The sequence below is a fragment of the Vidua macroura genome, chromosome 1 (assembly GCF_024509145.1).
Source record: "Vidua macroura isolate BioBank_ID:100142 chromosome 1, ASM2450914v1, whole genome shotgun sequence".
NCBI lineage: Eukaryota > Metazoa > Chordata > Aves > Passeriformes > Viduidae > Vidua > Vidua macroura.
In genome coordinates this window covers 71,673,283-71,780,637 of record NC_071571.1, presented here as the reverse complement: position 1 = coordinate 71,780,637, position 107,355 = coordinate 71,673,283, and the positions used below count along the sequence as shown (strand labels likewise).

Here is a 107,355-nt window from a genome sequence, read left to right as displayed (position 1 = left end):
TCCTTCAGCAACATTAATTTACAGTCTCATGAGAGAACACTTTGGCTTGCTGCCAGTTTTGACTTCAAGCAGCATTGTGGGAGGACAGAGCAGTGCAGGCAGCGGTCCCTTTCAGGCCACGGCATCTGGGCACTGGAGCAGACAGCCCAGGCTGCTGGCCGGGCTCTGACGCAAACATTACAGAGCACGTCTGTGCCCCAGCTCCCCGCTGAAAGGCAGCATTAATTACCCTGCAGCTCCGTGGCTCTGCGCCGCCCGCCTGGTGTATTACAGCGTGCTGGCATCTTTACGCTGTGGAAGTGGGCTTGCCAAAACTCATGTCTGAGGCTGGCTGACGTGTTTGGCATTGCTGGGTCCTGCCAGTGGGTTCCTCGGTTGTTTGCTGGGAGGAGGGCAGTGGAGGCGGTGCCGGCCAGGGAGAGGAGCTGTTTAGCCAAAATCTCTTTGGTTTGCTATTGGCAGTGCTGTGGGATGACACAGTAAGAGGTAGGGAGGCGTGATGCCTCTCAGCTTTTTCCAGCGATCCTGTCTTTAAAGGAGTGCATTTCCAAAGTGCCTTGATGCCTGTTAGGGTGTTTTATGTGACTCGTGGATTCGCTTTCCAATCTTTTGCTGTTTTCTTTTGCTTTCTTTTCAAACTATCCGGTCATATGTGAATGTACCATCCCTGGAAGTGTTTGAGGCCAAAGTCTATGTGGAATCTCATCTAGTGAATGGTGTCCCTGCCTGTGGCAGGGGGGTGGACTAGATTATCTTTGAAGGTTCCTCCCTACCCAAATAATTCAATGATTCTGTGACAGGCTGTACAGTTTGCATGCTAATTCATGCTTGGGCAACTAGAGGTGTGTGTTGTTACTCTAGTGACTTGGAGGGTTGAACCCTGAAGAGAGCAAGAGGCTTTTTGTCAAGTCGTTTGTTTTCAGGTTTTTTTTGAGTAAACTTCTAGTAAATCAGGGGTGATTACTTCCACTGCAGCAGTAATGTACAGTCTAGTTTTTTTGTCTCTCTTTTTTTATGAACACAGCCTTTTCTCCTTTCACAATTTCTGATGTAGTTGCCCCAACAAAGACAAAGGGTCTATCAAAGTTGTTGCCACACTAGTATGTAGACTGCATGCATTGACTTTTTAAGTGTTTGCATCAGATATGCTCATCAGTTCATAAGACTGATTATTGTGGGTCAGTGGAACAATAAATCCAATTTTGGGATTCATGACAATTGACTAAAAAGTGGTTTTTGAAAGATTATGAACCAGTTCTATGGCATGCATTTATGTAATTTCATTACATAAAGTGCTTCTCCTGTGTAAGCTTTCCCCTGCTGGGTCAAGTTGACCAAATGTTTTCTTCACTTCTGTAAGAAATCTTCCTGCAACAGGCTTTTTTTGGTGAATGGATATGGTGGATTGACCCTGGCTGGATGCCAGGTGCCCACCAAAGCTGCTCTACCACTCTCCTCAGCTAGGCAGCAGAAAGAAAGTATCATGAAAGGTTCCTGGCTTGAGATTAAGGGCAGGTAGAGATCACTTACCAATTACCATCATGCAAAACAGACCTGACTTGGGGAAATTAGTTTAATTTATCACCAATCAAATCAGGTTAGGATAATGAGTAATAAAACTTAAAAATCATTTTTCCCCCAATCCTTCCCTTCTTCCTGGGCTCAACTTCACTCCTGATTTTCTCTACCTTTTTCACCCTGAGCAGTGTAAAGGACCTCCTGTTAGGAGTTGTAGTCAGTTAATCACATGTTGTCTCTTTCACTTGTTCCTCTTCAGGTGGAAGACTCCTCACACTCTTCCCCTGTTCCAGTGTGAAGTCCCTCCAACAGGAGACAGTCCTCCACAAACTTCTCCAATGCGTGTCCTTCCCAAGGGCTGCAGTTCTTCACAAACTGCTCCAGTGTGGGTCCCTTCCATGGGGTGCAGTCCTTCAGGAACAGGCTCCTCTAGCGTGAGTTCCTCCAGGGCTCACAAGTCTTTCCAGCAAACCTCATGGGCTCCTCTCTCCATGGGTCTGCAGGTTCTGCCAGGAGCCTGCCCCAGCACGGGCTTCCCATGGGGTCACTGACTCCTTTGTGCTTCCATCTGCTCTGATGGTCTGTGGGTGAATTCTCTGTGGTCTGCGGGTGAATCTCTGCTCCACCATGGACCTCCAGGGGCTGCAGGGGCACAGCTGCTTCACCATGGTCTGCACCATGGGCTGCAGGGGTGCCTGGAGCACCTCCTTCCCTTCCTTCTTCATAGACCTTGGTGTCTACAGGGCTGTTTCTCTCACATATTCTCACTCCTCTCTCCAGCTGCAATTGTATGGTTTTCCTCCCTCACCTTCTTAAATAAGTTATCCCAGAGGTGGTGCCACCATTGCTGATGGGCTCAGCCTTGACCAGCAGTGGGTCCATCCTGGAGCCAGCTGGCTGTAATGGACATGGGGAAGCTTCTGGCACCCCTGTAGCCCCACAGCTACCAAAACCTTGCCATGCAAACACAATACAATTGGGATAAAGCTGTGCTGTTCTAACTAGATGGTGCTGGATCAGGTGTCATTCATCCCCCCACACCCCCTTAGCATGGTCTGTGGCTGCTTTGACAGAAATGTGTCTCTCCATCCTGGTGGTCTACCAATGCAGAGACTTCCATGGTACTCATTCTCACAGTAGTACAGCCTGGAACACACACTTTGGACATTATTGTTAATAATCCATGAGCAGTGTCATCCACATATATTGCACCTTACCTCCCAAAGGGTCTTTTGTGTTACCAGAGGGGTAAGAAGAGTAATCATCTAGAAGTCACAGATAGAAAAGGGAAAAGTTTACTTACCAAATATATTAAGGATCAGCAGATTTTTCTGAGTGGGAGTGTACAGATGGGGAGAAATTTAAACAGGCACAAAACTCAAGGATATGATTAATTAGGGCATTGGACAGCATCTCTGATCACACAGGAAGAGAAGTGCCTGTAGCTTATCAGGTGGATAAAGAAAGGGAAGGAGGCTCTTTTCCCATCTCATTCCCAAATAAACTGATTGGCTGACTTCCATCTCTGTCACCTGTGGCTTTATACAGGTTTGCATCAGTACTGTCTGTTCCAAATGAACACTTTCAGCTGTATGACCAGGACCTTTTCTGAGTCCAAATTTTCACCACAATCAAGGCATTGCATTCCCACTATTGTGATTGTGCTTGTAGTAAGAGTTCTGGAGGACACATGCAGAAGAGGGACGGCTGATGTGTTTCTCCAGGATATCCAAGAGGCAGCTCAGTACATTTAATATGAGTTGCATAGGTCAGTACCAGAATAGGTACTCCCACTGGAGAGGAAGAGGCATCTTCCAGGTGAACTAATCCAGAAACACTCTTCAGTACATTGCAGGATAGCAAGGAGTGTGTCTGCATCTTTAGAAGTCTTAAAAAAATTAGATATACATGTTTTTAACTGACATGTATTTATCCCCATAAGATTTTAGAGATCCATTCTGAACATTATCAGTACTTGTGCTCAACTGTAGTGGGGAGGAGTGAACTACAGCCTATGATGGGATGTTTCAAGAGCTGCTTTGTTGTTTGCCCATCTGTGCAAATCAGTTTCTTGCAGTGCACAAATCTTGACTCCATTGTCTTTTGCCTAGGGTAACATGTCCTCAGAGGCAGTTCTGGACTCCTCCTAGGGTCAGTTGTTACGTAAAACTGAAATTCCATGCAGCTGGTACCCAGCCTTTCTCATGGAATGAACTTCACTTTCTACCACTTGTAGACTCCCATTAAATATTTAATAATTGAGGAGGACAAAAGCAGAAGCTATAGGTATTATGGGATGGAGAGCCTACTGCTGCAGAGAGACAACTGTACACTGCTGCTGGTGCAACTTCAGTGGAGACTTATAGTGCCTGAAACCACTCGAGAATGTTTTGAGGAGGGAGCTTTCTGGTTTTGGCTCAGCAAAACTTTTTTTTTAGGGTGCTCCTACCTAATTTTCAGACAGCCAAAACCCACCTTAGTTATCAGGTCTAAGGGTTCATTTTTGTCTTTATCCAGACCTCTGCTGTTCTCCCCATCTGCTCACTGTGCTTGGTCCCAGTGGTAAGGTAAGCATTTAATCCCAGGTGCTGATCTGTTAGCTTTTAAGAAAAATTGAAGTTATCTGACTGGGCAGAAAGAGAAGAATTCCTGAACTGATTTACCTGGTTTTGCTGAACTCCGTGTGGAAACTTAATCCCATCTTCCTTTGTTAGGTTTTAGCTAGAAAAAATGCAGTTCTGGGGCTGCTCTCCTCCAAGACCTTGTCTTCTTATTTCACAAAATAATGGCAGAGAGAAATGGTAGTACTTGCCCTACTGCAATGTGGTTTACCTTCTACCTTACAAAGGTTTAGTAACCTTGCTCTCTGCTGGACAGTTAAATCCCAGAGCCCAGAGGACAGAGTCCAGCATTGCATTCTGTTGTGTTGCTGCTTCTTTCAGTTTCAGGCTGACTTCCTTCACCTTCTGTCTCTTCATGGACACAGAGAGAGGAGTAGATGTTTTGCACATGTGCCTGAGTTGTGCTTGAAAAGCATTAAACTGTGAAGTTCAGGCACTCATAAAAAGAGCATCCATGACAGCACAGTGCACACATTTGGCTGCAAAACCCACTCAAGAAGCTGGGTAAATTCTTAAAGCAGTTAAATAGTCATTACCTGAATGCATTTAACTATGTTCTACCTGAATTAAAGCCACAGAAGGTAAGATGCAACCCCTGTGAATCAAGGGCCAGTTAACAGGAGCCTTTAAGAAGCAAGATACCGAAATACTTTTTGGAAACTGGTCATAACTGTAGGAAACCTTCAGCAGTAACAAAAATCTTTCTTTTGCTCCTGTTGAAACTTGCTAATGTCCATTTCCAGCTCATGGCAGCAAGAATGAAAACCAGTCTTAGCAAATAAATAGAAGAGCCTTGCTGCACTTTCTGCAAGGCATCAAATGAATGGGAGGGCACAAAGGGTGACACTGTCCTTGGGTCCCAAAGCGCAGACTACACCTAGGGGCTGCCTTTCACACAGCAGCAGCTACTGAAACCTGGGTCACTGCATCTTCATGAGCAAGGCTGGCAAGTACTGGGCACTGCTGAGCTGAACAGGTGAACAGAACTATAAGGAAGGAAACATTATGTGTCATTTATGGGATTACACTCAAAATGTTTGAGTAGCTTTTTATCGACAAATCCTAATCAATGCAAATGCAAAACAAGTATCTCACAGTGTGCTTTTATTATTTTTTCACAATATAAACTAGACAGACATGGAAAGTTTAATGGCAGCATGTTCTTATAACATTTTAAAGACAAAGAACAACATAATCTTATTAAATGATGATAAACTGACAAACTACATTACCATACATACATCATCCAAAGGTACGGGATAAACAATATCTGCTTATGTACATTTATGCTGGTGATAATTAAAATTCAAATATCCAGAAGAAAAGGAGAAAAACTGCTATTTAAATTATAAAAATATATAGTTTTTGTGTGGAACTCTTAATGCTGTATTACTTTTTGAAGATAATTTCATTGTGTGATGAAGCTGCATTAACTTAGTATAGAAGTGTGGTTTAAACCAAATACGGATTAAATTAGTTCTTTTGTCTTCCTTGCATTTAGCCTTGTTGGAAAGAGAGATAGGAATGTAAAATAAAGCTGGGCTTTTGCAATGAGAAAGAATTTTTATACACATAAATTAAAATATCTATAATTTTTCATATAGTACTGAGCCATAAACTCATAATAGAAATAAATCATTTTGCTAGTTTGTTCAGAGATAGAGAGAGGAAAAAGAAGAAAGGCTTTGAACATGCTATTTCATGATACTCTTAATGAATAGGTTTGTGAAGTGGAGTGCAGGTGCACAGCTAAGCAGTGTCAGGCTTCAGGGTCAAAGCATGCAGGCCAGATTCTCGCTGCCTCAGCTGGGGAGACTGTGTGGACTGGGCGGACTGGGACTGTATTCTTTGAACTGCATCAACTTCATGTTGCCTTTGCACATCTGGTTTCAGACTTCCTTTTTCATAATTGTTCCTTCTTAGTGCAAAACTACTCAGGCTATATAATCCCCAATCATAACAGCAAACTGATGAACTTTTACAGACTAGATAATTTTATAATAATTTACCTGTAATTTTGTAATTTTAGTAATCGTAGCCACGTAGTGCACACATTTGTAGCTGCTTTAGTTAACAGTTATTTTCAGACCATCTTGAGTAAACTCCTGCAACATGTGAAACTGAAGATTTTCTTACATACCAGTGTCATTCTCCATATCTTCCAGCTCCCTTTCTCATCTGTGTATATATATATATATATATATATATATATATATATATATCTGTTACCTTGACTGCCCCATTAGTCCTTTGATGAATCCAGTGCTTGTTCCATTAAGAAATGTCCTCTGTATCACCTCTAATTTCAGAATACTTTTGCACAATTTTTTCATCTGTTCCTAAGTTACTCATTTATGACAGATCTCAGGTGATCCTACAGATGAAGCAAAATACTTTTATTCATTATTTTCTTTAAAAATTGACTGAAGAAGAATTAAGGACACCTAAGGTGAATATAGCAAAACCCAGTACTTCTCTTCAATGCCTATGCATTTGCTGTTTTAAAAAAGACTGCCTTCAGCATTAACAAAGTTCTATAGTGAAAAATAATTGTGGGGTCTCTGCAAGCTTTTTCTCTGACCATATGGCATCCTTTTTCAATTGAAAGGATGAAAGATAAACAAATTCCAGGTAGCACTCATCTTTAACCAGGGAGATGTTTCAGTGATCTCTCTATTTCCCTCCACTTCTTGACCTCTTCCTTCCTTTTTGACCTCTGATTCTCTACACCTAAACACTTCAGAAATGCCCTCTTTTTAATTTTTTTTTCTTTTATAATTTGGATATGGTGGGAGTGGTCAGATGTCTGTGCATACACAGTGACAGAGGATGGGTTTTCACTGAAGCGTAGTCTTTGAGCATGGAAGTCTGTAAGGCATTTTGTGGAGAAAAAAAATCTTACATGGAAGTGTAATGAAGAGTAGGAAAGACAGTAATTATTGCAAAAGAAATGCAGGAGTGAGAAGAGAGGATTTTATTTAAGAAGTTCAAGCTTTTATATACATTCAATGTTTCTAAATGTTTTCTTAATAAATGTATTATCAACTATCATTATACCTAATGCAGCCACAATACTGTACTATTCTGCAGTCAGGATGGGAAAACTCCATCATCTCTTTAATAAAATAAAATCATCAACAGTCATCATGACTCTTCTCTTTGCCTGGTACTAACAAATACACTGGGAAATCCAGTGAGTAGACACAACAGAACACAAAATCCTCAGTATTCATTTAATTGCGTATCATGTGTCGTCTTCATATTATTTCTAAAGCAGCTTTAAAAAACTTTAGCCATTGGAAGGTATTAAAAACCAAAACCCCATTCAAATTATCCTGGTATTATAGCAGCACTGGAATTGATATTTTTTACTACTTTTGACAATGTAAACGTTAATAAAACAAACAATGTTGAAACAATTTGAGGTCTAATAGTTAATAAACTTTAATGGGCATATGGGCACAAATTGAAAAGAAGACTAGATTGTGAAATGAAACATAAGCTCAATAGCAGCCAATTCCAGTTGTGCAATTGGCTGCAAACAAATTCAGTTTTTAAGCTGAGCTAAAAAACAAAGCGCACACTCAATCCACAATACTCCTCAGTTCCTCTGATTTGAAATATTTTTCATAAAACCCCTACATGACCATGCCCACTCCTTAGAGAAGCACTCTGAAAGCACTGCAGGTACTATTTGTTTGATGGTGGGATTTTTCCTTTTCCTTTAATTAAGAATAGTTCACATTTTTTGTCCTCTTAAAAATATTTTCTTTCTACGCTTCTATAAAATTAAGTAATTTCAAATCTGAAATGTAAGCTTGCCCCATCTTTGCTCATACAAAGTGTAGGTGCCACGACTAAATAGCAGTAAAAAAGCTGAGATGTACAACTCTTAAAAAAACCAACCAAACATAAAAGCAGCTTTGAAGACACAATATCAACTACAGCCTTAACATTGAACATATTACATTCCCGAGTTACTGGAGATATTTTGCATATAATGCCACAAAGTTATTCAGCTGAAATCTTGAGGTTGGAGCTACAGTTTATTCACTGTGTGTTTTTCACCCTTTGAGCACTTACGTATTGTACGGTACATTTAGCCAGAGCTTTGCAAACTTTCCTTTTATATCTGGACATCCATCTGGACACCCACAAATCCCAGATTTCAAAAGTTTCATAGAAAAAATAGAAGCGCAGGATTTAAAACATTTGAAGCTGGACATTTCCATGCCTCAGAGCAGCCCCTGGGACTCAACGCTTCAGAGTCTTCGGTTTCCAGGGGACTCCTGGCCCCGTTGAGCTCACAGAAAGCCCTGCTTTGAACACAGGTCTGTTTATAAAACTGTGTTATGTACTCTACATTAATTTTACTTGTGTTGCATTTTGTAACAGGAGCAGATGACTTCACGCCTCCCACTCCCCCTTTTCTTTCACCCTATTTTCACTTGAGATGACAGTAGGCACCTGCACAAGAGAGGTGACGAAGAGTCTCTGTCCAGAGAGAGGATTTTGAGTTTCATCAACTTTTCTTCTGTAGATAGTCTTGGGAGACTATTTGCATGAAAATATTTTGAGGGCGAGGGGTAGGATGATAAATCTCACTTTCCTTTCCTGTTATGAATATGAACTTGATTTTGGTGTCCAGTTTGATAAACAAGGACAGTCAGAGCTAATCTGTAACTTAGCTGAGGTCTGCTTTTTGCCAAATAAAATTAAGATTTTTTTTCAACTGTCAGGGATTTAGAGACCACATCTAATTGGTTTCAAACCCCTGGAGGAACTCTGTAAGTAAGCAGGATTAGTTGCAGATATGAGCCCACTAAAGTGGGACACAGGTCAGGTCTTCAGACTCCAGCTCTGCTCTGTTGAAGCAGGCACTTAAGGTCTCCTGATGTTTCTGTGTCAGTAGCCACAAAAAACATTTTGCTGCTGAGAAAATCATTGGAACAGCAATTTCCTGCGAGCCCCAAAGATTTAACTTCACACGTCTATTAAAAAAAAAAAGTTGACATGTATTGTGTGGGTATTGTGATTATGATGTGATGGCACAGCTGGTAACTTAAAAATGCATGTTTAAAAGGCATAGGTAATCATATTTCCAACTGTTCTCCTGTAGGGATAGCAGAGTGTCCTTCAAGAAGTTTCTGTCTTGATTCCACATATGTACCATGTTGAATTGTTTACTACATCAGTTCTTGCCAGCAGGACAGGGTGAGAACTTTGTTCATGCTGACCTTGTCTTTCAGATCCCTCCTGGAAAATGCTAGGAAATTCAACACAATTTGGCAGTTTTTAGCAGCTCAAGTAACTGCCCTTGTAAGTGTAAGCAGGTAGGTCTTTGTCAGTATATTTGCTCTTCAGAGATAAAATAATCCAGCCAGCGGCATTAATTAAAAAAAAAAAAAGAACGTAAAATACTCTGGGGCTCATTAAAGTTAAGAATAACAACATGATGTGATGACAGATACAACTTGCTGAGGTTCTGAAAATAGCAGGTTAAAATGTAAATATCTTTTAATAAATAATTTTCCGGCAATGTAAAAATAAATGATATTTCCTTTGGCAGTAATAGCTGATTTAATCTTTCGCTGGGAAGTTGCTTTGCTCATAAAATATCATTGTGCTACAGAAAAAAAATATTATTTTGTTGTTTTGAAAGACTTTTGTAATCCACAATAAACTGGGTGACTCTACTTATGTCCAAGATAAGCGCCAAGAGTGATGCAAGCTCCCACCAGAACCAGACTCAGGATAGTCTTCAGAGAGATCCAGGAGAAATCGAACAAAGGCCTCATACTGTTGCCATACAACTCCACAAAGGCATCCTAGAAAGGGAAATAATGAGAAAAGGAATATCAGAATTGCAGTTACTGTTTTTTTGGGGGAGGGGGGGGGATGGGGAAAGGGAGGTAACTTCTTCACCCTCAGGGGTCACCCAACAATCCTGCTGGCACAAGAAGACCACAAAAACCTATTAAAATAGTGATTTGGGAGGTCTGTTTTGTGTGTTTAGAAAAAAGTTCTCCTGCCTGTTTCTTTATAAATATTGCTGAAATTACTTATGATTGTGACTTCTGCTTTAAGCATGCCCGGTCTAACAGAAAAGACAGAAGCAGCATTTTAAAATATAAGTTACCACTATTTTGGGTCCTAAATGTTGTCTATACAAACATAAGCAAAGGAAGTAGATGAACCTTCTTTATCCAAATCTTTCATTTCCACTGGATATGGAGCATCTATATTGCAGGTCAGCTTCATTGAAAATAAAGCAGTATTTGGTTCTCTTGGGATGGGCTCAGAAGACTTTGTGTAGTAGCCACAGATGTTTCTTCCATATGAACTGAAGGTGTTAGGGTTGTGTTACACCAATGATAATCTTTCACAACTGTCACCAAAAAGGGTGATGCCGTGGTCCAGTGCTCCAGGAAAATCTGGTCATGCACGTAGGCACCAAATGAAGAGGCTGTTTAAGTAGCAAAGATAAAGTTTTTGTGACTCATAAATACAGTGGGATTTGACTGGGCAAATGACAGGATTGGTGATACTCTGCACGTAATGCCTTTCTTTCAGGCTGCAATTCCTAACGAGCATGACGCTTCAGGGCATTCCTCAGAGACAGATAAATCACACTGTATGGCACGAAAGCAGTAAATAGCCAAGCTGAATGACTTTAAAAATGTGACAAAACTGATAGCATCATTTATGGCAACTCTTTTACTGGGCTGCAAATTAAGGTCTGCTCCTAAGCTATTGCAATAAGCCCATGAAACAGCTATCTAATGTGACAGTTTCTGTCTCTACTTTTATTACCCTAGACTTCCCATTTTTGGTAGAAGTTCACATTCTCTATCAAAGTTATAATGCCTTTAGCTGTTTTGCAATGTTATTACGCTAGGAGTTAACCTGTCTTCTCGTAATGCATATCTGTCTTCTAATAATGCATATATTGTTATGGTTTACAGCAGGAACTGAGGAGAGAAAGGTGTCCATTATTGATGTAAATCTTCCAACCTAGTTAATGACAATCAAATTCTGTGGTCAAATTAGCTGCCCTCATTAGGCATCTCTAATTATTGTCGGAAGAGGTGCATTTGTGGTTTTACCACGAGAGGGCGTGTAAGGATTTTTAATATTTTGACTTCTATTCACTAGACACTGGGTGAGATTCAAATAAATAATAGATATTTGCTTCCAAAATGTGTTATTACATTAAGTAATATTTGGTGTATGTTGTAGGTCAGAGTGGATGTAAGTAGGTAAGGCTTGGTAACAGAACAGCCACAGGCTCTGGCCAACCAAGTGACGTGAAAACACGTCTGCCTCTTGCTATTTCTCAATGCTTGTTCCTCTAGGCAATAATTTTCCAACTTGGGTTTCCAAAGGTATATTCTTACGTGAAAGCAGCTTAACCTTTTGTGGGGAGGATGGAATGTTTTAATGCAAACTCTTCATTTCAGAGAGAAATTGGCAACTTTTGCTTAGCTGCCTGTTTTTTGACATAGACATTTGCAAACTCTGGCCTTAATATTCTGCTGTGGTGTTGCAGAGCTGAAAAAGCACACTCAGTTTGCTGTGCAGATCTTTGGAAAGCTGCTTTTATTTCTCCTTAAGGCTATGAAGTAACACAATATCCTAAAATGTTACAGACTGGGCTAAATCCTGTTGTCGCCAGTACAGACTCACTGACTTCCACGGGAGCCTTCTCTGTATAGGGAGTTCAAGATCGGGCCTTATAAAAATACAACAAGGGTAAAGTTCAACACTTGGTGATATTATTAGGGGTGGAAAAGAGAGGAAATGAAAAAAAAACCTCATGGAAATGCAAGTCATGTGAAAACATTTAAATGTTAAGGTTTTCATGGTTTCTTTCCGTGGGGAAGGTCTCACATCTGTATATTCATGACAGTTGATACATACACAGTATCAATATCAAAATGAGCGTATTTTGTGTCTCCCAGTTCAGGAACATTCCTGCCAGTTTTTCTGTGAGACCTTTTCCAATGATTCCATAGAGCTTCTGGTACTGGGTATGGAGATGGACGGAGGTGAACAGTAAAACTTGGATACAAGACAAAAATATGGCATAACCTATGGCTCAAAAGAGGAATGTTAACAAAAAATGTGCAGCATGCAGTACTTTTTTGTCCGAGATTATTACAACAATAACATGAACCCAACCTAATGGTGTCTGCACTATATATTACAAGTAGCTCTTTATGATCGTTCCCCCTCCCCTTCTCAAACATTCTGATTAGGCCTATTTCCGAAGCTTGTTTGAACAGCCTGTCACTATTTGTTTAAGTTTCAAACCTGTTTTAAATAAACACATGTCCATTTTATGTACTAAAACAAGGGGGTGGGAGGAGGGAAGTATGACCCGTTGCTGAAAACTATTTTAGCACAAAGAGAACCCTAAACAGAATTGTAACCTTTCATAAGGTTTTGTCTTCTGTAAACCCATGTATTTGTCACTGGATTTTTGTCACCTAAACGGCTCTGTTTAAAATAAGAGAATCTCAGCTAAAATAAATAAGATTAGGAAAATGGTTTGAAACACTTGATGTCCTTTGAAAAGCACTCTTTATAATGAAAGCAAGGGTCCCCTTGGCAAATAGACTGAGGCAAGTTCTGGCTTGGTCAACCTTTCTGGAAGTCTTACACAATTGGAAAGAAAATCGTTGCAGACCTTGCTTTTAAGACCTTCAAAATTTAATGGGAAGTTATATCCTGGATGTAAAATTATATCAGAGCTGTTAAAAATTATATGGAAAAGAACTCTTCATTCAGTTCTGCAACTATTTAAAAAGCCATTTCTTAAGAAGCTTTTATTAAGTCAAATCAGTCTGTTGCTGGTTTACTGTGCAACTTTGTGTTGACTGTTTCTGTGAAGCAAGAAAGGTGGTGGTGGAGAAGGGAAAGATGCTCTGCCTGAGCTCCTCTTAGGCACCAAAGCCCCTGAGATGCCTGCTTCACCTTGCCTGGTTTGACTGGAAGCCATGAGGTGCCCCCAAGGGCACCCCTTACTGCTTTCTTGCCCACTGGACTATATATAGGGAGGATAGAGCATGTTCCTGGCCAGAGTTCCAGGGATTTGCAGGGAGCCCAGGACAGAAGTGGAGTTTGTCACTCTGGGAGGATTAGGAGGCGTAATAGTGCACTGAGTCAGGGCAGTCTCAAAACAAAGAGATCACACTATCCCGCTCTTCCGCTGGCCCAAATTCGGCAGCTCTGATCCAAGAAACAAATGTCATCTTTAATTACACGGGCATTCTTTGCTTGTGGAATGAGCCAAGTTTGTTCAGCCTTGGTCCTTTTGCAGCTCAGCTTGTACCCCAGCCCGAGAGGCAAGGCACAGTTCCTCGGCGACAGAGGAGGATGTGCTGCCCACAGGCTGAGTCCAGAGAAGCGTTATGGATGTGACGGCTCCTCACCAGAAGTGTGGAGGGAGAAGGCAATTTCTGCCTGGCATTTCTGACCGAGGGGGCGGCGGGGAGAGCGAACATGAGGAAGTAAACGCTTCCTTTTTCTACCTGAATCAAACAGCTGGTGAGGAAGTGACTTTATTTCCCTCGTTATCATTGGTTTGGCAGGATATCCTCTTGAGCCACATTGTATTGAATGAAGAGCCAGAGAGACTTCCATTTTACTGTACGGGAATTGCCTCGCAGCTATTTTACGCTGCCCTCTCTGTGACTCCAAAACAAACAAACAAACACACACTAGCCCCCGGCTTTTGAAGAAACTTGCACAGGTCTGAACAAGACCACTTTGCCACCCACTACGGGGCAGGAGAGGGAATGGCACACACTCTGATACCAAGGCTTGGCAGCTGAATGACTTCTCCCTCACCCCTGCCTCCACACGAATGACATAAATTCTCATAAAAGCTTTTGTTCCTGCATGTTAACTCATTTCAGAAAGAGTTTGGGGAGTGAGGGAGGGAGGGAGGGGGTGGACAGAGCTGGTTAAATCGTCCCATGTTTTCTATGCTGTGAAACCTCATTAAAATGTCATCTTGCAGCTAACAAGAAAAGTTCTTGGAACACAAGGAGTAGACAAATGTGTAGCTGTTCTTTTCCCAAAGAGTTTATAAGTCTTTTATGCAAGCCTAAGTCGTGAGTACAAATAAGGGCAGCTCAGCCCTTGGCTGTGCTGTGCTGAGGTGTGGTGTTTCACAAGGTCCATATCTTTAGAGAGGCCGATATCTTTTTACACCTGGGAGTGCTGACATGCTGGTAGTCCTGCCAGATGCATATTAACAAATTATAATGGGAAGGAAAAGAAGGTGTCACCACACAAGCCCTGCTGATCATGGAAAAAGAACCTGCCTGGGGAGTGGCTTTGGCACGTGAACCCCTGAACCAATTCCCACCTGGTTTTTTTTCTTTCCCCCTTCACCTTTGCTTGTGGTAGAAATTGGGTCTATTTTGGAGACATGGTTCAGTGGTGAACATGGCAGTGCTAGGTTAATGATTGGACTTGATGATGTTAGAGGTCTTGTCCAACCTGCTATGATTCTATGATTCTGTTTTGAATTCTGTTTCTGCAAGGCCTGACACAATCTTAGGTCTGCAGCTGATGTATTAGATGCTGGCTACATACACTTTTTTATTTTGTTTCTTCAGTGCTGTCTGAGGTTTCTGACTTTGAACAAAATTGGTTTTCATCACAGTAGTCTTGCCTAACTTCTTTGTTTCTTGTCCTTACTATCTATTTGTATAAATTCCTGCATCAGTGAGCCTGTGATTTTGGGTCTCTCACTGTAAGGTTCTGTGAACTGGCATTAGTGGAAATAGTATTTGCATGACTGACTAAACATGTCACTCAGATGGAGACATCTAAGGATCAAGGATTGACTGTTGTTATGTTTGGTCATGAAAAGTGATGCATATGCTTAGAAATATATAAATGTGAGTAGTTATAGTAATGGTGATGAATAATTCCCCTGTCTGTGCTCCTAAAGAGTGACCCTGCTGGCAGGTAGGTTTTCTCCAGACCCCTGCGAGATGAAGGGTAAATCCAGGCTTTGAGGAATAGTCAAGCCATATCTTTAAACACGGGATTTGTAAGGTGTTGATCACTCAGCTTGAATGGAAATCCATCCGGTGTTCAGACTAGGCCACATTCTTGTCAAACCAAGTCAGCATGAGAACTGTTTCAGTAATTTAGTCTTGGCATCTCTATTTAATTCATTTAGATGTGGTTCTGCAATATGCAAAAGCCCAGACCTAATGGAGGCTGCCTCGTTCTCTTATTCCTGGAAAGGCGCACACTATAAAATGAGGTATTTCTGGCAGTAGGATAACAGCACTATTGGATAACAGCACTGTAGCAGCTAGCTGGTGGTATTTGATGGGTGCCACTTCTGAGGGAGCACTATTAGCAATTATGAGAAAGAGAAGGCAAGAAGGCCTTCTGGACAAAATACTGTGTTCAAAGAACACAATCAAAGCTGCTCTATTTGATCCTTCACAATTTTCAGATCTTTTGTAGGTTGATAGTCCTACTCAAATAATTTGCTGCTTTATTTAATTTTCTGAAGATATCTTACTTAAATAGAGTGCTAGAAACTGTTCTACCTAGAAAACAAATGTGTCCCTACACATGAATCTCAGTTGCACTAAAACCAAGTCATTAGTGGGCCATATTCTTCCCCAAATTACCAAACCCATTCTAAAGAGTTTACATTCCCATGCAACAGTACATTTAGTGACATCCATTTGTGGATTTTTGAATCCCTTTGAAGGAGAGTGTACGTGTCACAGAGCTGCTGGGGAGACTCATCTCATGCTGTAGTGTTGCTCTTATCCCTGCATCCTCTGAAAAGAGGCTGGATGCATGAAGACCCTGGTCAAATCTTCAGAATGGCTTAAAAAAAAAAAAAAAAAAGACAAAATGGGCTTGAATGTCAACGCAGGCCTGTTTTTCTCTAAATCTTACTTAAATTCTCTGTCTTGTTTGTAATTGGCTTTCAACATGAGTACCCTTATACTGCACTTATAATTAGCCCAGCTAATTTAAAAGCGCAACTCTGAAGATTTGTCTTGCAGTGGGTGCTGCCCTGACAGTAGAGAGAAATGTGAACACATCCCTCATTATATTCCCTGCCTGCTCCAGCTGCCTGGGCTGCTCTTGGGCTGCCGTAGAAGAGTTAAATCACGTAACCGCCTGGGAAATGGGAAACGAAAGTAGCTGCTTGTAGAAGTGCTCAGAGTGCTGTGGCACAGTGTTTGTCCTCCAGGCCACGGAGGCTTTCATTTAACAAGTGCATCCAGCGGTGCCGGACTCAAGGCACAGGTATGAGCAGAGGCAGAAAGAGGACAGCAAGGTGGCAAAGCTGTCAGCCTGGGGAGGGACCTGGCTCAGGGTGGCCTTGGCCAGAAAAGGCTGAGTGCACGTGTGAACCAGATGGGTGAAATGCGACTGGTCTGAGCAGGTTGTCCCATCGACTGCACCACGAGGGACCAGTCACGCGTTTTTCTGCTGCTTGTTTTAACATCCCTCAGGGATATGCTCCATCTAATGTTTTTTGTTTCAACACTCTGTTCTGATCCAAACTCCTTTGGCTTGACAAACTCGTGCTCAGCATTGAGCAAGAGTAGCACAGAGCTGGAGTGGTGGCCTGGCTGTTCCATGGTGCTCCGTGGTGCTCCATGGTGTTCCAGCACCCAATCCTGGTGTGACTTGATGCAGGCACTTGTTTTTTTAATAAATCTTGTGACAAGCAACTGATTTACAGGGCCAGTGAGACAACACAGCTAACATTATGCTAAAGTAACCTCACGATAAATCCGCAATTTAATGAGTAAGTGCAAAAAAAGGCCATGCTGTAGACTTCAATGGACAGTTACATTTCTACCACCAGCCACCTGGAAAATACGAATTTGCCCATGTGTTTTTTTTGGCAGCCTACACCTCATTAGCAGCTCAGACCATTTCTGCTCATCTGAAAAAGCCTTATTTGAGGCAGAGAAGAGGCAGCATTTTTTAGCCATTGCTGTCTTTTGCCATTTCCTAAGTCAGCCCTCCCACCAGGAGCTATGGGAGGCAGACAGGTCCTGGGAGTCTGATAGAATGCTGCAAATTCTCCTCTTCCAAAGTGGTGCACTTGAGAATGGGGCCTCTTGGTGTCTCGCTCCATGTTCTCATCAATTCACAGCTAAGTGATAATGGGAAATTAAAATAAGGGGAAGTTCTCTGTTAAGAAGAGATTGATTTTAATTGGGTGCCTTCCCCCACCCCTTTTTTAGTCCTTTCTGTCCTGTTCACCACTTGTGCAAAAACGTGAGACCTGGTAGAGAAACGGAGAGTGAAGGAGCAGGGAAAGGAATGAGCAGAGTCTGCACAGACTGAGGCAAGTAGAAATTTGGACAAAATTAATTAAGTGAGACAGGTGAAAACTGTTGTCAAAAAAGCTGAACTCCTAAGCCAAGACAGCTTTATATGTTGCTTGCCTTATAGATGGGGGGACTCGTAGGTTAAGGTGGGCTGGTAAATCTTCAATTTTTGGGTTCATCCAGAAAGTCCTTTGGTAAATGTTACCAGGTAAGAGCTAACAGGGACCACTTGAAAAAAAAAAAAAAAAAAAAAAAAAGGACCAGTATGAATGCAAGAATACAAGCCAAGTCACAGAGTAAAGGACTTTGTTTTGTTATTCAAAACAGCTCAAATCATTTGCATACACAGCTGTAATTCATTAACTATGACCAATAGATTTATTTAAATGCCACCCAACAAAACCAAAATATTAAGCCCTAATAAAAGGCAAACCATCTCTGCCTCTCAACCTGCAAAACCAACACCAAAACATACAAAAGGCATCCTTCAGGAGAACTGGGATCTTCTCCCATTCAAAGGAAGTACCATCAGGATGCTGGAAAGCAACACACCTCCTATCCATACATATACTTTGACTCTTCTGTAACAAGAAATAATGTCTTGATGATATAAGGAAGAGCACAAATTCTGCATGTTTCCTTTTAGCAGAAAGCTCTAAAACTGAAAAATATTGGACACTGCTAGAAGGAGAAAAAGTGCTATTCTTTAAGTACTTCAGGTGTCACTGTTCTGGCCATATTCCTTGATGGAAACATGGCTTATACCAGCTGCAGCAGTCTGCCAGCATGGTTGAAATACCTCCCAAACAATGTGAGTTATACTGGCAAAAGGACTCCTCTCTGGTCTAAGTCTACGTAAGTGTACATAGTGGGGAATGGAATCATGCCAAAATAGCTATCTTTGTAGGCTAGGGATGTGATTTTTTCCCCATGAGATAGTTGTGCTGGCCAGACTTTGTCATGTAGACCCCAGGAATTTTTATTTGCAAAATAAGACTGTAATTTATTTTAACCAGATGTTCAGCACTGATCTGTGTCTGTGCATTCACAGCACACTCCAAGTAATTTTTACTGTGAAAGACATATACCTTGGACACTGGTAAGATTTTAAAAACATAATGCTGAAGCTTTAAGACTGTGGTGGGCTTTCCTTTCTTTTTGTTGGTAATGGGTAGCTCCCAGTGAAGTAAGCTGGTGCTCTGGGTGTTGAGTTTTGCTCCTATCAATCAGATTCCCCACATGTCCTGTGGGAAAAGGCTCAGATCTCCCAGGTATCAGAAATTCACATCAGTTGCTGGAGCAAGTCATGCAGTTCCTTACAACCTAATGGCTGCTGGGAGAATAGAGTGAGAGCTGAACCTAGGATCTCTCTTTTCTCAGTAAAAAGTAGGAGGTATGAGTGCCAGTCCTCTGAATAAACAGATCCCTCTTTGTTTTCTTTCATGCCTGGTATTCTTGAGGGGAGGCAGGGGCTGGTTCTGCTACAGGACAGTGATCGTCGGAGTGGTCACGTAGCTGTCACTGGAGCCTGATGTACTAACCACTATCAACAAGTTACACATACACATCCTTGGGAACAGCTGAAATACAGCTTAGCCTGCATTCCTATGGCCAGTCATTCAAAACAGAAACTAAAGGATTTAGCTAACTGCTGTTTTTTTTTTTTTTCATAAGCCTGCATGTCCTTGCAGATCATTCACAAAGGTCTGCACATTTATATTTCCTGTTGACATCCTTTGAAAGGGAGAATGCCAATGGAAATTGGATCTTTTAATCAACAATTTTTGTGGACAGCAAGTCGGATGAAAATTCATGAAGGATTAAATTCTATCATTGTGACCTTGAACTAAGAGCACAAGGAAGGAGAATGCTGTTAACTTAGGCAGGAAGGATTGGTAATTACTCCATTTGTTGGTGTTTGCAAATCAGTAGAAATTTCATGCAAAATTTCAGATACTCAAAGGAAAGAATATAAAACAAAATCAGGACTGTCAGCGAAGGAAACAAAAAAGCATCACTTATGAAATTGGCCTTGAAAGCTTCCTCAGTTTCTAAAATAAATAAGACCCCACAGATCAGAAACCACAGATCAAAGTTGATATAAAGTCCTTCATAAATATAATAATTATTTTTTTAATACTTCTAAGAGCAGATGGGAGCACACAGCAGAGCACAGTTCTACAGAGGGGAAGAGAGAGCTCACCTTGCACTCATCAAGCTACCTCAGGGTCAGGGATAGGGGTGCAGATGCTGTGGGTATATTAGAATAGCACTCCAGGCAGACTGAATATTCCTGCTGTGAAACTAGCAGAACCAGTGCTCAGAGGCAGCTCCAGAATCCCTGTGCAGCGCTGCGCTCTGCCGTGTAGATGTGCCCCGAGGCACTACTGGAGAAAAAATGATGGATCCTGCTCCTGCTTACAGCACTGCCTTCCCCGTAGAACAGTGTGAGCTGTGACTCCTGTGCCAGCAGCTGCTGCTGAAAGCCTAGTCTCTCCTGCCCAGTCACTTCAACGTAGCCTCAAGAATTTCATTAACACATTAATCTGCAATTAAAGAGCTGCCCTTGCTTAAGAGCCAGAGGAAGTGATTACAACGGCTGAGGAATTCATGTGTGGTGGAAGGAGAAGCACCAGATCTGGAGGTAGGTACAGCAATCATCGAGAGGATGACCACAAGTAACTCCTGTGTGCAACCACCTCCCACTTCTGTCCCTCTTCAGGTGATGTCCCTTGCACATCTCGATGCTCTTTTCCTTGGAATTCTGCCATTGCTGCCAAAAGGCTGCTTCTCCCTCAAGATCTTCCATCACCATTATCTGCTGCTCCTAACCCGAAGTGTGAAGGCCCAAAGATGGTTTCCATCAGCTTTGCATCAATAGGGGCTTCCTGCCACAGTGGTCACTCTCAGCTGGCACATTATGGCTGGAATCCAATGTATAAGTGCCATAAACCCACCCAGGAGCTACATTCATAACCTCCTATAATTAACTATTGCTGCTATAAGTTTAGACAAACCCAGGAAATCACATGCAAAATTCTGTCTGATTTGCTATCTAATCATCTTCTATCTAGGTTCTTATACCACACACATTGCTGTGGTATCTGAGCATCTTGATGCCTGGATGCAAGTCAGATAAACCCTTTTCAAGCTAGCTAAGCTGCAGTCCTGACACTTCTACACTCTTTTGCAGCCAACACTTTTGCTACCAGCAAACTGCAAAGAAGCTTCTTCAAAGATTTGCTGAATGTACCAGCTTCTCCTGTCTTCCTTTCCCAGATAATGTAAGGTTGGGAAATTTGCCAAGTATCATGCTAAACTGAAAGAGACATTCAAATTGCAGTGAGTGCACGAGCCAAGGGAGACCAGCCTGCCAGAATGTTATTGTAGTGTTCTCAAGAAGTTCTCAGCATTAAGACTTCATTTTGTTGTGTGCCTGTCTGTCTGGTTAGGAGATGCTCCACTGGAGACCAGAAAGTCATTGCTTTCTCAATATTAAATACAAGTGTCTCAGCCAGCTACAAACCATCTGTTAGCTTCAAACTTTTGAATCAGTTTTGTTTCTTTTTCTTTTAAGATTGGAGGTGTTTGATCCTGTGGTTACCCATCACTTGAAACAGAACTTATGCTTTCAAGAAGATTTTAGATATACCCTTTTCTGATGACCATATGATTGAAGCAAGAATACAGACAGGGACCAGCAGTCAAAAAGGTGATGAAAAAAAGATGCATTATTTCTGGATGAGAAATAATAGATACGGGTTTGACTGACTTAAGAACAAGTAAGGGAAGAGAAAATTTCAGAACTTATCTACACTTTTAACAGTAAAGAAGCAATCCTCCCCCCAGGAGGGACCATTTATACAGATATCAAAGTGTATTCTGACTCATTAACTGAAATATGTTTTGCTGGTGGGAGACAGTTTTATCAGTAAGATTTTGTCTACAGAAGGGTTCGCACCAGTATAACTTATATCCATAAAAAAAGTCAGATGCATCAGCAACATGGGCACACGGTGGAGTGCAAACCAGGCATGAAACATAGGGAAGTATTTGCAGACCAATGTTTTGGGCTATTTTACGTCTCTGCGTTGTAAAAGTTCCTGTATGTCCATAGTGAGAGCAGTTAAAATACAAAGACCCTCAACCCTGATCTAGAGCAACACAAACATCAAGAAACTAAAAGAAAACCAAAGCACCTTCCTTTTTTAGGCCATCTACTCCCACAGCTTTAGCCATAGAGTTTGGGGGAGGGGGGTAAAGGAAAGAAGCTGAACTGATTTAGTAATCACAGCATTAAGTTAATTTGACTATTAGAAAACTTTAATTTCAATATTCCCCATGGCGTTTCTGGTATTTATTTCCTTATTTACTTCTTGAGCCTATTTAATACTTTGACCTGAAGGAAGAAGAATTCGTACAAGCAAGAAGATTAAAGGTTCAAATTAGCTAAAGATGAAACAGATCTATTGATTCATTACACACCAGTGATCTCAGTGTCATCAGTGATACCATCATGTACTAATGCCATAATGTACCATCATGTACTATGCTGGAAGAAAAAAGACATTTTCAAGAACAGGTCATAGGTGGCTTTTGATTGGAAAAAAAATATACTGCTGCTTTGCATTCTTTTTGCCCAGTGTTTTCTGTCCCATCTGAATGGCCCTTCTACACATGTAAGAACCATGAAAGGGTCAGTGAGTCTCTTCTCACACCGACCTGACCTTGTATGTTGGTTTCAGTCAGATTTTGCCATCTGTGTTCACTCCAAAACTGTACTTCTGAATTTGCATTCCTTTCACACACTGGGGGCTTTTTATATGCTTTGCTCACATAATCGCTTTCCTTCTGGTGCGTGTTTCTTCTGCCATTTCTTGTGTGATTCCTTCTTCTTCTGGCTGTTTAACCTTACTTCCTTCATTACTTCTCTTTTCACTATTCACTTTCAAGCATTCAGTGCTGCCTCGCAGAGTTTCCACAAAGCATTTGTCCGTACACATTTGTCCATACACATTTGTCCTTTCCTTAAAAGTATATTGCTTATTCCTGTCTATGGAGCACAAGTTAGTGGAGACAAATACATGATTGTCATTGTGCCAGCTAATCATGCTTGAGCTGTGGTCCCAGCAGGTTTTAACTGCAGTTGGCTGCCACAACACTGAGTGTAGCCTAGGTGGATGCAATAGCCAAGTCACTGCAGGCACTGTGCCAAAGGGACTCTTCAAGGTTGTGCTGTGACACAGCGGTAGCCTGCAGCGAGACCAGCCCTGACTAGTACTTGATGATAGCTCAAGATCCAGTTTATGTCTCAAAAAAACCCAAGTCGAGGTGGTGTTCCTCTAGAAGCAAGCAGGGGTCAGGTAGGAATGTTTAAAACAAGGCTTAGTCCAACACCATTTGTGCCAGGTTTGCTGTGAAGCCAACACAAAACCATGCTCAGAAAGCAGGGATACCTGGGCAATGCTCAGCTGGAGACCTGCATGCAAAAACCTCCTATGTGGAAGGCGCAGCGCACCTGTATGATTTATCAAGGAGTTGGTAGCAGCTGAGCCATATGAGAAGTTCTCTGAAGGCTTTCACTCTCCCAGGAGGAGGAGCAGCTCATAAAGCTGTGTTTATTACTTCACCTCTGGTCTATTTTTAAGGGTAGATTTAGGAGGAGGAAGATGAAGTTGCTCTTTGTTGAATTTTTACACATTAAAATACATACTTATGTCACAGAGGTTAAAGAAAACAAAAAGAGCATCACCTTGAAGAGGTGAAAGTTCGATCCCTGAACTGCCATCCTGAATTAGGTTTCTGGTACACCTAAGCATTAGAACTCAGTGAGTTAGCTACAATCAGTTTGTTATTGAAACCCGAGTTAAGAGTAGTTTCTTCTTTTTGTCTCTCACTTTTCCAAGATAGTGTTGTTTCAAGTGTTAACAAAATTGCTCTTCTAATTTGTGTGCCTCCTGATTTATTTGGCCAGGCTTAGGGGAGTAACCCAAGTCCCCATTACCACAAATCTGTTAACAATTCTTTCGAGTTCAACAATGCTCATTCTGTTTCCTTTGCTTAAGATGGATATTAGCAACAAAGACCTGCTAATGTCTTTACTTTTCAAAAGTTGTAAAAATGCTTTGGAATTTCTACTTTAGCATTTATTTATTTGTCTTCAGAGATTCAGTTGCACAGCCCTTCCCACTTACAGTTCAGCTAAATAATGTTCATGTTATCCTTCTATACAGGAGTATTTCCTCTGCCTCTGCGGCCCAGTCTTTCTTTCCTGAACAGTTTGTAGGTAGATAATTACATTGTTCCACTACATTTCCCTACCACTCATTGCTATTAAAATCATCCTCCATGGCAAAATACTCTATTTGTTCTTTTGCTTTTAAGCTTGTTACACTTGTCTAAATAGTTACGCTATTCAACTCCTTTTTCTGATACCTTCCCAGTTTTCCTGAATTCCCTTTTATACATTTACCAAAATTATGACTCTCTGATGGTCGTAATTGGCATCGTGTTCTCTGAATTCACAGGACGCTGCCATATATACAGATGTCTTTAATAGACATATCTGACTAATATGTTCCCCAGACGCTCGTAACTTCTGGCTTATTTGCAGGATCTACTTCTGTTCTGGTCCTCTCCATTTTCTAGGCTCTCCTTCACTCAGTTACTGTACTCTCTATCTAGCAAACTAAAACACCTTCTTGCACAGTCTGTTCTGGCAACACTGAGAACTGGCACAGATCTCACCGCTTCATCAGACTTGCATATGAAACTGGGAACAGCTGAGTCAAAGCCATTTGCCCTGTCTTGGACCAGAGTTTTCTGTCTAGCCAAATGATGTTACTTCCCAGACAATTTCTCTTACTTACTGGTAAGAAAAGTTCATCCAGTGCCTCATGATATCCATTGTTTTGGCTGAAATTAAGAAGCTTGCTGAGCTCATGTTCATCACTATCGTGTTCCTGGGGACAACTGGGGGTGTTTGCCTCACCAGTCTCATTCTGACTGGTGGCTAAAGCCAGCTTTAGTTGCAAAGAGTCACATTGTCTGCCAGAGAAGGATGATCTGACCCTCTGCTCTGCAGCCATAGGGAGACTAGCTTCTTGAAGCAAAGCCTTGGCCAGCTCGTGCCTGAGAGCCACCCTTCCCCTCCCAGATGACCTTTCAACATCTGAGCTTCCTCAATTTGTCACAGACATTTGTGGGACTTCAGAACATTTGAAAGTAAAGAAGCAGAAGCTGTGTCAGATCAAGGGTCCTTAAGGTAAGATATTTTAACCAGTTCCATAGTCAAAATAAGAGTTACTATCTTTTTATCTACTTGCTTGTGGTAATAAAATGTTTGGCTTTTGGCTGGGCAAACAACTGTCAGTACTGTATAACCCATGCAAGTTCCTTGTCAATGTCATGGTAATGTATCCCACTCATCTAAATCTTGAAAAAATATGCTTTCAAGTTAGATTCCTAAACACATGAGTAGACACCTGAGTAGACTGAGCTTTGCAGTGGGGACCTCCTGCCTTGGTGGCCTGAAGTTAGGCACATGACAAGTATCGGAAGTCTTGGGCCGAGAAATACACTACAAAGCTACAGTATGGATGGGGACAGAGGAAATCAGTTAAATTCCTGATCCCATTTCTAAAATTTTAATATTATGCATTAATAATCATTGCACTGATAATAATTTATTAAAGCTGTTGGGATTTAAGACATCTTTTCTGAAAATGGTGTTTGAATTTTCTGCACTCTTTATTTGACAGGGATCAGAGTACAGCAGTAAGACTATAAGAACACAGAAAACTTTTCAATAGGGAGAGCACCGGAACAAGCTATTTGGGAATTTAGCCATCTAACGGAACAAGGAGTCAAGGGAGTGACAGGGAGAGAGAACGTGCAGATGGAGATTCAGCACTCCCGGTCCTCGTCATGCAAGAAATAGAGGGATTTCAATAACATAAGGAAGGACAGGAAATTCAAAGCTGGCAAGATAGCATACTTTTGCACGCCATCCTCAATTAGACCATCTTATTATATAAAGTATTTAAATTAGGTAATTGCTACAGAATGCTGAGATGAGAGTTTAGTGAGCTTCAAAGAATAAGTAAATATTTCTACAGTAAACAAAAGCTGTTAACAGTCCAAAATAATAGGGATAGTAGTTATAATAATGGTGGCAATAACAATAATAGTAATAATAGTTGTTATTATTATAATAATTATAATGAAAGGCTTTTGTTTGAAGGATTAAATAAATCTCTGATTTTTGGGATTAGTGTGAGATCTTCAAAAGGACTATACAAGACAGGGGGAAGGGTAGGAGATGACATTATCCTAAATCCACCTCTTGGGGCATTTCTTTGCCTTCATTTGAAGCAGGTGGTGCCCAGCACAGGCACAGACACAGATACAGTCTGTGCTAGATTGATCATGATTCCAGTACAGATGGACAATTTAAAATAATTATGTATTAGCTGAGCAGGGGATTTTTGTGTCCTTTTGTGTTTATAAAGATATCCTTCTAATTTTTTTCATGTTCACCAAACAAAAAGACTTTAACTGACAAAATCCATGGATTCGTAAAGTAAGAATTGTATAGAGATTTGAAAAAAATCTCTACAAGCAACATAGAACCTTTAATTTAAGAAAAAATTCCAATAAGTCTTTTTATCTGCAAAAATGTTGTAAGTTAAATGCAAGGCATAATGAAAGATTGAGAAAAGAAGTTCAAACCCTATTTTTAGAATGGGCATATTCTTTAATCTTAAAAAGAACATTTTCATAAACTATTTAATGAAAACGAAAAAGTAAACAGAACAAAATTTAGGTTTTGTCCATGTGCTTTATTTTAAATGGAAGGAATAATAATTCAACATATAATGACAGTAACATAAAGGGAAGAGGCTGTGTTTAAAAAAAAAAAAAAAAGAAAAAAAAAGAAATTCCTTACTTAACTGAAAATAAAATTAAAAAACTTGGTAACAATACAGAATTTAACCATGTGCCAGGGTATAAAATGCTACTGTTTACGCCTTCACTCCTTTGTGCAGCCACAGACACTGTGATGGGTCAGTCATGGGTTTTTAACTGAATTAATCACAGCAGGGGAGGACGCTCTTCCCGGCTGCTCTGAGGACCACCCCTGCATTCCCACTCTTTTTGAGGCTGGAGTGAATGCTGGAAGAGGCCACAGAAGTATGGCTGATGGTGCTGTGGCAGAAAAGGATTCACTGCGCCATAGATGGGCAACTGGATCCTGTGGCTGGAGCCAGGGACAGAGGGGCAGGCTGAGCACAGGCATCCTCATGGAAGGCCACCTGTAGGAGCAGGGACACAGACTGTCTCCCTTCACATGGTGGTGCTACAGAAGACAGCAAAATCACATCAATCTGCAGGACTTTATCAGTCTTTGCTTCTTCTCTACTCTCCCTAGAGGACTCCTCAGTTTATTTTTATTTTTCAGCCTTCCTTGAATCTCTTTCATTTCCTCCCCTGCTTAATTATGCAGCATTACATTACATAATTTAGACAGAAGTACGTGAGCATTTTTAATGACATCAAGTCTTTTAAAACTGCTTCACAGAAGAAAATACAGCTAGTACATCTGTAGTGTGCCACAGGGTAACACAGTAGTGTCTTTCCCACCATCAGCCCTCCCCCAAGTACTTTCACTCACCCCTTTTCAGACCACTAAGCAACCACTGCCAATCACCCTTCACGCCCCGTCCCACCACTTTCGCTCTCAGTCATTTGCCCACTGCCTGTGAATCTGTCAGGACTTACTTCACTAAACCATTACAGACACCCACCCTTTCTTAATCACCTCCTGAACGCTTTCATGCGGGCAGGGATATTCATCAGTTACTCAACTACAGCTCTCAGTACTGTGGCCAATGCAATAAATTCAGAGAGAGAGAGAGAGAGAGAGAGAGAGAGAGAGAGAGAGAGAGAGAGAGAAAAGAACCAAGTGGTATGGGCACTAGGTGGGAAACTCCTCAGTCAGAAGTTTAAGCAGGTATGAGTGTCTCGGGGCAGCTGGGGAGTGCAGGAAACTCATCTGCTTGAAGCACTTCTGTAATGCAACAACTACACCCAGAGGCGGGTCCCTTTAGGTTCAGTAATTACAATGCTTGAAGAAACTCTTCCAGGTGATTCAGAGAAACAGCCACATAATGTGGCTATCCCCACACTGCCCTCCGATGAAACCTCTCTTCCCATCTATCGAACATACAGGGGAAAGTCCTTGCCTACCTACCTGAACCAGAATCCCTCATTTAGTCTTTGTATCTCAGTGCATTATCTGTGGGTGGTGGTAACAAAGTGCTTGTCTGGGGCCCATGGAGAAGTGTTCCTGGAAGGTGAGTGCTACAGCAGCTGTGGAGGATCACCCGCAGTGGGAAATGACAAGTGCCTCTGCATGTGCGTAGAGCTGGGAAGTCCCCACAAATGGGGTGTCCATGCCTGCTGAGATCAAGCACAGACACTCTTCTCTCTGTTTCTCTTGTAAAAAAGGTCATGGTATTTCCCTTTGGGAATTGTGTATTGTGGCAAGTCAATTTTTAGCTGTGTTTATCTTAAGTGGTTTTATATTCCCGCATTAGCTTGCTGCAGTAAAAGAAACTTCCATGTGCATATCTCCTCAGTTTTTTGAGCAGAAAATGACAACAAGAAGAAGAAATTTCTCAACAGCTCTTCAGCCTGAACACTGCTTATCTTTCCTTTCAACCTACTGTTGAATGAAGTACCATTTCAAGCTAAGGGAGGCACTATTTGACAGAACAAAAGGTATCTCTCCATGCCTGTCAAGCTCAAGGATATCTGGAAGGTACTGTATGCAGATTTACTACCTTACAGAAGTATTATGCAGAATCCAAAGATACTTTTCCCTGTAAATAAATCTAATGCCTAAATGCTGGAGATATACACACACACACACACACACATATATATATATATATATATGCATATTATACATATGTATATATATACACAATACATGTGTGTACATGTACGATGCTGAGCAGTCTGAAGAACTAAGTGAAAAATCAAGACCCATGCAAGGAAATTAAACCCAGTATTCTGTTACTGTTTTCCCAGCTAACGACCATCCTCTAAAATACTCTGGTTCATTAGTAGAGCCCACCACTGAGTGGTTACCGATGCAAAACATCCATCTTACACGTTGTAAAGGCTCAGTGCCAGAGCCTGCACTTCCTATAAGCACCTGCTTCATCCACAGCTCTGAGGTCAACAGAAAGAGTTCCCATGCTTTCATTTGACTTTGATCAGGTCCTCGACATCCTAAAGTGATCCTTCCCACCATTCAAAGAAAGAACCTCCCAGCTGTGAAAAGGACCCCAGAGCTCAGCTTGTTGTGTTACCAGGGGTGTGGGGGTAGTATCTGCACAGAGACCAGGCAGACCCTGGAAGAGAACGGTCTGGACCGTGCACTGAGGGTTTCAATTACAAGGTTCATTTAACCCAGAAAGCCTCCTACTGCAGAAGGCCACAGATGTTTCGTTACTCCCCCTTGGTTCTTCCTATCTTGACAGACATCACAGAGACACCGTGCATAATGAGGGTTTATTCGAGTTTTCCGCTCGGGACTGTGCCCTGACCCCAGACCACTGAAGAGCCAATCTCATCCCAGCTAGCAGATGCCTGTGTGAGATCTTAGAGTTCTTGTCCTTCACAAACACTTCTTAGTCCCGTCTATTGCCAATTAAATCTCCCTATTGTGATGCAAAGAATGATAACAGCATTTTCTATGTCCACACGCTGCCTAAACTGATAAAACGCTCAGTATATGTTAAGAATATAAGTGTGCTCAGTCCATTCACAACACACAATAAGTGCACAATTCAATTAACTAATGCAATTCATATTTCATTAGGACAGAAGCTGTTTGTGACCTTAAACGGACAACAATTTCATGACGGCACTGCAGAATTTTAATTAGATAGGAAAATAACAAAGACAAATGAAACAGAGGGAAAACGCGCTGCCTGGCAGAATTGTTCTGAAGAACTTAAAAACAAAAGATGCAGTTGTTCTGCTAAGTTCTTCTCCTCCTTCCCCCTTACTAATGATGCAGAGAACAAAACATTATCGCCTTTCTTTGCTTTTCATTTGTAGAGAAGGCTGTCTCAGCATTGGTGGTATGACCCTGGTATGGTACTGAAAGGCACAGGGGAAAGTAGTCCAAGGGCCTGGTTTAGCTTTTGTTCATGGGTACCTAAGTGAAGAGCAGCTCCTCTAAGAATAATAATTTTTGTATCAATTTTTCAGAAAAGGCCTAAATATTGGGCCCTAAAATAATTTGTGAAGGAAAGTGGTAAACCAACCAACAACAGACATGATTAATAAAATTGTTAGTAATATTAGGACAAAATAACACACAAAATCACAGTATATAAAGGACTCTGATTAAAGCAGAGAAGGATTCAAATATTAAGCTGTGACTGCTGTAATATTTCTTTTTGAGCTACTCTTAAGAAAATGAGAAAAGATTAACAAGGTTAGTTATTACGGTCCTGTAGTAATTTCATACTTAATCCAAAGTATTACCATATATGCTGACCTTTATGTGAGAAAAATGGCTCCCTACTGTAATTTGGTTTCATTATTTTACTATGTATTACCAAAACTATATCTCATCTTAACAGAAACATAAAAGGATGAGATCCTTCAGTTTTTAGATACTACATTTAAAGAGATGACAGAAGGATGAAACTATCAGATCAGAGTTCACATTCTGCAGAACAGGCTCACCCTGCCCCCTCCTTCCCAGACTATGATTTATGTTTTAAAGATAAAAACAGTAAATACATTTTGTACAAAGCTGGCCAGATTTTGTGTTAAAGGCAAGATGCTGAATAGGAAGCAGTTGGATGTGTAGCAAGATGTGCCTGTTTAATCAGGATATTTGTTGATCTGGGTCAGTAACAGGATGGTTGTTTGTCCCTGGCCAGTGGGTGGCAATGGCAGCAAATGGCTTATAGTAGACAAGGATTGATTTTGATAAACATGTCCAGATGGGTATGATTTAAATCAGTAAATATATTGCTTCATATAAAGAGATATTTTCAAATTAATTTTAAACCAGTGTTTGCATCTACAAGTCAGTAGATCCTACATATACACTCTTAAAATAGTATTTGAACCAGGGGAATATCAGTAAAGAAAAAGGAAAATAGCTTTGCCTTCTCTGATTGTAACACCTCCGATGCTTTATTTTTCCATGATATATTAGATCAAAGCCCTGTCTGTATATTAATATCATTTAGTAGTTCTTTTCTCAAACTTATTGTGATCTGGAGCTAATTTTACTGGAAGAGATTAAGTTAATTTATCATCAGTCTTGTAAAGTAAGTTTTTAATGCAATGAAAGTATCATAACAGCTGCTAAATGAGAGAGACCATAAAAAGGGAGTTTCCAGAACTCACTGATATTAGCTGCTCACCCATACATTCCCTTCCTCTCAAGTTTCAAGATGAGATTATTATAAAAACAGGCTGATTTGTTACCAAAAAAAAAAAAAAAAAAAAGAAACTGTCTGAACAAATCTGCAAATAAACCAGCTTGGGGGAATTCCCATGTCTGTGTCTAACCTCCATGATCAAAATAAGGCATCCTCAACCCAATAGAAAATTCTGCTATTTTTTAGTACTTAACTCTTCACCTGATGGGGTATCTGAGCATGGCAGCTCATGCTCCAGGAAAGCTATGCTCTAACTGTGGTGGGCTCAGCCTGTGCCAGACTCCTCAGGCTGGAGGGGTGACTGCTCAGGGATTAGCAGTGGGAAGCAGGGTGATGACCATCGCTGGTCACGGCGGCAGCGTCTCGTCCAGCCCCTGAGCATCACACTGTGTCCCCACACCATGGAGAAGCTGGGCCCAGGCTATTTATCTGTGATAAGTGCAGCCAGTTATGCAGCCAAATTGCTTTGTACGGCTTCCTTTTTATTTTTTTCCTGTTGAGTTTTTGGCTTGGCTGATGGAAGTCAGAGAGGAAATGCATCCCAGCAAAACCGCCTCTCTTGGATTTGCGGGGGCCTTGTTCCAGTCTGCTTGCTGGCCTTGGGCTGACTACGAGCTGAAATTGTTTTATTTTTTTTAGCCTTTTCTACACTTAAATTTACAAATCTGATGCCAGATTGTTTTCTTTTCCTTACAGTACTGCAAAATTGGGATAACCCCACAGCCATTCTGGGATCTGCTCTGCAAAGCCAGAGATGCCACTGACAGCTCTTAGATAGGAGGAAGCTGAGGCTAAAGAGCAGAGAATATTTCTTGCCCTACATTGTTCTTGAAGACTATTTCTGGCACACAGGAAGGTCTCACAAAATTACCATCAAACTTATTTTAGCTACTTCCATATGTGACTTGAAGTACTCCAGAGGTGTATGTCAAGCCTCGGAGAACTGATGGCAAGTTTCACTCCCTGATTAGACATAGAAATAAATGCATGACACTCTAAGGGTTGCCTGGAAGTGCTTTTCTTATAAACAGAGGGGAAAACAGCGTTCAAATGATACACGAGAAAATTAACAGGAGTGGGTCCAAATAGTGTACTCTAAAATGAACACTTTGATAATCATAACAATGTGGTTTGAAAAGTATCACTTTAAAAGGTCAGCTATACCACCCTCTGACTGCACATTGAAAGCATAGCGGATATATTGAGTCATACATATTGTTCATTGTCATTTGCATTTGGTGAAATCCCTGCATTTTACCCAATTTAGTAAGCAAGCACCGCCTCGGACTCCCTTGGCAATACCTCTAAATGCAGTTACTGTTTGTTGGGCTAAAACAACATCTTGTCCCATCCTGCACCAGTAAATCACTCTTCGGTCTTTTGATCAATGTTTGCCTTTTCAAGCCTGTGAGTCATTTTGCATTAATGGAAAGAGAGGGAGTGACACACAAGAGCAATGTGGGTATTTTGAGCTGCACCTCTGGGATACTTTTGTGCACGTTGTTCTGAACAAAACGACCATCTGTATCAGTTTGCTAACAGCCACTAGTGCATCAAAAGATCTGACTTCCTATCTTTGTGGATAAAGGCTTAATTCTACAAACCCCACACAGATGACATATCATGAAAAGGCCTTACTGAAAACAAGCACACTTTTTGCAGCCCAGCATTTTTTTCAAAATTGTCCTCAGCATCTGACCTCATGGCCTTTTCCATATTTTTCTGTACATCACCCATCACTGTTCAACTTCCCAATAGTCATGTCAGTGATGTTTCCAACCAGAATATGGCGGAAGCTGTCCTCACCCTTCCGGGGGCTACACCTGAAGAGTAAGCAAATTTTGTGGGTGTTTAAGCCTTTTTTAATTTTCTATGAGCAATGTAAAAATGACTCATTCCTGCTTTGGCTGGAATATATAATTGGTAAACATTGGTGGGGAGCAATCATATTTCTAAATTTGTAAATATAAACAGTGCATAATGCACCAACTCTTTGGTCCTGTGTTTTTTGTGGGAAGGGCAGGGCAGGGACTCAGCCTCGCAGCTGGGCAGGTTTGGTAGCTACAGCCAACAGCAACTGAGGGGAGAACCAAGAACTTTCCAGCAACAAGGAGACTAGGAGGAGGTGGAGGAAAAGAACAGAGGCACCTTCCCATCATAGCACTGATCAAGGCTTTAAAACCATTAAAAAAAAAATCCCTCTCACAAAGATGTGTGGATACGCAAAGCACCATGGAGCCTAATCCAAAGATCACCACAGGCAAAAGAAGATCCAGGAAGGAAAAGTCATGGATGTTCTGGATTGAGTTCTGCAGGGAGGACAGTCAAAACACATGTCCCTGCAACACATAGACTGCTTTAAAACTAGTTGGTTTGCTGACTGAAATAGAATTTAGACTGATTGTGTACAAGCACATATATATCACGCACAAACTCATCAGGAAAGAAGTCACCTTAAAGTGCATTTATAAAACCTAACACTTTTACAGTGCCTTCAAAATCATAATGCTGCTAATAAGGATTTTTATTAGTATTCAATAATCTGAATACTAACAATAATGAATTTGTTAGCATTCCATCCATGAAGGTATGCAAGTCATATGCCTTTCCTTGTCCCTGATATGGACAAAAGACCAGTGCTCAGAGGGTTTCATTTGGACCCCTAACCCAACCTGTATCAAAAATTCTGATGGAAAATCTGGAATGGGAACCCACTGACTTGCTCCCTCTCTCCATCAACCACCAGAAGGAGCACACAGGCTGCTGAGGGTCACCTGTGTGTGTCTTCCCATTTTGCTACTCTTGCTGGACTGGGGCTGCTGGGCTGCCATGCCCAGCACTCTGGTTCCCACAGTTATTCACCCACTGACTTCCCAGTCCCAGCTAAGGATTCATCTTATACAGCATTGCTCCCCTGCTGCTGGGCCACAAAATTTCTTTGAGACTCAGCACATCCCTCCAGTGACGCCTGTTTGGAGTTACCCGCTGATGAGTAATAGTGTGTAAAAGTCAATTACATTCATATTCATAGAGCTGCTACTTAAAATGTTAACGATGAGGAAACTTGCCCTACAGGAATGGGGATGGGGGCAAACTTTTATTAGCCCCATATGAGCTTTTATCTGTTTTAAATGTTACATTGTCCTAGGGAAAGAAGTGCCATTGTTAACAGCATTGGAGGCAGTCAGCTGTACTCAATTTAAAATTAAAAAGGGAAGAAAAAATAAATGAAAAGGGAAAAAAACCAAGGGTCTGCCTGACGCACTGTAGTATGGCAGGCTATGGTAACTTGCCCCAGAAACTTTTTATTGAATCCAGTCTTTCACTACAAAAGAATTCATTAACCGCTTCATGATGCAAAGTCTGCTAAAGACATTATCCTCAGTGGCCAGCATGGGGCTCTGAGCACTGCTTTCACTGATCACTGCTGAGTCCAAGGTCACATCTACGAGGCACTGTTATCCAGTCCTGGGCACCAGTGTGTTGTCCGTACTTCCATCTTGAGATGGCTCCACATCTCTGCCCACTGTAGCCCTGCTCAGGTAAGGTCTGGAGAGCTCAGCTCAGGAGAAGGCATAGTCTGGGAGCATTAAGTGCGAAGCTGGCGTTTAAATCAGCTGGTATTTAGTCTCTTGTGGGTTGAACTTCCTCCCCTCTCTGCACAAGGACTACCAAGGGTGCACAAAACCCTTCTCCTGCTTTCCCCAGCAAACTACCTGTGCCATACACATGTTGCACAAACGGCACAAAAACCACCGTGCCAACCACCAGCTCAATTCTGTATGGCTGGGTACACCTACCCTTGGGGCAGTGCAGGATCTACTCTAGTGAAGTTATCTCAGTGTAAAAACTCCACAAACAATAATGCTACATGAATGCAGTCTCTGCCCCACCTTTGAAAATGTTCTCTTATGGGCCTTAGAAAGGCTGGGGCAAGAGAAGCTGGCATGACTCTGGGAACTGCTAGAATCTTCACATGATTTCCATTATGATTTCCATTCACTATCAGGCAGTTTGCACTTCACTGATGCCTGTGGTGCTGAAAGAGATGCACTAGTGGATGTTCGTTATATTTATGAACCAGGTGGCCCTAAGTGCCCCAATTACACTCGCTGCCTTCCATTCATCACGCCGCCTTAATGAACAGAGAGGCTGGCGGATGTCAAACAACCAGCCAGAAGAAACAAAAGAGAAGCCAGGCGCAGTGTCACCCGGCTTGAACCAGCCCACCGGCACCCCTCACGTGGCTGTATCCATTCAGCTTCCCTGCAAATCCCAGCGTGAATGAACCACAGCCACTGCAGAGCAAACAGATAAGAGTCTGGAGGAAGTGATCAATATATTTAGATAACGTGTAACAAGAACACGTAGCAACCTGCCCCCTTTTCCATGCTTGGATAAAGAGGAGAGGAAAATAAAAATCTCTGTATTGGTTGCTTCAGGCTGAGTGATTCTTTGACACTATGGTTAATTGACACCACCGTAACCATGGAGTTAGCCTAAGTTCAGGATAACACTGTGGCTTTATTAAGAAACTCAAGCACAGAAATACAGTTGGAAAGTCCTAGTTCTCCTCAGCAAATTAATCTTTTGAACTCAGCTCAGCCACCTGCACCTTTGCCTTCACTGTTTTTACAGAGTAGATGCTGGAAGTGTAAAAATAATTCAAAATATATTAGTCATGCTTGAAATGGTCAAATGAAGATTAGAGAAAAATCCAGCAGCTTAAGAGAATGTGAAGGGACATTAAAAGGTATGTAAATATTTATCCATAATTTCATAGCAGTATGCTAAATACTGTACTTTTTTTTGCTCACACACTGATTCCAGTGCTCATTAATTGGAATTTCTTCAACTCTGAAAAGGACCTTTATGGGACTGAGAAAAGAAAAACTAGGACAGCACTGAATACGAACTAGCTTTTGAGACAAGAGCCACTTACGTGACCAAGACTGTACTCAATTGCCTTTGCTGTTTTCTTGCAGAGAAGCAGCTGAGCAGTTTTAAATAATAGAAGAAAAGAGTCTGTTTATAGAATAAGCTGGAAATGAGACTCTACCTGCAGAGGCTGAGCACACAGCCAGCCTTCCTCTGGGTTCACTTTAGTTTGAGTTTATTACAAAGCTAAATTCTCAAGCTGAAAATAATGTTTTTCAAGCTGAGAGTTAGTCTTTGCTAACTAGGGTATAGTTCAGCAAAGAGGATATAGTTCATCTTTTTCTTCTCTAAATTATATATATATATAAAGACACATATAGGGACACACAGGACAGAAAGAGTAACTCTGTCTGTATAAAAACCCCTCTACTCCTCTAGCTGAAAAATTTTCTGCTGTGTCAAATTCATAATACAGTGCAAAACCAAAATCTAGAGAAGCGTATTTTGAGACCTATTTAGTTTTCAGGAGACTTTTTCCTTTTAGATAAAAGAAAGACTGTGAACTTACCTGTGTCTTTTGTAAAAATCTCTTACTTTTCTGTGACTATATGTCTGTAAGACAAAGTGTTTGGCATAGGAAATGCACCAGTTACACAGACTTTTGTTAATCAAATTTTACAGAAAAACTTAGCAAATTGCTTATGAGGAAAAAAAACCCATCCCATTAACATTGTAGCATCCATGTTTGTTCAAATGTATTTTTTGTAAGCACACACCGTATTTTCACTGTGTATTTTCACACACAGAAAAAAAAATTAACCAAGCTGCATCACAACACTGAAACGCAAGGCATGTACATGGGTCTCTCCCTCTGCTCTGTTGCTTCAAAAGCATTTTCTCCACAGTTTACTCAGGTACTTTATTTATAGACTGGCCCAAACATTCAACTGTGGTTTTAGCTTCAGTTTTCATCCACTGAGTCCAGTAGATTTCAAGTGCTGTTTTGGCCTGTGAGGTGTCCATCGTCCATCCCTTGTGCCAATTTACCTCTTGGCAGCTGGCAACAATGCCAACAGCATACAGCAGGCCCACAAAGTGATTAGAACCTTAGTTGTCATCTTACCCATGCCAGCCCCAAATTTAGGCAACCCCTCTCAATCACTGTGAGCATTAATGTAACATTTTTTTAGGTCTCTAGGTGTTGGCTGCCTATGTGGCTTTGCTCTGGCTTGATCTCGTATGCATCTACACAGATCACTGTCAAGATCAGGCCTTCCAAAAAAAAAAAAAAGACTTGTGTAATCCTTATGCTGCTACTCCCAAGAATCAAGGTCTGTTCTCTCCCTTGATCACTACAAGGGGTATAACATGACATACAAGACTACTCTATAAAAGAGCATTTATTTTCAAGTGCATATCTTTCCTATTGAAAGTCTTCCATTTTGTTTTAAATATTTTAGTCCCTAGAAGATGGTGAATCCCACATCTTACATCTGGACTAGCATGAGCCTGCAGAATCAATCTGCAATGGTGTCTAATACAGTTATTGCAGGCAAAATGAAACAGTATGGAGAGGAGATTACATAGATGTGGGCTTGCTACATAATTCAGGGCCATGGGAAGATTCTTCAGGGATGGCCACTGCAGCCCTCAACAATTTCTTTGTGAAGAACAGACCAATGCACATTGCTTATGCTTCCAGATTGCAGGATGCAACATTCACAGTAATTATAACCCTAGCATTTGGATTTGTATCAGAAAAAAGCAGCTCGTTGCCAATTGCAATTGTAAATACCACTTACATTTTTGCAAAGCCTAAGCCAACAGATAGATCCCTACAATCCAGAAAATGCTGAGCTACAGTGTTCCTCATCTGCCTGCTAGAGCCAGCGATGCCCTAATACCACGCTGCTAAACTGCAATCATGCACTTTTCCCCCCTGAACACTTACTTTAATGAATCCTAAATTATCTGCAGGCATAGTAATGATACCAATTGTCATTTTGACCACCTAAGACAGGCACATTATGACCTGTCTGAGCTAATAGTGTGCACAGGGCCAGGGTGTTTTCCCCAGCTCAAAAATAAAGTCTAGCAGAAAGTACTGCAGAATGACCAACAGCTGTGACACTCTGTAGTTAGCAAAAACTAACTCTCAGCTTGAGAAGCACTATTTTCAGCTTGAGAAGCACTGTTTCCAGTCAGGTGGGGATTCATGGGGCAATTCCCACACTGACTGAGAAACTGGCTCCTTAGAAAGGAAGAAGTAGCATCGCACTAGTGAGACATCAGAGGCCTGTAAGAGAAGGTCTTGTAGAAAGGACAAAGTCATCCATAAGCCCTTCTGCCTCCAAGCCACCTGCAATCCTGAGAACACCTGCAATCCCCAACACCTCTTTCATAGGACAAAGATTTGAGAAAAAAAACCAAACCAAAACAAAACAAACTAAAGCACAAGGAACAAGCTTAGCTGTATCTTGAGAGAGGCAGAGTGGGATATTGTACACAGAGACCCTGAGAACATCGTGCCTTATGCAGGTGCAAAATGCCCCACTCCCCTGCCCATGCTGGGAGTCAGTTCCAGGGGTCTGCCCAGGTGGTTATGTGCAACTACCTGCAGATAAAGACCCCCATGCTGAAGTGTATCTTAACTGCACAGCCCAACGCTCCGCATCTGTTCAGCTTGGATGGGTTCAGTAGTTCAGTTAATGTAAGCTCAGGCTAGTCTGAGCCTGTTAAGTGCTCAATTAAGCCTGATTCACTGCACCCCTTTATTTCCTGAGTAGCTGGATTCTGTTTTTTCCATGACACAAGCATTTCCCTAACCTTTTGGAAAAGGCATTTAGCTGAAAAGCACAGAGTAGTAGGAAGTTGTTTGCTTTTGGTATGCTGTGCCGGAAATAAAGTCAACATGATAGATTAGTACTGAGTGAGTGGAAATTGTTTTTCCCAAAATGTCACACTTGTGTTTCAGAAATGATTGATCTTGAGCATCAAATAAAGAACCAGCAAACCCACCAAAATATACATCATGTATAGCAAAACAAATGCCATAAAGAAATGTGCTATAAGCTCTTGCTGAGGCCTGCAAAGCCCAATAAACATTTGCTTGTCACAGTGCAGAGCAATGGTTACAGCATACAGAGGAAATTATGTCTCCACCACAAGAACATGTATCTGGACTTAAAACTAGGTGAATGGATCAGATCTTCATCTGGAGTAAGTCAGAAAAGCTACAGACATTTCAGTCAGGTTTTAGATGATTACTCCTAATGAGCTCTTGTTCCATGATGTCTGCAGAGACGCTTGGTTTACAAGGCCACAGCTTTGAAAATTCATAATCTTCCTTTCAGGCTTCTCCATCAGGAATTCCTTTCACAGATTTGTTGTTTGATCCTCCACAGGAGGAAAAAACCTGAATAACTCCTCTCTTGTTTGACTACTGCTGACAAATTGACACAGGCACCGAAATTAAAACTCTGTTCTGTTCAATTTGGGAATGAAAGAAGAACCTGCTTAGGGGTTGGGGAGGTGGGGTTAAAAATAAAGCCCACAGAGCAGATTGCCTCCAGCAGCTCTCACAGATCCTACGAGCTCCTATGACACAGACAAACTGCGTCTCCCAAAGCAGGGATGACGGGGAGTTTCCCTTGAGAGCTGTAGCTGTAGTTTATGAACGTGCAACTTCATTAGCAGCCGGTGACCCCATTAGACAGGGCTCTTAATTTCTTGGCTTGGACAAAACTCTCCAGGGATTATCACAGCTGTATGCCGCGCACAGAGATCTCATTGCTGGGGCAAGGAAGATGGCTTTCAAAGTCACCTTGAGAAAAGCTCAGCAATTCAAAGACCATCCTGTGGATTCACAGAAAATAAAGTGTTTAATTTCAGATTTTGCTGAATGAAATTACTGTAACTTGTAGGAAACCCACTTAAACTCCCAGGTGAGGAGCTGACACAGAAAATCACATGTAGCCCAACAAGGCTCCTCTTTCTATTATTAGGGGAGAAGGATGAGACTATTTATTTCTAACATTACTTCATACTGTGGGGTTTTTTTGAGAAAAAAAATTAGAAACAGAAGGAAAGCTCAGAAGCAGCTGATGACCTGCTCCATGTAGAACAGTTACAGAGGAGCAACTGTGCTCTTCACAAAGGACTTCTGATGCAGGCAGCAGGCCATGATTTAAGATGGGCTGGGTTTGCGGGGTGGTAATGGCAGGCCCAAACTCTTTTGTCACTAATCTCAAACCACAACAGACCTCAGAGTTCTGTTCTCTGGGAATGAGGGTGTTTGAGAAACCCACGGTGGTGTATGGATAGCTGGGGGATGCTGCTGAGACCCAGCACTGTCTTATCATCTCTGTTTTTGTAAAACAGAGGAGAGGGAATAAATGACCCTGCAACTAGAGGTCCTAGTGGGATGGATGGATGGATGGATGGATGGATGGATGGATGGATGGATGGATGGATGGAGCAAACTCAGTGTATCAGGCACTAGGACTAGGAAGACAGCAGAGATTCAAGTATCTACTGAGAAGAAAGGAGCTGTGAGAACAGTGCGGAAGGAAAGGTCATTCTGATGTCATGTTTTTCAGTATTCAAATCTGTCAGGTCACAGAGGCTTTCAAGCAGCCTGTAATGCTTTAAGTTGGATTGTTCAATTAAGAACTGTTTACAGTTTTGACCCAAGTTTAAATTTTGTCTGGAGGGAGAAGCAACAGTAGTGTTCAGCAAAAACCTGCAGTGGTAAGAAGATGTGGTGAATGTTGTACTAACGGAGTTTAAACCGTGTGCTCTGGCTGTAAGGTTGTCACATCTATTTTGGAGAGAAAGAGGATATATATGTTGTCATTCGTACATGCCATATCAACTGCTATTCCTAATGTGTTCATCTGGCATGATTTTCTGTTCCTTTCCTTAAAATCTCCTTTTATGGCTGCCATGCAGTAAATCTGTTATTTTTAAACTACTGCATTTTTTTTCTCCTAATACTCATCTGATTGTTCAAAGCCTGACCATGGACTCTCAAAATACACATCTGCATTTTTCCACAGCTTCATGCTGAGTTCAATCTAGATTTTTATCAGCAGAAGGATTTCAGCCTGGGAGGTTTCATGGCTTCAGCCCCAGTGGCTACAGGTGGGAAGCGTTAATTCATGAGCAGGCAAGTTTGAAGGCTGCAAAACAACCTCCTGCCATGTCACTGAGGCTGAGCAATGAGCTGTCTGATGTACTGGAGTTTCCAGTGAAAGTCATTTTTCAAGATGTACCAGCAGTCTTGAACTGCTGACATGAGCGAAGGGTAGTTTTTTAAACTGCCCCAAAGTCTCCCTTTGTCCCACTTTTGTGCTGTTTTTCTACTTGGGAAACTTCTTTTTGTTGTCGGTTTCTTAATGCCGATGCTTTCGTTTAAGAGAGCTGCTCTTCAAGGCAGCACCGTGGTTGATGTGGAGTGGTTCAGCTCCACTGACTTTTCACTGGAGTTGTGCCAGCCTGCACCACCTGAGACAGAGCCCTCCCTGCATTTTCAGAATCAGATCTGCTGTATTTAGAAGCAAAAATCAATTTCAACAGTTTCTTAATCTCGTTAGCTCTATAAAATCATGCAGCAGGGCAGGGAATGGCAGCTGGCAGGCATCTGTTACAGAACAAATTTTACCAGTGAACGGAACATCTCCTCAACCATCTGTTTGTAATGTGTAGAGAGAGGAATTACCATCATTGGTGACTTCAGCCTCAGAGAGATTTGCTGGAGATCTCATGTGGTCATTCAAAAATACCTTAGACGGTCATGCACCCAGCACACTTGAGATGAGTACTGACCTCATTCAGATAGACAAAAAGTAAAAAAAGTTTACAGACTGAAGAATTATCAGGTGGCTGTGCATAATGATGACCATATTAGGATCAAGCAGAATAAAACATCAACCATGGAAATGTATTAAATAAATTTAAATGCGTCAGTATCCTCAAACTTGACGTATTAGCATAACTGAGGGGCAACAAAAATTAACAACAGAAATAATTGACAAAAAGATGGCTTTATAAAAAGACAGCCACAATTCCACAGGAAAATTCATGACAAAAAAAGACTAAAACTACTAGTCTAGATAGAAAGGCACTTATACAAAAGTACATACAGAAGCAGTGTTAACACAAGTATAAAACACAGAGGAAAACCAAAAAGACATATTCAGTTAGTAAGAGATTCATAAATCACCACAGGAGCCTGGTGTGAAAAGATGAATGCCTTTTCCATGGTCCCAAGCCAGTGAAAGGTGCATGAAAGGTGCATGAAAGGCTTACCCATCGGAAGCACCACATTTGGGAGCCAGGCATGAGACTGTTAGGGTAACACAGCACAGCGCAATGTTGTATTTGTCTATTCTGACCTGCTCTTGTATTTCCAGGCCCATAGGTATCTTGGAACCTGCATATCACAGGAGACAAGCCTATCACTATGATCCATCACCTGCACCAATCATCTGGAATATATTTCTGGGCCCATCTGGGGATGCTTCATTTTGCCCTCCCTTTGTGGCTCCAAACACTGCAATACAAAATCTTTCAGGCTCAGCAAATGAATGTGTGGGTGAAACTTATGCATGTCACATAGGCAAGTAGGCCAGGTGAGTTAATAGCCACCATATCCCTAACCTCTGCAGATCTAAGGAGACTCTTCCTCTTCCCCACAGATCAGAAACAAGTTTAACTACCGTCTAGCAAGCTCATTTCCCAGCCAGGTTGCAGGTGGCAATATAAGACCTGCTCTTTATTTCAAGGCAGAAAGGCATGCAAAGTTGCACTGAGGTTGGTCTGGTGGCTGAGGAACTGTGCCAGCCCTAACAAACGCAAGCTGCTAAGTATTTAGATACAACTGCAGGTATCACATCATAAACAGATAACTTTTACTTGGCTGTTTTGCAAAAACAAAGTGCAGTATTTACAAAGCTCTTTGTGAAGGCACATGAGCGCTCCAAGGAACTTTGCTGACTCACTGAGCCTTTGCAGTGAAAAGAGACTACAAATTCTTAAGAAGCAGTGTATGTGTGGCAGGAGAGCTCTTGGGTCAGCAGATGAGGATGTTTATGGCCACCAGAGTGTCTGTCATTAGACCTGAGCCTCTTTCCAAAGGAAAAAAATCAAAGGCAAGAGAGTTCAGCCTTTCAATAGTTCAGACTGTCAATAGGGACAGCTCTGCAAGGAGGGAGAGCCTCGTGTGCGTTACAGAAGGAAGGGCTGGGCTGCTGTAGTCTTAGGGTGGGCAGGGCGAAAGACTGATGTATTTTAGCATCTGAAGGCTAGAAGGTTTTGCAATGAACTTCAAGGCTCATCAGCTGTCGACAAGGCATGGATTGCACTGGGCCTGCAGCTAGTAAAACAAAATCCTGTGGCATGGAGATCCTGAGAAAGATTTCTTTCAGCTAAGGACATCTTCAAATATCCAAGCAGAGGGTGCGAAATCCACAGGCTTTCTAATCAGCCCCTGGCACTACAGATTGGGCACTACCTTGCCTTGGGAGAACCTTATTCATGACAGCCTCAAGCCAGCAAGCAGCTGGCTTTTGCATCTGGCCAAACCCATGTGTGGGGCTGGGGTTTCTCTGCTTGGAGCAGAGGGAATTTTAAACATTTAGGAAAAGACTTAGTGGAAATCAGCTGGCTAAGCGATGAGCTAAACCAGAGAAAATGTGGGAGACAAACCATGCCCTCACCCCAAGGCCAAAGTGTGGGGTTAACTCGGGATTGCAGAGCAATGCCTCTGTCCTCAGGGAGTTCAGACACTTACATTTGGAAGCACTTACTTTCCTTCAAAGAAAAAAATATAACCCAGAGGCCTGTGCTTTCCTCTTCCTTCCGAAACTACTTCTCTCTGATCTAATCCAGAGGATCTGAGCTCATCCCACTCTGCAGGGATATAGGAAGACTGGGGATCTTTCCTCTCCCAGCCCAAAGGGATTGCAGCCCACTCTTTCACTTCATTTCAAACTCAACACTGTGGCCTTGAATATCCTGAGGAGAAAATGCAGCAAGCCCCCCCTGCTGTAGTGTTTTCACATCTCACAGCTAATTTGTTGAGACAGAGGGAGGAACAATCCCTACAATGGAGCAGCAGATGCCCTCACCCAGGAACCATTGCGAGATCCAGCATGAATGGCAACAAAGAATGGCTGCCCAAACGTGCATCTGTTCCCTACCACCATCCACTGGGGTAGGAATGCTATAAAGATATCACTGCTGCCTACAAACCTTACCTGTCCCACTTTCCATCACTGGGGTAGCAGCAAACTGCAGATCTACACACTCCCTGTGTGGTACCTTAGCCCACAGAAATGCTGCATAATCACTGGAGCAGTCCCTTTTACAGGTGTGCACACCGTGCTTTCTTTCCTTTGTTCAAAAACCAGCCAGAGCATTTGAAGGAAAATAATTTCTTTATCCTTTGCTTCTGCAAGTAGGATTTACCTTGCGTATGTAAAATGTCCTGTAGAACAGCAAGAAGGGAACGTAAAAGAACCTCTTGCAAAAATTATTTATTTTCATGTGACTTTGAGAAAGATCATTTTATATGTTTATTACTTTATATAATCACAAACACGTTACAAGCCAGTAGATAAAAACAACAGAATTTACTTAATTTAGGGGTTTTTTTTTAACAATTTTCCTACATTTTTCAGGTGTCTTTCTCTATACCTTTTATCAGTTCACTTGGCTTAAAATTGGAACTATTGCTCTTTGACCTAGGACTGATTTGTTTTTCTAGACTTTTGGCCTAGATGTTCGTAATACAACAACCCAGGTTATCCAATATCTAATTAAACACAGGTGGAGCTTGAATTTCTTACAGGAAGGCAGCAGAATCCATTTTGAGCAGTCTGAAAGGGAAAGGACTGCATTGGCAGGGAAGTAAAGATAAGATGGTGAGGAAAAGAGATCACCTTGATTAACTTTGTCTGCTACTAGCAAATGTATTCCTAAATAACCAATCCGTATGTGAAATTTTAGGGGGGGGGGGTTGCTAGTATCTGTTGCATGGATTATTTCATTCTGGATGAACAGGTTTATCTGTAACCTTGAAGCATCCCCACAGCACTCATTAGAAGATGTAACTAGTTCATCCTTACCCACCTCTGCTTTGTCCCTGTGCCTTGACTGTATTTTGTATTAGGTTACTGCTCCCTGTAAAAAGCATTGTCTTTCTCACCTTCTCCTGCCTGCAACTTCACCACTGACACTGTGCTTTCTTTCTGATAAAAGAAAATTTTTAGGCTTATGATACAGAAAATAGAAGAGAAATGAGTTCTTTGAGCTCCACTTATATATGCAGCTACTTCTAAATAAGAAGAGCTCTATTATTAACCCTGTCACCTATGAACCATACTCAGGTTCCAAAAGCGGCAGAAACTGCAACCTCGTCTCAGAAAGCTGCACTCCAAAAAAGATTTCAAACTCTGCACCAGATTACCCCCTTGGGCCTCAATTCTGCCCCCAGCTCTTGTATTTTTTGCATCTTTTACATATGGAACCACAGGATCACGGATTGGTTTGGGCTGGAAGAGACGTTAAAGATCACCCAGTTCCCCCTGCCACAAGTAGGAACACCTTCCACTACACAGATTCTTCAAAGCTGCATCCAGCTTGGCATTGAACACTTCTGGGGATGGAACCTATACCAGTGCCTCATCACCCTTCCAGTAAAGAATTTCTTCCTCCTATCTATCCATCATCCTTTGTCCTAACCCTGCATGTGCTTGTAAAAAGCCTCTCTCCAATTTTCTTGCAGGCCCCTTTTAGGTAGTGGAAGGCTGCTATAAGGTCTCCCCAGAGCCTTCTCTATTCTAGATGGAACAACCCCAACTGTCTCATCCTGTCTTCATAGAAGAGGAACATGTATGTAACAGCCTTAAAGACAATTGATTAAAGAGGTGATGCTTTCCCTGACACAAGAACATGGAGGTGGACACCAAATAGGCAATTCCAGAACCATGTTGTGAGCCATCCTCCCTGCTTCCTCATCCAAACAGTGTTTGAATGTTGGGTGTTGGATTTATACAGAGATTACTATCACAGGTAAGCCAGGCAGGTGAACACCCATGTCTGTTGGTTCCCAGTGGGTAGTGGGTGCCTGATGCACCTCAAGTCCCTTGACAGTGTTACATCAATTAAAGGCACACACTTGCTGGTACTACAAAACTGAAACCCCTTTGTGCCGTCTTTTCTTGGATTGCCTCCTCAGCATTCTCCTTCTGAGTGCAGGGAAACTGCAATGGGAAGAAGGGCTATGGAGCCAGATGGGTGAAGGCACGGCTGGTGGTCTGTCTTTAGCCAGCTGATGACTGTGACGGTGATGTGTGACATGAGCTGGGGATATGGAGCTCACTGCCTCACTGCCAAATGTCTTGCACACAGCTGGACCCAGGAAACCACCCAGAAAATTCCCCCAAGACCAGAGTGATTCCAGCCTTCCTATGGTAGCAGAATGCTGGTGTGTGAGTCTCTCTCTGTAGGATCTTTGCAATTTGCTATTGCATTAGCAACACAGAAAACACTGATGATGACAATTTGTTTCTGTAAGGAGGCAGTTGTTCAACACTCATGGGCAGCACTCATTGAGCACCAAGTATGGACCCACAGCTTGCCCACATTACCCTGCTGGTGGCCCCAAGACATGAAGTTCCCGTGAAAAAATGTCATCACAGTTCCAGCCATCAATCTTTTGGGACCTCCCCCATCCCAAAGGGCTGGCCGAAACACAGGGATGCCTGCCTGGCTGCGAGGGCGCCAGCAGCACCACCATTGCTCAGGGCGCAGAGGCGAGGACGCACCTCTCCTGCAGTCAGGGGCGAGGTCACGGGTACTGCAGAGGTTCTTCCTTCCACGATCTCCCCCGTCTGCAGGAAGCCTCTCTGATGCGACGGGGCGATGCGGCGCAGCAGCAGCCCGCGCCTCCCCCACTTCTGAGAACCCCAGCTTTCACCACTACCGGCTTTCCGTGAGGCCGAGTGCCACAGCTGGCACAGCACAGCACCGCACGGCACCCGCCTGCTCTTTTCACTGGAATCCCCTGCTTTTGGCTATTTACATCCTTTTCTTAGAGAGAGACAGGAAGCCAAATGAATCAGAGCCATCTATGGTTACCTCCGCTCCAGCCCTTACCAGGCTCTCAGCGGTGCCCATGCCTTGATGGAGATACCTCTGTTTGGGTTCATGCTCTGCCCACTGCTGAGATGGGGCAGGAAGGGACCAGGAGCACCTGTGTTATCCCTCCTGGGGCAGTGGGTAGGGACCAGGAATCCTAGTGGCCCTGGAGAAGCGGGGAGAGCAGGCAGAGACATCCCAGGCCTTGCTACCTACAATGGCCCTGTCAACATTTCCCACAGGAGGCAAAAGTGGGGCTCTCCTCACAGGACCTCCTGCAAAAAGCAGAGACAGGACAGGTCCCAGGGCAAGCCTGCAGCATTTCTGCTGCTGCAGCCGAAGTCCTAATCCTGGGTCTGCAGGGGTATACCCCAGAGAAAGAGAGGAAGGATGTAGGCGAAACACTTCATGGTAAAAGTTGGTTCCACATAAAACTAAAAAGCAAGTTGTTCCTCTGAATGAACACAAAGTATGTGAAAACAGCTCACCAGAGGAACTAAAGTATATCCTTTGCTCTTCTCTTGCAATACCTGACTGACACACAGGGTTAAACACCAGTGAGCTCGGCTGCGCATCTTCTGCGGAGAGGTTTTCTTCCCTCTGAAACTTCGAACAACAGGCAAAGTGCAAAGCAGCAGTTTAACCAGATGTCTGTGATCAAGGAAATAAACCCCATGAGTGAGGATGGGGCCCTTCCCTCCTGTAAGTGAATCGCAGTTACAATCTTTTGCCCTCAGATGCAGGAGGCTGCCTCTGAACTCCAGTGATGCATCTGTGCACTCCAAATTGCTCTGTTTTAAATGCCACCTCTTGCTTCAGGGAATCATTTTAGCTGCCAGAAAAAAAAAAAAAAAAGAAAACTGCACGGAGGAAATGAACATAATATTTGGGCCACCTTTGTCCAGTCCTTCTTTCTTAGGCCTTATTAACTGAGGCTTAGTGCTGCAAAGGAGCTCAACCCCCACTACCCTAGGCACAGCTGTGTTCAGCTGCTTGGATCCTTCCAGACCTCCTGGGACCTCCCAATGCTACCAAGATTTCTAGCTGCAAGGCAGGTTTCCCACCAACTCATGGAGGCAGCTCTCTGCTGTACCAAACTCTCTCATGACATATGCATGCGGTCTGGGACACTAAATCCGAGCCAGGCATCTTCCTGACAGCTTTAGAGCCAGGCTCAGCAGCACCATGCCTAGTGCTGCAGCACCTGAGGTGAGGCGGGTGGCTTGCTGGGGACTTATAGAGCACAGCAGGGAAAGTCAGATGCCTGCAAATGGCACTTGCAGAGCCTTGCAAGTATCTCCTATAGAGGTCTATCCAGTTGCCTAGTGGGCAGCAATGCTCAGGGGAGAGGGCAAGCGATGCTGGGAAGCCCCCCTGCCACCCCAAAAGAGTCTCTGTCCCGCAGGCTGCCAGCACACGCTCACTCTGCTGACCACAGCTCCTAGACTTTGCTCTGGCTCACACTGCAGGCCCCAGCTCTTGCATGGGAAACTAGAAGTGTTCAGGACTTCTGAGGTCCAGGCCCTTTTTGCCAATATAAAAAATTTACCAGCATGCTGGGAAGGTCAGAACAAGGCACCCTTTGTGTCTCAGTTGAATCTGCAAAACAAAGCGTATGTCTTCTCTTTTCCTCTTCCTTTCATTAAGGGAAAAAATGATCCGTAAGTTACACCAACAGGACATCCAAAAAAACCCTCTCCAACCAAACAAAACCTAAACTTGCAAAGGCAGGTACTCAAAAGTTCAGAGATGCCAGAACTGAGACTGCCTGCTCAACACCAGAAGCAGCGAGCGACTGAAATAAAGGACATTCGTCCTGCCTCGCTCACAGAGGGAAGACTGCATTCTCTGGCCACGTCGCACTGCCATAAAGTACCTGGAGAGAACAAATGGAAATATTTTCTTAAGCAGCAGGGGAATGACGGGGAGAGGTGAAGCCAAGCAGCTCAGAGCCAGGGAGCTCCAGCCTGGATGCCGTCCCTCCCGCACCCAAGCACTGTCCCACTGCGCAACCCAGCAGAGACAAAACGAAGTTCTGAGTCTGATTCAATCCCGCCTAGTTCCAGTTTTCCACAAGTTCAACACCCATTACTTGAAAACAAGCAAGCCCTTGGCTATAAAAGATTGCTTTTCTTTTTAAGGGAGGGACAGAGGAAAGAAAAGAGAATAAAGGACCCTCTACCAATAATCCATTATATGGAAGCATTTCATGGGAGCTGCATTGCATAAAGCCCAGCAACAAAGCAGTGGTTTTGGTCTTTCCTGAACAGATAGAGCAGACAATGCTTTTTATCAGCATCATAAATATTGAGTTAGACTTTTTGGAACTTGCACTTCAATATATTCTGCATTGTGGTGTAGTCATAACAGCTTGGGCTGTCAACTACTCAGGTCCTGTACTAATTCTGAAACTAAATATCCGTGCTTACAAACAAGCACCATAAAATACTCTGGCAGCTCAAAGTCACACAGCTATAGAGAGTGCACCCACCTCCCAACAGCAGATTACGTCACTGAAAAGGCACCTTTTTTTGGAAATTCAGGATCTATACATGTGCAACAGGAAAGGGTTTATTTCAAAGTTTCATTTGCTCCGTGGTTCCAGTCATTTGGTTTATCAGAGGGTGTGATTTATTAGAAAAATACAAACAGTGAATAGAAAGTAAAAATGCAGTGACCTTTCACTGCAAGGAAAAGCAGTATCACAATGCATTCCTGATTAGAAAAGAACATCAAACTACCCACATGCTGGTAGCTGAGCAACTGCAAAGTTGACTTTTTGCTATCTACAAAATCATGGGATTTTTCAATTTTTTCTTTAAAAAATATAAACAGTCTGTGTTCATGTTCCCAAGTGGAAAAAGTGTCTGAGGACCTTATTTACAGACTTGGAAGGACAGGCTAATCCCTTGTCCTTGCAGCCAGTTTTAGGAACTTACAGGTTTTTCTTGGCAAATACTCAAATGCAACACTGCTGTCTTGCTCAGACTAGCTTTAGTCAATATGATTTCTGTTAAACTCACCTGCAGCGTGAATCGGGCAATTGTTTGGCCTTATTGCTACCAAACAGCTATTTTAAAGAGTAATCCTTACAGTTCACAAAATGACAGCGGAGGCCTTGGCTTAGATATGCACCAGGAAGAGAGCATTTTCTTAGAAAAGCATAGTTCTCAGTAAATGATAAACCACAGAGCTACTGCTGTGCACATTAAACCACAGAGCTATATTTATATAGAATTAAGGGGCTGAAATCCCACCTCCACCTCCACTCCCCAGCTTCTGCCATCCAAAAGCAAGGATTTTGAGATGCACATCTGGCATTTGGACTCCTAACACAATCTCCTGACCCACCTATAAGGCATACACATTATAGCCATGGGGAACACAAACTCTTTTTCCATATGACTGTTTGATTTAAGGCATCTGAAATGACTCTACTATTTGTTATTGATCTTCTGGGCTATGGTGATGCCAAGAAGCCTTACTGTGCCAGCTTCTCAGCAAACTAAGAGTCCCTTCCTCACAGAGCTGCAGTCCAAAGAGACCACAGAGGCATCAGGAGTCAGAGGAAACAAGTGCTCTGATCCCAAACACGTACAGGAGGAAATAAATCAGTCTCCAAAACAAGCAAGCATCCCAATTCAGAACACACTTTAAAAATGCCCACACTTAACCCTTGGCAGGGACCTGTGGGACTAGTGAACTCCACAAGCCACTGCTTGTCTGGGCTTCATGATATGTCCCAGGCTCAACCAGTGCTACCACCAGCACTGCCAGGTTGGCAGGGACACTTCAGGCTCACTTCATTTTTCCAGTGGAGAAGCATGAATAGCCCTTACAAAGAGTTGGTATCCAAAGCTGGTATCCATAGCTGTGCAGCTGCAAAAAAATATTTGGCGAAGCAGCTTCTGTCCTGAGGGAGAGAAAGGCAAGGCTCATGGAATGGAACAACAAAACAGACCATGGAGATGTTTTCCTATGCCTGATCATAAAGCAGATTCTCCTGGAAACTAGACTGAGGCACATGGAAAATAAAGAGGTGGCTGGTAACAGCCAACATGGCTTCACAAAGGGAAATCATGACAGACAAATTTGGTGACCTTCTGTTATGGGGCTACAGTGTTGGTGGATGAAGCAGAGGAACTGTCATTGTTTACTTGGACTTATGAAAAGCATTTGACTTTGTCCTGCATGTTATCCTTGTCTCCAAACTGGAGGCATGGATTTGGTGGATGGACCACTTGGGGATAAAGAACTGGCTGGATGGCTGCACACAAAGAGTTGTGGTCATTGTCCACAGGGAAACCAGTGACCAGTGGTGTCCCTCAGGGGTCAGTCCTGGGGCTGATACTATTCAACATCCTGTCAGTGACATGGACAGTGGGACCGAGGGGTGGTCGACGTGCTGCAGGGAAGGGATGGCATCCAGAGGGACTGGACAGGCCGGAGAGCTGGGCCTGGGCAAACCTCCTGAGGCTTAACAAAGCCAAGTGCAGGGTCCTGCACATGGGTCAGGGCAATCCCAGGAACATGCACAGGTTGGGCAGAGAGGTGATTGGGAGCAGCCCTGAGGAGAAGGACCTGGGGGCGATGGCTGATGAAAAACCCAACGTGAGCTGGCAGTGTGCGCTCCCAGCCCAGACAGCCAAGGGAACCCTGGGCTGCATCCAAAGGAGAGTGGCCAGCAGGTCAAAGGTGGTGATTCTCCCCCTCTGCTCTGCCCTGGTGAGACCCCACCTGGAGCGCTGCACCCAGCTCTGGGGTCCCAGCATAAAAGGACATGGAACTTTGAGAAGGACACAAAGCTGGTAAGAGGACTGGAGCTCCTCCCCTATGAAGACAGTCTGAGTTGGGGCTGCTCATCCTGGAGAAGAGAAGGTTGCATGGAAATCTCATAACAAACTTCCAGTACTTGAAGGGAGCCTACAGGGAAGCTGCAGAGGAACCCTTCATCAGGAACTGTAGTGATAGGACAAGGAGTAATGGGCAAAAATTGAAAGAGGGGAAATTTAGGTTAAATATTAGGAAGAAATTCTTGACTATGAGGCTGATGAGACACTGGAACAGGTTGCCCAGGAGGTTGTGGATGCCCCAACCCTGGCAGTGTTGAAAGCCAGGCTGGACAAGGCCTTGAGCAACCTGGTCTGGTGGGGGATGTCCCTGCCCATGGCAGCAGGGTTGGGACTAGATGATTTTTATGGTCCATTCCAACCCATTAACATTCTATTTTTCTATGTGATAAACTGCCAGCAACATTACTTCTGAGGGAATTTTTTCACAATTTCAGATCGTCAAGAAGAAATAGGAGTTAACAGTGCTGCACCTGCACAATGCAATCCAAATCTGCGTTCCAGAAACACAGACTGTCCTCAGGAGAGACTTGTGGGGCACATCCTGCATTTCTGCAGGCTTACATGTGTCTGACCCTTTCTAAAGAAACCAGGGGGAGGAGGCAAAGGCCACATGGGTCTTATCCCAGCACAGTCTCCTTGAAGGCATCTGCTTGAAGGTGGGAATCAGAAGGTAGAGAGACAACTGAGGTTCTGTTAGCACATTCTAATATTTTAAGAGCAACACAGATCTTTCTAGATGACTTGAAAGACTTCTGTTCAGTCTAGGTTTAATCCTGCTGTCGCATAGCTTAAGGCAAAGAGCAGCTTCACTGAAGCACTTAGGGGCAGTGCTTCTCAGGAGTCAGGGGGCTGTGTGTTACCATGAACAAGCCCCACTCTCAATCCCAGCTTGCAAGGACTTTTTTCTCCAGCTGACAAAGGGAAGTCAAATAAACCCTATCTGTCAGAAGAGGCTTCAGGTGACCACAGTCAGACAGTTTCTGGCCTCCATTGTTAGGTGAGTGCCAGGATTCAGCAATAAATCCAGCAGAATTGAAAATTGTCTCAATACTTCAACAGTAATAAGTAAGATACTCTTTGCAGAGTAAGGTGGCCACTGGCTGTACCAAAGCCTCAGAGCAATTGCTGAGATTTTCCTTGAATTTATTTGCGATTTTGGGCAGTATTAGCTGTAAAATGACAACTGTCTACATCTTAGTGGTAAAGAGTAGTACAGGGCATGCAAATACCAGTGGGGCAGGGCCTGAGATAAGCAGTGAGTAACAGAAAGATCAGTTTCCCAGCTCCCTGAGCTCTCAAGAGAGTTAACAGAGCTGCGATCACAGAGGACAGAAACCAAAACACAGTTACAGGCAGGACAGGGGCTGTGTAAAAGCAGGATGTGCAAGCTCAGCCTGGCAATGCCTGCCCATGGCCCAGGGGCAGAGCTGGCTCAAAGAACAGCCCTGAGGAGCTATTCAGTAGTTTGTGCCGCAATCTAAATAGGCTCTGGGCACCACTGAGCTGCATAGTTACTAATTACTACCCTGATTGGCTTGAGTTGGGCAAAGATTTCATGCACTCCTTTCTGACCTCACAATGCTGACAGCTCTGGGAAGAAAGTGGAAAGACTCCAGCAATGACTAGGAAAAAACCAAAACCATTGGGTGACTCACTTTTCCATATCAAATGTGATTATTTTGTATCTATAAAGATATTTCATCCCACAGAGACTCCTATATCAAGTTCACTCACTTCACAAAGCAAATAATAATTTTCCCCTCTCAAGACATCTGATTTGGGGGGCACCTGTTATCAAAGTATGTAGGGCTGGAATGAAGGTGCAATTGCCTGTTTGACCTAGGCTGACCAAGCCAAAATATTACATACTGCAATTTTCAAGCTGCTGAGAAATGAGGCAAACATGGATTAAAAGTACTCAACTGACCCAGTGTGGAAATAGAAGTATAATTCTGGTACCAATGAACCCTGTGTTAGCAATGTGTTCACTGGCGGGAGGAGAGGAACAATTCTGTCACATCTCAAAGGCAAGTGGGAAAGCAGCCTTATGCTGGAAATACAAATACTGCTTCAGTAACCCTTACTATATCTAAAGGGGTTTCTGTTTGGGGATAATTATCTTTCTTTCCCTCCAGGCACTGCCTTAAGTAAGTGCTTTGAGTAACAAGGAAAACAATGACTAAAATAGTCACTGTGCTCTCTGTAAGCTCACAGTGCTCCATAAGCTCCCAATGGGAGACACTTTGGACAGGTTTTATTCCCCGATCTGCGACACGTAAAGTTAGTGAGTGCTCCGTTTCTGCTCCTCCAAGAAGAATTTCACCCATAATATTTAACGACAATGAGCAAATCCATCTTATTAGATATGGGTGGACTGGAAAAATACCCCAAGTATTTTTAGACGGCAACCTGGAGGATACTCCAGATCTCTGGGTTTACCGTGGTTAAGCTCTAATTTATGAACCAAGAGTTTGGCAAGAAGAACAAAAGCACGTGGACACAGCTATTGCACATCTCATGATCAGCTCTTAAATGGAAAAATGTATGAGATACCTGAGCTAGGAATAAAATTATTCCAGCCAAAGGAATACACAAACTGAGTGGGTCTTGAAAAATTGCAAGGCATCAAGAAAACATGAAGATACCAGTCTATTGCTATATCACTATATATTACATGATTATTATCATAAGAAAGAGTTTACTAAGCAAGGGAATACTTGTTTCTTTTATTCAAAACAAATCAGAGCGGAATAAAAAGCCACCTAACAGATGAGCAGCTAAAAGATAGGGAGAAGACTAACAAAATCTCCTACTCATGGACCCAAAATTATGAGTTGTATAGAGCACACCAGAGAACCAGTTTCAGATGAGGAACCAAACAGTTCATGTTTGCCACTCAGATTAGCCAGCACTTAACATGAAAAGTTTAAATGCTGCATAAAATTAATGGGGGTGTTTGTGTTGGTGGTGGTCTAGTTTATGTCTCTAGACCAACTGATGATATGCTCTTGGCATTTCTATAATCTCAGAAACTTGCAGGTATAAATTAAAAGAGTTGCTTAGATCTATGGAAACTTTAAGTGCCTGGGGAAGTGAGGAATCCCTTTTTTAAAGGAATGGGATTACGCAGAAGAAATGTGAAGAACTGTAAAAGGGAAAATATCAATGGAAGAGTAGCAAAAGCCTTCCTGATGAGATAAGTTTAGCTATAGAAGGAGTAAAAACGCTATCACTGGATGCATATAAAATTTTACTAGGCTGTCGTAGATGTCTTGCATATTCACTCACAACCTTTTCTGGTTAGAGCTTCCTTTGTAACAGATGGATAGGCATGAAGGAGCAAAGTGTTTCCCAAACACTTCTCTTACCATAAAAGTTAAAGCTTAAGACAGCAGAAAAACTTTTCACTCTTGAAAGAAACGAGCTGAACAAACTCCACACTACCACATGACTTTTCAGCAAACCCTACCAATTTTGCACGGTGCAGAAGAGGTAACTTTACCTCTTTGTTCAGGTAGTAACAGATGGGAAAGCTGGGAGAAGAAAAGCTACCCAGCTGTCTCTGGAAATTTTAGTGGCATCAACAAATTCTTAGCTTGATTCGCCCCCATATCACCAGCTCCAAATAATCCTTCCTTTACTGTGGCACTGGAGGATTGAAGAAAATCTCACCTCTGTACAACTGCAGCAATTGGAAGGACCTTATTTGGATTCCTCCCCCCAGCTCCACTTTGCGCTGAGAATACATGGCTTCAAGAGCATTCACGAAGGGATTTTTTTCCTCCTCTGGCTTAAACAGTGAATGGCAGAGCTCCGAGTCTGAATAAACAGTGTGGGTGGTGACTGCTCTGTGAGGCCCATGTAAAGGATGCAATCATTTTCTGACTCTGTTCAGCATTAAATCATGTGAAACTAGCTTGATTACCACACATAACATTGACTCTGTTACAGACTATAACGTACCGTGTATCCTTCCCTAACTTTGCAGGGGAAAAAAATAACAATTAATTCTCCTAGCTTCAAGTGTTTAATTGTGTATAAAGTTCATTGACCTCACTAGTTGCTGTCAGATGATCTTGCTAAGGCCTGTGAAAAACATCCCAGGAATGCAGTGATGTGGGCAGAAACAAAGTGAGTTCATGCCACAAAATGCTTTAAATGGAACAAAATCAGCAACCATCCGGAGAGCCTGCACTGAAAACAGGACTTCGGAATAATCGTTGATTTAACCTCACCTAAGCACAGCTAGTCCTTGAAAAGGGGCTATTATAAATCATAGCCTTTAAAAAAATAAATCCTTCAGGGATCCTGCATGTGACTACATGAAGTAACTTTGTTTACTGGGAAATCTCTGCAGCTGACTGGGAGGCAATGTTTTGGAATGACTGGAGAAACTGGGGCATTCAGGAGATAAGCTGGGAAGTGGGGAACCTGCTTTTGTGCCCTGTCCAGTTCCCATTAAGCGCAACCGCAGATAAGTCGTTTTGCCTCTGTGCACTCAATTTCTTCTTCAATAAAAATGGAAATAGGTGTGCTTATCTACATGAAGACATGCTATGCTTTTTTCTGTGTAGGGAAGCCACTGTTAATGGGAGGTATTATCATGCATTTGACACACATGTGAGCATCCTGCATAGTTTTTGACATCTCTCTGAAATGCAGCTTCTGAGCTATGTTTTAAGAAATCTTTCCCTCAATGACCCTAAAGAAGTCTGTTGTGTTACTCATTTCATACATCATTTCCAAATGAATAATTCAGCATGAATTCTGCTGGTAGTGCCCATTAAAATGTAAACTGCTCCGCTTACCTACTTTTCACAATTGACCTATGCGATTTCAGCGGGATGTCACAGTCCAATTTTCTAGGAAAGCAGTGCAAGAACCACTGATTAGATGGCAGCTTTTGTTAACCTGTAAATCTTAGTACAACTTCAAAGCACATCTGCTGAGTCTCTGTCTGACTGCAAGGGCTTTGGGATGAAAACCAAAGGTACCTATGGGCATGGATGGCATTTTTACCATTGCCACTTTCATCTAAGGGTGATGCGGCCAGATGAGCCCCATATCTCACCAGGGCTGGAAACTCAGTTTTCCCCTGCTTCTGGTGTTTTCTTTGGAGCCTCCAGCAGAACCTGACCATTCAGTAACAAGTTCTTTAAGTGTGACCAGGCAAACATCACTGCAGGGTGCCTTTCTGTTGCATTTATTTCACATCCCCTCCCATACTGCTCTCACCATTCCTTCCCTCCTCCTCTCCAAAGGCTGATGTACAAGGTGAGGGAAGGTATGGCTCATAGACAGTAGAAAGGGGATTGAAAAGCTGGTCTGCAGTGATGATCTAGGACATGCTTTCATCTTATCCAGTACATTGCCTAACAGAAGCTGTCTCTTTGCTTTGGCGGGGGGCACCATTGGCCGAATCCTTTCCCATATACTTCTGATATTTTGTATATCTTATGGTGGCTACAGCAGATAAGCTCCTCAACAAATAATTCTGGTGAGACCATTTTGCATTTGGTTATTTGGTTCATTTTGGTGATCATAACAGGCTTGGATTATAACTTCTACCATCTGGAATTTAATCTTCTTCACAGACAGTTAAAACCAGATAATAGCCATATTAAATTGTGGATTATGATTTCTCCTGGTATTAAGTTCTAAAGTCTTGCCCCAGAAGGGTATGGGATTAAGGCAACCTCTACTATTAAGTGCACTGGAAAATATGTAGTTCATAATTTCTCATATCTATTTTATCTGCTCATTATCAATGACAACAGTGGCCTTAAAAGATAAGAAAATGCTCCAATTAAGCTCTGTAACCCAAACAAAGTGTCTGTGGGAGAAGGGGGTTTAATTAAGTTTTGCTTTCCATTGCCCCATTGCAAGTGTTTGGATGGGAGGGGAGGGGGATGGAAAAGGAAAAAACAGAAAGTGTGATGCAACTTCATGTTTATGGGAAAAATATTTGGAGGACAAGATATCTATGAAATCAATGGGTTCCAGGCCTCAGCCAGCATTTCATGCTTTTCCCAGATGGTGACATATTGGAATGTTTTCCCAAACAGCAAGAAGCCAAACTGGGGTTTTTGCAGCTGCAAATAGGTAAGAAAACTTTAACCCAGTTCCTCAAAAAGATACAAAATATCAAACAATTTCAAGGTATGTGTAAAAGACAACTGTAACACACAGTGACATACCACTCTTCTGGATTGTATTTTTACTAATAGCAGAGCAAACTACCTAAGTAGTAATAATAAGAAATAGGCTTCTAAGCAACACCCACACGTTTAAAAGTAATGCAAAGACTTGGGTTTAGTTCAATCATTTCCAAAGTTCAAGATAAATAATCTTGAACAAAGGACTTAATGTAAGTGCAATCTTTATTACCCAGAAAACTGCACTCCACCAGAATAAACTAAAAGAAGTCATGGAGTTTGCAGCTTGTCAGAAATGGAGAAGACATTAAACTTGCCTTAGGGGAAATACACACATGTATATATTATACACTGTGCAATCCTTGGCCATTAAGATTTCCTCTTACCTGAAAATGCCATTCTCTCTTGTTAGGAAATAAAAAATACAACACTAGTAATCCAAGAACAGCTGGTGAAAACCAAACAAACCTGGGAAACCATCTGCATATCAATTCAAAAATTCTTGCCACATCACTCCCTTCCTTCAGTTTCATTTCAGGAAACCCAACACATCCTGTGAGCAGGAGTTGTACCTGAGAAAATCAGGTACTTTAGTCACGTTTGATCCTAAATAGCTCCTTGAATCCTCTCCTTCTATCTCCTCCCTGCTGTTTAAATCAAAATTATTTTATCAGCCCAGTAGCTAAAATTTCCTCGGACTAGCAACCCCTGCTTTGCAGATTCCGAATGCTGAGTTTCTGAACTGTATGAAGAAGGGGGTTGTTATGTCTGACAGTTCCTGACACAATCGACAGCAAAAGCATGCAGAAATTTGAATTAAGATGACAAGTATTATCTGTATATATATATATGCATAAAGACTTTTATTTATATAAGGTTAGTATCCTCAGATAGTATGGAGCTAGAACATTGTTTGGATAGCGGTACAACAATATAATCCCAGCATTCCCGTGGGATACAGCGTGTGTTTCTATCCCTGGTGATTTATGAACTATTGGACCTTAAAGCTCTTGCTGCTTCTTTCCTTTAGCAACCTTTCACGTGGCACAGGTCCAGCTCTGAATACAACCAGTCTACAGCCTTCGAACTATTAAAAATACTTGGTGCCTGTTCATGTCGAGGTGAGGGTCTGCACAGCCCACCCTGCAAGGCCGACTGCTGGACTCACTAATACAACCCCACCATGTTCAGCAGAGACATCCTGATTTACACCCCTTCAGTATCTTATCCACAATCCCACACCAATCCATTAAAGAAACACTGAAAAATCTAAGAACAAACAAACAAATCAACCCTGCATTCCCATTAAGATAAAAATGTGAAATGAACATAAAATGAAGGGAGATACTGCTGTCACTTCAAGGAGTGAGGATTAAAGGACTCCAGCCTCATCAGATAAGACTCTGGATTTTCTTGTCTAGCACTCTTGTTTTAATCCATTTTCCAGTTCTATATGAAATGAATTATAGCTAGATCTGCATAGCGTTTAAGGACATAAATCTATCCTACAGTGTATTTGAATTTAAAATACACACAGCCTAATATCTTTCATGCCTGAAAAAATGGACGTGAAATCTCAGGGGGAACAGAGCAATTACCTATTTCAGTCAACGTGTGAAGAATAGTCAAATAAATGGGCTAACAGGCCCACCAGCTGGAAAAATTAAACTGAAAGCCTGCTTCTGAATATATGCATTATATCACCCTTAGCCAGAATGGCTTTAATTATTCTTAAATATAGCAGTGGAATGAGAAATAGGAAAATCTTACAGCCCTTTTCCCCCACAATGGAGAAAGAGATGAAAATTGCCATCATTATAATTTTTGTTGCCATTAGATAAATGGGTAGTCTTCCAGGTCATGGTAATCCTCCTTGGCTTTTTATATTATCTATTTAGCCTGAGGATCCAGAGATATTTTTTTAAGTGCTTGTGGATTCTGTCACTCATACGTCATCTGCTGGTTATGGAAATAGAATTGGGCCCATTTTTGCAGGCAGAGACAAACACAGCTCTGTCAGTGACAAAGCGTGACACTGGCTAATCCCATGCAGTCAGGTCTCTGCTCGGACCATGAAGCCACTCAGAGAAATCACAAAAAGGAGGTTAGGATGTATTTTTCCTAGCTTGAGCTGCCTTAAAACTGCAAGTCTAAACAAAGTGTTCATGTAGACTTGCTCCCTGGATGATTCATCTCATTTTGCACCACCTATCTTAGGACCAGATGAATCACCTTTTGAAAGTGTCTGTCTGTTGGATGTCTTAATTTTTAGTTACCTCAAATCCATCCTATGCAGAAAACCATCATTATCTCTGCTAAATACTTGATAAACTCTAAAATGTATCTCTCAAAGGCTAGTAACAGAAGTTTTATCTAGTATTCTTTGACAGAAATTACAAAAATGCCGAATGCTTAATTTTCATAAGCTCAACAGTTTCTCCTGACAGAAAACAAACAAAAGAGCCACTATGTTTTAACAGAAAATGCTTAAAGAAGAAACTACTACTTTGTCAGGCACACCACACAATTGAAATAAAGCCTCACCGTGGAGATGGTGAGGAAGACAATGCAAACACAGAATCAAACTTTGCAGCCAGCATGCCTTTTTCTGTAGTTCTAGCTTTGTACATATGTTTTAGGAGGGGCTGAAGTTACATTTGTGTTTTCTTGCCAGTCATGTGCCAGATGGGTTCCTTCTCAAATGTGTGCTGTTTTAAGACCCAATCTTGCCTGAAACAACATATAGCTCCTGGATCAAGCCCACTTTGATGTTACAGCTGGACACAAACCTCTGTTGCTCACTTTACTTTTAATGTCCAATTCCAAAGAAGATGGTGGAACTCAGTACAGATCTAGCTGCAGGAATTATTTGCAGAGATGACAGAGTTTCCCCTCTTAGGGAGACTCCCCAGTGATTCCCATGTGACCAAACCCCTTCCAAGACATCAGCTTAAAAATAACATGTTGGGTTTTGGAAAAAATGTAATTCCAGGGGGTTTGTGGAGCCTCTGGTTTTGACTTTTTTAGGCTGCACTGGCATTGAGCTTTCAGAAGACTCCTCCACAACCGAGAAACTTCTCGGCAGCCAGCTCCAGAAGTGAAGGTCTTAAGGACATGGGTCAGGATGAGACTCAGCCCTTGTAAGGAAGGCTTGGCAATGCTGCCAATGTATGTGGTAGCCCAAAAGGCCTCTGAAATCCAAGAGGCCCATCTGAGCAGACCTACAGACAGATAAAAAGCATGTTTGCTCCCACAGTGACAAGTGCCCCAGGCAAGCCAACAGATAGGCTACCTCATATTCAAACTGGTGAGTTTCTATTTCATGACTGATTTCACTCTTATGGGCAAACCCCAGGGTAAAAAATCCTCCTTGTTTTATGCCAAACTGCTACCAACAGGTTTTAGGGAGGTTCTGCACAGCTTGGGGATTTTTATTCAAGTGTTTTAAAGCCTACATGATGAAAACCACAGTGACTAAAACGAAAAGCCTGGGCATTCTGCACCATATGTTACTGCTTTGCCATAGAAAACTTCAGGGCTTTAGGGTTGGCAGCTGGGAAATGATGACCTCCTGCCTGTGAAGTTGCAAGTAATTAGTGCACTTGCACAACTGCACCGCTCATTCTTTGATTTCATAGGCAGGAAGAACAGAGGTGGCTTTCGTTGTTAAATCTATTTCTCTAAAAAAACGTATTTTAAAACCTCTGAGAAAAATGGACTTAATGGATGTGCAGAGGTCAGAAATGGACTTCTCCCCTTTGCCCCAAAATGCAGTTTCCTTGCTTTAAGCAGTCAGGTCTTACATTGTTCAGTTGCAAAGCAAAGCTTCTGGATGTGACCTGATGTGACACATACAGTCAGAAAAAGATCAAAGCTCTGGGAACTGCTCCTGCTGAGTTATATGGACAACTTTATTGATAACAGCATCAAAGTACTGCATTGCTGATAATAATAATGGAACAACTCCCTCGCCAGGTGTACGGACAGGGCCAGTAGTTATGGGTGAACCTTTCCACCAACTCCTAACCTTATAGTATGTAAAGCTCTATGTAAACAGCTGACAAAAAATATAGAGGCCCTTGAATCTTCCTCTGCTTAAGTTCTGAAATCCAGAAAAGAGATTATATTACATTTTACCTTACAATGAATTAACTCCTCCTCAGCATGTCCGTTCCAATGCCGGGTTTGTGAACTATGCCATGACAGAAAAACTGTCAGTAAGCTTAATTTACTGCTAAGGACAATATTTCTCTAAAAATGCAGCAAGGAGAGGGTGATAAACCCCAAAACATTGTAACACAAGTTTTACTGAAGTCTGTATGTAAGTAAAAAGTGAATAAAGGGTGGTAAAATTGAAGGCACTTTCCCTACTCTGGGTGACAAGATTATTTGGGATTAACTTCTGTATTGGATGGATGACTCTGAGTACACTGTGGGTAAGAAGGAAATAATACACATTCTTGTGGCTACAAACACTAAACCAAAAAACTAAACTGTCTGGCTTTATATTGCTAAAACACTGAGTTGTGGAAACATTGCTAAAGTTTTGTTGGTACAGACCATGGAACTAATCTTGTCTATTTCTCAGTGTATTTGTCTCATGCTTTATCTTCCCTTTACTTTCTACTTTATTCCCCTTTTCCTTTTCTTTCACCCTTCTCTCCCCACTCAGCATTCAGCTTCTTTGTGTCTCAGGTACAGTAAGGTTGGTTAGCAAGGAAATCCAGATGTAATCATGATGCTTTCCTGTCACCCTTCATTAGTCATTAAGGTTATAAAACCATAATGAATGATATTGTTATTATTAAATAAATTCTGCACAGATTAGATTTCAATAGCTCAATCTTCCCCTTTTGTTTCATTCTTTAAGAAAAAACATTTCCTTTTTTTCAGTATAGTCCATGGAGGGCACAAGAACATCTGCAGATTATCTCTGAACATCCCCCTTTTTTTGCACTGCTCAGTCTGCAGTGGTGACGACCCACCATGAGGCCACCTTGGTGGCACAGGGAGCTCTTGGGATACACCTGTGGGGCAGTCCACCCTCCCTTTGACCCAGTGGCATTATCCCCTCTAGTGGGACACTGGCCACTGAGGTGAGCAGCTGCTTCCTGAAGGCTCCTGAGATAATGGACTGCCCTCTGCCTGCCTGTATCCATAGGAAGAGTGGGAACCACAGCTTTGCTGCCACACCGTGCTGCCATGCTCAACAGGAGGGCAGTGATGTCCCCACCCCAGGATGCAGACAGAAATGGGGTCACCACGTTTCCCTGAGGTATCTGGCAAATGACCCAGAACTTAGAAGGAGCCATAAGTGGAGAGGATTTTGAAACTCAATCCAAGGCTTGAAAAATCAGGCCCTAATATCGCCTCTTCATTTTCATCGAGCGTAAAGCTCTAAGAACACTAGAGCTCTAAGGCTGGCAAGATGAAAGAAGAGAGACTAACATACTGTGTCCACTGGTTCCCCTTTAGCACCCTCCTACAGATTCCATACTCATTTCCATCTGTGCAAAGTGCATGTAAAACAACTTCACCCCTTGCCAGCTAGACATTGAACTGTGGGATTTGAATCGTTCTGGGTTCCTGGGCCTCCTTAGGTACATAAAAGCCACGTCTGTGCCTCGGGAGGCGGCTGAATCGCAGCTTTTGTGTGCCGGGCACAGGGGAAACGGAGCCCGACTGTGGGCATGTGCCAGCCCCTGCCGGGTAAGAGCTGGCATTGTCTGCCCAGCAAAGCCTCGACATTTCCACCAACCACACTGAGTAAATTTTCAATGGCAGAATCAGGCTGTACATAGTAAAATGAACAAATCCAAATTTCCTAAAAGCGGGAAGGTCTGTGATCAAACTGCACCACAGAAAGACTTGGGTTTCCTAGCCTGGGACAAAGAGCAGAGAGAGCAGCACATTTGGAGCATCCTCAAATGCAGAGTTTTAGACCATTCTCAGCTGCAGCAACCCATGCCTAAGAAAAGGGCCAAAGGGTGCTCAGCATTGCAGGGCATCACCTATGGGTGCTCAAGGGGGATGTGCCCAGCAGGACAGTTTTGAATGAAGCAGTTCCATGCAAAACAGCTTTTGCTATGTTCTGTTTCCCCTGTACAGATGCATCTCCCTGTCACAAAGTAGTGAGGGACACCAAGCATGCTTGACACAGCAGAACAGAAGCAGAGGAACATTATGGCACATCAGCAATTCCAGGTTACATCTTCCAAAGTAATAAGAAAGAATAACTTGTAGTCTGTTACATGAAAAACTGCAAAGCTTCTCCAGATACACTGACATACATATAGCTACATATTTACAGTTAAGACACCAGGGAGATAATCTATGTACATATACTTCCAAAGAAGCGTTGGAAAGAACTGGAATTTTCCTCTGCAAGTAGCGTAACAACTAAATATTTAAATGGTTAGAAGACCAAACAATTGCAAACAAGTCAGTAACAACCACATTTCTCTCAGTTCCTGACATTGCCCACTAAAGACAGCTGTAAGACAGGACCTGAGTAAGCCCCAAGTTATTCCTTTAAACTGAACATCCTGCCCCTCCTGCTCCTCCTCCTCCTAATTAAAAAAAAAAAAAAAAAAAAAAAAAAAAAAAAAAAAAAAAAAAAAAAAAAAAAAGTAATAATAATATTAATGTTCAACCAAGCAACAGCTATATGAAGTAGAAATATGTATACCTCTCTCAGAAAATCTACAAAAAGCCAGTGCTTCAGAGAGCTCACCATTTTTTTCATGTAGCAATCATTAAACACTTCTTTGATAAATTGCTATGCAAACTGATGCTTGATGGAGTTTGGACTAACTAAATAGTCTTATGTCAGAGTCACACTCATAGAAGAGCCTTATATGGGTACCCAGCAACTCAGCAAATGCTCCCAGTCCTGCCTGCTCAACTGGTGCTGTGCCCTGCAGATAATCTGTGACCACTGACACTCTCACAAGCCCGCACGTCACGGGGAATGGCTGAGCAGGCTAATCAGGAGCAGCCAGCGAAGTTTTGGGGTGCGAGGCTGCTGCCCTTGCCAGCCAAGGGGGCAGATGGGTGCAGGGGGCACAGGGAACGACATCACGTGAAGGAAGAAGCGAGGCTCTACAGATGTCCCGCCGGGACAACGACACAGTGTTCCTGCTACATCCCGAGCGCAAACGTGGTTTGTGTGCATTCAATGAAATTGTTTTTGTATACAAAGAGGATTTCAGCTGCTGTGAGGCAGATGGAAGGCGCTTTTGGCCACGCTGAAATGTCTGGTACTGCCTGCGTTCAGAAGCATACACGGGGCAAGAACAAAATACACTACTGTGCAATGTAAGTTGTCTGGTAAAAAATTAATTCAGCACAGAGCTATCTGAACTACGGGAAAACAAGGAGGAGTGGATGGCTTACCCTGCCGCTCTGCCCGTTCCTTTCTCTTAGAAGAAAGAGAGCTGCTCACACTGCCGATCATGAACCCGGGCAACTCAAAGAAAGGTGAGGAGGCACCAAGTGTCAGAGGGCAGCAACAACCACAAGAAACTTCATTTAGCTGAGTTTAAACTTGGAGTTAGAGACCAGAGCAGGGTGAGCAGGGAGCAGCTACAAACAGGGAGCCTTAACCTTCAGCAGAGCACCGCTCACCTCCTGTAGTCGCTGGCAGCAGCTCTCCGCCCTGGGCCGGGGGGAGGCACCTCCAGCCAGCGACTACAGCTCCCCCTCCCTCTGCTCTCCTTTCCCCCAGGAGCTGAACTGCTTCAGTATGCCTTTCAGGGTGGCAAAAAAACAGGTGAGACAAAAGGCAGTCCTGCTTTCAGAAAGTTTGAGAAACTCTTTACTAGCACCAGCTAGTTCATCCTACTAGGGTGATTGCATCACTTAAATATCTGGTTTGCTAAACTCTTTTTAATTGAGAAAGTGTTTTTCTATTAAAATTTGCAGGTCTCCATAGATCATTTACCTTCCAGTACCCCATGCCTGTTAAAAATCTTTCTCCCAGCCCAGTTTTGTATGGTGCTAATGTCAATCCACATCAAAGTCCACAGGAATTCTACACATGTGAATCCAAGTTTAAGCAAGAAAAAAAAAAAAGGGGGCTCAGATTTTTATTACGTGAATTTTATTGGAACATTCCCTTCATGTCCCTACATACAGAAGAGCGTCTGGATTGAGTTACAGCTGCATTTACTCCCACACATCTGCTCCCTTATTGTTATAGTTACCTTTTCTCAGGGGATTTAAGAAACTACCCCCCCCCAAAAAAAAGCCCTTCACCTTTAGGTCCATGATGACAAAGATCAAAAAGCCTTCAGCATTCCTGCACCATGACATGAATTATGTCTGCAGCAGTTTAAAAATTGCTTTTCTAATTCGAATGCTGCTGCTTGACCGTTGGGTTTCCAACAGGGTGTGCAGCAGGGCCGGTGCTCTCGCTCTCCCTGTAGGTGTGCAGCTTTCCTTTATAACCCACAGCACGTCTGTGACTGGCGTTTCAATGGGAGGGGCGTGAGGCAAGGTATAGCAAATCTCCCTAGCAACAAACATAGAAACAGAAAAATAAACTTTGGATGTACAACACTCAATTGATTTCACAAGTTGCTGGGCTGGCTGCGTGATGGAAAGCAATCGGAGGACAGCTGAGCCCGCCAAGAGGGGATGCCAGCCAGATTAAAGGTACCCAGCACTTAGAAACATAAGGGCCCAATTGTGTCAAAAAACTTATTTTAGTAGAATAATACAGTATGAAGCAAGATACTTCCCTACTTTCCAATTACTCTATTGTGCAGACCCTTAGGAGAGCTTTGAAGACCAGATTTTATCTTGGTCTCACTGCAAAGTCGAATCCCATCCCAGCTGAAGGCGGGACAGAAAGTCCTGGTTTATTTCAGTGCTAATGAGGGCGGGCATTAAATGCATATGTTGATGGACCTCTTGCAGGAAGACAGACAAGGATGCCAGGGACATCAGGAATGAAGCCCTGCAGCAGCACACCTATACATACACCCTGGCAATGGAGGCTTGGGCAAAGGAGGAGAAACCACTGCTCCACTGCAGCAATTACAAATGACAAGGCTATTACTGACATGAACAAAAACACATAGATTGCTTTCATTAGCTGGTTATGGCCAGCTAGTGCATATTTGGGGCTGAAAGTTGAACTGGTTCAAAGACAGACACTGACTGCATTTTCTATCCAGGAAAACACAAGCTAGGTCCCAGAAGTAATCATCTTGCAGGGAGACAGTTCAGAATTACTTGGTTTTAAGCATGGATGGGTATGATTTCAAAGAACCAAACTGGTATATCAAGAAACTTGTGCATGGCAGGAATAAAGGCTAAGACCAGGGGAGGCACAGCTTATCTGAACTATCTCCTGATAATCTCACTAGTGAGCTAATGTCACTGGGAGCAGAAATTACATGAGCCAATGGGGTGCAGGCTGCAGGACTGCCTTTGCCCTGTCCAGCGTGATGACTGCCCTGGGAAGATGCTAGTTAGTTTCAACGGCAATGTGCACATTACCCTCCCAACCATACAGTAGCAGTCCTATCTGAGACCTGTAAGTAAGGAGAAACAGCGTATTCCTCAGCTTGTAAATTAATTTAATTCCTGGAGTGCACTTAAAGAGTAATGCCTGAGGCTTATGAAGGCAAAATGGAGCTAGAGACAGCACATTAGTCTCTGGAGAGACATACCAGCTGTTTCGTGTCCTGATGGGGGTAGGGTGGAAAACAGTTGTATATAGTCTGCACCATCCACTTAAAATCAGAGTATTTCCCCCTTACTTTCCCATACTATTAAAAATCATATACCTGAATAAATATAGGGAATTAGCAATTCACAGAGATGTGTTAAGTCCAAATCCTGCACCTCCGAGGTGCAATGCTAAAATAGAAACAGCAGCCTTATACTCCTACAGAGTATTAGCAAGAAATAATGATTCTCTCTGATGAAGAAACAGATTAAGAGGGAAATTAAAGTGCAGATTTAATTTCAATAGTAGTGCACCCAAGTGAGCCTGTAAATAAGCCAATCTCACCACCTAAATTAGGCATCAATAGAGAATTAATGCCAACCTTAGGAAAACTTTAGGCCTTAAGAAAAGGAAAGCATAGATGAGTGCACCCTTTTCAAACGTAAATCTATAATTAACTTTCTCAAAACCAGATAGGGGTTGATGGCAGGCAAATTTAATTTTAGAAGTATCTAAAGAGTTTTCATCTTACTGAAGGGGCAGGTGTGCCTTAAAGCTGGGATCCTATTGCTTCTAAGATTTGTGGAAGTCTAAATTTATATCCAGACATTATGACTAGCCTATATATCTTCAATAAGCTATATCAAGAGCCTGCATTCAGATACTTTATCAAGTTGAAACACCTCAGATGCAAAGCTCATCTATGGATCCCAAGGCTTGATTTCCATTAAAAATCCCCTTCCAAAAGTTTATAGTACCTGCTAGGAGGTTCTGCTTTGGTGTCCTCATTTCTGCCTCCCAATGAGTGGTGGTTGGTACAGTACTGAGTCAGAATATGATGTCTCCAGCTCAGCTTGAATCAGCCAGGTAAGGCACAATGCAGCTGATCGCTTAGAGCACATAATTATAGCATCCATGAGCTGCTCAGAGGATGCTGGCACTGACAAAGTAGGAAAGGCTAAAAGCATCATATTAAAATGTCATAAAACATTCATTTTACATGATTAGAGAAACCAGTAATTAGCATTTTTCTTTTAGTGCTTTACTTTTTATTCCAGCTGCTCTAATCCAGCTTCTTTCCATGGCAATTATTGCCAGGAAAGCTGAATGTGCCATTCTTTTCATGTCCACTTTAAAACCTGCTCTGTAATCCATCAGCTAGGCAGGTCTCATATGCAGTATTTGAAGGTAAGTGAGGGGGTTTTTGCCCTATAGTCAAATTACGTTTATAGTAAGCCTTAATTGTAGGAATATGTCCATACACTATTAAACCATATCAATATGTTTATTCTTTCTTAGTCTAGATTTATCTTGCCAAGGCTGAAGCTTTGTGTAAAAGGACTGACCCCAGGAGTGCATATGTCAAGCTGAATTAAGGAAGAGAAAAAAAAATAGAGCCATATCTAAACTTCCTTAGAATAATAGGATGTTGATTAAATTGTTAGAAAGTTAAATAAACAAGCGATTTTTTTTGTAATTGTCCTTTGAATGCCTCAGACTTCCACTCGCCTGAGCTGTCTCTGAAGGTGAGGAGGAGAAATGGCCCATTGCTGGAGGGCACGTAGATGTCAGGAGGCAGCCGCCCCGCCAAAGCTTTCTGAGTGACATTGGGTAAGTCGCTGAACCCTGGGGCATTTTGACATCTAATTTCCATCAAACTAATTGAGTTGTTGTAGGAGTAAATAGAGAACAGAGCCCGGGACTTCTGCAGCAGAAGGGCAAGCTAAGGTCTGCTTCAATAGGCAGGGCAAGCAGCCACGTTACCGCAGCCAAGAGCCGTGCTGGGGCCCTGGGCCGGTCTCCTGGAGAGCAGGCACCAGCACCATCCTGCCAGGAGCATGGACAGAAAACCTGGGTCAGGAAGCTCTGAGAAACAAGCTATCACATGGCTTTGGCTGTGCACTGTTTCGAGAGAAAAAGACCAAAGCCATCAAGTAATCCCCAAATCTTCTGACCAAGAAAGGGTCAGGTGCTATTTAGACTGGCGTAACATGGCCATGTCTGTGCCACAGCCACAGAACCACTGCTGTGAGGGGTAGAGAGAGTGTACTTCAGAGGCTTAAGCCATCATCCATCCCTTTTTGGGGTCATCGCTTCTTGGTCTGGCTTTAAGAGAGCAATCTACATTCATGATTTGCAAACTGCTTGCCACCTTTCACTTCCCTGAGGAGGCAATACTAAACCCTCAAAGCCCTTAATGCAGCAAGATTTCCTTGCACTTAAGCTAAATTTAGGCTTTTTCAATGTAATATCTGCCCCTGCTGTGCTCTGACTGTCAACCCTCATTACCTGAGTTGTGCTGACCAAGAGTCAGCAGCTCCAGCCACCCATGGCTGAACTGCCTCCACACCACTGGAAAGCCATGCAGCCACCTTTGTGTGGCACCATGCTCCAGCCACTGTCTCCACTCCCCAGCAAGTGTGTTACCTTGGGGACAGCCCCACAATCACCCACAGACATGGATTTTGGTCTGGAATTGACTTAACCTTCAAGCTGCCCTTAAGTGGGTAACCCTGGTTAAGTTCAGGGTTGTCTGCATCCCCTCACCATGACCCACAGCCACTTAAAAAAACAACAGGCATCCTTCCTCATACATGTCCTTTCTAGCACTCCTCCACTAACCTGCTTTTGTTCTTTCCTGAACCCCTGCAGAGCTATCAATCTCTCTGTGACAAAAAGTGTCAATTTTTCCAACTACAGTAAAGTCATACAGAAATGCAATGGCATTTCTTGGCTCATTAATAATTCCAGAGAGGTAGCGACATTTTCCTCTTGTATGATTGACAAGCTGGTTTTTAGTTTCATATTAAATACCATAGGTAGACATTAACTAGCTAAACAAAGATACTCTTATTTCCCTAAAATGATGCTTTAAATATTTCAAGTTCCAATCACCTTTCTGGTGCAACATGAATTCCTAATAAAACCATTAACTAATAAATGCTCCTCTTTGATAAGTTAGTAAGAAGACTCAATATGTTCATGTGTTGCCATAAAGCTCTAGAGAAACTTAGAAAGATGCTTGCATTATTTACTTATAAAAGGATCTTGCCAATATTTGAGGAATAAAAACATGGAAATCAATATCAAGGAACATAAACACAAACAAGGAAGATATTAAATTAAGCCACAGTTGAAAAGTTCCTTCTCCAGTGAGTACATGGTGTGCAGCCAAAAGCCTATTTTTATACTACAGAAAGTATTTAAGTGAGCACATCTGCAACAGGCTTCTGTGGGAACATATATGGGGGAATCTTGTTCACACAACACACTCAGGTAGGTTCCCATTTAGACAGTAGACTTCCAGAGCATTGCAAGTGGCATCTGCCCACCACCCCTGCCACACACCACTACAGAAAACTGGTTCAGCCCAGCTTCCCAGCGTTTTCAGGAACTCTACACATATGGCCGTGGCTTTTCCTATTGCCTCTCTCGTTTTGCTGAAAGGGAGCGTGACTTCCTACATGTCATCTTTCCCCCACTACTTCCCTGTGGCAAGCAGGCAAAGGTATGGGTACATCTTTTTGCCAAATCTTGAATCTGCTGAATGTATCTGAGGAGGGTGCCTGCCTTGCTCTCCACCACCACACACTCTCCTTTTGGGAGCCCCTGGCCCTCCCACGCCCGACCTGGCATTCTGGATGGGTATGAAGGGCCCCTGCATTACAAGCAGCTCCCCAGCAGCTGAAATTATTCCAAAAGAGCCAACTGCAATGCAATGCCCAGGGGAAACGGCAATTCCTGACAGATACCATCTCCTGCCTTCAGATACAATGTCAGCAGTGCACTTCGCTTATCTTAGTGACTGATAAGAGGAAGTGGCAAGGTAATGTTGGACCTCACAGGAAAAACCTGAAGAGTAAAACTTTCACAGCTGAGCAAAACCAGTCCCTTTTAGTCCTTCTTCTCTTTAGCTTGCAGAAATTGCGAGCTCTGTACATGTTTTCAATAGGCTGCAATTCCTTTTTGTGCAATTATAAATATTTTAACATATGACATCAGTACAATATGTTTTCATTGTGTTTAGATCTCTTTAATTAGGATGGGGCCTGAGTTCTCCTTGCTGCCTTTGGTACTTGGACTTGGCAACCAAATTTGTTTTGTCTCAACTTACTGTTCTTTCTTTCAGTGCAGAAGGAGCAACACACACTTTTTTATTTATTGTTCTTGATAATTGGCTTCATTTTCAGTCAGAACTGATCTGATCATCATGGAAAAAGAAATAAAACACATAAAAAAACCATTAAGGAATATTTATCTCCAAGTTAGAAGGGTAGTGAAAATATCCAGAAGGATAAGTGGTATTTCTAATCTAACGGACAAAGTCCCCACTTAAACATCTACAGACGATGATAGAGCTTTCAAAGGCAACTGTTTATGTCCTTTTATTTCTGGACTTTGCACTTAATACGGCAGTTAATTTATAGCAAGCAAAGGCAGAATTTACAGGACTGCAATAAACCAGGAGCCCATTCCTGACATAAAAGAAGTCAGTGACACACTGTCCATTCCCTCTCCATCACACGGGCCATAGCTGCACGCTGGGTCACACCTAGACAACATCACCAGCTGCAGCGCTGGGCCACCCCAGGTATCCACCACCCCTTCTCCCTTGGGTGAGGACAAGAAGTGTGTTCCACCCCATCCAGTTGCTCCAAAAAGCCTGCAATGGCCTCTCAGTGACAAGTCCCACCACCCTGAAGCCATACTCGGAAACTTTGGGATTATTCATCTTGCAGCTGGAGCCCCTGTATGCCACTTAGTCATGTGAGAAGTGCCAGCAAAGGGGGCTTTCCATGGCTTGTTTAATGTTTCCTGGTAATGGCTTAGGTGACAAGCAGGCCCAGAGGCTGGGTAGAGGGGACTGCTTCACTGGGACTTACACGAATATGGGCAGGAAACTTCTGTTTGGGTACGTCTGACTACCAGAATTAGTCTACAACTTTTGCTTGCTCATTTGTGGTCATCGAAATTGAGCTGCTGCACCACATTATTAGTCAAAGCTGATACTAAAACAACTGAATCTCTAGAACATGGAAACAAGCTAGTTAGAATGAAAGATTACAAATTAGTAAAGTACATGGAGTAAGAATGCAACTCCCTTTGCCAGCCAATACAGGAAGGACAACTGTTTTCTTCCCCATAGGCAAGCTGATCAGGGATGCTAAGAAGGGCTCCATTTGCTCTTGAGAGAGAGAGGCTTTTAAAGGAGATTTAAATGTATTAACTACCATACCAAGATGCTTTATGAGAAATCCTGGCAATAGAATTACTGAGGTTGACAACACATTCGAAGTGAGAAATTAAATCATAAATGGTGTTCCCTGTCTAATCCCATTCATTTCCATCAGTACAAGAGCAAAACTTGTCATAGAAAGAAAAAAACCCTAAACTATCATGATGCTTGGACTTTCTGGTTCTTTCCTTGATGTCTCCTAGAGGTATCGAGAGGAAGTTTCATCCTGTGATTCAGCCAACTGGCCAAAGACTGCATGTACCTGGGCCTGATTCTCTGCTTCCTGCCTGACTTCAGGCACATCAATTCATGGTCTGATCCAGAAACAGCAATTGCAAGCACTTGAGCAGGACATGGGCTCTTCATGTCTCTGTAAGACCCACAGTGAGAACCAGAGAGCCCAGCTGGGTACCACATAGCCCTGGAGCTAGGGAAGTTGCTGAGTCACCACAACTTCACTTTTCAAAGCAGCCCAACCCAAGGAGGTAGGACCTATTCGCTATGGAGCCAAACCAGTAGAGCATCCCTACCCATGCACAAGACCAGTTTCTCCCAGCTAACATAGCTCTTCTTTTCTCTAAGCACAGAGCAGTGGCCGTCTCCAGGTCAGCAGCTAACATTTACATAGGGAGTCGTTTTCTCTGCCTCCAGTCTGATGGAATTCAAGGTGTCCACTACCATGGAAAGCAGCCTAACCATATGAACCAGGGTGCTTGGAAAAAAGGAGACAGCACATTGCAACCACAGATGGACACCAAGAGCTGAACTCAGTGCTCTGTACAGAGTGCCTGGGAAATCAAAGCTTACAGCGTGTTCTCCTGGAGGAAAAACAATGCTGCAAATGTAACAAAAATACACACTCTGGGTCTCTTTGAATTAAAAGAAAGGAAAGGATTTCACTATACAGCATTAAATGCAAAAGTATGACATGTGAAAGTACTGAAGTAGTAACATGAAAGAGATGGACATTTATGTTTTAAAATCTCCAACTGTTACACAACTTTTAATTTTTTTTTTTTCTTTAAGGATACAATATTTGCATACAGAAGAGGGAAAATGTTTGGGGGATAAAAATAAGGAGGAGTAACATGATCCTCAGTTCAGATCTTCCTCGAAGTATTGAAAGAAACCAGAAGGAAAGCAGAGGCAAAACTTCCAACAATACTGTAAGTTACTCAGTAAAAGTCTTCAGGAGCACATGTCTTTGAAGTACCAAGGGGAAGGCTCAATCCTATTACAGCCCTCCTGAGGAAGTGTTAATCTTCTAGACAAAGAAACCAAGGCTCACTTTTTATGAACTCCCATGTACTTTTGATTGCTTCTGGCTTAGTTTATTTGTTTCTTTAAGGCTCATCAAACCTGATTTTTTTCCTGAACCACTAAACCTACAGTTCAACTCAAAGGCAAATGGAAGCTGCTATGAAAAATCAGGCCACTTTCCTTTGGGAAGGGTGAATTTATGGGCCTGTATTCTACTGTTATTGATGAAATGCCAGCATTGTGGAAATCAATATAACAGCCTATTGCCAAAAATGGCACTAGCACTAGGACCGTATTCTTGATTTAGAAATTGCTGGCTATGATTAAAAAAAAAAAAAAGCAGAAAAGAAGACAAAATGCATGTTTTGTGGGTTCATAAAAAAGGCAGAGTGCTAGGAGATAAGCTATATTGATAAAATGTAATCCTTTTATGTTGGAATTATAAAGGATTCAAGGTTTATATTTCTGGTGCTTTAGACTGAATTTATCATAAATAAACCAAAGTTAGTATAACATCATGACACTGTCTGTTGGTGAAAATTTATAAATCTGCCCATTTATTAGGATTACTGTTATTACTTTAGGGGGAGGTCAATCAAATCCAAACTCTGGGTTTCTTTTTTTTTTTTTTTATCATCCAGAGACAGATGAACAGCTTTTGGTTGGGGATTTTTTTTTTTTTTTTGGTATGAAAACCAATTACTGCTCTTGACTGAAGCTGAATTCAATTCTTTTTTTGATGTTCTGCAGTACACTTCTGAGCAGCTTTTGCAAGCTATGACTAGAGTAGAGCATTTGCAGTCCCTCTAACAAAACAGAAAAAGTATTTGTAAGCTCATTACTACCAGAATAACAGCACGAATGCAACTCACACAGTTTGTTCTTGCAACAATGATGAAGAAAATTCACAGTATGAGCAAGGGGAAAATCACAGTGAACAATTTCTGATTTATACAATCAGTTCGGGTTTTTTTTTTAGTTTAGATGTGGATACATTGCATCAGATGTTTTCCAACATCTCCGCCTTCTTGCAGAAAGGTTGGCAAAACCAAAGGCAAGCTGTCCCAGAGGGCAGCATGCATCTTATACAAACCTGTTCTCCTGCTCAGGAGGCCTTCAAAATGGGATAAAAGAATTGAAAGTAATTTTGCATTTCTTCCTCCTTTGCAAGGATCAGTGATGCCATCTTCACCCCTGCTCTCAGTGACCAGCGGGATCGGCTGCCTTTGGTTTGCCCACTGTTTCCTCCAGAGCCCACCCTTGCTCCCAGGATGTGCAGCATCCTGCCTCCCAACCAACAAGAAATGCTGCACGCAGCCAAACCATGGAGGAGAATGATTTGTGACTTCAATATAGACTCTACCTGGTATCCAATACTAGGGCCAAGACTTAAAACCCAGCAACTGCATTTGCTGTGGCACTACTGCTGTTCTGCATGCACACCGCAAGCTGCTCCAGAGTAAGTAGAGAAAAAATGCACCACGGAATTTAATTATTTTATTAATTTGATTTTGTTCAACAACAAAAGGGAACAAAAAAGACACACAAGAGCAGCTTCAGACATAAACAAGGAGAGTATCCCATTTTGGACCGGCTCACGTGCTGCGTATGGCACAACATGTAGTTTTCTTCTTTTTGTTTGTTGTTTTCAGTTTAGGTTTTATCCAATTATATATCTATTGTGTGACAGGCCTGGCATGAGAGATCCCATTTACAGGAAATATTTCTGAGATCACAGGCCCTGCAGGCTAAATGCAAACACTGGAGCAGATGGTAACTGATCCAGTAGAGCTGTACCTAGGGGTGCTGGAAGGGGGAAAAGACTTGGAAAGTAAAGCCGCTAACAAAATAACCTCGCATTATTAAAAACTACAACCAAATCAGCCCAGCGAGCAGCTAGGGACCTCATTAAGGATGCCTCTGACCACTGCTGCCGACCTGCTCGTGGCAGGGGGCCAGGGTGGGAGGGAGGACAGGCAAAAGAAGGTGCTTGCTTATGGAATGCTACCTACCCAAGAGCAGAGCAAAGGGGAGTGTTCTGCCCATCGAATAATCACCATTGAACAGCAGTGAAAGCTGTAAAGGAGAAACAAGAGAGCTACATGCCAATCCACTCTTTAACGCAGTTGTTCCCAGGCTCTCCCTCTCGCATGGCTGCAGGATGCCGAGACCAGCCCTGTGAGAGGAATTCCCTCCCCTCCCTAAAAATACAATGTCTGTGTCCAGCCGGCTCGCTGATGCTCCTTTTCAAGCAGGTGCCCTCTAGACTGCAATGCCTCTTGGGTTCACAAAGCTGTGCTGAGGCTGGGTCAGCAGGAGGAAGAGCTGACCAGGTCAACAGGCAACTTCATTGCACAGGTGAGCTCAGGTGGTGCAAACGGCACTTACCCTGGGGAACAGTGCAGAATAAGGAAGGAGTCTTGCATATGCTCCCTTTCTTGCAGCAAAAAAAAAAAACCTTTTGATGATAAAACTGCATTTATACTAGGGTTGTAGAAGAGCTGTGACAAGAAATCACTACCCTGATGAACCAAACAGCAGCAGGAAAACAATTCAACCACAGACCTGCAGAAGCAGGCAACTCTGTCTCCCCATATATTTAAGTAGCATCTATCACAGTGCATTGCCAACCTCGATAATACTATGACAGTATCTCAGTATACTGACATTAACCTGGTTTTGAACACGAGGGGAAACTCAGAGAGACTGGATGATAAAAGTGAGATTCCAGACCAGTAAATGGGAACAGCTGACCAAAGCCCTTGAGAAACACTGACTCATTCACAATCAGTATTTCAAAGATTGGTAAAAGTTACATCATTTCATAAGGCAGAGTGCAAAATATCAGCTTAAGTACTTCACCTACTTTATTTTCTGGAGAGAGACTAATTATACCCTTAAAACACATCAGTTGTACTGTTTCATCTTTACTAAGTAGGATTTCATTAAGCTAGCAGTGATCCCTCACCTACATGTTTTTTGTCACTTCTGTTCTTGCCCCTTTGCTCACTGTCTGCTTCTCACTCTTTTGAGGACTTATCCTTCCAGCCTTTAGCTTTCTGCACTTTTTCACAGAGCAAACAAGTAGATCTGCTCTGATTTTCCTTGCAGACAATGCTCCCCAAGCCACGGGGGAGTCCCCAAGACTCCTTCTTACAGTGGTCAACTGCTTTTTTTGTTTGAAGCAGGGCACAGCATCCAGCTGAGACTTCCCCAGCGTGGAGTCGCTATATAAAGGTTTCTTCACACGTCTTGCATCTCACTCCCCTCATGTGACATTTTCACCCTTTGGAATGCAAAAATAAGCCTTGATTTACATGAGCAGTCCAATTTTACCAGGATCCTCTAAAACAAACCTTCCTGCTGCTGCTGAGCCCTGTTTAAATCAAGAGGCCTTCACATGGGTGAAGATGTCTTAAAGAAAGATTGGGATGTAACTCTGTCACAATTATTATGATTTGGTAACATTTAGCAGCTGTGGCTTTTTGCTGCAGACATCAGTTTTATAGCTGAAACTGTTCCTTTAAATTTTTTGCAAGAGTGTTTCACTATTTTTTTTGTCATTGTTGTTTCCTGGACTCCTAAATATAGCCAAGTGGAATAACTAGCACCTCTGTAAACTGTTGGTTAAATGCCACACTGAGTTTCATTTTGCTCTCTAAAAGGCCATTTAAAACACATCAGACTTGTAGAGCTCAAAATTTGGGAAATTATTTACATTCTGGGAATAACTTCTAACCATTTCCGCAGGCTTTTCTGCCTTTAATACACATTAATGCTATTCCCACCAAATAAAAGCGTGGCCTGAAAAATACCAGGTATCAAAATAAATGGCACTTCAAAGTTTAAGAAATGCAATTGAGAAACAAAAAAGGTTGCTCTGCTGTCCTGAGCTGTTTTGTCACCAGGGTGTTAAACAGCAAGTAGTCTGCTTTAGGCTTCACGGGACATTTCAGGCAAACTCACTGGTGGCAAATGAAGTCACTGCTGCTCTTAACCCTAGGGAGCTGAGCTCCATGTTATTATTATGTATAATATGTTATTATTTAGTATAAAGATGCACTACTTCAAAACTAAAAATGCCATGGAACTGAGTGCCACATTGCTGCCGGAAGGGGAAGTAAAACATCCATCCCTCTTGTGTTTACGTGCTACAAGGTGTAAGATGGTGAATGACACTGCTGTTGGACACAAGGCCAAGAGTTATGGAATCACAGGTTGGAAAAGACCCCCAAGATCACCCAGCCCAACCACCACGAATCCCTCACCTCATCCTGAAACAGAATCAAACACACACCAGAAAGCTGAGGTATGGGGATCAGTATTGAAAAACATAGTAAGTCCTCAGAGATCCGGATGCCTGTGCCACATCCCTTTACTCCAAAGTCATTTGAAATAATGGAAGCTCTGAAGTCCTCTGAGAATAAGACTGCCTGACCCACAGAGAGTAGAACTTGCTTATTTACTCAACTTTCTGTCAACATTTAAAAGGAATCATCATTCCCATTTTGCAGCAACTAAGCTGTTTGTCTAAGGTCAGAGAGTGAATTAACGTTAAACTAGATTACACAGTATTGTAGCTCCCATTCCTGTGGTCAACCAGCTACCATCTGATTAGGTCACCTCAGCACATTTAATTTAAAAAGAATGTTGAATCTAACACTTTGCTGAAGAAGTGCTTGGGTCTTCAACAAAAAGTCATGTGAAAGTGAGAGAGGGAACAATAAACAAGAAAGCTTCCTACGTCTCAGTAACTTGCAAGTCCAAAGAGACAAAGAGTAATTCAAAGTCCTGAAATATTGCCATTTGCTGCAGAAAAAGTCACATAAAAACTCTTGGCTTTTGGGGCAGAACTGCAGCCCACAAGGCCTAATCATTGCTGCAGCTCAGGGCCAGGGCAAGCAGCTTTGGGGAGGCAGAGCTTTGGGGAGGTTCAGCAGTTACTTTCCCATAGCCCCAGTCCTCCTGCCACACTGCAGCCTGCCCAGAGGCAAGGTGTTATGAAAATTAGGTAGAATTAATACAACTCAAAACGACTTCTTGTATTTTTCAGCTTTAAAATGAGCAAAGGGGCTGCAGGACCTCTCCAGACATCCGCATGAAGAGAGCCTCTCAGAAACACCAACCATCCTGTGCTGGAAGGAGACCGGAAAGATTTTAAATTATGAACTGCATTCCTCTTCCAGGTGCTGATGAAACCCATAACACCTAAACAATTAAGAAGTTTTCTAATTTGTTTTTTAATATTTGCTGAAAGAGCTGGAGCTTTGCAAAAGACGAGAAACACATGTTTTTGCAAGGCCCAGCTATTCCTTCTGTTACCATTAGCAAAGCAGCAAATAGCTGCCTGCTCAAACAAAATTGCAGCACTTCACAAATGAGCTTCTGTACCCCTGCACTTTTAATATTCTCAAAGCATCCTGATCTCTGAATTTGTACTTTTAAGCAGTAGGAAACATACGACAATTTTTCTGAAAATTCAATGTCATTTGCTGACAATTCCAAACATCAACTAGCCTTCTGTACCTGTGTGGTTATTTAAACAAAGCTTGTTCAGTTTGCCTGCCAAGCTAAGTGCTTCTGAAGTCACCATTCAGACAACCACTACATAACATAAACTCTGACGACAGGTCTTCAGCAGGCCCAAACCAAGCCTGAAGCACATCCACAGAGCCCACTGAAAGAACACAGCTCAGCTTCACATGGAATTACTGAAGAGCAACTATTTATGAATTCTTCCACACGTTGCTACTTTTTGCTCTGCAGTAAGAGTGCTCTGTTCCTCTTCAGCCAAAACCAGTGCTGCAACACCCGAAAGACTATTGAGGAGCAATGTGGACTCTTTCCAAAAGAAAAAGACTACTGGTTTATGGACTTGTTCTGGAGCAACTGCTCTTCCATACCTATTTCTGAATAACATGAGTAGAAAAATCATGGGATATCTGCATCATCAAAAATGTCAAGCTTTAGTCTAGTGAGATATGTTAGTCACCTATGAACAGGTCACTACAAATATGAACAGTGCAGGTTAACTAACACTCCTGGATGAGCTGCATAAAAAGCTGTTAAGAAATTGGAACAGTCACTACAAAACCTTAAAGATCAGAGTCTCTGCTGGCAGAGCTACCACGTGTTTTCCAAAGAAGATCTCCCTGTGGTATCACCTTCCATCTGTGGTGTATATATATGTACAGTGTTGCATTTCAATCAAATAAATGATAATTATGTATTTAAATAAGCTTTTCTTAATGGGCAGGCAGCAAAGAAAAAGAATGTATCCATCCATCTCTGCAATGTGGTCTCTGCTTATGAAAATCAGAGGCTTCATAGTTCCGTGAGGAGGATGTGGGATGCCTTTCCTCTTGTCCACTTCCCCTGGCTCCCATACTCTAAAAGGTCTTAAAAAGCTCTACATGCTCTACAGCTCTGGTGATAATTTTGCCAACCAGTTTTATTGAGCCTCCCCTCCAAACTCCCACACAGCAGAAGTATCCAGCTTGCATCTGCACCTTGTGTGCTAGCATGGAAGAGAGCTTGAGAGCTACTGCTACACCCACAGCTGTTTTCCGTGAATCTGAAGAACACAATCAGCTTAAATGTTTCTTTGAAGATAGACCATCCTTTTCCTGTGGCCTAATTTAGACTCAACATTACAAGCATATAAAGCTAAAACTGGAAAATCAGTCATAATTAAACTTGTAAAATATAGAATCTATTTTTCATTAAACAATCTCAAATTCTAATTTATCCCCTCCTCATTCAGACAGTTTCCTACTTCAAATGGAAAACATTATAGCAATGACCTACTCAGTTATGAACTCCAGCATTTCTGATCTGTAGCAAGTAGGACACCACCCAAGGTGAAAAAAGATGGCTTCAAATCTGACTCAAATTGTATCAAGGTCAAGTGAGAGCCTGCTGGGACTGGGATGATGCCCACAAGGACTGCAGGTCTTCTGAGACAAGAGCATGAGTGCAGAAGAGTGCAGAGGCAATAGGAGCAGGACAATAACCATTGGCCTTTCAATGAAAACAAGCAGCTGTTGGGTGTTAGGATAAACTGCTAAATAATGCTGTTTACCGCCAGTGAGTAAACAGTTTCAGGGCATGCTTGGTAGAGGAAGTGTCATAGTGGCAACACGCACAATTTTGAAACATGCAACATCTTCAGTGCAGCAGGAGAAACCAAGGTTGTGATATACTCAATAACCTGTTTGGCTCAAGGCTCAGGGCCCAGGGCCCAGTTTGTGCCCAGCTGGCAATACCACCTTCACACAAAGGCCGGTGCGCAAGGAGCTCCCAAAATGCCACAAGACAAGAAGTCATAATGGGTCCTTGCAAAACCTGGGAACTGTGTATCCATTCTTCAGCACCATCTGCTGGTACGGTACCTAGCATCAAACTGGTTATCTGCCTGCAGGCCACAGCTGGCTGCCACTTGCCCATTCTTCCAAGACAACCATGGACCCCACTAGGTATAGGGTACCTCTGTCACTAACAATGACGTGGATATATCCCAATGACACTGCTGGAACTTACCAAACTCCTTCCCATGCTGAGACATCTAAAGCTTAAACTTGAACCATCTTGATATCAGGGACCTGGATAAAGGCTATTCCGGCTCCAGAAATGAGATTATGTATTTCTGTGATCAAGGAGTCCCTGACTGTACGTGTGACACTGACCTATAAATATCCTTGGCTCTGCTGACCAGAGTGCTATCTGACAAGTGCTATCTCTCTTCCTCTTCACACCTCTATCACCTTTTGGCCTTCAGTCACATCTAAGTGACATCATCACACTGGAGTGACTTGGATGCCACTGCTCAACTCATTCTAGAGTGGCTTCAGGAGGAAAAGAGTCCAAGTGCAAGGCACAGCAGCATCCCCAAGGATGGTGCCCATGCTAATCACATGCAAACAGACTGGGCTTGCACGGGGGAAGTGCAGACCACCCCAGCTGAGCTTCCCCTGATTGGAAAGGTTTGTGTCTCACCGTGCAAGCTCTGAGCAGCACTCAGGAAAACAAATACTGCAGGCCCCAGCAAATACTGCAAGTGCAGGTCACAGCTGGTTAGGCTGCTTTTGGAAAGCAAAGCAGTTGAAGGAAATATTCCCGTTAATAGAAAGAGGCTTTCTGGGGCCACGTGGACAGTTCTGGAGACCGGAGTCAGTACAATGCACAGGCTCGCATCTCTGCTTCAGTGTCCCCATGCTCTGCTGTTTCATTGCTTTAGCTAATGTTGGGAAAGTGCTGACAGGGATTTCAAAGAGAAGTTTCTGGTCTAAACACATTGTTGAATCCAGGCCCTTGGTAGTTATTTTGTTGCACAAGAGAAAGGAGGGAAAACATTGAATAAAACCCCACTGCAAGCACTTTCCCAGGGCATGGGCGCAATCACCCCAAGGGCTGAAGCCCGGTCCGTCCTATGCCCTGCTGCCCCACCCACCAACTCCTCCACACCACCCCGCCACCCCTACCGCACCCTGCCAGCCGGCACCCAGCTCCAAAGTGGGGACATTCCCAGCGATGGTTACTGGGTTACTTTGTAGAGCATGGTCTGAAGAGAAGATGAAAACTACTGCTGGCAAAAATAATTCCAGCTGGGATTTTTCAGCCTGTTTTGGGAAGACATAGTACATGTAAAGACCAAAAGAAAAAAATCATCTTTCTTATCTTACTGCCTAAGAAAGCACCTTTGAAGAACCAGAACAAACAAAATTTACCCAAAAGGGAAATAAAGGAGGACCCAAATAAAGACGATAACTACTGACATTCTACTTAAGGCCAAGTTTTTAGATTTGAACATGGAATTTAAATATACCATACATAATCCTGGGAGGAGTGAATTTCGACCTCTGTTACCCATGTTTTTTTCCTGTTTGGTTCAGTCATTTAAAGGAACAACTTTCCCCTTGAACTCTAATCATTTTTGAATGAATTATTAAACAGCCTGACTTTACAAGCAGATTTCCTTTTATAAAACAGCGCACAAATAAAAGAGGAAACTGATTAAACAGGGAACATGACAGTATTCACTTGACAGCATACTTTGTAAAAAAACAAATTGGGCATGTGTGGTGCATGTGTGCACAACTGCTGGCAAGGAGGGGTGGTTTCTTTTTCCAGTCTTCCTTCTCATGTAGAATAATTGTGTGCTGTTCTGGCATTTTGAATTTTAACATTATGATCCAGCTAACTATGCTAATTTTTAAAGTGGGCAGTGCCTCTTTAAAGAGATAAAATATTTTAGCTTGCAATTATATTTATTTCTATAGTTTTATTGTGAAGTAATGGAGCTTAAGTTGCATTCCTGAATGGCTTGCATTTTATCTAAAAAAATACTAATAACTACAGAATATGTAACTTATTCCTTCTCTTTGCAAACAAATTCTATATATTATAGCCATACTAAAAACCCAGAGGTGCTGCCAGCTCTCTTTTGAAAACTCATGGCAATAGGAAGTCTATGTTCTTCACAGACTTCATGAAGCAACTTCATGTACTTACTCTTGACTGATAAAAGGCTCTTTTTGAAGCAAATTATAAGCGTGCAGTACCTTGAAGGGACTAAAATGGAGTAAAATATCTAAATATGCCTAATTTTTGTGTGAAAGCAACCACTTTTATAACAGCAAGGAAGTAGCATAAATGGGAAGAGCTTTCCCCTATCTCCACATGTTAAAGGAAAGCCGCTCTCAGGGTGGGTGGGCACAAGGGACCAACCATGGTTTCATGTCTACTTACACTGAGGCTCATTGATGACCAAGGAGCCACAACCATCCACCCTCCTGTACTCTGCATTTGGCATTTCTTACCTGTGTTACCTCTGCTACAAAGACTTTGTCTTCCAAGAACAATTAAATGTAAAATAAAACAGGCAGAGTTCCCTTAGCTCTGTGCTTCCTCTGTAACACATTTTATTTTCATGTCCTTTCTGTCTATTTCTGCAGAGGGCATATACATCCAGTAACTTACATGTTTGTCTGTATTAGATACTTTTAGCTTCCCACATGACTTCCATTAAAAAGAGAAAAGTTTAAAAAAAAGATTTATGAGCAGCATGAACATACCAGCCAGCTTGCTTTCAGAAAATTACAAATCTATGCAAGAACATGATGACAGGATGATTTTGAATGAAAATAACACCAGCATAATCCAAGCCTGGGAAGTCGTTCCTCTGAAATTATGTTCACAAAACACTAATGCTGATTTCTTTGGGTGCAAATTAGTCCGTGAATCTCAAACGACATGGCTACTCAGAGCAACCTTGGTTACCTCTGTAAAACTCTCCTGCACTCAGAGGACCAGCACGAGCCTGCCCAACACCAAGTGCCAGCTGAGGCTAACCGGGAGAAGCACTGTGATGCTGATGCCTTGCCCTGACCCTCGGCACTGGGGTGAGCTGTGCCCACAGCGAGGAGGGGACCTGCTGCCAAGTGCTACACCCGACACCGAGCAGCCAGATCACATACCCTGTTACCGGCACAGAGCAGAGGACATGGATCCTCTCCGGCGTGCGATCCTGGAACCTCGACTGACGCGGATGTCCAAGGACTGCTTGCCAAGATACTGACTGCTGCACTGGGCCCTGGGGTCATACATCAAATGTTCACATGCACTGACAGATGTTTATGTTGGTCATCCTGATTTAACTCCCATTACATCATTTACCAAGCTACTGATGTTATCATAAACGATTAAACAAGCTGGCAAAAGGGGACTCAAATACAAAGCTGATTTCCTCATGGTATGAGGGCATTACCACTCCAGACTGAGTCTTGCTCCTAAATCAAATTGAACAACTGCAGAAATTCTTTAATTCATTTGAATTCTGTAAGGAAAAGTGCTCTTTTTTCCCAGAAGACTGATTTCATTCATCATTTGACCATCACAGGATGAATGAAAGGTATTAAAAGGTAAAGTGGGGGGGGTCAGACTTGGAATCACAAATTATTAGTGTAAAACAAAAAACAGTTTTGTACTTTAATTAAGGAGCTGCTCAGGCTGGGATTAATTTAAACTACCTTAGTTCTTCAAAGTCTGCTGCATTATTTAGTGCTTCCAGTCACTTCTGGTTTGTGTCTGGACTATTTTAACATACTGGAAATAACTGAAAGTTCTGAGGGAGCAAAATTAATAAGCAGAGGAAGTCCTCAATCTAGTGTGTACACAACATGTTTGCTGCCTGCCATTGAAATACAGTATTACCAAATACAAGGGGTTAAATTTAAACTCTGTGACCACCTCCCTGCTTGCTTGGTTGTCATTAAGTGTGGGGAGGGAATAGGAAACACTTCACACATCTTGTTTTCCGCTTCTAATATATTTTTGAGTTTTCTACTGCAGGCTTTGCTTGAATATGTAATCACTGTGGAATGGCTACTATACTCTTGCTTCACTGCATAATACTTTCCCTTCCTCCTTCTGTAGGATTCCTCATGAAAATAGGCACTTTGTGTTTTTGGCCCTAAGGACAGAACATAATGTACTGTTTCTAGGAAAAAAATAAAAAAAAGAAAAGATCATTAAAACATTTTCCACTACTTAAAAAAACCTCGACACATGAAGTACTACTGTATTTCTGTTACACACATGACCTCATAGATAGATGTGTGCATCCACACACACAAATGCATTCAATTCTCAATTTAGCTATTTATAGAACTCTATAATTTTTCCTGGCTCAAGTTTTAGTAAGTCTTCCCTGATGGGGTTCAGTTCACACGGTTTTGCAGCCCTTCATTTTGCTTCAAGTTCATATCCATGGAATGCCCCTCCCCAACCCTGCCTCCTCCTAGAACCCCATTTGATGTTTTGCTGATTAAATTGGCCCTTTGCTTTACTGAACTCATCACAAAAACCAGCAGGTTTTTTCTTTCCTAAGGAGCTCTGTGTGTCTTGACAATTTTTCTTGCAATGTCCTAACAGCAAAGCTCAGGGATCCAGTTGCTTCTGTGTACAACCACCCCTTTCTTGCTGATGAAATATGTAAAGCACACCTAGGAGGTCTTGGCAGAGGCATATAAAGGTCGTCCAGCCTTGCTGCTGCTCCCTTAAGTAGGAACAATGGAGGTTTGGGGAATGTTTGAGAATCATGGAGCCTTTGTCCAAGCTGGCAGCAGGGCAGAAGTTCTGGAAGACAGGCATCTGTATGATGCTGCTCCACTTTACTTGCTCCACTTGCAGTGAGATGAGCAAAAAAGAATGAAGTGTTCAGAAACCTCAAGGCAGGGAGAACCTTTTCTTCCCTGTCTTCAGTCCCCTCATACGTCAACAAACTGTCCTGTCCCAGGGTAAGGATGCCCCTAGCTGATTTAGGATAGATGGATCTGATGGTAATTCCATCTCTTCCAATTCTCCATCCTCTTTCCAGCCTGCCAGGTAGGAAGGCAAGGCTGAACTGCACTGCAGCCCAGCAGTTGTGTGAATGCCCACTGAGAGCTAAGTGCCCATTTATGTAACTTCCAGCTAAGCTCTGCTTTCTTTTGGTAAGAAAAGCCATCCTGCCATGTCAAGGTGCAGTGCTGGAACACACAACAGTGACAAGAGGGAATTGGCCCCCCTCCCCACTCACCAAAGCTCAGCTTACTTGGGCCAGGGGCATACAGTCTGCATAAAGGACAGAGAGGCAGTGCTCAGAAAGTAAGTCATTAAAGTGAAAACCCATGAGGCAGATAACAGCTTGCTGCCAGACTTCTCAAAATTTAAGTGTTGATTGTTCAGAATTTATGTCTAGATTTTTCTTAAGAATGCAATTTCCTGGCACATGGTACAAGTCACTCTAGACCTGCATGTCAGCACAGCAGGCATCCTGTTGCAAAGGTTATTATGGAACTATTGAATGTTTTCATGCCAAATTTGTCCAAATTAAGCCGAGGGGAATGGAAATACTTTCCCTGGATAGGTGGTGGTTGCATTAGGTGGGTTTGTTTATAAGGAGAATAAAAGTTACAGCTAAATATAAAAGCAGATATATCATAATATTGTCTGAGAACTTGAATAACATGTCATTCAGCCTGTGTGCTGTGGAAAGAACACGAAGGTCAAGTCTAAAATAAGATCAGTGACTGTTTGACAATAGAAACATGTAGGAGGTAGAGCAGGAGAATTTTCCACATTTTTTTCAAATGACATTTTTCTTTCAAAAAATATCCTTCTCCACCTTGCAACACGTCTGATGCAAAAAAACAGTTGAACTTCATGCAAAACATACTGCTGAATTCAGTGTGTTTTTGATCAGCCTCCTGGCAAACCTGTATTAGTAATTTGTGCCAACTGTTTACTTTTTGCATTATGCTTAGTTGGGAAAATGAAAGAAAGCTGCTCTGTCGCATTTGTGTTTTTAAAGAGTTTCACTTTCTGCTTGAGCCCTCTCATTCTGCTTCCCTGGAAACCACAGACTTCAGCAAGTCTATTGCTACCTTTTAAAGGTAGTTCCCAGCATCAGGGAGTGCACAGAATCCTTGCCAAGGTCAAAAAGAGAGAGTGGGGGGAAAAAAAGCCCACCCAAACTACTACTTGGAAGTATTTTATAAAATCTAATGCATTCCTTTTTTATTTTGTTCATCCACCAAAATCTAGGGTGAAGACATGATGTTAAAGTTTTGCCATTTGCCAAAGTGCAATGGAGGTGGGGATATCAGCCTCTGCCCTGCAGCAGGCAAAACCATCCCTCAGCAAGTCTTGCAGGAGAAAAGGAACTTGCAATCCCAGTCTTGACAGAGACATCCAATTCCCTCTACTTTTACTTCAGTCAGTGATGTCAGACATACTTTTTTTTTTTGTCCCCTACATTCACTTTCAAATACAGTTACAACCACTTCCCTGCAAAAATGTATTACAAAAGGAGTCTTACAAATGCCCTAATTCCCCTGCCAACAGTTCCAGTGTCAAAATCCCATGACTTTAAAACAAAGGTAAGAGACAGTACCCAGCTAAAGGCTAAGGCCTGAAGGCAGCTGCCCTTTCTTTCCCTCTGAGCTGTGGTACACAGTCCATGTAGTTTCTAAAGCCAATGTTGAAAGATTAATTGCCAACTTGTTCCTCCATGGGAGGACTCTCAGGGTCCCTGGGAGGAATGGCCCGGCAGAGGAAGGAAATGTGGGGGCAGAGCATCCTCTCCTCAGCTCCCCCAGCCCGTCCCTGTCCTCTGGAGACTTTGCACCAAAGCTCAGGGTGGCAAGGTCCCTGTGCAGGAGAGGACTTGTCCCCTCTGAGGAACCTTCAGTGAGGCTGCAGGAGAGGAGGAGGAAGAAGCCAGCCTTACCAGGGGGTCAGAAGAAGCCCCAGGCACTGGCTGGCCAGAGCCCGCTGCAGGGACAGGTCCTGCTTGGGTTTGTGCTCAACAGCCCCCTTCTTCTTGACCTCCAAACCCTGGGGCAGACACGGCCAAAATTAGTATCACACTGAGGACTGGCACACGGTGGCTTAGACCCTAACGATCCCACTGGGAATGCAGTATTGTTCTTGCCCTATTAACAATAATTTGCATGTTGTCTAATGGCCCTGGGAGGAAAAAAATAAAAATAAAAAGGGTGGCAGGCCCTGAGGGAAGAGAAGAGGAAATGGGACTGCTGCCATTTTCTTCTGAGACTGGCAAAGTAAGAAGGCTGACTTTCTTAAGGAGCCAGAGGTAAAACCATTCATTGCAAAATTATTTAATCTCTAACTTAATCACTCAGCCTTCATTGCTTCAAGGCAGGGTTTTGAGAACCCAAGCTATTTAACTACTCTGAAGAGCTCCTGTCAAACCAGCCTGATGGGGACCTTGATCATAGGAAACTGATTTTAACAGGAGTCTGGGTCTCTCCCAAGGCACTGGTAACAGTGATCTTTCAGGATGAGGAGTTGCTCTCAGCAGAAAGGTCTGAAGTACAGAGACAAGGGACATCTGCACACAGAGCTTCCCCATCGAACTTGGAGCCTTACATATAAAGAGCAGTCAGTAACACTGAGCTGCCACAGTTCCAGTCATTATTTCCTTTTGTTGAGAGGAATTTCTTTAGGGATCAAAGACTCCTGAAAACCAAACAAGCTGCCTGTCCATCCCTTCTAAAAGAACAGGTAGTTTATTCCAGCTGTCAGCAACTGCAAACCAAACAGCTCCTCTCCCACTGTCAGTTTTTGCTCTAGGCCAGTTATTAAAGTTAAACAGTTCCGTTTGCAAGAATGATGTATTGTGTCTGCAGGGGGGAAGAGAAGGGAGTAGAGAGGGGGGGAAAAAAAAGCAAGCAAGTTTTCTAAAACAAACCCTAGGCCAGTTTACACAACCTAACCGTGTGCCAGTGCTGCCTCTTCCTTCGGTCCATTGAACTCCCACAGAAGTCCCAGCCTGCAGGGACTTGTGACTACCATGTCACAAGCATCCTTCTCACTGCATTGGGGAAAATAAAATATTTTTTTTAAAAAAAGACCAGAAAAAAACCAGTCGCTTGTAAAATACACTATTGGCTTGTGAAAGAATCCACTTCAAGTGGTATGAAAAAAGGTACAAAGGTATGCCTTGTCAGGTTTCCCCATCACCTGTGCCACCCAGACTGAGAGCAGAGTGGAAAGGCCCCCTTCTCATGCTCCTAGAGCACCAGGGAGGCTCCCCAGCTTGCCCTTGGGGCTGAGAAATAGCTTTACTGGCCAAGCTGAGCAGGACCAATTTCTAGAAAACTGTTGCGGTCCTGGTGGGACATTACCACCCCTGTCCCACACAGCACAGTCAGAAGGATGTGTGTGGCATCCTGGGCTCCCCTTACAGTGAGGATGCCTGGGGAGGCTGAAAAGCACTCACAAGGAAAAGCCAGAGGCAGCCTTGCTCCAATTTTTCACCACCGCACAGCCGTGCCCAACCACCCACCGTAACCAGGGCTCTGCACAACACTTTACTGATCCCTTTCTGGGTCTGTCCACACGCTCACTGCTGGGTGAGGCTAGACACCACCAGTTCTAGCACCCACACTGAAAAAAAAAAGCTATTGACTCCAAACGGGCAAGGATTCCACACATTCAGTCCAGAGCCAAATACATGGGTTTTCTACTGCAGGGATTTTTTTCAGACAGCCATGAGCTACTGCAGAAGCCTGAACAGACTCCAGGCTGGCTCATTTACTTGCAGCCTTGATTGCCACCTGACATTTCAAGAGATTGGTTTATTTTCTCCCTTGTCAGGGCGTCCTGCTGCGGCACTCCGGCCCCGTGAGGAGCAAAGCCTTTCCCTCAGCCAAGCTCCACAGCAGTGCTGCTAATTACTGCAGATCTGGAAAACAGAGAAAGGAACAGGTCAAGCTGGAATCTGGAAATAACACAGGCATTAGGATTCCTTCTCAGTTATATCTGGGACCTTGTGCATCCAGCAGCAGACAGAGGATTAGATATTTGGAGAGTGTGATTTAATGTGATGTGCCAGATCACTTCAGGAGAGGGGCTTTGGATATGTCTGACTTGAGCAAAAATTTGCAGACACTTGGAGCACAGTGTAGAATTTGCTTCAGTTATGAACGAGGGAGTCATTACTACAGTTTTTTAGTGTCTTTTTTTTTACTTAAGCTGTGAGCTCATTCTTGAGAATGAAACCTCAACAGGTTTTATCTATCTACAGCAGTGACCACCTTATTCTGCTAATGGAAATGCCAACTCATTTACTAGAGTATTTATCTTTGATTTATTTCTAAGTCTTTTTTCTCTATTAAAGTAAGGAGATAAGAAATAGGATCCTCTAGTACATCTTGTAACAAGTCTGAACATGTGAAGAATATTCTTAAGAAAGGAGCTCATTCTGTTAGAGGAAAGCCTGCAATAGTTATTCCATCACAAAAACAAGCTACAGGACTGTCCCATAGATTTCACTGGACTGCTGTCTGTGGTCTTATTCCACCTTTCTAGTGACTCATTCAAGTCTCTCCAAGGCACGTAACAAGAATTTTGTCTCCTAAGCCTCAGTTCAGCAAGATAGTTAAGAGTAACTTCAAGCTCGTGGTTAAGCCAAAAGGTTTGATTACTACTCACTTTTTAAAAAAAAAAAATTTAAATTGTTTTTGCTGCTTGCATCTGAACATTTAATGAAACTTGTGAATGGAAACACAAGAATACAAGTGTATAAAGATACTTCCTACAGCTGCATATGATATACCTATACTACTCCTTCCCTGAAATGCCACAGACAGCTTTTTCATACAATGGGAATAGAAAAGGAAAGGCAAATTCCTTCTTGAAACACTCAATGAACTGTGCTGATATTTAAAGGAAAACACAAATAGTATCACTTGCCATTTCTCACTGCTCACCCTTCCCCTACATAAAAACTAGAAATCAACACCTGAAACCCATCTTTTTAATCTGTTTCCATCACTAGGATTGCTAAACACATCCAAACAGTGCAACTGAAAAGGTTTAAGCCTGATTTCCATTTAACTTTTTTTCCTTCTTTTATCTCCTCTCCACTCAAATCTCACCCAAGATACTTTCACAATCTGACTCACTTTGCTCTTTCCCAGGCTAGCAATCCCAGCAATGACAAAATGTAATGCTACAGATTTGAGCTTTATTCTAAGCTCCAAATTACTAAACTGGACATTTTGTTCAAAATTGCACCTTGTATCGCTCTTTTTTTTTTTAATTATAGACCATCAGCTCAATTAATGATAGCACGATGGGCAACAACTAATTTCCCATACCTTGTGTGCTGTATAGCAAGAATACCTATTTCATATATGGGTTAAATGAAAAAGAGGTATGAGTGATTTGCCCCATTTCCTATAGTGTACTCAGTATAGTTCAAGAAGAGGAAGTTAAGTTTTGACTCTTAGTTACTTTCTCAAACAACTGTGTGATGGCCTCTTTCAGTCACTATGCAGGGTATAATGAGGCCTTTCCTTTTTCATTGTACCTGGCCCACATTCTTATACTACTCACTGAAGTGTCCTGAAACCCACTGAGCTGCCTTTTCAATCAACAAAGCGGAATAATTCTTTTTATGCTTCCTAAAAAAAAAAAGCAATAAAATTATGTATGCACTGAAGGATGCAGACTATTTCTTTCAACTAATTCAAAATCATAGAATCACAGAATCATTTAGGTTGGAAAAGACCTCTAAGATCATAGAGTCAAACCACTAACTCAGCACCTGGTTCTTTTCACAGAACTTCGATGACAAATACAGGGAGGATTGGCTTGCAACTTTAAATGAGAAGTGGCAATGCATAACTGAACTCCAGTCAGCACATGAGTAAACTCTGTGATGCAGGTGCTCTTAGAAACACACAATTTACAATTATCTTAACAAAACACATGCAGGAGTAAATTTTCCCTGGATGGATGAGACCAGCGGCACATCCATCCCACTATCCCCAATCACCAACCCAACACCAGGTGCTCTGGGGGAGAAGTAATGGAATTAATTTTGAAATAGCATTACCTGGAGAAAGCTCTACCCTCAGCACCTGGTGATCTGATTTCAGCAGCTGATGTTAAATTTACCCCAAGGTCTATGACTGCCCTTTCAAGGAATTTGACTCAAACAGCAGCATAGATGTTTTCCTTACTCTTATAAATAAATATCTAAACCTTTCCTGAATGCAACTCAGTACTTTCACTCACAGCTTTCCCATGAAAACAACTTCCAAAGGTTAATCATGTGTTGCAGAAAAGGCTGGTTTTCTCTATTAGCTGAAAACCTGTGGCTTTTTCATTTGATCTTATTTTTCTTGCTGCATATACAAAGTAAACACAACTACAATTGTCCAATTAAGTGCCTTTTCCTGTTCCTATTGAAGTCAATGGCAACACTTTCTAACATCAGATTTGTTTTCTTACTCATTAACTGTAAAATCCAGAAACTGGCAAGGAACTTTCCAGCAAGGGGGAATTTTGCAAAGTCTATCAATATACAGTAATTATGACAGCAAACTAACATTAAGATAAAATAATAGAAAATAAATTCCAGACTTTCAGATGCATTTTAAAAAGTTATCTGGTTTATAGTCTTTTGGGAGCCAAAAGGGAAAAAAAAGGCAAAAAAAAAAAAAAAAAGCCATCAGATTGTTAATGAGACTGAAAGCCAGAGTAAAATAAAAATCCCTCAAATCTGTCATCAGCATTCATGTTTGCCAAGGCCTGGATGTTATCCTGCTGGGGAAGAGAAGATTTACGGCATCACACACCTTCATCCATCCTATTATTATATATGAAATGGAAAATAAAACAGGCTGGTACTGCCCTTAGAAATAATCAGTATTTTGCTGCCACTGAGTAACTAATGTTGTTATTATTATTACTAAATCAGCAGGAGGGCAGCCACGAGGTGCTCATAAATAAATTATTTTTAAAAAACCAACAAACCAAACAGGGCTGGGCTTCACCCTCCCAAGGGTGTGAAGGAAAATAAAACAGGGATGGAGGTGGGCAGGGCAAGGCCAGACATGGCACACGTTCCTGAGGGCCGGGTGGCAGCGCCCAGCACCCTGCCCAGCACCAGCAGCAGGGATGGAAGGGGGCAGTCAGGAAGCTGGAGACTGCTGGTCCACCTTGAAGCAGAAAGGAAAAACAGGCAAAGAACCAGAATGTCTCACCATAGCCCTAATCACCAAAAAGGATGGAAAGAAAAAAAACCCTCTTTGCTAACAGGATAGTCATTATTCAATCAGATCTTTCACACTGTTTTTTAGCTCCATGACTGCCCAGGCTGCTGACCTAGTTTGGGGTTACCCAGACCTCAGGTCAGAAGCCAGTGGCCACTGCCTTGCCAGAGCCCTGGGGCAGGACCATGGAGATAATAGGCTTTGGGCTGGTTTGGTGAGGGGGCTGCAGAGCAAGATGGGAGACAAGGACACAGCACGATTGCTGGTATCTGGCTCCAGCAAGCAGAGAGCCACCACTTCAGTCACCCTTGCCCCAAACCCCAGCCCAGCACCCCTTGGTGGTGATGGCAGAGCACAAGGCTGCCTTTCTGTGCACCAGGCACAAACCACCACACGAGACCAAAACCACAGCAGAGGTTTCGGAGCGACACCTGAGCGCCACTCCTGTTTCTGTATCCACCTCCTTCCACCATTCCAGGTCCAAACCTGCTGAGAGATGATCCTCTCTCCCATCAAAGACACTTGTATTGAGCACGAGGGCTTAATGTTTGCTGGCGATGCATTACAAAGTTCCCATGCTGCCTTAGGAAGCCCAGGCCCTGGGATCTGGCCGCTGGGAAAATGCTTCTGCTCCACATGCAATTTCACACATCATTGCATAGGTCTTGTGATTCTCCTGCTAGAGCCGTGCTTTGCCATCGGAGGAACGCTTGTGCCTCGGTAGAAAAATTCAACTGGATTTTCTTCATGGATTACGGACTCTGAATTTCAAGCTACATACTCAAAAAACCTAAGCTCCTTACTGTCCAGCAGAGCTAACACAGCAGCTCGGGAGATGCCTGTGTTAGTGCCGGCACAGAACAAACTTATTTCTCAATATTGAAAGTAAAGTAAAACTTTTTAATAGGATTGCTGTTTGAACTTTACAGTTCTTTGCAAGATCAAGGCAAATGACATCATCTCCACAAGTGAGACCCCTGGTTCTGAAATTTTAAAGGTCACAGTCAATACATTTTTTTTGTTTTTGTAGAAAAAACCCAGACTTCTGAGAAAATATGCAGCCCACTGTTTTTGCAAGTTACAGAGAAAGCTATTATAAATGAAAGGGACTAGAGAACCACAATCATTTTCTCTTTTTGCCCCAGCTCTTCTTGCTTTGGCACAGATCCTCCACAGAATGAATTTCTTTCTCTTCAGCAACAGCAAAAAGAAAAATATTTTGATAATATTTTGAGAATTCGATAATAAACCCACAAAGCCACAAAAACTGGCAAAGGACCTAGAAGGTGCAACATTTGAAACTGCCAATTCACTTATTTAACTGAGTGGATTTCAGATAGTTTCCTTTTACCAGTCAAACAGTGACTTGGGGTTAGCCCCACTGGGGATTGAGTCGTTACAAGGCCGCGTGTTGCCGCTAAAGAAAGTCAAAGTGCCTCTGCTCCATGCTCTCCTTGGCAAAGCATGTGGCATCCCTCTCCAAGCAAGGTGAAGTCCTGTGCTGAAAGAGCAAGAGGCTTTTGCTTGGGACTTGCACAAGAAGCAGCATGTTGTGCAGGTGTGGCCTGGCAGAGCAGCTGAAATCCAGAGCCCAAAAGGGACGGGATTTTGGTCAGTGCCCCACGCACGAGCTCTGGAAGGGCCCTGTGCCGCACCGATCCATGATCTCTAGCTTTGTCCTGGAGGCAGATGCATCTGCCATCCCTCACCTTCATGACACAGCCATGGACCACTGCAGGGCACAGAGATCCTCCCAGCTTCCTTTCCAAGGTGTGCCACCAAGCAAGGAAAATTAATGATTTACTAGGCACAAAATAAAAGAGGAAGCTCAGCAATTAGGACAGTCAGCTCAGAAGAAGAGAAACCTGGGGTCTCATTGCACGTCTAAGAAGCATTTATTCATTTGGCTGTGGACAGCCACCTAAGAAAACACATCAGACTGCAGGAATTAGACAACCTAGTTCTTCCTCCTCCACCAAATGAAATCTCACCCCTGCAGAATTAGAAGGAGCCCTGTTGCCAGAGGGAAAAGACACCTCAGTAAAATCAGAAGCCATCTGGAAGGTGAAACCTCCGGAGATGTTGGAAATGTGATGCCTCACTGCCACGCTGGAGAAAGTCTCATTGCCAAAGCTCAGGAGAGGCCTAAACTTAAGGAGCCACCAGGAAAAGTGGGGACTTCTCCTCAGATGCTTTTGCAGGCGAGGATGGCACCTAAGTGACAGCAGCTAGGCTAATGGGTGCCAGCCAGCTCCAGGACATGGAGGTTCTTGGGAATGGTGGCCCACACAGCCCCAAAGTGCCTCCCTTCTCTCACGGCAGAATCAGCTCCTGACTAGCTTGGAACAGTGAGGAGCCAGGGACTTCTGCCACCACTATGGCTAGGCTTGCACGCGGAGGATGCAAGCGCTTATGTTCCACCTAAGGTCCACTTCAGACATCTAAATCCTTCCCTGTATGTGACCTTTAACTCTCGAGCAGAATATTAAAAGCCACAATAAAGGAACAGAATCAAATGAAAACACATGGCCATTGCATTCCTGGTCCAAATGTAAATATAGTGATTTAAAATTAGGTGTTCTTGGCTGAATTTTTTTTCTCTGGTTCCCTCACCTGGGCTTCTTTTCATACTTTACATGAAAAATGTACATGTCTTAGTAAATATGATGGTGCCTGTGTCTCCTTCTGTAGTGTACATGCTCTTGTTTTTCTTGAACAGCTTGGGGAGAAAGCCATATGTTGGACTAGAAGTGCCCAGAGCTAAGCATGGCTCCCACGTCTGTTAGGTTGTGTGCCCAAAGAGGGAACCCATCACTGCAAGACAAACACAGTTGTTTCTCCCACACCAACTGCATCCCTTCAGTGTTCCCCACGTCAATGTCAAAAAAAGTTGCCAAGTGCGACAGGCCACTGCCAAGCCAGTCCTTCTGCAGCTCTGGAAATTAAAATTAAGCCATTAAGTTTTTAATCAGAAAGCATATACTATACCAAGTACCACAAAATTGTAGAGATGAGCTAGTTCTCATCTTTTTTCTTTTTTAATACAATTAAGATGTTATCAGACCAAAGTACAATATTGCGGTATCCTGGCCAAAGTGAAAATCTTTGAAAATGGCATTTATTTGCCACCAGAACCACAAGCTAATAATGCAGATTACAGGCACTCCCCATCTGTTGCTTTTTCCAAGTTTTGAACAAACCCATGAGGCCATGTATTGTAAGGGCATTAACAATCCCAGACACCATTATCAGCGATGTCTAGTGCCTAAAATTTATACTCCACCAGCTATATCCCCCTCCCACCCTGCCCTTCAATATGCTTTCCTTCTTTGTTTCCCTTGCAATTAAAAGAATTCACACCCTGAAAACACACTGCCAACTTATAGAATGGATTCAGACGAAACAGACAAATAAGAAAAACATGTCAACCAAATTTCAGACCTGAGTGTAAGACACAGGCCCATTTATGAGACACAAGGTCCATGTTGCCCAAATTACCTGCTGTGTAAAACATGCTCTCATGACTGTGATGCTCTCTTCTCTGGTACCATGCAGCCTCTAATAAACTTACCACTCCACAAAATACCAAGGAACCAAAACAAAAAGGAGAAGAAGGCTACAGCAGCCAGGGCTCCGGCCTGTTGTAGCACCCTGCATGACAAGGAGATCTTGCAAGAGGCTGTGCTGAAGTCCTACCAAGCATGACCACATACAAAGCTACTTTGGAAGAGCTACTTATGAATAAGGTTCATACGTGGAGTATGGTGCAAGAGGCAAGTTGAAGACCAAGCACATATATTAAAGCATCCTTTTACACTGACAGATCCTGAAATCTAGGAAAAAAAAAAAAAAAAGAAAAGAAAAATCCACTGCCCCATGCCCTCCTTGATTTCTTCTGCCTGAAGAGAGGATCCCAAAAGCTGTGTTTGCAACTTCATCTTAGTGTTTTGTTCTTTGTAACCAGCTATAAGGTTTTGCCTGTGTTTAATAATGCTAGGGTTCAGAGGTACCAGCCATGTACCAGAGAGACAGGCAAAAGCCACCTTCAGGTAATATTCTGCACATCTTCCATGTGTATATTACAAATAACAAGCGACAGTAAACGGTATCACGTGCATCCAAATTCTGGAACTTTTGTTGATAGGAAACCTCAATAAACAATTAAACAGCTATCGATAAGAAGTATCCTTTCCTTTTAAAGGCAGTCATTGTTTACAGTCTGAGTTTCTTGTACTTCTAACTGTCGAGCAACAGCTCCAGCACTCACCTCCTCTGGCCAATCATGCCTGGTAACACCTGTCTTCTCACATTCCCAGTTTTATTCATTATTTATGTTTCTCTTTACACAATACACCCACAGGACAATACATCAAATTGTAAGCATGCTTACGATTTGATCCAAAGCTCACTGGAGTCAACAGAATGACTTCACTGGCTCTGGAGCGAACCGAGGGCCCCAGCTCCGCAGACGGGTTTCCAGGCTGAGGAGGGACTTACGCACAAGTTAGGCATCCCAGCCCAGAAGTGCAATCGCAAAATCCCTAACCCTTTAGCTGCTCATCTCTGAACAAGCCAAGGTCTCCAAATGCCTGAACCATTCAGGTTTTTTTTTTTCCCTCCAGTTATCTGTTTTGTGAAAAAAGACCCCCAAAACACTAACAAACCCTCTGTAGTGATCTATGAACTAGGGGGTGAGGGACCTCCCTCTTCCAAGTGTGGTCCCAACAACCAAGTGCTGGAGTCATGCTGTGTATATATACATAAGTGTGTGTCTGTATATGTGTGCATATTTGTATATAATACACAGACACACAGACACACAAAGACACACACACACACACATTTTTTGCTCCCCCTTCTGGCCCCATGAATTTTGATTTTTTTTTTCTTCTTGATGGAAGCAGAGAGCAGGAGAACAATCCGGCCTCCAGTGTGACTTGTAGCCAGGGATCAGCAGCACTCCTCTGGGAGGTGTGCAGTGTGGATTCCTGCTGAGAAAAGGGCCCCAAAGCCTTGCTCCCTCTGTTATAGCAGCAGGAGATGTCCTCTGCATCCCTGGACACGAATCCCCTTTAGTCAGGCAGGTTCAGCAGCAGGGAAGGCAACACCTTCTTTTTTAAACAGAGATGGTCACAGTAGACAGCACATTATTTAGCCTAACACTGATTTACCAAGAGAACCAGGGCTAACAAACACCAGGCTTGAAAAACATGTTAACTGGGAAACATACATGTAATTTACATTTTTCTACAGACACCTCTTAAAGGTCTGCTGCGTAATTGAGTCAGCTTTCTGTATTTCACAGGAGACCGAACCTGAAATTGCCGGTGTCCTACCTAGCTGACCTCCATTTCTAGGTAAGTTATGCCAGCTCTCAACCCAGGTTTCTTCTTCAGTATAACTTTTGCCAGTAATATCATAAGCTTTACACATACAACAAGTTTGGTTTGTGGGAGAGTGGCTGGGACCACATTTTGTTCCAGTACATCAACTAATAAAGGAAAAATGGAAAGAAATACCCTTCTAGTTCAATGCAGTTACTTATTCTGGAAAGAGAGGGAGAGAGAAAAAGGAAAAGCTTTTGACTGACTACAAGTGAAAAAGCTGACCATTTTCCACAAGTGGAAATCTTCCCTTTCTAGTTGATGCTGAAGCCTGCCCCAGACAGAGATGATCTCTACCCCAGAAATACAGCCAGCCATCACTCATTTTCCAGAACAATCCCACAGACACGGCTCCCAGCACCTTTGTTTCATCTCAAGATGAAGATTTTTCACTCTAGATATATCTTATCCCATAAAACCCCACTCCAGTGACAACCACAGTGGCAGACACTGTCACTGATGGCTACCTGCTTGCTGGTAACACCAGGATCTCGTGTTTGTTGGTGCATCACCCCTCACAGCTAGGGATACTGCATGCACACACACACAGGTAGTCCCTGCTGTCCTGACACTGCCTGGGACCTGCCACAATGTGCCTCTTCTGCCTGGCAGCTGGATAGGTATCTCTGCTGCCCCCTCCCACCCCACTGCATGACCCTGCCTTGGCTAGGAACCTGCCTTGGTTCTGCCAACAGGCGAGGGTGGACAGGAGAAGTGGAGACCACAGGAAAGTGGAGACCACTGATAAAGATACAGCCTTGCTCACAAGCTGTAGCTGTTCCCCCCACCTCAAACCACTCCACCCTACCCTGCATCGAGGTGAAACTTGGCAACTGGCAAAAAGCCTGCACTGTTTTGGCACATCCCAGTGCAGACACAAACTGGGCAAACCTTTTGCTCCCACAAGTGCCATCCCCCGGGCACTGCCCAAACCAGAGTCCAGCCAGCCAGGGGCCAGAGCCGGGAGAGGAACCGAGCAATCAGGGGACTTACCCAGCCTCCGTTGTCCTGGATCCAGTTGTGCAGGTGCCGGTTCAGGTACTCAGTCATCCAGGTGGCGATGTTGTCCACGAGGGGAAACATCTCCCGGTTGACGCTCTCCACACACATCACACCGCCAAACTCAAAGAAGGCCACAATTCTGCCCCAGTTCACCCCATCTCGGAAGAGCTCCTCCACGACCGCCACGAAGCGGCTCCTGGCCGTGAAGGGCGTCAGGTGGAGCTGGCCAGACATTTGGGAAAAGTCCCTCTGGTAGCGTCGGGAGAACTCATCCCCCGCCTGGCGCAGGACAAGGTGGACTACCTGGGGTGCGGGGCGCAGCCCCTCAGCCAGGGGCGTGTGGCTAGCGGTAGCCGAGCCGGGGGGCTCGAGGTGTGGAGACACCAGCCCAGTGTGATCAGAGGAAGTCCCAGCAGCAGCAGCAACAATCGCAGCAGCAGCAGAAGCGGAGGGATCTGGAGCCAGGGATGCCCTGTCCTCGCTGGCAGCAGCCCAGTCGTATCCCCTCTGAGAGAGTTTATAGTGGATGTACTTCAGCACTATCTCCCGGTTATCGTAGCCTCTTCTCCCCGGATGAGCCATAATTCCCACGAGGAAGCAGCAAGAGGAAGGGAGAGAGGAAGAAGAGGAGCAGGATGAACCCAAAAAAGTAAAGCAGCCAATAATAATAATATTAATAACACCAAAAATTATAATCCAGTTATTGTATTGGACACGGTTTCATTCATGCTGGTGTGGGGGAGTTCTTGGGGTCTCGGAGGTACTTTTTGTCTTCTCAGTGTTTCCTCCTAGGTTTGAGATGCACGGCATAAATAGGGATTAAAATGCTGTAAATACTTTACTTCCAGGTGCACGTTTATTACTTATTATAAATTTACTTTAGGACCATTTCCTCCTCGGTGTTGAAATACATCTTAAAAAATATTATACCGATTCAAAATCAGGTGCATTTTCCCCTAGGTGCTGGACTACCATGGACACGAAGGAGCGGACGAACACACACTGTAAAAACTGCAATTCAACAATTTGCTAAAGCAGCCTTGGATGGACGTTAATCCAATGCACTTTATGCTAGAAACCTCAACATTAGGTTTTGGCTTTTTTTGTTACACAAACTAAATTTCCTCTGTAAAGTACTTACTTGGACTATAAATATGTTCCTCTGTCAAGTTTCCTTTAAAAGAAAAACAGCAACAATAAAATCCAAACATCACAAGTCTTCAGAAGCGTTAAGTTCTGGTTGCTTTGATGCTTCAAGTCAACAAGGGGATAGGAAAGGGGCAAAAAAAAAAAAAATTCCTACGATTTCAAATGTTTTTTCCCAGACTCCTGTTTAACAGACATCTCCAAAGATGTGTCAAAGCTCAGAAAATCCCGCCTCGCAGACCGGGAAGGCGAACAACCCCAAAGAGACGGAAAATCCTGGAGACCAGATGAACCACATTTGAATCCAAGCTCTCGCAGAAGTGCTCTGTTTTCCCCTCCAGTGCAACGTACAGACATATGCATTTACGTAGTTTCATTCAGACACCGATCGCAGGAACCCGGTGCTTCCACACACACGCACGCACACACCCAAAAAATTAAAAATTAAAAAAAAAAATTGTATGTATTTAAGAAATTAATTCTTTTTCACAAGAAAGAGCGCAAAAAAAATTAATTAAAAAACGAAAATAAAAATAAAGAAGGAAAATTGCTTTTGACTGCTGCCATTTCCCGAGCAGCTTTGTATCGGCGGAGGAAGAGCCCCTGGCGCTGCCGAAGAGGGGCGCGGACGGGGCGTGTGTGCGGTGTGACTGGTGCCGATGGGGACCGCGGCCGCGGCGCCGCTGCCCGCCCGCCCGCCCGCCCGCGCAGCCCCGCGCACCCCGCCGGCTGGGGGCGGCTCCTCCGGGCGCTCCGCGCTGCTGCTGCTGCCGGCGGCGGCGGCGGCAGCGGCGGCTCCGGACGGCGGCGGCGGCAGCGGCGGCTCCGAGCGGCGGCGGGCGCGGGCGGGGAGCTCTCCCGGCGGTGGCGGCGGCGGCGGGGGGAGCGGAGCGGAGCGGCGGGGGCGGGGAGAGGCGGGGAGGAGCGGAGCCCGAGGGGGAGGCTCCGGCCCCGCGCGGCGTAGCCGGGCGCGGTGGTTTCCTAGAGCTCCGCCTCACGCTTCATTCAAGAAAAGGGGGAAATGGGGAGGGGGGGGCTTAAAAAAAAAGAAAAGAAAAAAAAATAGGCGGCGGCGGGGGGAGGCGAGAAGCCCCCCGCGGTCCGAGCCCGCCCTCCACCGCGGCGCGGGCCTGGGGCCGGCGGCGGGGCGGCGGAGCGGCGGAGGAAGCGCGGAGCGCGGCGGCGGAGCGGGCGCGGAGGGGCGGCAGTCTCCGGGGCCGCGGGCGGTGCTGCCGGCCCGCGCCGCCACCGCCGCCCGTGCGGAGGAAGCGGCGGCGGGGCCGGGGGCTGCCGGCCCTCCGCAGCGGAGCGCGTCCCGCTCCGCGCCTCTGCCGCCCCGCGCGGATTCATTTAAATTTTCTTTTTTTTTTTTTTTTTTTTTTTTTTTTTTTTTTTAATATATGAAACGGGGAGGGAGAAAAAAAAAAAAGAAAAAAAAGAAATCCGAATACACCCTTTTAAAAAGCAAAGTGGCCCGCTGCAGGCGAGCAGGGCTCCGTGCATTTTGCTTCGAAGGTGTGCGCTGGCAGCAGCCCTGCGCGGCCGCGGAGCCCGTGCGCTGCCGATCCCGCCGGCCCGGCTGTGCGGATGCCCCACTCCCGGCGGTGGCCCCGGCCATGCGGGCCATGCGGGGTCCCGCACACCTGCTCCGCGCAGGCCGCCCCCCGGTCGGTGTTCAGGCGATGGGACAGTCAGGGAGTTAGGTTTTAGGAATTTTTATAGAAACGTAGCTCAGGTTTGTTCCTGCGCCCGGCCTGAAGAATTTTTTTACATTGAAGCATTGAGGAGCTGCTTGAAGATGAGGTCAATCTGGAGCTGACCAAAGAAGCAGAGTTAACCTTTAAAGCTGGTTAAATCCACAGAGCTGGGAAATAGCGATGGCAGCTCCCTTGCCATCCCGAGCAGGGACACTGGGGGCCAGGGATGTGTGATGCTGGGACTGCCACAGCTGAAATGGGGCACTATACCGGGGAAATGCCAAGCCAAACGCGAGCAGGACAGTCTCAGCACCTTTCTCTGCTTAATACAGGAGGGGAAAAGATAAATTCTGCCAGTTTTTGTCGATATAAGGGTGATTGGGATGATAATCTCATCCGTAAACTACCCCGAAAATAAAGGAATAAAATGCATAAACAAAGCTGTGACCATGAGTTCTCTTGGACAGGGGGCACTGGGAATGAATGCACCCTGCCCTCCAAGTCTGTTTTTAGAGATGGTTCCTTCAGGCACGGACCGGTCACGCGTAGTTCACACGGTGGCTGCTCCTCTGAGGAAATGGCACTGGTGTGGGAAGGGTGAGCAGCTTTCCCTCCAATAGAAGAAGGGGAAGTCTCTGCATCCAAACGAGAAGGATTCCCCTAAACGGAGCTCACCTGTGCCCTCGGTGATCCAGGGTTTTGTTTCGAGGCCGCACCGAGGAATTGGTTTCTGACATGTACGAAACAGCGCCTTTCCAGGTGCCTGAGGAGGCGTTCAGGCTGTTTAACCCTTCTGGCGTCTGTTTTTTAGGGGGCGCACGGGGAGGTACGCGGCACCATACCTAGTGCCAGCATCCTCCCCTCTCTCCCTTTCTTCCTGTCTCCTCTTCCTCTCCCTCCTCTCTCTCCTCTCCGGCGGGCGGCTGTTGCCACCCAGCGGCCGCCGCTCGCCCCGGGCTCGGGGCTCGGCCGCAACAGCCGGGACCCCGCTCCGTCCCTGCGGGAGCGAGGAGCTCGCTCGCCTCATACCCGCCCGGGAAACTGCGGGAGCGAGGCGGAGCCCTCTCATCTGTCCTGTGCGCACTCCTGCCTGCCGATGTGTGAAACGGGGTTGGCTGTGGATGGTTGAGTTCTCGGGGGTTAAGAGGGACAGACACTGCAGGACAGCAAGTGACATGAGTTCAGATAAGACTGCTGACGCTCTGTGAAATTGTGGACTAAGGGCTGTACCTCACCAGGGCGAGTGTGGAACTCACAGCATGGTTTAATGATGGACCACAAGCTCATCTCACCTCCATCCATATGAAAGACTCCCAAAAGCAAGGTGCTTGCGATGAGCTGACGGATGGCTTCTGATGGCAGAAATGCAAACAAGGGATCTGTCAACCAAGTAACATCATCACCTTTATATTCTTTCACCGAAAGAGAACAAAGAACAAGAGGTCTCTCAAAACTGAAAGTAACCTGACATTTACATGTAACCATTTCCATGGTTTAAATGGAACAAGTGATACAGGAAATCAGAACGGCCATAACCAACCTGGATGCTCATTCAGTCTGTCACTGTACTGGTGATTGAATCTAATTGGTCCTGCAACTGAAAATGCATTAAACAGAGATGCTGAGTGACACAGAAACCCTGTCTAGGTAAGCTGCACAATGACGTTCTAGCAAGATCAGTTTTAAAGCCCAAAGAGTTAATCAGTGTGGGATGGATGCAAAAGATGCATATAAAATCAATGGGTTTTTGTAAGGAGGAACTGAAAATATTACTGATTCTGCTTATGGTATTTAAGAAAGTGAGGCCAGCTAAATGAACAGAGTTTACTGAGGACACAATCAGTAAAACAAGAGTTTCATAATTTGTAACTGATTCCTCATGGAAACAGGTACAGCAAAATTTTATGAGATACCCTGTTTGAAAGGGATTTACTGATGATGCTTTTCTCTCACCCGCTCTACATTCAGCACTTTGTTATGAGAATGATAGCTCCCCGCTTTTTAAAAATGTTTAATAGGAAAATAGTGGTCATGATTCACCAGAAAGCTTGCTAACACCAAACACAGCTGAGATTGTACCAAAAAATATAAAAAACACAAAGGAAAATCCTGGGAAGTGTTTGCTTTAAGCAAGGGTATTAGCGTTGAGTCACGGGAAACAAAAACTGTGCCTTGAAGAATGACAAATTGGGACTCTGTGAAAAAGCAAAACAAAATTATGCACATTTGAAGCCTTGTTCTTAACATTAAACGTCAAAAGCATTGCATCTGACCTGTACGGCTCTAATTGAAGGGAGCGGCATCTTAAAAGCAATTATGCTACCTGAATGGGTGATAAACATCTATTACAGTGTCACGAGTTTGCATCACAGCACTGCTTTTCACCTTGCTTGTTTCTCTGAGCTCAGCAAGATAAAACAACAGTTAAGAAGACATCCAAAACAAAGGCAATATGATTTTGGAGGCAGATGGAAGAAATGGCAAGAGAAGCTCAGGATTTATTAAGGAACATGCAATCAGTGCACAAAATCAGCTAAGAAATGGGGCTTTTAGGTAGCAGAATAAGATGTTGACTACTCAAGATTTGATCCTGCAAGTCCTTCCACACATATTTACCTTTATGTGAGTCAGCCCACCAATGTTAATCAGACTTATAAGAATTATCTGTACAAAGAATTGGAACTTGATTAGGAACACAAGCAGCAGCTCACCTGCAGAAAGCTCTACGACACTTAAGAGAGGTGAAAGCATTGCCATTCAGGCATCAGTTAGGTCTGGTAGCATGAGGGACAGATTATTTTCTTGAGATGGCTTTCTTATCCATGCTTGGGCAACTGACCAGACAGGATCCTGGAAAGCCTGCTCTTTCTTCAGTGGCTTCCCAGATGCCCACTGTACAGCAGATGCATTATTAACAAATTATGTAGAAAAGTTTGTAATGTCTGGCAACTCTAAACTTCCCAACAACCTGAAAGCAGACACCTTTTCCCTGTACCTTTGTGTTAACAACAACAGGCTTTCAGCAGCAATCCTGGTTCCTGGTGACCTGCCCACCCTTTTATTTCCTTGGCTCATGCGCAGGGAAGTTAGAGAGAAACAAATTATTGTTTAAAGCCCTGCCTGAGCAGGCATGAAACAAGCAGGATGTGTGTTTGCACTCACAGTGAGCAAGGACATGGCCACATTTTTTTCTGAAAATCTGCAGGGGTTTTCTATTCTGGAAAAAAAATCAAAACCACCATCACCACCTACCAAAACCCCCAACAGTAAACTAAATTTGAGTGACCTGAAAGAAGCATTTAGAGCAATATAGGTAAATACACCTATGACATCGGAAGAGGTCCATTGCCTTATGGTGTTGGAGCACCGCTTAAATATTTGCTTTACTGAAAGAGTCCACTAAGACTGTGCCCACAGGTAGGGAATTTGCACATATGCAAATCAGCATGCCACTCCTCACAAAGCCAATGGCTCTGTAAATGCTTTTTGGTGCCGTGTCCAGTGAGGTATTTGTCTGTGCCACCCACTATGGCCGTGCTTCCCTCAGTTCCAGGCATTCAGTGCTGCTCCCTCCCATGCCAGCATTCATTTACTCTGCAGGCCTTTGTTCCTGCAAGAGCTTTCTAACTCACCCTGAGTAAAACTAACCACCAACCACATGACCTTTCATGTTTGTTTCTGTCCGTGAGACCACAATACCCACGGATCTATGGTATCTCTGCCAAGCTGGATGAAATGTCTTGAAAGCAATATTCTTGTAGAGACTTGCATGGATGCACATAATTCTCAGCTATCAGGTGCCACCATTTATTGCTCAGACTCTCTCATCTGGTTTGCTCAACATGTGGCCCAGCATTGCTGCCCAGGAAGCAGCTGTCTGCCATATAGAACATTTTAAAAATCAGTTTTCTGCATGAAAAAAATATAGGAAAAAGTACTACCCATGAAGCCTGGATGTGTATTTTCCTCATTCTTAACCAGGATGGTGGTAGGCTAATCTGAACAAACATCCTCACTTCAGAGTGCATTCCTGAAATGGGAGATTGCCTTTCATCCTGCTGGTGTTGCAAATGCTACAGGTGTGGAGTGGATCCTTTTTGGCTGGAAGCGCTTACAGAGCAGATAATGCTACTGTAAAACACTTAAAGCACGCCCAACCTGCAATTATGGTTGATTTCATGGGGTTTAATTGCACTCATCAAGAAAGGCAGCTGGATGAGATACTTGGATAATATCCTTAGGGTCCAACATAGCAAACAGCTCCTGGCTTTCAGATGCCTTTTACTGTACTCATCCCTCAGCCATCTTCACTTCTTGTCAGGATCCATAGGCCCCATGGTTTGGCTTAGAAGGAGGCAAATAGCTGCATCCAGCCCTGGATATCTCTTTCTTTGACATCTC

General features: G+C 43.2%; 1 protein-coding gene across 2 annotated transcripts; it reads right to left on the bottom strand.

Annotated features, from left to right (window-relative positions):
- Window positions 1-5,226: 5,226 nt before the first annotated feature.
- BCL2 (BCL2 apoptosis regulator) lies at window positions 5,227-101,813 on the bottom strand. 2 transcript variants are annotated; one of them, XM_053992906.1, is made up of 3 exons: window positions 101,253-101,813; window positions 100,103-100,899; window positions 5,227-9,967 (listed from the first exon to the last, which is right to left on the bottom strand). In XM_053992906.1, exons 2-3 carry the CDS (start codon window positions 100,691-100,693, stop codon window positions 9,833-9,835), a joined length of 726 nt encoding a protein of 241 aa, XP_053848881.1. In that variant the 5' UTR covers window positions 100,694-100,899; window positions 101,253-101,813; the 3' UTR covers window positions 5,227-9,832. The 2 variants fall into 2 exon arrangements, with proteins under 2 accessions (XP_053848881.1, XP_053848888.1); XM_053992913.1 differs by lacking the exon at window positions 5,227-9,967 and adding an exon at window positions 17,628-17,707 and having other exon boundaries at window positions 100,103-101,813.
- Window positions 101,814-107,355: the final 5,542 nt, after the last annotated feature.

Bases quoted from the DNA above. Each gene is read 5' to 3' on its own strand.
- BCL2 (XM_053992906.1), bottom strand. From the start codon at position 100,693: ATGGCTCATCCGGGGAGAAGAGGCTACGATAACCGGGAGATAGTGCTG. The intron at 9,968-100,102 runs GTAAGTCCCCTG...TTCCCTTTCTAG, and splicing joins TCCAGGACAACGGAGGCTGG to GATGCCTTTGTGGAGTTGTA.